Raw genomic sequence first — 126,960 nt, 5'->3', positions numbered from 1 at the left:
ACTGATCTGATCTGATCTGAAGAAAGCATTATCACTTTTAAGTAAACCTACAAACCATAGATTTCAGTTTCCATGTTCTGATTCTGAAATAAAAATGAACCAAAATTAAAAGGAGCCAAAAGAACTCACATGCCTATCACCTGCCAGGACTTCATACTTAAATGCTGCCTGGCCACTTTCACTGTTAACAGTCTCCATCCCAACACGCTTGAAAAATTTCCCCTTGGTTTCTGGAATTATTTTCTCATTTGCCTGTTTGACTATTCTCTGGCATTCTCTTCTTCCAAATCCTTAAATGTTATGGCCCATCTCTTGTCATCTTCTACAGGATCTCCTTAATGATAGCATTCATCTCTATGGTTGAAAGGACTTATCTTTACAGTTATACTCATCTGTCTTGCCAGTGTATCACTAGCCCTTTTTTCCAGATTTTCTTACATGTTTGAAAGGCATAAACTTCTAAATCACCTTCTGATGACTTCCATCTAGCCACTAGTAGTCACTGTTTGAGCTTTCAGTAGGTGATGGGCATTTCACACCCACTTCCTTCAATTCCTCACTCAAGGCTGTTGAGCTGTCATGATTTTATAGATGAGATTACAGCTAGCAGACAAAGAGCTTGAATTATATTTTATTCACTTGCTATCTGCCATTACTATTTTTACAAAGCATACTAACAATTTGCAAGCTACATGGGAAAAAAACAGCTTGTATTTTTAATAAATCAAGAAGGAAGGTGTGGTTCAAGGAATCGGAGGAGGATCAGAAGGGGCCGTGACGTTAACATAGTGCCATTAGGGTCGATGTTACTATTGGCACTGATATAGGGAAGGACAGTATCTTACCTGATGCTTCTGTTACTCTGCCAAAGGCAGAGAACTAGGCATGCTTGAAGTTAGTTGATACACACTTATCCATTAAAAACATCAGAATTTGTCCCCAAATGCATTATCAAAACAAAGGAAGTTATCATCTGGCTAAGGTAGGACATGAATATAATACAGCCATTCATTTTTTGAGCTGGGATGTTCAGTTCAGTTTAGTCGCTCAGTCGTGTCCGACTCTTTGCAACCCCATGAATCGCAGCACGCCAGGCCTCCCTGTCCATCACCAACTCCTGGAGGTCACTGAGACTCACGTCCATCGAGTCAGTAATGCCATCCAGCCATCTCATCCTCTGTTGTCCCCTTCTCCTGCCCCCAATCCCTCCCAGCATCAGAGTCTTTTCCAATGAGTCAACTCTTCGCATGAGGTGGCCAAAGTACTGGAGTTTCAGCTTCAGCATCATTCCCTCCAAAGAAATCCCAGGGCTGATCTTCAGAATGGACTGGTTGGATCTCCTTGAAGTCCAAGGGACTATTAAGAGTCTTCTCCAACACCACAGTTCAAAAGCATCAATTCTTCGGTGCTCAGCCTACTTCACAGTCCAACTCTCACATCCATACATGACCACTGGAAAAACCATAGCCTTGACTAGACGAACCTTTGTTGGCAAAGTAATGTCTCTGCTTTTGAATATGCTGTCTAGGTTGGTCATAACTTTCCTTCCAAGGAGTAAGCGTCTTTTAATTTCATGGCTGCAGTCACCATCTGCAGTGATTTTGGAGCCCCAAAAATAGAGTCTGACACTGGATATTAGCAATCCCATTTGCTCTGTAGATGCTGATTAAGTTTACAGAGCACTTCCTTAAACTTGAGATAGAGACTAATAACTTGGTTGTATGTGAGGAAACCAAATCAGCAACAACAACAAAAAAAACTGCTCGCCTGCAATCAGGATTGGAGGTTGAATTAGAACTAAGAGCACTGGCCAAAGCTTTTCACTACTTTTTTTTTTTCCCCCTGAAGGGAAACAGAAGTAGCAATAGCCTTAGAAAGTAATGTAAAACTGTCTTAGGCAAGACTTCATCAAGAGGCAAGGGAAATAAACAGTTTATGTACCAAAGGAGAGAACTCATCTAGAGCAGAATTTACTTTAAGCTCTCTACTGAATTTAAGGCTTGCCATACAGGTGGCTAGTAATGTGTGATTCATACAATTATGCACTTTTCTAAGGTTAGTTCCTTGCTATCTCTAATATTCTTGAGGAGGTCTCTAGTCTTCCCCATTCAATTGTTTTCCTCTATTTCTTTGCATTGGTCACTGAGGAAGGCTTTCTTATCTCTCCTTGCTATTCGTTGGAACTCTGTGTTCAGATGAGTATATCTTTCCTTTTCTCCTTTGCTTTTTGCTTCTCGTCTTTTCTCAGCTATTCGTAAGGCCTCCTCAGATAACCATTTTGCCTTTTTTGCATTTGTTTTTCTTGGGGATGATCTTGATCCCCGTCTCCTGTACAATGTCACGAAACTCCATCCATAGTTCTTCAGGCACTCTTATCAGATCAAATCCCTAGAATCTATTTGTCACTTCCACTGTATAATCATAAGAGATTTGATTCAGGTCATACCTGAATAGCCTAGTGATTTTTACCTACTTTCTTCAATTTAAGTCTGAATTTGGCAGTAAGGAATTCATGATATGAGCCACAGTCAGCTCCCAGTCTTGTTTTTGCTGACTATCTAGAGCTGCTTTTTCAGCTACAAAGAACAGACTCAATCTGATTTCAGTGTTGACCATCTGGTGATGTCCATGTGTAGAGTCATCTCTTGTGTTGTTGAAAAGGGTGTTTGCTATGATCAGCACGTTCTCTTGGCAAAACTCGTTAGCCTTTGCCCTGCTTTGTTTGGTGCTCCAAGGCCAAACCTCCCTATTACTCCAGGTATCTCTTGACTACCTACTTTTGCATTCCAGTCCCCTATGATGGAAGTTCAGTTGCTCAGTCATGTCCAACTCTTTGGAACCCCATGAACCACAGCACACCAAGCCTCCCTGTCCATCACCAACTCCAGGAGTTTACCCAAACTCACATCCAATGAGTCAATGACGCCATCCAACTATCTCATCCTCTGTTGTCCCCTTCTCCTCCTGCCTTCAATCTTTCCCAGCATCAGGGTCAGTTCTTCACATCAGGTGGTCAAAATATTGGAATTTCAGTTTCAACATCAGTCCTTCCAATGAACACTCAGGACTCGTCTCCTTTAGGATGGACTGGTTGGACCTCCTTGCAGTCCAAAGGACTCTCAAGAGTCTTCTCCAACACCACAGTTCAAAAGCATCAATTCTTCAGTGCTCAGCTTTCTTTATAGTCCAACTCTCACATCCATACATGACCACTAGAAGAACCATAGCCTTGATTAGATGGACCTTTGTTGACAAAGTAATGTCTCTGCTTTTTAATATGCTGTCAACTTTGGTCATAGCTTTTCTTCCAAGGAGTAAGCGTCTTTTTATTTCATGGCTGCAGTTACCATTTGCAGTGATTTTGGAGGCCCCAAAAATAAAATCAGCCACCATTTCCCCCACCTGTTTGCCATGAAGTGATGGGACCAGATGCCATGATCTTCGTTTTCTGAATGTTGAGCTTTAAGCCAACTTTTTCACTCTCCTCTTTCATCAAGAGGCTCTTCAGTTCTTTACTTTCCGTCAAAAGGGTGGTGTCATCTGCGTATCTGAGGTTATTGATATTTCTCCTGGCAATCTTGATTCCAGCTTGTGCCTCATCCAGCCCAGTGTTTCTCATGATGTACTCTGCAAATAAGTTAAATAAGCAGGGTGACAATATACACCCTTGACATACTCTTTTTCCTATTTGGAACAAGTCTGTCCTTCCATGCCCAGTTCTGACTTGCTTCCTGATCTGCATACACATTTCTCAAGAGGCGGGTCAGGTGGTCTGGTATTCCCATCTCTTTCAGAATTGTCCACAGTTTATTGTGATCCACACAGTCAAAAGCTTTGGCATAGTCAAAAAGCACAAATAGATATTTTTCTGGAACTCTTGCTTTTTCCATGATCCAGCAGATGTTGGCAATTTGATCTCTGGTTCCTCTGCCTTTTCTAAAACCAGCTGGAACATTTGGAAGTTCACGGTTCATGTATTGCTGAAGCCTGGCTTGGAGAATTTTGAACATTAATTTACTAGCATGTGAGATGAGTGCAACTGTGTGGTAGTTTGAGCATTCTTTGGCATTGCCTTTGATGAAGAGGACATCTTTTTTTGATGTTAGTTCTAGGAGGTCTTATAGATTTTCATAGAACCATTCAACTTCAGCTTCTTGAGTTTGAGTAAGGTCTGGAGATGGTGATGGACAGGGCAGCCTGGTGTGCTGCAGTCCATGGGGTCATAGAGTCAGACCTCGACTAAGTGACTGAACAACAAAGGTTAGTCCACTTCTTGTGTTCTTTCTACTGTCTACACAATTGATGAGAATATCAGAGTTTTAAAATCCATAGTCAAAAGCATTATTGGGAATTCTCTGATGGGTCCACTGGCTGGGAGTCTGAGCTTCCACTGTCCAGTTCAGGGTTCAGTCCCTGGTCAGGGAAATAAGCTCCCTACAAGATGCCTGGCCTGGCCAAAACCAAAAGTCTTACAGTCAAAAGCATTATTAAAATAGGGTCTGGGGTCATACATAAAAATTCCTCCCCTCAAAGTACTTGCAAATGTGATGGAACAGTGCTTGCTGAAGTAAATAATTGTGTATTATTATAAAAATGCTGGGTAGAAGGATGGACAGCTTAATTCATTAACACATCTATGGTGTTCATCTCAGTTTTGAAGAAAGTGGGCAAATTCTGGCAATTAACATGGCGCTGGAAGGCAGAAAATCATAAGTGAGCGTGGGTCCTCTGGGTAGTGCATAGTTAGGCATTATGAACTTACTCCCTAAGAGAAGGGATTGCAGTCAGAGGAGACCCAAAACGTCTCAAATTAGTATTTTTGTAACATGGATGGGCTGACCACAGAATAGGCAAAGAAGGACACACTTGGAACCCAAATGTTTAAGCCCTACCATGTGCTCGCTGTCAGGGATTCAACAGCACAATTCCTGCCCTCATAGAGTTCATAAATTCAGGGAACACGCTAAGCACAATTACTGTAAACTACATGGCATATTAAAAAGTGTTAAGTGGCGGGGGTCCGACAGTATTTGGAGTTCCAATTCTACATCAGATAGCCAAGGAGAACCTCGCAGTTGAGCGAAGTCCTGAAGAGCGGTGAGGGTAAGAACCTTCGGACATTCTGGGGAAGGACGCGGGAGGCGGGGGCAGCAAGTGTCACATTACCAGAATTTAGAGCAGCACAAGGCCCAAGAGGTACTTGGGAGGGCGAAATTGCTACGAGTCAGATCGCTTTCCAGGCAAAACTTAGCGGAACGCTGCTAGCAGGGGATGGCTGCTAGCCATCAAGGATTTTATCCACCAACCCGAAGCTCTCTCGACCCAAACTTGGCCCCACCACCGACCAGGACACGCCCACCGCCCACAGGGCTCTGCAATAGGCGGCCCCTCGTTGCTCCGCCCCGCGACCTGCGCGCTTGCGGAGAAGCCAAAGGTCAGAGGTCGTGGATCCGTCATGGCGGCGCTGTGTCGGACCCGTGCCGTGACTGCCGAGAGTCATTTTCTGCGAGTGTTTCTCTTTTCTCGATCCTGTCGAGGAGCAGGCACTGAGAGTGGCTCCGGAAGCGAGAGTTCTAATTCTACGGAGCCTAGGCCGCGCCCAGGCGGCTTCGCAAGCGCTTTGGAGCGGCACTCGGAGCTGCAGCGGAAGGCGGAGCTCGCCCGGACGAGGGTGAGTCGCGAGAGCTAAGCCTGGCACTCGTTGGCGGGCGGGGCCGGAGTTGGGGGCGGAGCCCGCAGGCGGGGTGGGAGGCGGAGTCACGATGGAGCCGGGGGCAGGGCGGAGCTTGACTTCGTTGTTGGGCCCGGCGAAGTTGGGTGAGACCGAGAGGCGGAGCCGGGGGCGGGGCCCAGCGTAGGAAGTAAAGTTTGGGCTGGTCGCTTGGAACAGCGTGTGGTCGTGTTCTTCCTCGGTTTGTTGTACTTCAGTATGGTATCTACATGTTGGGCCTGCATTGTCCACACTCCTTTGCACGCGTCTTCTGAATTGAATGCTATAAGGGAAACCAGCAGCGAGAGCTGCCGGCGGCGCGTCTAGGGCGACTCCTGGGACTCCGAGTGGGACTCAGCTGAAAGAGGCTGGGCTCTCGGCTTCTCTTGTGCACAGTAGCTGCAGCGTGGAACTTAGTGTCTGGTGTCCCAGGCTCTAAAGAAATATTTCTTAATTCAGTGGATAGGTAAATGACAGAATAAGTGTCATTATGAAGTTAAGCAAGTAATTTAACCTATCAGTACTTCACTTTTTCTGTAAATGACCTTAAAAAAAAAAAATCCATCTGCCCCAGGCAATAATTCTGTAAAATACGATAAAATTATTAGATAGGTGAAATGGAAGAAATAGGCAGAAAAACAAATTAGATTTTTTTGAGCTAGCAGACATGAAGTTGGCAGTATTAAACTGTATAAAAATAAACTCCCAATTTCTGTACTTAGCCCCCTGGGAACCAGTCCCAAACAGTTCACAGACAGGTAGTGTCCTGGGTTACAGAAAACTGCACAGTGCTTGACTCTTAGTGGGCACTCCGTGTTTGCCAGATGCGTGAATGAAGGAATAGAACGCACAGTGCACATTTGAACTTTAAGACAGCCTGGGCAGTCTTTGAATTGAGATTTCTGTGTGAGTGCTCACAAACAGTTGGACAAGTGAGGATAGCACAGGCTTGAGCATGTTAATAAAACGTGCTAGTCCAGAATAAAACAGAGCAAGAACAATCGTCAGAGTAATAAGAAAACCGAACATAACAGGTTAGTTTTATTTTAGTGTCGGACAGGACTGAAGCGACTTAGCAGCAGCAGCAACTGCTGCTATTGGAGGTATTCAGTATTTTTCTGATATATTTATGATGAAGACTATGAGTAATTGATAGGTATTGGTGTAAAGATTCAATTTTGTGAAAAATCATTTCGCTCTTAGAAATTTCTGGAACCATTTAATTGCAGAGTATCCTGACATTACAAGATGAATAAAGTTTGTCTTTATTGTGTGAAGTTGAACGGTTCTATGAAGACCTACAAGACCTTTTAGAACTAACACCCAAAAAAGATGTCCTTTTCATTATAGGGGACTGGAATGCAAAAGTAGGAAGTCAAGAAACACCTGGTGTAACAGGCAAATTTGGCCTTGGAATACGGAATGAAGCAGGGGAAAGACTAATAGAGTTTTGCCAAGAAAATGCACTGGTCATAACAAACACCCTCTTCCAACAACACAAGAGAAGACTCTGTATGTGGACATCACCAGATGGTCAACACCGAAAACAGATTGATTATATTCTTTGCAGCCAAAGATGGAGAAGCTCTATACAGTCAGCAAAAACAAGACCAGGAGCTGACTGTGGCTCAGATCATAAACTCCTTATTGCCAAATTCAGACTTAAATTGAAGAAAGTAGGGAAAACCACTAGGCCATTCAGGTATGACCTAAATCAAATCCCTTATGATAATACAGTGGAAGTGAGAAATAGATTTAAGGGCCTAGATCCAATAGATAGAGTGCCTGATGAGCTACGGAATGAGGTTCGTGACATTGTACAGGAGACAGGGATCCAGACCATCCCCATGGAAAAGAAATGCAAAAAAGCAAAATGGCTGTCTGGGGAGGCCTTACAAATAGCTGTGAAAAGAAGAGAAGCGAAAAGCAAAGGAGCAAAGGAAAGATATAAACATCTGAATGCAGAGTTCCAAAGAACAGCAAGAAGAGATAAGAAAGCCTTCTTCAGCGATCAATGCAAAGAAATAGAGGAAGACAACAGAATGGGAAAGACTAGGGATCTCTTCAAGAAAATCAGAGATACCAAAGGAACATTTCATGCAAAGATGAGCTCGATAAAGGACAGAAATGGTATGGACCTAACAGAAGCAGAAGATATTAAGAAGAGATGGCAAGAATACACAGAAGAACTGTACAAAAAAGATCTTCACGACCCAGATAATCACGATGGTGTGATCACTGACCTAGAGCCAGACATCCTGGAATGTGAAGTCAAGTGGGCCTTAGAAAGCATCACTATGAACAAAGCTAGTGGAGGTGATGGAATTCCAGGGGAGCTATTTCAAATCCTGAAAGATGATGCTGTGAAAGTGCTGCACTCAATATTCCAGCAAATTTGGAAAACTCAGCAGTGGCCACAGGACTGGAAAAGGTCCGTTTCCATTCCAACCCAAAGAAAGGCAATGCCAAAGAATGCTCAAACTACTGCACAATTGCAGTCATCTCACACACTAGTAAAGTAATGCTCAAAATTCTCCAAGCCAGGCTTCAGCAATATGTGAACCGTGAACTTCCTGATGTTCCAGCTGGTTTTAGAAAAGGCAGAGGAACCAGAGATCAAATTGCCAACAGCTGCTGGATCATGGAAAAAGCAAGAGCGTTCCAGAAAAACATCTATTTCTGCTTTATTGACTATGCCAAAGCCTTTGACTGTGTGGATCACAATAAACTGTGGAAAATTCTTCAAGAGATGGGAATACCAGACCACCTGATCTGCCTCTTGAGAAACCTGTATGCAGGTCAGGAAGCAACAGTTAGAACTGGACATGGAACAACAGACTGGTTCCAAATAGGAAAAGGAGTTCGTCAAGGCTGTATATTGTCACCCTGTTTATTTAACTTCTATGCAGAGTACATCATGAGAAACGCTGGACTGGAAGAAACACAAGCTGGAATCAAGATTGCCGGGAGAAATATCAATAACCTCAGATATGCAGATGACACCACCCTTATGGCAGAAAGTGAAGAGGAACTCAAAAGCCTCTTGAGGAAAGTGAAAGAGGAGAGTGAAAAAGTTGGCTTAAAGCTCAACATTCAGAAAACGAAGATCATGGCATCCGGTCCCATCACTTCATGGGAAATAGATGGGGAAACAGTGGAAACAGTTATTTTTCTGGGTTCCAAAATCACTACAGATGGTGACTGTAGACATGAAATTAAAAGACGCTTACTCCTTGGAAGGAAAGTTATGACCAACTTAGATAGCATATTCAAAAACAGAGACATTACTTTGCCAACAAAGGTTCGTCTAGTCAAGGCTATGGTTTTTCCTGTGGTCATGTATGGATGTGAGAGTTGGACTGTGAAGAAGGCTGAGCGCCGAAGAACTGATGCTTTTGAACTGTGGTGTTGGAGAAGACTCTTGAGAGTCCCTTGGACTGCAAGGAAATCCAACTAGTCCATTCTGAAGGCGATCAGCCCTGGGATTTCTTTGGAAGGAATGATGCTAAAGCTGAAACTCCAGTACTTTGGCCACCTCATGTGAAGAGTTGACTCATTGGAAAAGACTCTGATGCTGGGAGGGATTGGGGACAGGAGGAGAAGGGGACGACAGAGGATGAGATGGCTGGATGGCATCACTGACTCGATGGACATGAGTCTGAGTGAACTCCGGGAGTTGGTGATGGACAGGGAGGCCTGGCGTGCTGCGATTCATGGGGTCGCAAAGAGTCGGACATAATTGAGCAACTGATCTGATCTGATCTGATCTGATTGTGTGATCAGGATTTTTGAAAAAAAATTGTAAAGTATAAAAGTGATGTTGTTAAGGGAGAAAGTAAATAGCATTGAAGGTTACTAAGTGCATATAAAAGCCTCCTTTCCCTCATTTTCTCAAAGCTGGAATGTGTATTTTTATAAATGCATACTACTAGAGATTTTATGTATGCATATATGAATATAAGTTAATTATATATACAGATATACTTAAAAACATGCAGGTTTTTTAACTACATCCTTAATGTTTAAGAATGAAACTTCTTGATTCAGACGATCTTGCTTTGAATTATGATTCTTCTATCATTCTGCCTGCCAATACAGGAGATGGGGGTTTAATTCCTGGATGGGAAAGAACCCCTGGAGAAGGAAATGGCAACCCACTCCTTTAGTCCTGCCTGGGAAATCCCATTGTCAGAGTCTGATGTGGCTACAGTCCTTGGAATTGCAAAGAACTGGACATGACTTAGCCACCAGGTGGCTCAGTGGTAAGGAATCCACCTGCCAATGCAGAAGATGCTGGAGACGCCAGTTCAAACCCTGGGTCAGTAAGATCCCCTAGAGTAGAAAATGGCAACTTGCTTCAGTATTCTTGCCTAGAAAATTCCATGAACAGAGGAACCTGGTGGGCTACAGTCCATGGGGTTGCAAAGAGTCAGACACAACTGAGCACACCCTTATCCATATATATGGGATATATACTGACTAAAAGTGTACACACGCAGTTTGAGTTTTGATAGATACACACTGCACCACACTCCCACTTACAGTGTGTGACAGTGCCTGTTTCCTCACCCACTTATACATGTGGGGTATTATTAGTAGATTTTCTTGGTATTGGGCAGTCAAAATACAGAAATTGTTATCCCTCACTTCTGATACTAGTTTGTAATTTTTATCAAAATAATTGCATGTTCACAGTTTTTTACTTAATATTAAGTAAATTCTATGAATTTGAACTGATAAAATGTACTTATACCACCAAAATACTATGCTTATTTTTATATATATTGGGTTCTATATAAGATTTAATTTGTAACATGGTTTCTGCTTTAAAGATAGCTTTTGGAGCCAGACATTTTAGCCAGCTGTTCCCTAAACAAAGCATGATATCTTTACCTTTGTTCTTCCCCCTAAAATTAGCTTCCCTGCCTACAAATTCTGTAGTAAAAATTATCTCTTGTTTAGGCCTTTATCATCTCTCCAACCAGGTGAGACTTATATCGAAAGTCCAGGGGCTTTGATTAAAATGTGTGTGTGTGTGCGCACTTAGTCATGTCTGACTCTTTGCGACCCATTGAACTGTAGCCCTCCAGGCTCCTTTGTCCATGGATTCTCCAGGCAAGAATACTGGAATGGGTTACCATGCCGTCCCCCAGGAATCTTCCCAACCCAGGAATTGAGCCTGCATCTTTTGTGTCTCCTGTATTGCAGCCGGATTCTTTACTTGCTGAGCCATCAGGAAAGCATACACACACACACACACACACACACACACACACACACACACACACACATATATATATATATGAAAGTGAACACATACACACATATATATATATGAATGAATGAAAGTTAACCTTGTACCCAATGGTTAAATTCTTATCTTTAAAATGTAGACACATGTATCTATATGTGCACCTCAGAAATACGAAATATTCAGTAAGAACCAAGTAAGTTATCCTTAAAAGGAACTTTCCCCTGCAGGCGGAATTTAATCAAGGACAATTCATGTGAATTGCCTATTTCAGCGATCTCAAGTGATCTCAAGTTTCAGTGACCTGAAAGTCCATTTATTCGTCCATGCTCACTTATTCATTTCTCTTTTCCTTGGTTCATTATTTTAAGATATTCATGTGTCTCTGTAAAGTGTTTTATTTTTGGTAGGATGGGGACCAAGTCCTTTTCATTTTTGTAACCAACGTAACACACGCTTAGTATAGAGGACCTGGTAAATATTTGCTAAATGTTACATTTTTAAAGTCAATTGCCTTTTTCCTTTTAAAAATATTTTAAAACCTTTAACCCTCTTATGGCACTTAGTAATAGTAGTAGTTTAGTCGCCAAGTCGTGTCCGACTCTTGCAACCCCATGCACTGTAGCCTGCCAGGCTCCTGTGTCCATGGGATTCTCCAGGCAAGGATACTGGAGGGGAGGGGGCGGGGGGCCGGGGCGGGTTGCCATTTCCTCTAGGGAACAGAGATTTGTAGACCCTGTTAAGTCGATTGAGAGCTGTGGAGTAGTGAAAAATCCATGTTATAGCCACCAGGTGGCAACAGTTGAGCAAAAAACTGGTTTTCTGCTTTATGAACGTTACTGTTTCTTAACAGTAGAGGGTGGCATGTTACTTTACAGCACGTTGAGAAAATGGGTTGCAAGAATTTTTAAGGCCGCACAGAACATTTTATTGTTTTAGGATGATGAGTAACTATTTTAGCTGATTTATGTAGAATACTGATGTTATAATACACTTTATAGTTTCATTTTAGCAATATATTAGATAGATTTTATGTAAATATTTTTAAAATTTTTCATGAATATTTCTTATTGGTATTTTTTATTTCAAAATGATGGAATATTCCAACCGAATATTTAAATCAGATATTTTGTCTTTTCAGAATACTGAAAAATCCCAAAATAGCTTATTTGAAGGATTGGTTTCAGTTGTCTTATTTTTAATATAAGTCTTCTAAATTCATATACTGGCAATACTCATACAGCTTTATTTACCCCTTTGTTTTCTCACTAGTTTTATATTGACAACTTAAAAAATTACACCAATGTTTTAAAAACTAATATGTAAAGAAATGAAGCAAAACATTTCTGGTTTTAACCATAGTATTCCCTGATTTTTACATTATAGAATTCTAGGAGAATTATCTCCAAGTTAGTAATACAAGCCTTCTGAAATATTTAGTTTCATAGTAGAGTAAAACATTTTCAAACCAGGTTTAGAGGAAATGACCAGTTAATATAATAACAATGAAAGAGTGTATTGAGGTAGATATAAATCTCTAAGGAAAGTAGGTTTTTATCAACAGCTGTAATATACATATTGATATAAATAGTACTGCTGCTGCTGCTGCTGCTAAGTCGCTTCAGTCGTGTCCAACTCTGTGCGACCCCATAGACGGCAGCCCACCAGGCTCCCCCGTCCCTGGGATTCTCCAGGCAAGAACACTGGAGTGGGTTGCCATTTCCTTCTCCAATGCATGAAAGTGAAAAGTGAAAGTGAAGTAGCTCAGTTGTGTCTGACTCTTAGCGACCCCATGGACTTCGGCCCATTAGGCTCCTCCGTCCATGGGATTTTCCAGGCAAGAGTGCTGGAGTGGGGTGCCATTGCCTAAAAGAAAAGATGAATATATTCTGTATGTATTCTGTTTCTTGGGTGGTAATATGCTCTGATCATATACAATCAGACTCCTATGATTTCCCAAGTCAGCATTAGCTTTCACTTATTATGTCTCTTTCCTTAGACATCTCACTTTCTTCTAATATGTTTGGATTTTCCTTTATTTTGTTTTTACTTTTAAAGGTTTTGTTAAGATTTTTCTTGTGATTAATTTTTCTAATGTGATTATGATGCTTAAGTTTGTTTTTATCTGTTGGCATTAAATAACAGGAAATAAAGAAAGCAATAGCATTTGAGTGGAGCCTGGTTTGTAGGGATTTCGGAATAAAATTAAACGGTGATTATCCCATTTGTCTTCTCCCTCTCTTTGTAAACCTTGGGGCACTCTGCTATTGTCAGCTGGCAAACGTGGAGTGATAGACGCCCAGTCCAGAAGTCAGCGACTCAAGTCCTCTGGCCTCTGACCAGCTACTCAGGTTGAGATGGTCACATCCTCCCAAAGGAGATAAATGCACACTGGAGCAGAGGATGTGTATCCCAGAGAAATGAAAACTTATGTTCATATAAAAACTTACACAGAAGTGGCCATAGGAGATTTATTTATTTATTATAGCCAAAAACTGAAAACAGCCCAGATGTCCTTCAACTGGTCAATGGTTAAACATAACGTGGTATATCTATCTTGTGGAATATGACTCAGCAGTAAAGAGGAACCAGTGATTGATACATACAGCAACTTGAATTGCTCTCAAGTGAGTTATGCTTTGTGAAAAAAGCCAATCCCAAGGAGTTACATACTTTGTGATTCTGTTTATATGACATTATTGAAATAGTGTAATTACTGAGATGGGGAACAGATATATAGTTGCTAAGAGTTAGGATAGGGCAGAAGGGAGATAAGGAGTGGAAGGACAGCACAAGGGATCATCGTGGTGATGGAACGTCCTGTGACTTGACTCTGGTGGTGTATATGTGAACCTTCACATATGATAAAAGTATATAGAACTAAATATACACACAAATGATTACACCTGAAACTGGTGAAATCTGAATACTACTGATGGATTACATCAATGTCACTTTCCTGGTTGTAGTATACTGTGATTTACAAGATATTACCATTGGGAGAACTGATAAACATTGTAGGAGCTCTCCATGTATTATTTCTTGCAATTGCATGTGAATTTACAATGGTCTCAAAATAGAAAATTTAATTTAAAGAGAAGTTGCATTTCAGTAGTCTGCCAGGTCCAGCACTAGTCAGCTCAGTGAAGTCCATAAGCATGACCCCATTATCCCACATAATTAATGATTTTTTTAGTTAGAAATAATGCTATTTGGAATACCATGACAATGAACATGAGAATCTGTAAGTTCATGAATGGTGGTTTTGGTAGAAGCTTTGTGGGCAGGGAAGGCAAATCCATATTCAGAATAAATGTCCATTCCAGTGATAAATATATCACTGCCCTTTCCATTTCAAATAGTCCTATGTTGCCAATTTGCTACCAGGTGGCTGGCCGATGCTCCCAGGGAATCATACTGTCTTGGAAGCTTAGTATTGGTTTCTGCCATGGTAGATTGGTCATTTAGCAGTGACTGTAGACAGATCACTACTCACAGGGTGAATGGAAATCAGTATTCCCGAATCTATGCACAAGTTCCATACCACAGAAATTCAGGGGCCTAGCAGCTGGTAAAATTTCTAGTTGGCCAGTGGTCTGGGCCATGTTGAGATACTCTTCCTACCCCCAAGACAGAAGCACATCCCTGCTGTCATGGAAACTTTGTTCTTGAACCCACTGGGGAGGTGGGCAAGAGTATCAGGGAGAGAGGTTGACTGACTCCACATGACTAGCTGTCTTGTCCCTTGATTATTAAGATTCTTCTCTGCTGAAGAAATTATTCACGTGTGACTCATTTATTTTTTCACTCTGTGCCTGTTTGAGAGAGATCTGTCTTCCTATCTCTCTCTCTTTTTTTTTAACTTTACAATGTTTTCTTTTTTTTAATTATTTTATTTTATTTTTAAACTTTACAAATTGTATTAGTTTTGCCAAATATCAAAATGAATCCGCTACAGGTATACATGTGTTCCCCATCCTGAACCCTCCTCCCTCCTTCCTCCCCATACCATCCCTCTTCCCAGACCTTCTTGTCACATATTTCCCAATCCTGTTTCTGCTAAATCTCTGACCATCCAGCACAATCATTAGTCACTTGACACAAATCATTTTTGGTCCTCACTTTAGGCCATCTGTCTTTGCAGAAAGATAATCCTTCAAGTGCCCTGCTCAGAGCCCTCTACTGCTGTCGTTCAGGGCTACGCTAGTTCTGCATACGCTACTCATAGAGACCTCTCAGAATACTCATTGTCCATCTCTGTACTGCAAGCATCACGTCTGCCAGGTTATAAAACTCAAGTAGTGGAAGAGCTTGCCTGATGACTTGCACCTCTTGCAGAGTCTTAGCTTGTTCTGGGCCCCACTCAACACTGGCAGCTTTTTGGGTTACTTGTTAAAAGAATTGAAGAAACATGTCCATATGAAGTATTTGTTGCCTCCAAAAATCAAAGAGACCCATTAAGCACTGAGCTTCTTTGTGGTAGGAAAGGATATCTCGACATAGCCCAGACCTGTGGCCCCCTGGGAATTTCAACCAAGGCCCAGCATTTTTGTGAGATTCATTTCCCACCCTCTGGCATAGAGGTGTCTTACCATGTGTCGAGAGTAGTTGCAGTTTTCTGCTTCCAGGTCAAGTCAGCGTGTGTAATGGAGTAGCATACTGTCCTGTGGAATGGAGTGGGCTTCAGAGTCTATGTAAACTAGACTGTGGCATAGAGCTAGAGAGTTAATGTAACCCGGAGGTATATCATCTTTACTAACAGGTCTAGAAAAAGAAAGCATTTGTTAGATAATTATTGCATGCCAGGTGCTGAGGGATATTTTAATTTACTCCAGCCATGAAATCACATCTGGAACAACAGCTGCAATTGGAGTTACCCCTTGATTAAGTTTATGACAATAAATTGTCCTTCTGGAAGACCTGTCTGTTTTCTTCAGGGCCTCGTAGGCAAGTTGAATGCGGATGTGGTAGGAGTCACTACCCTGCATCTTCCAGGTCCTTGACAGAGGTGCTGACTGCTGCAGTGCCCTAGGAAGGTGGTATTTTGCCTTTGACTTACTTCTTTGGTAGGTAGCGGAAGTTCTCACTTGGCCATTCCTACTCTAATAGCCTTCACTCCACAGATCAAGGAACCAGTGTGGAGATCCTGCCAGTGGCTGACTATACATGTTCCAGTTGTGCATTCTAGGGAGAATAACCATAGAGCAGGTTCATGAGATAGATCTGAGCTAAAACTCCATTTATCACGCAATCTCCATAAGCCCTTGTTCTGACTGGCACTGAATTTGTTCTGGAAGAGTTAGTGTCAGTTCAGATTATCTCTGAAAAGTCTGCTAATTTCTCCTTCCTCAGTTCTGGTAAATAGCCACAGACCCCTTTGGGAAAGCTGGAAGGAAGATTGGTGGTCCAGATTTCGGGTTTGGTAATAGCATCCTTCCGCAAGGGGACACAACCTCCTTTTTATTTGAAAAGCTTGATGTCTGGGAATTGGTTCAAGGGAATTGGTTCAAGGGAATTGGTTGAGGGGCCGTGAGTTTCATATGTGGTGATTCAAATCAGACTTTTGTTCTCTAGAATTAGAGTTTTCCCATCTATTTTATTTCTAAGGACACCATAACCAACCAGCCAGTACCAGAAAACTCTACAGGTTGTTAGGCTCTGCAGCATTATGATAACCATGCCCATCATGTTGTTGGCTAAGAAGTCCTGACCTGACTCCTGCCACTAAAGAATCTCATTTTCCCATTGAGTTCAGGGAGCTCTTGTTGGCAGCGGTTCTCACTGTTAGTCCTGGCCTATGGAGAACAGCTACCACATGGCTCTCAGAAATGCTGGGACTCCCTTCTCAAAGGTGTTTCTCTTAGTCTTGGTAAAGTATGTATCTTATAGATCCTCCTGGGGCCATAATAAGAGGTGGTGAACAGATCATAAATAATAAATCCATCCTAACGTTATATTCTCTTCTAGCCTTTGAAGACCTTTCTCAATGGTATACTAAGGAAGTTCTGGTATTTCAACTTCATCTAGTATAGTCTGTCATTGGGTCCAGGTTTCATTCAGTCCCCCAAGCAAGCTATTAAAAGCCTCTTCCAGCCACTTAAGCTAATATATTGTATCTGAATCTCTGCCTGTGCATGAGTGCTAAGTTGCTTCAGTTGTGTCCGACTCTTTGTAACCCTTTAAAAAACTGTAGCCTGTCAGGTTCCTCTGTCCGTGGGGTTCTCTAGGCAAGAATACTGGAGTGGGTTGCCATGCCCTCCTCCAGGGGATCTTTCCAACCCAGGGATCGAACCTGGGTCTCCTGCATTGCAGGCAGATTCTTTTAACATCTGAACCACCCAGGAAGCCCCAGTGATGACTGGGTCTATAATGAATTGATTAGCTTTTTTTTAAGCTACATTTTAGGGGGTGATGGTCCTACCAGAGGCATATTTTGAGAGCTTTACATGTGGCTATTTATTTAATCCTCATAACAGCCCTGTGAAATAGGCATAATTATTAACCCCCTTTTATATGTGAGTAAACAGTAGCACAGAGAGTCTAAGTATATTGCCCCAACCGCAGAGCAGGTGAGCGGACCGTCAGGACCTGAGCCACACAGTCCAACCTCAGAGCCTTGAGGAGCCTGTGCTCCTACTCCAGGCCTTACCAACTGCTCATGCCTTGCCAGACAGCTGTCATTTTGATTCTTTTCTTTCCTGATGGACTGAGTTACCTGTTGCTGCATAATCAGCTCTCCAGACTTATTTCTCTAGAGCATTTATTTATTTAATTATTTTTTTTAGAGAAGAGAAAAAATGTATTTATTTTGCCAGGGCAATAAACACCTTATTTCTAGGTGTGGTGCACGTGGCCTTTCTGTCAAATGTTCTGTGCTGGACAGAAAATTGCCTTCCCTGACTATATTCTTTTAATTATTCCACTTGTTTTCAGCCTCGCTTCTCATTCCAGCTTTCTATAATTCCTGGCATGATGGAGTCCTGTGCCTTTATGGGATTCTTCAGAATAGATTGGCTTGTTTTCATAGGTTCTTCCTTCTGTGTATTTTTAGCTGCAGTTTCCTTCACTCTCCTTCACTAGTTATCACCCTTCTGCATGCTTTTGGTCCACTAGAAAGTTGTTTAAATTTCTTGCATACTTTTTGTCTCCATTCTGTTCTCTTTAATATTGGCAGTTTGTAATTTTTTTGTTCATTCTTTTACCATCATTGGGCTTCCCTAGGAGCTCAGCTGGTAAAGAATCTGCCTGCAATGCAGGAGACCCTGGTTCAATTCCTGGGTTGAGAAGATCCTCTAGAGAAGGGATAGGCTACCCACTCCATTATTCTTGGGCTTCCCTGAGGGCTCAGCAGGTAAAGAATGTGCCTGCAATGCAGGAGACCCAGGTTTCATCCCTAGGTTGGAAAGATCCCCTGGAGAAGAGAACGGCTGCCCAGTCCAGTATTCTGGCCTGGAGAAGCCTTGGGGTCGCAAAGAGTCAGACACAGCTGAGCGACTTTCACTTTCTTTCTTTACCATCTCTGAATGGAATTTCAGAGGGAGGGAGAGAAAAATGTTAAGGTTCCACTGTGCCATCTTGAACCACTACTCCATTAATTTTACTAAAAGAACTTTGTTATGAGCATAGCATTTATTGGTTAGGGTTGAAGAAACTAAAGTTGTTGTAGTACAGTTAATATAAGGATGTAATTTTTAATTTACCTGTCAGAGAAGACACATGTAAAAATGTTTTTCTTGTTAACTAATATGAAGTAAGGTACAAATACCATTTCATTATTTTTGTTACTGTTTGTGTTAAAAGAGGGAGCTGGGTAGGATTTGTCTTCCCCTTTCAACAGTTTATTACTTTATAAAACCATTTTATATTGTAGAATATTTAAGAATTCCTACTCCTAAACTTGAGAGGTAGCCAACCTTTTCATTAACAAGTGAGAAGACAGATCCAGAGAGGTTAAGTGACAGTCAAGATGTTGAGCTATTTAGTGGCTGAGTTACTCATAGAACCCGATTTCCTGAATATTTATTATTCTGCTGTACTGTTTGCTTCCTTTTAAGTTTTTTAGTCATGTTTGTACTTTCCATCTTTTGAAGCAACTTGTATTTAAAATCACTTTTCAGCCTGTCACGTGGTGGTGAGTAGCAGATATGGTATTCATGTGTGAAAGGAGGTGCCTGCACTCACTGCTATCTCGTGCTTCCTCTGATTCCAAGCTGTATATTAAATATCTTCATATGCATGATAGTTTTATACATATTAATTTATGCATATTCTTTATAGGCTTCCCAGGTGGCTCAGTGGTAAAGAATCCCCCTGCCATTGCAAGAGACACAGGAGATGAGTGTTCGATCCTTAGGTCTAGAAGATCCCCTAGAGAAGAAAATGGCAACTCACTGCAGTAGTCTTGCCTGGAAAATTCTATGGACAGAGGAGCCTGGTGGGCTACAGTCTTTTGGGTCACAAAGAACTGGGCATGGCTGAATGACCACTCATCAATGCACATATGCTTTATATATTAAAAAAATTTAAGTAATACCTCCACCCCCAAAAAATAGATGAAGAAAAAGAAAGAAGTGGGTTGCCATTTCCTTTTCCAGGGGATCTTCCCTACCCAGGGATTGAACCTGTGTCTCCTGCAGTGGCAGGCGAATTCTCTACTAATGAGCCCCAGGGAAGCCCAAAGATGAGTGCTGCTGCCAAGTTGCTTCAGTTGTGTCTGACTCTGTATGACCCCATAGATGGCAGCCCACCAGGCTCCTCCGTCCATGGGATTTTCTAGGCAAGAGTACTGGAGTGGGTTGCCATTGCCTTCTCCGCCAAAGATGAGTAGAAGGCACATAAATCTGTACTCATGGATTTCTGAAAAAGCATGTGTTTGGAAAAAAATTTTTGTAAGTTAAAAAAAAAAAAAAAGAAATAATCGCCCTGTATTATATATGCAACCCTACTTCAAATAAGTTCAGTATGTAAAACAACTTCTAGAAATGAGTAACACAAAACAGTTAAAGCTGTCTTTCCTTTAAAATTTTATTTTAGGAAAAGAAAATTACAGCATTAAAATATGTTAAAATTAAAGTCAGGTCATTTAAAAATATTATGTAACAAGAACTGCTAATTCAGACTACTAATTATATGACCCATAACCATTTTTATCTTAATGTTTATTTAAATTTGTATTAAAACTATAGTCACTTTCATTAACCTGTATTCAAAGGCTTTTTTTTTTTTTTTTGCAGATAGTCACATAGGAATGAGGACTTCCCTGCTGGCTCAGACAGTAAAGAACACCTGCAGTGAGGGAGACCTGGGTTCGATCCCTGGGTTGGGAAGATTGCCTGCCGGAGAGCATGGCAACCCACTCCAGTATTCTTGCCTGGAGAATTCCGTGGACAGAGGAGTCTGGAGGGCTACAGTTCGTGGGGTCACAAAGAGTCAGACTCGACTGAGTGACTAAGTATAGCAATGAAGCCAGTTACCTTCTTGGATACCCTTCGTGCATACTCCCCTCCTCACCCACTCCTCACCCCAGGCCTGAGGCTTTGTCTAAGGACGGTTCTTACCTGCTCACCTTCCAGATTGCACCCGGGGCCACCACATCTCCACCCAAGCACAGATGCCTGCTTTTCTCTGGCTCTTCAAGGAGGAAAAGAATGAGGAGGAAGCTGAAGAGTGTACCTGACTTTTTAAAGCAAGATTTTATTTCAGTGTTTTTATTATTGCTGCAAAACAAATATACAGCAAATTGACTTTTAAAAACTTCCCCTGTAAGCTATTACTCTATATGTATGTGTGTGAGTTGCTCAGTCATGTCTGAATCTTTGCGACCGCTCCAGGCTCCTCTGTCCATGAGATTTCCCAGAATACTGGAGTGGGTTGGCATTCCCTTCTCCAGGGGATCTTCCCAACCCAGTGATCGAACCCTGGTCTCCTGCAATGCAGGCAGATTCTTTACCGTCCGAGTCACCAGAGAAGCCAAGAGGTGGTGGCTGCATGGGCACAGAAGCTGTCACTGTGCTTACCATATTATACCTTTGCATTGAATTACATGCGTATCAATGTCTCTTTTCATATTTAGGGCTCTCCGAAAAATGTGGAATCCTTCGCATCTATGCTGAGACATTCTCCTCTTACACAGATGGGACCTGCAAAGGATAAAATAGTCATTGGGCGAATCTTTCATATCGTGGAGAACGATCTTTATATAGATTTTGGCGGCAAGTTTCATTGCGTATGTAAAAGACCGGAAGTGGATGGAGAGTAAGTAGAATCATTTCCAGATGCTTTAAGAGTGTGCATAAAAGTTGAGATATCTCAAAAGTATTGTTGGACTTTAAGTGGTGATTTTTTGAAAAGATAAAAAATAGGATTATTTCTCTTCATCATGCTAGTTAGTCCACATAGGCCAAGTTCACATCATGTTATATTAGTCAAGTTAGGCTAGGCTAGATTCATGTCTTCTCAAAGCAGTGAGATCAGTTTTGGGGAAGATTTGAATGTCCATCCTGATAATAAACCGTTCCACATCATAAAATTAAAACCATCTTTGGAGTAAATAATACATGCTGTTCAACCCATTGTGTGTATAACTTTTGTGCCTCTTCTTTTTCACAGTCTCCATCTGCCTTTCAAGAGAAACCTCTAATTTCTCTTTCTTTATGTTCTTTTCTCTTATTGTACCAAATTCTGATTCTTTATCATATTTTTTTCTTCCTGTTTTGCATCTGCTCTCTGGATTACCATTTTTCCTGTTATTTGAACAGAATTCATTCTGTTTATAGTCTTTGTAGATAAAGATAATTGTGAATATAAATATGCCTTATGAAACCCACTAAGTTGGGAGACCTGGGAATAGAATATAAAGAGGGAACAGAGATGCAGACCTAAAACTCTGAGATTGGAAAACGATAGTCAGCAAGATGGAAATGAATTTTTTCTATAAATTTTTAATATATACAAATATAAAGAAACATGTATATCACTGGCATTTGCCAGTTTATAATAAATTTGGCTGAGCAGGTAAAATATTCATAATTCAGCAGACTTATATATAAAATGCATCTTTTTATAAAGCTAATACCTGCTGGTCTGGCTTCACATTAGGTCAACTTGTAAGAATAAGGATGGCCAGTTCAACTGGGTGGCATCCATGGTGGCATGATGTAAAACTTATCAGTTGTAGGGAGGAGAAGAAAGAATTTCTTTACATGAAATAAAGCAGTACTTCATTTGCAAATGACTGATATATTTTCTATTAATGAAAAATGATCTGCTCTTGCTCTTGCTAACAGTACCCAAGAGTTTAGGATCTCTTCAGTTTGGCAGGCACTGTTTATAAGGGCTCATAAACAAGACAGATTAGCTCTCTGCTTCCATGAAGTTGGGGGAACTTACTCTCTTGGGAGAATGGAGAATAGATAATAAACTAGTGCACAAATCAGTTTTAAAAATTGGTAATTAAATGAGTAAGAAGAGGTAATATGATGACAAGATGTTCAGTGAGTAGAAGATAACAGTAATCAGAGAAGAGCTTTTACCCTTACTTCTATTGCTAAATGTTTAAAATGCCACCAGAATGCTTCTTTTTTTAAAAAAGTGATAAACAATTGATAAGGATCCCAAATTGTTTTGGCTAACTGAATATTCTAATTAGCTAAATTACAGCTTTTTAATAAGTTCTGTAGCTTTTTTTGTTTTAATATTCATTTCTGATTGTTGTTTAAAAGAACAAGTTTTCCGTTTTTGTCCCAAGAAGCGTGTTGTCGTTCAGCTGCCAAGTCATGTCCGACTCTTTGCGACCCCATGCACTGCAGCATGCCAGGCTTCCCTGACCCTCCTCATCTCCCAGAGTTTCCCCAGGTTCATATCCATTTAATCGGATAGAGTTGTGCAAAAAGGCTTCAGAGATTGTTCTGGGAGAAAAGGGGGCAGTTAGGTCCTATTTCAGAGCAGCTCTGCTTTCACTGTTTTTATATATTACAGTTCTGGTAACATCTTGTTCAAGGTGTTGAAGGGAGTGGTGGAGAGTATTTCTATCATACAAAAAAAGTTTGAAAAACACTTTTAAAAGAAAAGTCTGGAAAGGCATTGCATTAATAGTAATATTTAGAATATTAAGTATAGTATTTAGGCATGAGTAACAGTGTTGTGATCTACTTTGAGTGAGTTGCAAAGTAGGCATATTATAATTACATTCAGAAATTTTGGCAGTGTGGTTGGGGCCTAACTCTTACAGTACCAGCCCAAAAGTTTTAATCATTTTGTTTTTTATTTTTATATTTTTTAAATATAAATTTATTTATTTTAATTGGAGGCTAATTACTTTACAATATTGTATTGCTTTTGCCATACATCAGCATGAATCCACCATGGATGTACACATGTTCCCCATCCTGAACCTCCCTCCCACCTCCCTCCCCGTACCATCCCTCTGGGTCATCCCAGTGCACCAGCCCCAAGCATCCTGTATCCTGCATTGAACCTGGACTGGTGATTCGTTTCTTATATGATATTATACATGTTTCAATGCCATTCTCCCAAATCCCACCCTCTCCCTCTCCCACAGAATCCAAAAGACTGTTCTATACATCTGTGTCTCTTTTGTTGTCTTGCATACAGGGTTATTGTTACCATCTTTCTAAATTCCATGTAAGTGCGTTAGTATATTGTATTGGTGTTTTTCTTTCTGGCTTACTTCACTCTGTATAATAGGCTCCAGTTTCATCCACCTCATTAGAACTGATTCAAATGTATTCTTTTTAATGGCTGAGTAATACTCCATTGTGTATATGTACCACAGCTTTCTCATCTGTTCATCTGCTGATGGACATCTAGGTTGCTTCCATGTCCTGGCTGTTATAAACAGTGCTATGATGAACATTGGGGTACACGTGTCTCCATTTTGTTTTTTAAACATCAGTTTATGACTTGGAATCAGAAGTCAGATTATAGCAAATCAAAATGACCCTGGCATTAACTTTTTTGGCAGTTATTGAATTAACTGACTTCTTAAATTTAATCAAGATTTTCTTCTGTAAAACCCATTAACCCATACCAGCACTTCAGTTCAATTCAGTTTAGTCGCTCAGTTGTGTCCAACTCTTTGCGACCCCATGAATTGCAGCACGCCAGGCCTCCCTGTCCATCACCAACTCCCGGAGTTCACCCAAATTCATGTCCATTGAGTTGGTGATGCCATCCAACCATCTCATCTTCTGTCGTCCCCTTCTCCTCCTGCCCTCAATCTTTCCCAACATCAGGGTCTTTTCAAATGAGTCAGCTTTCTTGCATCATGTGGCCAAAGTATATTGGGGTTTCAGCTTCAACATCAGTCCTTCCAATGAACACCCAGGATTGATCTCCTTTAGGATGATATCAGCACTTAGACAATTAGAAACTAATAGTTCTGTACCATAACTGGGCATTTTTGCTTCTTTCATTTGAGATATATATTTAGCAAAAGCTAGTTGTGTTTATTCCCAAACCCATTTATATTATTGCTAAATAATTTATTTGATTATTACATAAATTAATAAAAATGAGTTTCGAAAGGGTCTTTGTTCTTATGAAAGCTAATTTTAATGTTTTAGAAAGGCACCATAAGGGAATCTTTTTAAAATAAAATTGCTATTGAATTAATTTAAGTAAACTATAAAGATTGGGATGGGGGCAGCAGTTCTTTCTGTCCCTGTGTTAGTTTAAAGTGACTGACTCTGGCAATCCCAGACTTTGCAGTATAGATATTGTTTATTTAAGGAGATCAGTGCAGAGCTCCAGTGAGTAGACCTCTTCTCAGTAAGAAGGCCTGGCCCCCTCTCAGAATATTTGCATTAATTGCTAAGTTAATATCTCTATAGTTTATGTGTATACTTGTTTTATGGAGTCCTCACTTTGACCTGCTTTTCCATGAACCAATCTATGAGTCAGGGGACTTCTACTGTAACTTAAAAATATAAAGCACTTTTCCCTTTAAACAGTTGTGTGTTATTAGTACAGCACACAATTTCACAAAACTTGTCCTAGTGTGGATTAAGATCATTTCATTTCTATATCTGATAATCCTGATAGCCAGTCTTTTTAAAACATATGTTGGCACCTTATGTACATTATCTGATTTGTTCTGCACAAGAAGCATAGGCAGTAGAAGATATTATCCCCATTTCCCAAACGAAAGTAAGTCTCTGGGCATAAACAAGGTGCTGCAGTCACACAGGTGTAATTAACAAGGCAGAGATTAAAGCCTAGGGCTGTGTGTATCCATCACTCAGGAATGTTCTTTCACTTTGCTGTGCTGCTCTCTAAATCCTATAGCATGTAGCTATTAGTACTAAAGTGTTATAGAAACTTCCTTAGAATAGTCTGACATACGAACCAGCTCAATACCAGGGACCTTGAAAGCAGTATGGTAGTGAATCTCTTTAGAGGTCTGTTAAAGACTGGTAGGTAGTCAGTTCTAATATCCTGGGTTATGGTGTCCATGGTACAGTGTGTTTGGGTAGTATTACCACCAATAATCTAATGGCCAGCAGGTCCAGGCTTTGTTTTGGAATGGTTGTGAATCATGATTGTGGTGACTCTTGTAGTCACAGAAACTAGTTAATGTCTGACAATGATAAGTAGCTTAGAGTCAGCATGCCTCTTGTTATTTGGGAATGACATATTTCAAAAAAGTTTATTTTGCAAAGGGTAGAAAGTTGACTCTTTATGTATAATGCAATTTTTAATTGATTCATTTTATAAAATGTGTCATTTGTTTTCTTGAACCTTATTAGACCTAAAGTTGTTTAACTTGTTTGTCTTTGTTTTGATGACCTAAGGTCATAATTATGATCATTAATTTCTGTATTGTATCACAACTTAAATATATAGAATTATTGTTCCTCAGCCACGTAACCCTCTGGTTTTGTAGTTTTTGTGTTTCACCTTTGGGTGTCATGTTTCTTTTTCTATTTGTATTTGTGTCTGCATTTTTAGCTTTCCTAATTTTCTTCTAATATTCTGATGCCTGGGAAATCAGTCATCAAAATTGTGCTTAAAATAAGACAACTAGAGTTTGAGTAAGGACCTCGCAGCCTCTTAAGTAAGTAAAGTGTATGTACTTTAGTAAGCGAATGTCGATGTGTATCTTGACCACTTCTAAGCTCCCCTGCTTAATTCTCACCGAGTTCTGTGGAGACTTGATGTCACCAGATAACTAACTTCCTGATCAGTGACATGTAACCAGGTCGGGGTCTGGCCCCTATGTTGACTAACCTGTTCACTGAAACCCTTGATAGGGATGGTCATATATCAGAAAAGTGTTTGTTGAATCAATCAAGGTACTGAGTGTCTTGGACAGGAGCAGTTGTCGTGGTTGACTCTTTAACACCTCTAGTAGAAAGAGTAGTGAAAATAGGATGGGATTATTGGATCTCAAATACTACTTGAGATGGTGCCAGTTCTTACAGTGAGTGAAGTGAAAGTCACTCAGTCAGGTCTGACTCTGCGATCCCACGGACTGTACAGTCCATGGAATTCTCCAGCCCAGAATACTGGAGTGTAGCCTTTCCCTTCTCCAGGGGATCTTCCCAACCCAAGGATCGAACCCAGGTCTCCCGCATTGCAGGCGGATTCTTTACCAGCTGAGCCACAAGGGAAGCCCTTGTGCAAAGTATTGCTTTATGGCATTGATTAGTTTGGTTGGCTTGGAATGTACCCATAATACATTTTATTAATCTCAAGAACTAAGTTGCTGATTTTATTAACCTTGCTGCTGCTGCTAAGTCGCTTCAGTCATAGACGGCAGCCCACTAGGCTCCCCCATCCCTGGGATTCTCCAGGCAAGAACACTGGAGTGGGTTGACATTTCCTTTTCCAATGCATGAAAGTGAAAAGTGAAAGTGAAGTCGCTCAGTCATGTCCGACTCTTAGCAACCTCATGGACTGCAGCCTACCAGGCTCCTCTGTCCATGGGATTCTCCAGGCAAGAGTACTGGAGTGGGGTGCCATTGCCTTCTCTGTTTATTAACCTTATTTTTAAACAAATAGGCCATAGTATAATCTTTCACTGAGTCAGCAAATATTTAATGAGCAGCTATTGTGCACCACTTCTTGTTTTATGTTAGTGATGTACAGATGAAAGACAGTCTCAGTGTTCAGGGAATTTGTGATTCAGCTCGGGGATAGGGAGTTTGTGATTCAGCTCGGGATAGAGATGTAAACCAATACACATAGTATCGTGTCAAGTTTTATTTACTGTACCCTAACGGCATGGAGGAGCCTGGTAGGCTGCAGTCCGTGGGGTCGCTAAGAGTCGGACACGACTGAGCGACTTCACTTTCACTTTTCACTTTCATGCATTGGAGAAGGAAATGGCAACCCACTCCAGTGTTCCTGCCTGGAGAATCCCGGGGACGGGGAAGCCTGGTGGGCTGCCATCTATGGGGTCGCACAGAGTTGGACACGACTGAAGCGACTTAGCAGCAGCAGCAACGGCATGGAGAAGAGGGGATCAATGATGGAGTCAGCTTGTGTCAAAGACAGTTTCCCAGAGGAACTAGCAGTTGAACTGAGTTGTAGAGGGGGGATAGGAGATACAAAGTGCAGAAAATGAGAGGGAGCTGTACTTGCCAAAGTTTTCAGTGAGAGAGAACTCAAGTGGCTTAGTTGACTTAAGTTTAGGAGAAGTGAATTGGGAGATCAGGGACATGGGCAGGAGCCAGATCCTTAAGGACTTTATGTATCATTTTCAAACATTGAGGCTTTACTCTGAAAGTGGTAAAGATATGAAAATATCCTGACAGGTACCACACTGTGTTTCAGTGAGATCATTCTGGCTGTGATGTGGAGTATATATTAGAAGAATGAAACCAGAGTTAGAGAGGCCAGTAAGGAAGCTTCTGGAAAGAAATAACAAGAATGTGAATTAAATCTGCTGCTACTGCTGCTGCTGCTAAGTTGCTTCAGTCGTATCCAACTCTGTGCGACCCCATAGATGGCAGCCCACCAGGCTCCCCCGTCCCCGGGATTCTCCAGGCAAGAGCACTGGAGTGGGTTGCCATTTCCTTCTCCAATGCATGAAAGTGAAAAGTGAAAGTGAAGTCGCTCAGTCATGTCCGACTCGTAGCGACCCCATGGACTGCAGCCCACCAGGCTCCTCCATCCATGGATTTTCCAGGCAAGAGTACTGGAGTTGGGTGCCATTGCCTTCTCTGTGAATTAAGTCTAGGGGTCAGGAAAGGAGATTTTTACTAGTAATTTAGGAGATAGAAGAAACAGGTGTTGGTGACTAATTGTGGCTTGCAAGTCAGAGGGCAAAGCTTCTGATGGTGTTTGATTTTAGACACGAATGAATAGGTAAATAGAAAATTGAGTTATATTGGGGAAGTGGAGAATTTATATTGATACTTTTGCCTGCTTTAAAAAAAATTTTTTTTAATGTCCAGATTTAGATTAGTCTGATTCTCCCTTTCCCACTCGATGGTTATAATACTTCTGATTAGTATCAGTTAAAGAACATTCCTCTTTTTTACTGAAATATCAAATCCTTATGGCTGAACCACGCTTACCTTTTTGGTTAAAGAGCCTTATTCTTTTTTTTATTTCATTAATTTATATTTTTTAAATTAAATTGATTAATTTTAAATAAATTAATTTCATTAATTTATATTTTTATTTTTTTGTGAGAATTGTATACCTTTCTGTCAAATCCTAAGATTCAATTTTATGAGTAAAGTCCATTGATTTATTCATGCTTCATGAAGATTGCATCTCTTAAAGCATTATTTCTACTCACTTCTGTCTTACAACACACAAGATTGACAGCTCTGAAAATCAAAAGGCTTCAAAACAAGCATGATTGGCAGTTCTAAGGTAACTAGCACATGCACTGAATATTATTTGTACTTTTGTTTGACACTGAGGTGTAATAAACAAGCTAATTTTCCAGTCTTTGTTTCTATTTCAGGTTGTGTGATGTATAGGGTCACATAAAGAGTGGAATGGATACTGAATGTTTCAAAAACTAAAGTTTTCAAGGTATATTGGTAGGGGGAAAGAGAAAATAACAATTTAAATTAAGTAGCTCTTTTTATTCCAGAGGACTTGGTTCACAGTTAAAAAGTAAGCTTGTTTTTAAATAGAATGGTTATTGAAAATCATTCTATTAGGTTTTCTCAACACAGCTTTGATTATTTTCTAGGAAATGGTTAAGAATATATGTAAATTATAAAATAGCTTAGGAATGATCTGAGTTCATGAAACACATGTAATTCCAACTCTGAATAACATTAGACAAAAAAAAAAAAAGACAGGGGACAGGGCTCATAGATACAGAGAATGGATTGGTGGTTGTCAGAGGTTGCAGAGTGGGTGTAATGGAGAAGGTGGTCAAAAGGTACAAATTTCCAGTTATAAAATAAATAAGTCATGGAGATAAAATGTACCACATGGTTACTACAGTTAATAATACTGTGTTGCATATTTGAAAGTTGTTTAGAGAGTAATCTTAAAGGTTCTCATCACAAAAAGTTACATTTGTTACTGTTTATGGTGATGGATGTTAACTGGACTTGTGGAGACCTTTTCACAATATACAGAAATAGTGAATCATTATGTTATACCCCTGAAACTAATATAATAGCAAATGTCAATTGTACCACAATAAAAAATTTTTTTAATGAATAACATTATAGTTTCCCACCCACCTCCCCTCAGGTATATGGTATAGCATATAGTTCTTTTATTTTGATTTTTTTGTCTATTGGATTCTATTTTGATTGATATTCAAAATTCATTTACTTTTTGTGGCTTATTCACATACATGCAGCTGTATCAACCCAGAGACTGTGTAAATTTAAATGTCTCGTAAGTTTGCCTTATATACTTTCTTAGGACTGTAAAGGTTAAAAGTGAATCTGGAAACTCCTTAGGTGGCTACTTGTTAAGGAATGCAAGCAATTAAGTGTTCCCACAAAAGCTTTGAAGTTAATATCCTATTAGGACAACAAGGATAAAAAGTCAAGGCTGCACTTGTACAATTGGTTCAGGCTGTAGTTCTATTGACTTAAAAGTAGATTTTAGAAAAATTAAGTTATCTTAATAGAAATTGTGAATCCTGTTTTAGTTTGTAGAATTTCATATTAATTTAAATTGCCACTTGATAACATCTAGAGACTTTCAGGAACCCAGAATTTCAACATGTCCTTTGTCATTTGTGGTTTATAATACAAGCAATAATAACTAACATTTGTTGAACACTCTGTGCCAGGCACTTTGTTCAGAGATTTGCATGTGCTTTTTTAAACATCTTTTTATTAAGTAGATACTAAAATAGATACTGTTAGAATCCTTATTAAAAAGCACTGAAGAAATAAAGGCTTACAGAGATTTTAAGTAACTTACCCAAGGACAGCAGCTAGTAAATAAGCAGAGAGGAGAGACTGTTAGCTCTAAGTCCATATTGTTAACCTCTGCTTTATACGTACTCATCAAATGCACTTCCAGGATGCGCGTGTATGTGTGACTTGCTAATTTTCTCAGCAGATGTTGAATATCTTAATTACAGTGTGCTGAATGCAGTTTAGAAGAACTGTATGATGTCTTTAAGAGGAAAGATGCATATAGCCCAGTAACACAGGAATATATGAATGAATGCCTAAATGAATGATGTGATTAAGCATAGAAGTGTTCAAAGTAGAACTGGAGAAGTAAGAGTTGAAATGGTTTTATGAAAAAAAGAAGGGGGCTCCTCCCGGAGATGAAACTTTGGCTTGAATCTGAAGAGTAGGGGAAGGGGCATTGGAAGATGGATAATGACAGGACAGTGGTGGAGGAGATGGCGTGAGCAATGGCACAGAATTGAGAATAAGCCTGTCTTCTCCATCTGTGTAACACATTACTCAAAAACTTAATGGATTAAGACAATAAACATTTATTATCTCATGCAATTGCTGTGAGTCAGGAATTTATGAGTATCTTTGCTAGACCTTCCTGGCTCAAGGTTATTATGAGCTTCATTTAAGATATTGGCCAGGCTGCAGTCATCTGAAGGCTTAACTAGGGCTGGAGATTTTGCTTCCAAAGTGGCTGCCTCACATGCCTGGCAAGTTAGTGCTGGCTGTGGGCAGGAAGCCTTAGGCCTTACCACATGGACTTCTCCAGGGCTCCTTGAGTGTCCTCACTGCATAACAGTTAGCTGTCCCCTGAGTGAATAAGAGAGACCTTGGAAGTGGTTGTGATGTCCTTTATGACCTAGTCAGACATTGTCACTTCTGCCATATTCTCTTCATTAGAAGTAAGTCAGTAAGCCCAGCCCACACTCAGTGGCTGAGGAGTTAGTCCCCACTTTTAGAGGGAGGTATGAACATAGCATGTGTACATTTTTAAAATCATCATGGGTCAAGAGCCCATGGCTTGGATGAAATTTTAAGGAGTAATGAAATATTTGGGCTTACCAGATGGCTCAGTGGTAAGGAATCTACCTATTAAGCAGGAGACATGGATTCAGTCCTTCCATCAGGAAGATCACCTAGAAAAGGAAATGGCAGCCCATTCCATTATTCTTGCCTGGGAAATCTCATGGACAGAGGAGCCTGGTGGGCAACAGTCCATGGGGTCACAAATAGTTGGACACAAGTTAATGACTAAAATACAACAATGAAATATTTGCTTTACTAGACAGGCAAGGATCCTTACAGAAAACTGAATTTCAAGATGAAAATTTGTGATGGTGGAGATACAAAGGAGCTGAATTTGGGGACTGGTGTTTTTGGATGATACACTGGTAGTGATATGGGAGATGATAGGCAAGGCCAGTTCTGAGACTATCATAGATATCCAGACGGGCTGACTACTAGTTGGACTAGAGCAAGAAAAAATGGGAAAGGAAAGTTAGGAGAGACTGTTCGAAGCAGTTGACTGATAGGTTTTGCTGACTGGTGCCAGCCCAGGTGACTAGAAAGATGGAGGTCACAGCAAAAGGAAAGTTGGATAGAGTTGCTCTTCATAGGGCAGGGCATGGAGCTTGGTTTTAGACATGTGGTTATTCTGTAGATGTTTGGCCATTTGCAGCTGAATTTATGAGAAATTAAGATATAGAAAAACAGTATACCTGAAATTAGCAACTTCATCAGTTCAGTCGGTCAGTCATGTCTGACTCTTTGCAACCCCATAGACTGCAGCACGCCAGGCTTTCTGTCCATCAGCAACTCCTAGAACTTGCTCAAACTCAAGTCCATCAGGTTGGTGATGCTATCTAACCATCTCATCCTCTGCCATCCACTTCTCCTTTTGCCTTCAATCTTTCCCAGCATCAGAGTCTTTTCCAATGAGTCAGTTCTTCACATCAGGCAGCTAAAGTGTTAAGAGTTTCAGCTTTAGCATCAGCCCTTCCAATGAATATTCAGGACTGATCTCCTTTAGGATGGACTGATTGGATCTCCTTGCAGTCCAAGGGACTCTCAGGAGTCTTCTCCAACACCACAGTTCCAAAGCATCATTTCTTTGGTGTTCAGCTTTCTTTATAATCCAACTCTCACCACCATACATGACTACTGGAAATACCATAGCTTTGACTATATGGACCTTTGTTGGCAAAGTAATGTCTCTGCTTTTCATATTGGGCTCTAAGTTTCTATATCTTCTATATCAGCAAAAAAACAAAAAACAAAGGCAACAGCATCAGTGCAGCTTTGTGTTTGTGCCACATTAAGCGAGAGTGATTTTTTTCCCCCCAAAAGAAATCTTGCAGTGTTCAGGTTCAGGCATCTCGTTAGAGCTCAGTAGCTTTGTTTCTAAAAGTGAAATAAATGCAAAGGTACAACTAGCAGGTGGGATCCTTTCAGAGGATAACAACCTTGCCAGGTGTATTCAGCATAGGATCGTATTGTAGGACTTTAAGCAGAGTTCCGAAAACGCGTTCATTTATTTCTGGTAGAGTCCTTGTTACTTTACCTTTTTTACTCTTAGTCCTCTTGTTCCTCTCTTCCACCTCCTTAGCAGATCTCTTTAGCTCCTTCGTTAGTGAAATTAAGTTCACACATTAGTTTAATCTATATGAAATTGCTACTTTTTAGAGTAAAAAAAAAAGTTGAATATCTGAAATATCATATTAATTTAACTTAGTCCTCCCTGGCTTTCCTAGTCTCTAAATTTTCTCTGATATTATCTTTTCTAGAAAATTTGATAAAATTTGAAACATTTTACCCTTCAAACTATTCTCTTCCTCCCTGTTTCCCAGATTGCCCTTATTTTCTACATTTTATTTCTTCCCCAGCCCAGCCTACCTGACTCTGCCCTCACCAAGTGCTAACTAAAAGCTCCCTCTTAAATGCATCAGTGGCCTTCTGGCCCTCTGCCCAGTTATCTTTGCTGAAGCTCTCCGTAGTGTTCAGTACTGTCTGTGGACCATTTTCATTCCTGAAATTGTCATATACCTCCTTTTTCTTGGTTCTCCTCCTTTCCTTGTTCTTTCTTTTTTTTTTTTACATTCCTCTAAAACTGCTTTCTAAAATTTTAGAGAATAAAAATGATAGGAAGGAGATACTCTGATTTTTGGAATGTGTAGGGAAGTTGATAGCAGGGCAAGCGTCAGGAAGAACATGAGTGTGGAGGGCAAAAGGCCTTTGTTCTAATCCTCTGACAATCAGTATGTACAGTAAAAGCTCTTTTACCCCAGAGTTTTAAGCCAACTTTTTCATTCTCCTCTTTCACTTTTATCAAGAGGCTCTTTAGTTCTTCTTTACTGTCTGCCATAAGGGTGGAGTTGTGTCCTCTGCATATCTGAGGTTATTGATCTTTCTCCTGGCAATCTTGATTCCAGCTTGTGCTTCATCTAGTCTAGCATTTCGCATGATGTACTCTGCATAGTAGTTAAATAAGCAGGGTGACAATACTCCTTTCCGATTTGGAACCAGTCTGTTCTTCCATGTCCAGTTCTAACTGTTGCTTCTTGTCCTGCATACAGATTTCTCAGGGGGCAGGTGAGGTAGTCTGGTATTCCCGTCTCTTGAAGAATTTTCCATGGTTTGTTGTGATCCACACAGTCAAAGGCTTTGGCATAGTCAATAAAGCAGAAGTAGATGTTTTTCTGGAACGCTCTTGCTTTTTCAGTGATCCAACGGATGTTGGCAATTTGATCTCTGGTTTCTCTGCCTTTTCTAAATCCAGCTTGAACATCTGGAAGTTCACTGCTCACGTACTGTTGAAACTTGGCTTGGAGAATTTTGAGCATTATTTTGCTAGCTTCTGAGATGAGTGCAATTGTGCAATAGTTTGAACATTTTTTGGCGTTGCCTTTCTTTGGGATTGGAATGAAAACTGACCTTTTCCAGTCCTGTGGCCACTGCTGAGTTTTTCAAATTTGCTGGCATATTGAGTGCAGCACTTTCACAGCATCATCTTTTAGGATTTGAAATAGCTCAACTGGAATTCCCATCACCTCCACTAGCTTTGTTCATAATGATGCTTCCTAAGGCCCACTTGACTTTGCATTCCAGGATGTCTGGCTCTAGGTGAGTGATCACACCATTGTAGTTATCTGAGTCATGAAGATCTTTTTTGTACAGTTCTTCTGTGTATTCTTGCCATCTCTTCTTAATATTTTCTGCTCCTGTTAGGTCCATAGCATTTCTGTCCTTTATTGTACTCATCTTTGCATGAAATGTTCTCTTGGTATCTCTGATTTTCTTGAAGAGATCTCTAGTCTTTTCCATTTTGTTGTTTTCCTCTATTTCTTTGCATTGATCGCTGAGGAAGGCTTTCTTATCTCTCCATGCTATTTTTTCGAACTCTGCATTCAAATGGGTATATCTTTCCTTTTCTCCTTTGCTTTTCACTTTTCTTCTTTTCTCAGCTACTTGTAAGGGCTCCTCAGACAACCATTTTGCCTTTTTGTATTTCTTTTTCTTGGGAATGGTCTTGATCCCTGCCTCCTGTACAACGTCACGAACCTCCATCCATTGTTCTTCAGGCACTGTGTCTATCAGATCTAATCCCTTAAATCTATTTCTCACTTCCACTGTATAATCATAAGGGATTTGATTTAGGTCATACCTGCATGGTCTAGTGGTTTTCCCTTCTTTCTTCAGTTTAAGTCTGTATTTTGCAATAAGGAGTTTATGATCTGAGCCACAGTCAGCTCCTGGTCTTGTTTTTGCTTATTGTATACAGCTTCTCTATCTTTGGCTGCAAAGAATATAATCAATCTGATTTCAGTTGGTTATTGACCATCTGGTGATGTCTATGTGGCAGAAAGTGAAGAACAACTAAAGAGCCTCTTGATGAAAGTGAAAGAGGAGAGTTAAAAAGTTGGCTTAAACTCAGCATTCAGAAAACTGAGATGATGGCATCCAGTCCCATTGCTTCATGGCAAATAGATAGGGAAACAATGGAAACAGTGAGAGACTTTATTTTTTGGGTTCCAAAATCACTGCTGATGGTGACTGCAGCCTTGAAATTAAAAGATGCTTGCTCCTTGGAAGGAAAGCTATGACCCACCTAGACAGCATATTAAACAGCAAAGACGTTACTTTGCCAACAAAGGTCCATCTAGTCAAAGCTCTGATTTTTCCAGTAGTCATGTATGGATGTGAGAGTTAGACGATAAAGAAAGCTGAGCGCCGAAGAACTGATGCTTTCGAACTGTTGGTAAGGCTCTTGTGTGTCCCTTGTACTGCAAGGAAATCCAACCAGTCCATCCTAAAGGAAATCAGGCTGAATATTTAGGACTGATTGGAAGGACTGATGCTAAAGCTGAAACTCCAATACTTTGGCCACCTCATGCGAAGAACTTATTTACTCGAAAAAACCCTGATGCTGAGAAAGATTAAGGGCACGAGGAGAAGGGGACGACAGAGGATGAGATGGTTGGATCGCATCACCCACTCAACGGACATGGGTTTGAGCAAGCTCTCGGAGTTGGTGATGGACAGGGAAGCCTGGCATGCTGAAGTCCATGGGATCGAGAAGAGTCTGACATGACTGAGTGATTGAACTGAACTGAACCCCAGAATTTAAGCCTAGGTTAATTTAGCCAGGCATGCTCACTCTCTCAGTCGTGTCTGACTTTTGTCACCCCATGGACTGTAGCCCACCAGGCTCCTCTGTCCATGGGGTTTTCCAGGAAAGAACACTGGAGGGGTTGCCATTTCCTCCTCCAGAGGTTCTTCCCAACCCAGGGATGGAACCTGTGGCTCCTAAATTGGCAGATAGATTCTTTCCCACTCTGACACCTGGGAAGCTCTACTTTAACCAAGAGAATTGTTCAAAAAGCAGTGAATTGGAGCTCTCCTATTTTAAAAAATCCCAGCATTATAATAATTGAAAAATACTTTAAAAGACTATAGTGCTCATTGTGTTCCACTCTTTGCGATTGCAAGTACTGTAGCCCCACCAGACTCTTTTGTCCATGGGATTTTTCAGGCAAGAATACCAGAGTGGGTTGTCATTTCCTCCTCCAGGGAATCTTCCTGACTCAGGGGTTGAACCCATGTCTTCTGCATCTCTTGCATGGGCAGGTGGATTCTTTACCACTGAGCTCCTGGGAAGCCCTCTTAAAAGCCTATAAATGACACTATAAATATATCAGTTTGTATGTATTACTTCTTCTTTCATTTGGTAAATTCAGGTTCACCATAGTCCTGTACTTGAAAATATGATGCTTTGCTTTTCACTTGTTTTAATTTTTAAGAACAGATTTTTTTCCATAAGTATACTACAGTTAGATTTCCTCTAAAATTTTATTTCAGAACCTTAATTTTGGACCTAAAATAGAATACTTTGTGTTCCTTTTAAAAATGCAAATTAGCTATGAAATAGGTATAATTAGACCCTTAATTAGTACTGATTGAGCATATTATAATTTTCATGTGGATTTTATGCTGTTGCCTGTGTCATTTTTTAATTTATTAAGCAAATGATTCTTTCCTTGATGTATTTTCCTTGAAGGCATTTAAAATATACAGTCCTTCTTTGAAAATGTGGTTATCGAGTATTTGTTATGATAAGTAGTGGAGAGAGCTATCCGTCTTCCAAAGTGGAATATATGATTGAAAGTTATCTGGCTTCCAAAATACGTTGCTGTGAAGGTATGTATTTTGAGACTTAACATTTTTACTTGAGTTAACATCACCTCAAAACTTCTATTTTACTCACCATCATTTAGTTTCAGCCTTCACCTTTATTTTTTATTTACTGGAAAGACATATGCCAAACTATTTTTGAATGTTAACAGCTAAACATAAACTCTTAAAGTCTCAATCTGTTCCAGAAACTAAATATCTTTTCCTAATTGCAACTGGAAATATTTTAGCTTGCCTATTTCTTGAATGTAATTTATTTAGAAACTTTAATTTTGAATTTTGCTTGTTTTCCAAATACTATACCTTCAGCATGAATTTTTTTTGAAGTTGGTATCATTTATTTCACCAAAGAAAACTTTCTGGAGTTTGAAGGAAAATGTTCCCAAAGTGGTACCTAAAGCTGAGTATATGCTAGTTTGATATAAATTCTAGGTATGTAACTGATGGTGATGATGACATTGATGATTGCTAACAGCAGCAGCCACTTCCTAACTTTAGCACTGGCTTATGAAATCTCTCTTTTGGCAAAAATAATTTAAGAATATCTGGTATAGTACCTTGTAGATGTTCACCATAAACAGTCATTGCTTACCTTTTTGTTAGACAAGAGTCACAAAAGCATTTAGCTCACATTAGGTATTGCAAGTTTGGGTTGGTATATACTGTTATTGGGCTTCCTAAGTGGCACAGTGGCAAAGAATATGCCTACCAATGCTGGAGCCGCAGGAGATGCAGGTTCGATTGTTTCCTGGGTTGGGAAGATCCCCTGGAGGAGGAAATGGCAACCCACTCCAGTATTCTTGCCTAGAAAATCACATGGACAGAGGAACCTGATGGGCTACAGTCCATGGGGTTGCAAAGAGTCAGACATGACTTACCACACATGTACACACGATACACTATTATTAGTTCCCTTTTTGTATTATAAAGGAACAAAATTGCCTTCAGTGATGAGTGCTATGTATTCCTGTTTCAATAAAGAAGTGAGATCATCCTAATTTTAAGCAGAAAAATGAAATTAATGTTGAATTAATGAGAATTTATTATTTTCCAGAATGAAAATTAGGGTGTATCTGTTCTTGTCTTCATAGTTGTCTAACATTATCATAATCATTATAGCCAGCAGTTACTAGCTTTAGCTCTTACTGCATAGAGTCACTTTACTTAGCATCGTAGTGGTTTAGGTCCAGTGGCGCTGAAATAAGAATTCCTGAACTTGAATCCTGGCTCTTCAACTTACTAATTGTGTAATCTTGGTCAAGGTGATTAACTTCATGGACCCTCAGTTTTGTTGCCTTTAAAATGGATGAATGAGATGATTAGTCCAGTTGGTTTGGGTGAGAATTAAATAAGGTTGTCATCATCCTCATGAACAGCTGACATTACCTTTTCTACAGGTCAAACAGATAACGATACTTGACATACATATCTTAACTCTCATATTTACAGAGGAAGAAAGTGAGCCTCACAGAATTAAGTGACTTTCCAAATCATTTAGATTTATCAGTTATACTTAGCAGAAACCTTACAAACTTGTGGATTAAACAAATAAGAGACTTACTTTTCTTGCATAAGAATCCTGGATGCTGGTGGTTTCTGGGGTGGCTTCAGCTGTTTGACATTAGCGTCGCCTTCTTCTTGCATCACAGGTACAGAAAGGCTGCTGATTCCCCTGGGCTACATGTCTTGTGTTCAAGAGAGGAAGAGAGTCGGGGAGGGTAGAGTCAGTTTCTCTGCCTCTTTTATCAGGAAAACAAAATCTTTCTTAGCAGTCTCTTCTAGATTTCAGCCTACCTTTCCCTGGTGGCTCAGATGCTAAAGCATCTGCCTGTAATGTGGGAGACCCAGGTTCGATCCCTGGGTCAGGAAGATCCCCTGGAGAAGGAAATGGCAACCCACTCCAGTATTCTTGCCTGGAAAATTCTGTGGGTTGAGGAGCCTGGTAGGTTACAGTCCATGGGGTCGCAAAGAGTCGGACACGACTGAGCGACTTCACTTTTCCTTGATCAAACCTCATGGCTCCTCCCTAACTGCAGAGAAAACTCTGAAAACCAGCGTTTAATCTTTTCACTGTGATGTGCTGCAAGGGAATAGGGGAGGGGAATTACTCTTATCTAGCCAGAGGGCCAGGCACCTTTGCCTGTGCATGCTAAGTCACTTCAGTCATGTCCAACTCTTTGCGACCCCATGGACTGTGGCCCACCAGGCTTCTCTGTGCATGGGATTTCCCAGGGAAGAATACTGGAGTGGGTTGCCATGCCCTCCTCCAGAGGATCTTCCTGAAGGTCCAACAGCTGTTCAGTGGCAGAGCTGGGATTCTAAACCAGGTGTATGTGTGTATGTGCTCAGTCGCATCTGACTCTCTGCCAACTCATTGACTGTAGACCACCAGGCTCCTCTGTTCATGGGATTCTCCAGTCAAGAATACTGGAATGGATTGCCATGCCCTCCTCCAGGGGATCTTCCCAACCCAGGAAAAAAACCTGCAGCTCCTACAGCTCCTGCAGGGGGATTCTTTACCACTGAGCCATCAGGGAAGCACCTAATCCAGCTGTGTCTTGCTCCAAAGCTTATTTCTCCAGTTCTGCCTCTAAGAATTAAGACATCCTCACAAACAATTTGAAGAACCATTTTCCAACATCTGTATACAGGCACAGTTTTTCTTCTCGAAATTTTGTGTTTTTCAGACTAAAAATTACTTACCTTTTTAGGCTGGCTGAATTTTGAAGGTATGAATTATTTGTCCCTCCCTATTTTCAAATAAAACATAAACCAAAAATTAATGATTGAGTGCTTTTCTATTAGATATGATTACCAAGTTATGTTTATTTCAGGGAATTTCTGATAACATTTTTCAACTTTCTGTAGTAAAAAAACACCCATAATATTCAATACATCATTAACGTAATAAGGTTTTGCCTCTTTCCGTTCTAATTATTATGTTTTAACTCATGGTAAATAAGTTTGTTCTGTGCTCATTTCCTAAGGGGTGGTTATCCACTGATTTCATTTTCTGGAATGAAATTATGTCACAATTCTTGGAAACTGCATATTTATTTATTTGTTTTGTTTTTTCAGAGATGGGGGTGGGATGAATAGTGGGTGAAATGAAGGTCATAATCCTAATTCTTGATTCAGCCCTCAAGTACATAACCATAGCTTACTCTCTTATTTTGTCTTTTTAATATTTGAGATAAGTTGCATTGAATTTTGTAGAGATAAAAGGATAAGGTGCAGTAGTATTTTGAGCCAGGCAGCATTATTCACATTTTGTAGGCAAGGAGACTAAGCCTAGAGAAGTAAGGCGACTTGTGCAATCAGTGAACTAGTACACAGTAGGGTTTGGGTTGGAGCCCAACCTGTTGCACGATGTGTTGGGAGGATAGAATCCTTAGCAGTCTGTTCACTTAGAACAGATCATTCCATTTCTTTTAAAATATTTAATAACATGTTTATCAAATAAAAAATACCTCTGCATGCATATATGCTAAGTCGCTTCAGTCACATCTGACTCTTTGTGACCTTATGGACTGTAGCCTGCCAGGCTCCTCTGTCTGCTGGATTCTCCAGACGAGAATACTGGAGTGCGTTGCCATGCCCTCTTCCAGGAAGAAAATGCCTCTAGGTATCACTTTTTACATTTGAACATTTTTGTTGCAGTAAGCTTTTGTGAAATAATAAAGAAACATTATTAAGTATAAACCATAGTTTATCCTTTTGATTTCTGTCATTGGGCAATTAAACAGTATTTTTATTATTAAAAAAGGAAAGTAGAAAAAAGTGTACATCTATCATTGTAAATATCCAATACTGTGTCCTTCTACACTGAAAATTGATAGCTTATTGGTCTTTCCCATTTTTCTGTATACTCTTGTTTAAGTATACTCTTTAAGTATACTTCTGTATACTCTTGTTTAAAAATATGCTACTGACCAAACCAAATTCAGTTGAATCTGTTGGTTCCTTCATTTTAGATTAAAGCTTTAATTCATTTATTTATTCTATATATTGATCACTGCAGTGTCAAAGCTAATTATCTCCATTGATCATGCCAAACTACTAAAATTGCACTTACATTGGAATTTCTATTGTTAATTTTTTCTTTTTGTTTCAATTTACAAAAGTAATGCAGTCTCATAAAAAAGCTATGGGAAATTCCCAAGTAGGAAAATTTGAAAAATTCTTAGGTTCAATTCTTTAACTATGTATGGTGATGAGTGTTAACTAGACTTAACAGTGCTGATCAGTTCACAATATATACAAATATTGAAACATAATGTTGTTCAAGCTGAAACTAATATGTTATGAAAAGTGTAAGTGAAGTTGCTTAGTTGTGTCCGACTGTGACCCCATGGACTGTAGCCTGCCAGGTTTCTCCATCCGTGGGATTTTCCAGGCAAGAGGACCAGAGTGGGTTGCCATTTCCTTCTCCAGGGGATCTTCCCGACCCAGGGATCAAACCCAGGCTTCCCACATTGTAGCCAGATGCTTTACCCTCTGAGCCACCAGGGAAGCCCGAATACAATGTTATATTGTCAGTTATACCTCAAAAAATATATAATATATGAAAATATATATATATAATATGTTATATGGTCAGTTATACCTCAAAAAAAAAAAACAACCAAAAAACTGCTAAACTGACAGGCACAACAACAACAACAACAAAAAACACTTCATAGGTCCGCCAGTCATTTTGGTGAATTTCCTTTCAGTCTTCTCATTAGATACAGGTTTTCATCTTATTTGTATATGGTTTTAATCTCCCGGTATAATTTTGAATCACAAGTTTCTCACTTAATTTTGTAGTACAGCCTTTTTCATTATGAAGAATGCTTTATATATCACCTAATATAGCACAGTTTCTTTAAGCAGTCCTGTTTATTAGACATGTAGGTTGTTTCTGCTGTTTTAACTCTTGTAAGTGGCCCAACTGTGAACATCTTTGAGGGTAAGACTTCTAGGACTATTTCCTGAAGAAAGATTAATGGAAATAAGTTGACCTTTCTTGGTAGTTCAGACTGTAAAGAATCTGCTTGCAGTGCACGAGACCCGGGTTCAAGCCCTGGGTTGGGAAGATCCCCTGGAGAAGGGAATGGCAACCCATTCTAGTGTTCCTGTCTGGAAAATCCGATGGACAGAGGAGACTGGTGGGCTACAGTCCGTGGGGTCACAAGCATTGGACATGACTGAGTGACTAACACACACACAAAGCTTATTAATATTTTTCAGGCTTATACAAACCGATTGAACATTTCATAGGTTTATTTATTAATAGTATTTCTTTTTTTTGGTAAATTGTCAGTTTCTTTGCTGAGCTAATTTATCTTTTTGAGATTGTAGTGTCTTCCTGACCTATGTATATGATGAGTGTTAGATATAATTAATGTTCATCTTTTTTATCATTTTATTACAGAAATAATTCAAGCTTATTGCAAAATACAATAAATTCAAGTAAATTAGCAGAAATAAACAGAGATCATCTAGTAAAAAAATAATGTAAAAAAAGCTCTTAACAAAAAATCTTATTTTTGAGTACTATTTTATAACTGCTTCCCGGGTAGGTCCATGGTCAGGAATATGCCTGCCAGTGCAGGAGACATGGGTTCCTTGGGTTGGGAAGATCCCCTAGAGAAGGGAATGGCAATCCACTCCAGTATTCTTGCCTGGGAAATCCCGTGGACAGAGGAGCCTGTCACACTACAATCTGTGGGGTCGCAAAAGAGTCGAACATAACTTAGCCTCTAAAACAACAACAATTTTATAACTAGGTTTTCCCTCCAAATAGTTAGATATCTAGGTATGTCATCAAGAAAATTGTTAAAGACCATATAGTGTGTGTGTGTATGTGTGTGTATATATATATATATATACACACACACACATAGTGGGCATTCCTGGTGGCTCAGACAGTAAAGAAACTACTGCAATGCAGGAGACCTGGGTTTGATCCCTGGGTCAGGAAGATCCCCTGTAGAATACTACTCATTCCAATATTCTTACCTGGAGAGTCCCATAGACAGAGGAGCCTGGTGGGCTACAGTCCATGGGTCACAAAGAGTCGGACACGACTGAGCGACTAACTTTCACTTTTCATGTAGCATTCCATTACTAAACTATTGATATTATTGACATTTCCAGTTTTCAGTACTTTTATAAACACTTCAGAGATAATTCTCTGCATGAATCTTGGTATGATTATCTGACTATTTCCTTGAAGTAAATTCTTTGGAATGGGAAGACTGGAAAGGATGTATATTTCCTAAAAATTTACACATACTTTCCATTTGCCACAAAGAGACTTATTTGTCCCTAACACTGGTTGTTATATCATTTTATCTTTCATGTAGTCTAATAGACAAAAATAGTGGCATTGTTTTAGTTTGCATTTTTGATGACTAGCAGTGGTTAACATCTTGCCATTTATTAAATTCTGGACTGAATGTTGTATTCCAGTTTTATTTGCCTATTCCAATTGCTCATTAGTCTTTGGATTTGTCACTTTTTAATTTATACCCTTTGTCAAACTGTTAAAACTATTTACTACCAGTTTACTGTTGGTTACATTTGTCATATAACATTTTCCTATTATTATTGATTTTTACATGCTTTTTCTTTTACACTTTCTACTTTGGTTGTCATGCTCAGAAAAACCATTGTCTCCGTGGAAATATTGGCATATGTTTCCTTCTAGTATTTTATAGTTTTATATTTCAGCCTTTATTTTAAAATATTTAAAATTTATCTTGGAATAAGTCAGAACTGCTACTCCCCCCCCCCCGCCCCATAATAAGAATTACTGATTCGCATTGAGCTCATATGACTTTCTTTTATTATTCTTAAGACTGATTCATTTGAATTTTAACCTCTCTTACTTCCTTAAAATCTCTATTGTCCAAGTGACACTTGTGACTTAGTTGTCATTGCCTGCTCATATGCAAAATTAGTTTTGACTAATTTTTTTTAATAATATTAATTTTTTTAAATTTATTTGATTGTGCCGGGTCTTAGCTGTAACATGTGAGATCTAGTTCCCTGATGAGGGATCGAACCCCAGCCCCTGCATTGGGAGCATGGAGTCTTAGCCGCTGGACCACCAGGCAAGTCCCTAGTTTTGACTATTTATATTATTGACTTATTTTTGAGCTATGTAGACTGTAAACCACAATGTATTGTGTCATTCTCAGCATTTTTTCATTGGTAAAATAGAATAGGATATATTAGAATGCACTGCACATAGCAAGACTAATTATAGCTTTTTGGAAACTTATTTCAGTTGTGTGTTAATGTGTGTACAGAAGATTTCTCTCTTTTTTAACAAATATTTATTTATTTATTTTTGGCTGTGCTGGGTCTTCATTCCTGTGCTGGCTCCTGTGTGGTTGTGTCAAGGGGGGCTACTCTCTAGTTGCAATGCTCAGGGTTCTCATTGTGGTGGCTTCTCTTGTTGTAGAACGTGGGCTTTGGGGTGCGTGGGCTTCAGTAGTTGCAGCACATGGGCTCATTAGAGCACGGGCTCAATCGCTGTGGCCCTGTGGGCTTAGTTGCTCCGTGGGATGTGGGATCTTCCTAGACCAGGGATCGAACTTGTGTCTCCTGCATTGGCAGGTGGTTTCTTTACCACTAAGCCACCAGGGAATCCCAGAAGGAGCCTCTTGGGTGCTAGGTTATGATGTGAACCGAGTTTCTTACTTTGTCAGCCATCATTGTCCAGAGATTGTAAAGGTGAGGTTAAAGGCAATTGTGGAAGACTAAAACCACTGCTGACCAGAAAAGGCAAAGTGGCTGGTGCTGGAATGTGATAAAAACTCTGATTTGTGTGCACCGGATCTTCTGATCTGAATAGCTTCCCTCTGTCTTCTGCTGCTAATCGCACTTTCCCCCTGGTCACTTGTCAGCCTGCTGCTGTTTCCAATGTTATAAACTCCCTCCTGGCAGAAGCACCAGTGGAAGTTAGTGGTGCTTGGCCAAATTTTCTTTTAATCTCTGCTACACATTTAGTTATAAATACTAACTTGCCTTGTCTTCCTGTATAGGAAGCACACCCAATTTATAGAAGTAAAGCCCCTCACTGTCCAGAATATGCAGTTTACTGCATAGTTTAGGAAGTTGCTGTTCCCAAATTGTGTGCCGCAAACCTGTTGGATAATACCTCTTTTTCATCTTTACTATATGGTTGTAGAAGCTAGCGTTCATTTTCTTCTCCAGATCAGCATACTGCCTTTACTTTGCCCTATGAATATGCATTAGTTTTCCATATTAAAGATAGTTTTTCTTCTTTCTAATGACTGAAAGTATGAGCTATCCTTGAGTAGATAAATTCTAGTTTAGTTTCTGAGAAATTTAATTTGTCCTTTTGAATTATATTTAAGATTCCCCACTATTTTAGAGTGATGTATAGTCGTGTCCAACTCTTGTGACCCCATGGAATGTAGCCTGCCAGGCTCCTCCATCCATGGGATTCTCCAGGCAAGAATACTGGAGTGGGTTGCCTTTTCCTTCAGGGGATCTTCCCGACCTAGGAATCGAACCTGAGTCTCCTTCATTGCAGGCAGATTCTTTACCGACTGAACTACAAGGGAAGCCCCAATATGTATAGTCCATGTGTAATATTTCCATTTGGTTTAAGTAATACAGGAAGTATTTAGTACATGGCTCTCCTTTTTAAAAATAGCGATTTAAAGCTATCTTTCTGTGTTTTTGATCTCTGCATTTGAATTTCATATGCTAATAGTATGTATTTTTAAAAATCATATTTATCAATGCTTGTATTTTTTTCTTCAGTTACCTGTTAGGAGAAAATAAGGAGTTTGTATTCACAATCTGTTTCATTGTTATGATTTTTAAAAGCAAGAACTTTCTGATGAATGGACACATAAAATGCTGTAGCCATTTTGAAATTAGGTTGGTAGTTCCTGAAATACTTAAACAGAGTTACCACATGACCCAGCAATTCCATCCCCAGGTTTATAACTGGAAGAAATGAAAACATATGTCTACTCAAAAACTTATAAACAAGTGATCATAGCAGTATTACTCGTAATAGCTAAAAGATGGAAAGAACTCAAATGCCCACCTACTGCAAAATGTGATATTTATATGTGTGTGTGTGATTCAGTCATAAACAGTGATGAAGATACAACCTGGCTGAACTTTGAGAACCTTGTGCTAGGTGAAAGAAGCCAGTCACAAAGGACTGCATATTGTACAATTACATGTACATGAAATGTCGAGAGTAGGCAAATATATTTAGAGGTGGAAAGTAGATTAGTGGTTGCCTAGGGATGTGAAGAGGAGGGGAAGGGCTTAAGGGGTTGATGGCTAGGGGCTATAGCGTTTTTTTTTGAGTGATGATAATATTTAAGAATTGATTGTGATAGTGAATGCACAACTCTTTTTTTAGTGAGTACAGTATACATAAAGCCATTGAAGTCTTTATTCTAAATGGGTGAATTATATGCTATGTGAATTATATTGTAACTTTTTTCATATGGTTATCTTGTTATAATTCATGATTATATTTGAAACTGTCACAGATCTCTTTAAGAGTGGGGTGGGGAACGTTTTCATAGGCTTCTGTTTTCTTTTCATTCAGTTTTGTAGTTAGAAAATCCAGTGTTTACTTGAGAATGATGGAAAAGGCCAAGTAATATCTTCGAGGCATTATGACAACTTTTCATCCCGTAAGTACTCTGAAAGTGTTTCTGGGAGCCCAGGTCAAAGCACTGTACTGTCTTAAGAAAACCATCCATACTCAGTGTCTTCTGGAATTCCTGATAAATTTCAGTGAGTACCTGGCCAACAGAACATTCTGTTACCCAGCTGGTTGTCCAGGCGTGGTTCTGGAGCTACACATTAGAATTTGCATTTCTAACTTCCTGCTTCCCTTTGATTTACTCTATTGGATAGTTTTTGAAAGGAGTAAGGTTGTGCCAAAAGTTAGATTTTTATGCTGTCCATGCTACTCACTCACTTGATCAACTCTCCCTGCCAAGAAAAGGACTCAAAAGCATTGATTCACCTGCCATAAAGCTAGGTGTGTCTCCTCTCTCCCCAAGTCAAGACATTTTGAATCCTAGGCAGATGCAAACAGAGAGCGATAGTCTTTCCTGAAAAAGAAATGGCAGCATCAGGGATGCCCGGTTTCCTTTGTGTTTCGTTTTGTGAACTTGAGCAAGTCATGTATGGTCTTTGGTCCTCAGTCCCATCAGCTTGTTGATCTTTTTTGTGACTTACCAACTCTAAAATCTATGATTTTAATTTGGGGGGAAATGATCTGATTACAGCTGTCAACAAATAGGCATTTAGACACACTGACTGCTCTTATTCATGGTTTCCAAAATTGCAGGCATGCTGATTTCATAGGACTAATCCCGCTGCCCTCCTCTCCCTTATCATGGCTTCTAAAGGAAAGTCCATTGTTTGTTTATATTAAAGGCAGCATTTTCCCAAAGTTGCTATACAGTGCAGTTCACCTCATTTCTTAGCCCAAACAATACATGTGGTGCCACAGAGTCTACCGTCAAATGGCTCTAGTTAGTCCTTTATAAAACAAGCTCAGAGAGGTCCTTGTCACTGCCGTGTTAGTCAGAGGATCCCAGCAAATAACCTCAGACTTTATTTATAGCACTGTATGTTTTGGATTTATAACATTCTATCTGTTATAGACGTAGTATATTATTTGCTTGGTTACTTTATAATTGTGATAGTTTCATGCCACCCACCGTAGGTTTTTCTGCAGTGGTTATTCTAACCACAAATTAAGGAGTTATTTTTCTGTGGTTCAGTTATACACAAGAATTATATTGCAAGAGTTGCTGGAGCCCAAGTTCTGTAAACAGTTTTTTTGGAAGAAGTCTTTGTCTAACAGACTTGACTAGATTGCTGGTACTCAGAACGTTAGAAGTCAGAACTTAGATGCGTAAAATGTAACTTGTCAATAAAATCGTAGAATATTGTGCTATAAAATGTCAGATGAGAATCTACCAGCTGCTGTCCACGTTGGTATATGGCAGCAGTCTTTTCAGTAGAATAGAATTATTGGAATTTTCCTGTGCCTAGAGCAGTGATGGTTTATACTTTGGGGGTCATAGGCCAACTTGAAAATATAGTGAAAGCACATTGTGTGTCTAGGAAAGTTTACACTTGTATATACTACACACATTTTGCATGTAATAGCACAGGGTTCACAATTCCCCCAACACATTCATTAACCTTTAGAGACCCATGAACTTAGGTTAAAAATCCGTGGTCTGGAAATCTGGGAGCAAGGTAATTTTATTTTTTGGAGTCACTAATGGTGATAATTTGGAGGTAGAGCCATATATTCCTCATGGCAGCATATAAGGTGGCTGGATTTGTTGAAATAGCAACACACATGCTTGGCTCTTCGATTTACTGCTGTGGCCAGACATGTGTCATAGTAGGTGCTCTGTGAATATTTATTGAATGAATGAAATTGATCCAAGGAGAAATGTATTCTGTGGAAGAAGAAGTGACTCTTATTTCCAGATTTCTGTGTATCTTTTTTCTGAAAGTGAAGAAAGTGTTAGTTGCTCAGTTGTGTCCAATTCTTTGTGACCCTATAAACTGTAGCCCCCCCAGGCTCCTCTGTCCATGGAATGCTCCAGGCAAGAGTACTGAAGGGGGTAGCCATTCCCTTCTCCAGGGATCTTTCCGACCCAGGTATCAAACCCTGGTCTCCCACATTGCAGGCAGATTCTTTACCGTCTACCCTTTCTTAATAGCTGATAGTTCAGAAGCAAAATAAGACAAAGTGAGAATGCATCTAATAACATTACAGAGGAGGCGTTTGAGGACCATTTACTTCTCACCTTGCATAGCCATCATTTGTTTTTCTTTTGTTGCAGATGACCAGATTTTTCCATCACTCAGTCTTTTCCATTTCAGACATTACTTTAGTAATTAGAGAAAAGGCAGGTCTCATAAAAAGATTTTGTACTGTTTCTACTTATTTTGAAAACCTGCAGGATTTCGTGAAATATAGTTTTGGCTAAATTTTTGGTTTGATAAATGATGGAAATTTTGCTCTGTGAGATTTCAGTCCAGATTTCTAAGTTCTTTTTCTATACATTTAAAAAACAATAGCCCAAAGCTGGGCTCAATATTTGCTTTCTTCTCTGAAATTCAAATAGATATCTAAGATTTTGAAGTTTTTTTCTACTTCCCTGGTGAATGACTTCAAAAGAAAAGCCTTTCCATATAAATGCCTTTTTTTCTTAAATAGGTTTAGTACATTATCCTCAGTCACTTTTTGAGAAGTAAATGAAATTACATTGAAGTTCATATATAAATTACCCTCTTTGTTTTGTTGTTGTTTTATACCACACCTAAGAAAGGGAATTCTTAAATTGATTGACTTAATATAAAAGTCTAGTTCATAATCTCAGCTATAGGAGTAACTTTTAAACAAGAAGCTAATATTTAATGACCAATCGCTATGATTCAGGCAAATGCTTTACATGTATCAACTCATTAACCCTTACAACATTATAATTGGCACACAATGTCATTCCTATTTTATAGTGTTGGCAACTGAGAGCACAGAGAAGTTGAATAACTTGTCCAAGGCCAAGTGTCACCCACTCACAGAGCTTGAATTCAAACATTTGAAGTCTGATTACAAAGCCTATACTCTTAACCACCTCTAGATTGCCTCTTAAACTCTATAATCAGGAGTGGATAAATGCCAGAGGCAGTCAAGGAAGGCTTCACAGAGGAGGTTGGTCATATTTGAATTGATTCCTAAAGAATGAGTAGATAATATAAAGAGTATGTGTCGAATTATGTGAATTGAGACCAAGCAGAATGTTTAGTATAGGCATCAAAATCTCAAAATATTTATTAATAGTAAAGGCTCCAGGGAAAAGGAACTTAGCAGTTCTGTCAGAAGTCACTAATCAAATATAGAGAAACTTATATGTTTCTCTGCATGTTGAATGTATGTTCAACATGTCCTATCAGCTATTTGGGGCAGTGCTGGCCACACTTCTCTCTGCTGTATCCCTTTTGCTACTTGAGGAAATCTACCCTCCACCTCTTTGCTTGGAGCCCAGTTGGTTTCCCATCCCCCTACCCAAGGCCTCAGGCAACGCCCTCAACCTTGGTTATCCAACATGACACCTATCTACTGGGTAGGTAGTTGAGTCAGTTGAGTCATATCCGACTCTTTGTGACCCCGTGGACTGTAGCCCACCAGGCTCCTCTATCCATGGGATTCTCCAGGCAAGAATACTGGAATGGGTTGCCATTTCCTTGTCCAGGGGATCTTCCCAACCCAGAGATTGAACCCACATTTCTTACGTCTCCTTCATTGGCAGGTGGGTTCTTTACCTCTAGCCCCACGTGTATAGGGCGATTTGAAATTCCATCAGAAAGCATATTGCTCATGCACAACCCTTGTTTCTTGCTTATGCTGAGTGTCTTTTGCAGTTTTCAACACTGTTTTCCAACAGTACCATTAGTGACACCTGACCACCCAAACAGTGGGCTATGGGCAGCCATGCTGAAGCCACGTGGGCTCTTTCACCTGATTAGACCAGAGTAGGCACCGACCCCAAGCTGGAATCAAACCAAAATTCCATCCCCTGGATTTTGGAATTGTGAACAAGGAAAAGGTGATTAGTCTCTTCATATATCTCGGCCTTTAACATAAATTGAAAGGTTTTGAGTAACCATATTGTATGCCATGCAGACTGAAGAACAGAGCTGGTTCAAAGAAGAAGGAATTACATAGTCATGTGGCAAGAAGAGAGGTGAGATGCATTAGAGAAAGTTCACTGCCCGAGTCTCGAATGGCTCCTCATAGTTTCTGGACCCTGCCCTTCTTGAGGTGCTTCCCTGGTGATACAGTGGTAAAGAACCTAACTGCCAATGCAAGAGACACAAGAGAAGTCTGCTCCAAGGGTTTCTGAAGGCACCATATAGCCTTATAATGAATTCACTTTTTCTCTCTCTTCTTAAGCTGAAAGTAAAGTGAAAGTGTTAGTTGCTTAGTTGTGTTTGACTCTTTTCAACCCCATGTACTATAGCCCACCAGGCTCCTCTGTCCATGGAATTCTCTGGGCAAGAATACTGGAGTAGTTAGCCGTTCCCTTCTCTGAGGGATCTTCCCAACTTAGGGATCAAACCCAGGTCTTTTGCATTGCAGCCAGATTCTTTACCATCTGAGCCACCAGGGAAGTACACTTAAGCTGCTGCTGCTGCTGCTAAGTCACTTCAGTCGTGTCCGACTCTGTGTGACCCCATAGACGGCAGCCCACCAGGCTCCCCCGTCCCTGGGATTCTCCAGGCAAGAACACTGGAGTGGGTTGCCGTTTCCTTCTCCAATGAATGAAAGTGAAAAGTCATAGTGAAGTCGCTCAGTTGTGTCCGACTCTCAGCGACCCCATGGACTGCAGCCTACCAGGCTCCTCCATCCATGGGATTTTTCAGGCAAGAGTACTGGAGTGGGGTGCCATCACCTTCTCCAACACTTAAGCTAGTTTAGGTTAATTTCTGTTTTGGAGAGCTGAGAGTCAGTATCTATACATCAAACCCTTCTTGTTCTCGTCTCTTTCTTGGTTTTTAAAAGATATGCTACTGGGATGTGCTGTCAAGCACACTAGGCTGCCATTTTTGAAAAGTATTTGGCCTTCAGACCACATCCTTGGATTCAGTGATTCAAAATACAGGTCAGGCCTTCATATTTTAAGTCCAGCTTAGGCATTTGAATTGAACATTGCCAAAATTAGCCATTTTAAGTGGGAAACACAGTGGTATGGGTTCCAACACAAGTTTTTAAATCCAAGTACATATCCAGTATATCTCTGAACACTTAATTCAGGGTTCTGGTTTTTACTGTTCTTTTCCTAACTTTTTTCAAATGATTCTTGCCAAGTTTTATAGCCAGTTTTTTAATATAGAGAAAAATGGAACTTATTCAGTATCTTAGTCTCTTTGGGCTGCTGTAAAAAAAAATACCATACATGAGGTGGCTTAAACAGCAAGTGTTTCCTTCTCATGGCCCCAAAGACTGGGAAGTCCTATCATCTAGGCAGTAGCAGATTTGGTATTTGTTGAGGATCTACTTCCTGATTCATAGCAGCTATCTTCACACTGTGTTCTCAGTTGGTGGAAGTTGCAGGGGGTCTTTGGGGTCTCTTTTAGAGGGTCACTAACTGCTCTACCCATAAGGGCTCTACCCTTGTGACCAATCACCTCCCAAAGCCCCCAACTCCATCACCTTGGGCATTAGGATTTAACATATGAATTTTAGGGGGACATAACATTATTTCTGTGGTGTTCAGGGATCAAGGGTGCCTTACATACATGTATGCAAATGCTCAAAAGTTTTTAAAAAGGATATTTACATTAAACTCAAAGAATCATAAATATATACCTTCAAGATGAAAAATTTTAAGATGCCAAACTCTTTCAAACAGATAATACTTTGGGATAACCTAATCAAGAGAGCTTCTTGATAAATATAGAGTAAAATAGAACATGGGGCTTCCAGGTGGCTCAGTGGGTAAAGAATCCACCTGCCAATGCAGGAGACACAGGAGATGCAGGTTCAATCCCTGGGTCAGGAAGATCCACTGGAGGAGGAAATGGCTACCCACTCCAGTATTCTTGCCTGGAGAATCCCATGGACAGAGGAGCCTGGAGGGCTATAGTCCATGGGGTCGCAAAGAGTCGGACACAACTGAGCACACACACAAACAGAACATAGTTTATTTTAATGAAAAAATATTGATCATATGTTATACTTAGCATACATGATTATACTGTGATAATCAAGTATTCTTTTTATAAATTATAAAAAACTAAAGCCAAACAAACTGCAGGCTGTTCAATAAAATAGTTTATAAGAATTAAACTGCTTTATTGTTATATAGTACATTTGAACAACTTGGCTAATTTATATATTTTCATGTTATTTTCAAAGTTCCATTATTTCTTAACTTATGAATTGTACAGAAGTATATTTCAAATTTCCAAATGAGAATTTTTTTATTATTAATTTCTAGCATAATTGTATTGTGGCCAGAGAAAATATTACCAAATTTTTTATATTTGTTAAAATTTCCTTTTTAAAAGTCAATTGTTTGAATCAATTTTTTTAACTGTTCCATTTTTAAAAGAATTTTGATGGTGGATTTGTCTTTTCTGTCAGGAATCCTTTAAATTTTTGCTGTATTTAACTTGAGACTTTTTACCTCTTTTCTACAAATTTAGAATTTCCTATCCTCTAGGTAACTATCCCCTTTTTTCCCATTATGTAGTGACTCTTTGTGTCTATAAAAATGTTAAAAGAAGCTCAAGTTTTCAAAACCCAGCTTCTGTGCTCTGTTTATTCTTTGAGTTCTGGCTCTCTTTTCTTTTTCTACCTTTCTATAATCAATTGTAAACTGCTGACTCTGATACAATTAAAGAAAACTGTTTTGTGGGGTATTTTAACCACTGTGTTTATTTCTTTTTAGCAGGAGCTTTGGTCAGTTTACTTATCCTAACATACTGCTGGGTATGGAAGTCTGGTATCTTTGTTTTTAATTTCATTGTGATAAAGGTCATTCATGAATATTTGTCTATGTTTATATAAGTCCAGATTTTGAAGAATAAGTTAAATCAGAGCCATATAGAATGAATTTTTAAATAAGGGCAGAATTTTACTAAAACTTCTGACATGTTCTTGCTTGGTATTGATGTTTCAATTGACCAATACCATGAGAGATTTAGATGTGGGGAGGCATTCTGAAAGTTATTGAAATTGGGTACATTTTTTTCTTTTTGTAATCATTTATATGCTTAAAGCATCTATCCTCAAGGCAGTTACTTTTCATTAATTAACTTCGTTGCAGTCTCAGAATCATTGCAGATATAATTAACATGTAAGATTAAATTCATAAGCACAAAACTAATTACGGTTGTGTGGTGATGAAAGCAATTAAGCAAAGCATTTTACTTTTTGACTCCTACTGGACTAGTAGTCAGCAACTACCTGTTCCTCAAAAAGGGTAAAAGGATATACATTAAACATTTTAGTTCATAGTATATTATCATTTACGAGATTGCTGTGGGTATATGGTTTGATTCTGTGCCAGAATCTTCCATGGAAAGGACTGCTTTCGTTTGTTAAGTGTAAGAGTAAGAATAGTTACTACTTAGCAAGTTGTTACAGATGCTTTCATAGGAATATTAATGAAATAGTACAATGTAGTGTTGATGAGCACAAGATGGAATGTTACTGCCTGGATTTACATTAAATATGTAATATAAATTCATACTTAAATATGCATTAAGTAACTTGCTTAAGATTATACTGTTAAATACAGTATAATCTTAAGCAAGTTACTTAATGCTTTGCCCTTTAATTTTTTCACTGTAAAAATATTATACCTTGGATAAGTCTCTTAGAAGAGTATTTAGACAATAGAGTAACTAGTGCTGCCATAAAATTGCTATTGTTTTCCCCCTTAGGAATAATTATTAGGCTTTACAGTTGATGTAGATTTGAGAAAAATTCAAATCATACACATTTTTTGAAAAAGTTCAAATATTAATAGGGTTATGTATCTTATTTATAACTTATGTCACATGTATACCATTCACATGGAGAAGGAAATGGCAACCCACTCGAATATTCTTGCTTGGAGAATCCCATGGACAAAGTAAGGTAAGTCACTTCAGTCGTGTCCGACTCTGTGCGACCCCATAGACGGCAGCCCACCAGGCTCCCCCGTCCCTGGGATTCTCCAGGCAAGAACACTGGAGTGGGTTGCCATTTCCTTCTCCAATGCATGAAAGTGAAAAGTGAAAGTGAAGTCGCTCAGTCATGTCCGACTCTTAGCGACCCCATGGACCACAGCCTACCAGGCTCCTCCATCCATGGGATTTTCCAGGCAAGAGTACTGGAGTGGGGTGCCATTGCCTTCTCCGCCCATGGACAAAGGAGCCTGGTGAACTATAGTCCATGGGGTCAGAAAGTCGGACACAACAGCATAGTGTTAGTTAATAAAGCTTGAATTTCTTTACTGGGGACCACTAAAAACAGCCTCTGAGTACATGAAATACCTCCTGGCCTTAGGGGTTGGTGATCTTAATTAAATTATCTGGCAAGACTTCTGTAGAGTCCTGCAAAGGCAGTTCTCTCTGCAGGAGCGATGATGGAGTTTGTGGTGTTAGTGCTAGAGAATTAGAGTAGTGATTCTGAGAGCAATAGGGACTAGCACTGAGTATAGGCAGTGTTTACTGAGTATTTACATGATAGCAGGTCCTCTTCTATGTGCTTTACGTGTATCTTATCTTCACAGCAACCAATGAAGTTGTTGTTGTTCAGTCACCCAGTTGTGTCCAACTCTTTGCAACCCCAAGGACTGCAGCACACCAGGCCTCCCTGTCCCTTACTATCTCCTGGAGTTTGCCCAGGTTCATGTCCATTGCATCAATGGTACAAGTAGGTACTATTATTATCTCCATAATTATTTTTTGGGATAAAGAAATGGAGGGACGTTCCATTTTACAGATGCAGGAATTATGAATTGGAGGGGTTATGCAACATCACACAGCTAGTATGATTGAGTTTGAACACAGTCCAGTTTCAAAACATGTACATAAATGCAAATGCATTTCTGCCAAGATGGTTTCGGCTCAAGCCAATGACATTTCATTCATCGCTGGAACCTGTCCCTCACTTTATCTAGGTTTCTTGGCCAGTATCAAGCAAACTAGTCTTAAGCCTATGGTGCTATCTGTTCACAGTCTCCACTGAATTGTCTTAGAAGTCTACTTTATCCCTGTGTTGGGTTATTTACTGTTAAACTCCTGTTACTTTGGGAAGTAGGCATAAAGAGAGATGTGTGTATACCTGGGACAGTATGCTGTTTATACCAAAGTGAAGAAATGCCTCTGCCGGCCTTACTGATGCCTTGGACCCGCTACCTGGATTTTGACTCCTCACCTGCTCTCCACCCCTTTTCCTGTGGTCTCTAGTGAGTCCTGGCTTGCATTACTTTAGTTCCCTACTGCGAGCCAGCCCCAATTTCTCCTTGCACCTAACCTAAGCTTTTAAAAAAGAAGTACAAGAAATGTGACAGAGAACGAAATGCCAAAAGGCCAGTAATTCAATCAATAAATATATTAGTATCAAACTAACAGTGACTTTTCTAGGCTTTTCTAGGCACTCTAAATAATGCCCTCTTTGTATTTTAACTCAGAAATCACTTTAGTCCTGTAAGCTGGAGTAGGAGGAGTTTTATCGAGTGACTTTCCAGTTCTCACTTGACCTGTTCTGTGCCTGTGGAGACAACTGCTGGCCACCGGGAAGAGTGTGGACCATTCTTCCGCCTTCACTTCCTCGGCTCTTTAGCCCCCATTGAGCTGTGAACAGTGGCTGAGGACAAAAGCTGTATACACTGTACAAACAGAGCACCAAAGCAGCAGTACACTGAGTCATTCTTCACTCTGTGTGAGAACTGAGGGGGACTCTATTCATTTCCTTTGTGCTGGTGTCTGTCAACAGCGCTGTTTGAGGCAAGGCCTATTGTGCCGGCCAGTGTTTCTTATTGACCTAAGTCTGTGCCTGCTATGTTCCCAGGGTCGAAGTTGCGAGTGAGAGAATGTTTGAAAAGGGGTAATCATAGGCTAAATGCGTTTGGCTGCATTGTCATCTGACCTATTAAATCTAAACTGTGGTCTCCGTTAATGCAAACAGGTAATTATATAGTCACAGCTGCAGCTATTGACATCTGGTTACCACCCCCATAGGAAAAGGAAAAATGTGTGTTTTTTGTCTGTCTCTCAGTTCTTATATGCTGGGCATTAATGATTTTTAACTGAAAATAGATAATGGATTAGGGGGACTAAAAGAGCCACAAGGTGGGTACTTTAAAATAGCCTCTGCCACAGCTGTTTGCATATACACTTCCCTTTGATGACACAGTGCATTCCCAGGACTCAAGATGGAGTAAGCCTGGCTCAGTTTTAGTTTCTCAGGTGTGTGAGGTAAAGATAATTTTTATGTTTCCACCCCATACAAGCCCATCATATTAAGTCACTTTGAAAGATCTGTCTCTCATAGCTTTGTCTCGCTTGCTTGCCTACTGGTTTTATCCATTGTGTTTTATTGCCCTGATCCCCCAGTGTCGGCTCATATATGCAAGAGGTCCATGTTCCCCAGTCATAAGTACGCTGGAGTGAATTGAGCCTTTATGGCTATTAATTATGTTAATAAATTCTGTCCTTTCTAGTTTCTTTCAGTATTCTAAGGAGCCAAAGTTATGAATAAGTCAGCCCTGATACCTTACATCCTCGATGTCCTTTGGAAACAAAATACGTTTATATTAGCAGAAGAAAAAACATTTAGAAATGTGTTCCCACCAACCATGAAAATCCATTTACCACGAGAGCACGCCATACCTGTGTTTCATTCACCTCCATAATTCATTATTGAACAATGTTTATTTAAAGCCCAGTAGGTGATCGGCTCTGGAGTAGGTATTGGGTTACCATTTAAAAATAAAAATCTGCCATCTTAGTTTTTCTGATTCACATGATCACTAGTAGCAAGCATTATGAAGTCTACCAGGATAGAACTGAGGCAGGAGACAGAGTAAAACAGTTTTAAGACCTTGCAGCTTCGAGGTTTTTCTAATATTTTGACACTTGCCATCTCCTAAATGTTTAGCTGTATGTTGTATGTGTCTAAGTGGATAGTTATCATCCCACTGGAGCCTTGAGGAGAGAACACCCTGGATGCCCGAGCGCTTGGATGGTGCTGCCTTTTGAGCCAGAGTTCTGTGGACCCGGCTTAGCCCGTGCCCTCTTGCTGCGCACTGCTCCGAGGGTGCTAGGGCTGGGTGCGCTGCCTTCTTTGAGACTGTGAGGTTATTCAGGGAGACTGTTTTTATTCAGGGATGACAGATCATCACAACCTCCTGTATCCTAGGTGCTGGAGCTATAATGATGAATAATATAAAACTCTTACCATCAGGGAACTCAGATTAAATGCCTTTTTTTTTTTAAACTATCCTCAATATAAGCACGATTTTGGGGGGAAAAATGGCATAATGATTAAATTTAATAGAATAAATAATAAAAAATCAAGTGTTGAATATATTCTGCCTTTGAAAACATTGTCCAAAAAAGAAGAAATAATCTTTTCACTTTAAAAATTATATTTCCTGTTGGGACTTACCTGGCGATTCAGTGGTGAAGGCTCCCCACGCAGGTTTGATCCCTGATCTGGGAGCTAAGATCCCACATTCTGCATGGCATGGCCAAAAAAAATTTTTTTTAATAAATAAAAATTTTAAAGTTATATTTCCTGTTAATGTTCCTAAGAAATGTTGGTATATTCTACATGGAACAACCACTATGTGAAATTAAAATATTTGCTAAAATGCATACTGGTCACTGTCTTAACTCTTAGAAATGAAAACTATTTCCAAATTCTTATAATGACATTTTTTTTTGCAAATAATATTTAAAAATTTTTGTACAGTTTCATGTATAGAATTATTTTGACAGATACAAGTATAATCACTTCAAAAGGCTTTACATATTTGTAAGAAATAAACCATATGCCATCTTGCAGAAGCCTCGATTTGGAAAGAATGTGGCTCTCAGCCAGCAATTAATTAAGCCACTCTTTTGTTTTGACCATATTGTGGTGTGTATAGGTGTGAAATTTTCTGTCTTTAGCAAATAGGAATATTCCTGTGTATCCATGATAGTTAATAGGGAAAGCAGTTAACTTCTGGTGTTATTCTCCTACAAAGTAATGGAAATTTTAAGTACAGATATTTGAAGCACAAGAAGAATGGGGGAAATTTGGGGGATAAAGTGAAAATATGAATTTGGCACTGGATAGCTGACAAGTGACTCCTGTCACTTTGGTCCCTTAAAGATTTCCTCATTGTTATCAGGAAGATGGAAGCTGAGCATCTATCAAGTCTGTTGCTAGAGAATACAGAATGAGAGAAGATCACTTAATTATTTGGTGTGCGTAGTGGGATACCCTGTTGTCAAAAAGAGAGAATAATTAGCCTGACCAATCAATTTCCTGCATTTCTCCTGAATCCAATTCAGATATCCTTAAATTATCTTCAAATACAGATCTTCTCTGATATCAGATTGTAGGGGCTCAATTAGGTTACTCAGTCTTCCTCTCCTCATGTGACTTCACTTGCTTCTCATTAGAGCAGAATTAACTTTTTAGTCAGGATATAGTAGTTAAACAGAGTTATGGGCTTGGGTTTAAAGATTGCAATCAGGGAAGGCTGGCCTCAACAGAGAGCTTCCTTTCACCCATTTTGACCATTGTCACTGCTTCCCCTCATTCATCCTCATCGCTGTTGATCTTAGCGAGAGACCCAGAGACACCATTGCCCTGCTTACAAATAAGGTTTTATGTTTGATCTTTTCATTTTGTAAAAGATAAAGCACCTCAGTCTTAAAAGGGTGCTTTCTCCTTTTAATGAACAGCAGCGACTCTGGGAATTTCAAAGGCACTATAATGTTTTGTTCGTATGATAAAAAGGACTCACAGCATAGAGGGTGATCCAAATACTTGTTTTCTTTCTCTTAATGGAAAATTAGTTCCCTAAGGTTAAACATGATTAAACTGTAGAAGTCTTCTGCATTTTATTCTAGACCCTAACAAATAAAACCAAACTCCACATGTATTTTGGAATGGCTTTCTGAACCCTGGCCTTAGCAGTTGAGTTTCTCCTTTACAGTAAGTACTGGTAGCAATTACCAGTACCCTGGGTGCCTGCACGCACAATCCACACACCCTGAGGTACACTGTTAATAGTCTGGTGCTTATCTTTATCTTTGGGAAGAGGGAAAACATATCGAAGTGCTTTGCAAATAATTGTAGGTGGGTGCAATACAGAGAGGATTAACCATCTAGCATTTTCAGTGGCTTAATTAAGCTCTGGCGAAGAGCCAGGATCAGTAGAAAATGGGATAGCCGCGGAAACCAGTGGATTTCAGCATCTTGGCAAGGTCTGGAGTATTCAGCAACAGTCTGTGCTTCTGCCTACCTGTTGTGGGAAAGTGAGGCTGTCCAGACAAGGGACAAAGCACCGGGCGTTTTCCCATCCAGTTTTCCTGTTGTAATTTGTCTCTTTCAAAGGGAGCAGGGGTACCTGTGATCAGACAGTAGTGGTTCATTTCATGCCTTGCAGGGAGGGGCTGATTTAAACTCCTGAGGAAAGTCCGTCTTCTCTCTGAGGCTGCAGTTTTCTCTCTGAGGCTGCACCCTATGGAAAGAGGTCTTCCCTGTGGCTCAGGATTTTGTCAGGATTTTTAGGTTTGGGAATGGTCCCTGGGGAGCTTTGGAAGGGTTGAGAAGTTTCAATCCATCAATGTTTATTTAGCCTCAGTGCTTTTTCAAGAAAAGAAAGTATGACTTCTGTTGTCATTATTAATGATAAAATCAATTATCTATCACAAGGTTATGAGCCTTTGAAATAAGATATTATCAGTGTGAGTTTTAAAACATGTACACTGGTTTTGTGAAGTGTCCAAAACTAAAAAACCAAGGATTTTAATTAAATACTTTTACTTCTCTTTCTGGCTAAAATAAATTGATTTGCTGTTTGATGATGCATAACTCAAGTTTTTAAGATTAAAGCTTCTATGGTAAACTTGCTTTTGTACCAAAAATCTGTACAGTAAACGTATTTCTTTCTGCCAGAAAAAATTTCTGGGTGAAATTTTCAGTTAGGGGAAACCACTTCACATTAGAAACCTCCTTCTGTCCCATTTATTTAGTGTCATACTGCTTAATCTTTCAGGATGAAATCCAGCTTTAAAAAACTGTGACTCCAACAAACATGTAACTTTAAAATCTTGACGGTCTTAGAAAAAGCTCTTACGTCTTTTTACTTAGAAAAGTCACTTTTCCTATGATTATTACAAATAGATACAATGCCTCCCTGGGAGTGACAATTCTGTTTTTTGTTTTATACTGTTTTGTATGACAAAGACCTCCAGCTCTCAGTTTTATACTCTTGTGTAACAAAGATCTCAGCCTGTGACCTACTCTTGAAGCATTATTTATATAGTGCTATTTCACCATCATAATAAAATTAGTAATAGTATTTTGGAATTGATTTGGTCTTACAAATAAAGTCAGATTAACAATAGACTGTCATCAATTCAATAATCTTTGCTGCAGTTACAATAACATAATCGTATATACTCTAATGTTTATAAACTGACAGGTGAAAACAGAAAAGAATTTCATTTTAAAATCTCTTGTGTAACTCCAGCTATAAAAAGGCTATTGCCATTGTCTATATCACACATTTATTTTGGTACTTAGCCATAGATGGGCTTGTATTATTTATTTAACTCTCCAGACTAGATTGTAACCCCATATTTTTCTTTAAGGCAGTGTTGTACAAAGGCTTACAGTGAGCCCTTATTAACTGCAGTTGTGTAATTTGCTTGATTTGTGAGTTGAGCAGATCCCAATTAGTATTGGTATACTTGGGGGTTAAATTTGAAACATTTCTTACAAGATCTAAGAAAAATTTACCCTGATTCTTTGTACCAGCAGAATCCAGTGTCTATAGTTTTGAGCATGTGTCACGTTTTTGAGCGTTTTAGCTGTGTGGACAGAGTGGAAGAGCAGGGCAGCTGCCGTTCTCTGTGTCAATTTGTGTTGATACACACCCATTAACAAAGTCTCTGAACTTCCATTTGCATTAAGGAGAAACCCAACAAAATCAACTTAGTGACTATTCTTTGTATGTGTCTGTGTAAATGTCTTTAATTGTTGTACCAATCAAAATTAGCGATAAAAATTATTTTTTAAATAGGCTTTGAGTTCCTCTGAATCTCAACCTTTTCTCCTTCACTCAGTGATCTCTTTTTATATTATGCTCTCTGGGAGAGATTTGCAAAAATGATGATAACATGTTTCTCTTCTAGCTCTTGATTTTCCAAACATTGCAAAAGATAAAGATGTTGTAATAATACAACATGGTTGAACCCCAAAAACATTATGCTATATGACAGAAACCAGTCACAGAAGACCACATTATTGTATCATTTTGTTTTTATGAAATGTCCAGAATAGGCAAATCCATAGACACAGGAAGATTTGTCACTGCCAGGGTCCAGGAGAGAGGTAAGTGGGGAGTGGCTGCTAATAAGTGCAGGGTTTCTCTTTGGGGTGATAAAAATGTTCTAAGATTAGATTGGTGGCCATAGTGGGTCAACTCTGTGAAAATACTAAAAATCACTGAATTGTATATTTTAAATGGGTAAATTTTATATATTCACTCAATAGAGCTGTTTTTTTAAAACTGTAGTTATAGAAAATATTGTAGATAAAAATTAATATTCTTTGCTTAATAGATAATCTCTCCCAAATTAAGCTACTTTAGCATAGTAAATAAAAGTTGTATGTGAACTAAACCATTATCCTAGCTTGATTTTAATATCTTATAATAATACCCACAATACAGAAGTTAATACAGTCTTGAAAGTTGACTGTTAGACTTTGTGGCTTCTTGGACCATGTTATCAGCAGAGTTAAAATACAATTCATTCAGCAAATATTTGTTGAATTTCTACTATATTCCAGGTATAGTCTACATGTTAAAAAGATAGGCATGTCCAAAAGTACAGTTTCTGCCCTCCAGAGTCTCACCATTAGGAGAGTGAACAGACAAAAGCATAAGCACAGCTGACATGTGTCAGTGTCATACTTGACGTCCTAGAGTGGGTTTTGGGGATGCTGTATCTGCTTCAATGCATGAGGGAAGTTTCTTTGAGAACAAGAGTTTGGTCTAATTGGAGGAAAAAGACAATGGACCAGGAAGATGAAGGTTTCTAGGCAGAAGGAGTGAATGGCTCATGACAAGGCCTTGGGATGAGGGGAAAACAAAACAAGCCCAGACACTTCAAGAACTGCAAGTGGCCCAGGTTTCATTTTAGGTAAGAGTCCATATGGCAGGAGCTGCCACCCAAGACCAGCAGTACCAGAAAGGCAGGCAGGATCCTAGTACCAAGGGCCTGATAGGCTCCTCTAATTTCTCAAAAGAAGAGCTCTAAGAACTGTTCATTTCTTAAGAAATGTATAATCACTCAGGTGCAGAAAGGAAGTATTCAGTTTGGCCTTTCATTCTTTAGACCAAGGACCAGAGAACTTTGTTCAAATCAAGATTGACACCTAGAACTCTTTGAGTCTCATTCCAACAGCTTTCATCCTTTATCACTTGCTTTTGGAAAATGAGAAGCTGAAAGGTTTTGTGGCATTCAGTTCAGTCGCTCAGTCGTGTCTGACTCTTTGCGACCCAATGAATCGCAGCACGCCAGGCCTCCCTGTCCCTCACCAACTCCTGGAGTTCACTCAAACTCATGTTCATCAAGTCAGTGATGCCATCCAGCTATCTCATCCTCTGTCGTCCCCTTCTCCTCCTGCCCCCAATCCCTCCCAGCATCACAGTCTTTTCCAATGAGTCAACTCTTCGCATGAGATGGCCAAAGTACTGGAGTTTCAGCTTTAGCATCATTCTTTCCAAAGAACACCCAGGACTGATCTTCAGAATGGACTGGTTGGATCTCCTTGCAGCCCAAGGGACTCTCAAGAGTCCTCCAACACCACAGTTTAAAAGCATCAATTCTTTGGCGCTCAGCTTTCTTCACAGTCCAACTCTCACATCCATACATGACCACTGGAAAAACCATAGCCTTGACTAGACGGACCTTTGTTGGAAAAGGAATGTCTCTGCTTATGAATATGCTATCTAGATTGGTCATAACTTTCCTTCCAATGAGTAAGCGTCTTTTAATTTCATGGCTGCAGTCACCATCTGCAGTGATTTTGGAGCCAAAAAAAAAAAAAGTCTGACACTGTTTCCACTGTTTCCCCATCTATTTCCCATGAAATGATGAGACCAGATGCCATGATCTTCGTTTTCTGAATGTTGAGCTTTAAGCCAACTTTTTCACTCTCCTCTTTCACTTTCATCAAGAGGCTTTTTAGTTCCTCTTCACTTTCTGCCATAAGGGTGGTGTCATCTGCATATCTGAGGTGATTGATATTTCTCTCGGCAATCTTGATTCCAGCTTGTGCTTCTTCCAGTCCAGCGTTTCTCATAATGTACTCTGCATATAAGTTAAATAAGCAGGGTGACAATATACAGCCTTGACGTACTCCTTTTCCTATTTGGAACCAGTCTGTTGTTCCATGTCCAGTTCTAACTGTTGCTTCCTGACCTGCATACAGGTTTCTCAAGAGGCAAGTCAGGTGGTCTGGTATTCCCATCTCTTTCAGAATTTTCCACAGTTTATTGTGACCTACACAGTCAAAGGCTTTGGCATAGTCAGTAAAGCAGAAATAGATGTTTTTCTGGAACTCTCTTGCTTTTTCAATGATCCAGCAGATGTTGGCAGTTTGATCTCTGGTTCCTCTGCCTTTTCTAAAACCAGCTTGAACATCTGGAAGTTCATGGTTCACGTATTACTGAAGCTTGGCTTGGAGAATTTTGAGCATTACTTTACTAGTGTGTGAGATGAGTGCAATTGTGCGGTAGTTTGAGCATTCTTTGGCATTGCCTTTCTTTGGGATTGGAATGAAAACGGACCTTTTCCAGTCCTGTGGCCACTGCTGAGTTTTCCAAATTTGCTGGCATATTGAGTGCAGCACTTTCACAGCATCATCTTTCAAGATTTGAAATCGCTCCACTGGAATTCCATCACCTCCACTAGCTTTGTTCGTAGTGATGCTTTCTAAGGCCCACTTGACTTCACATTCCAGGTTGTCTGGCTCTAGGTAAGTGATCACACCATCGTGATTATCTGGGTCGTAAAGATCTTTTTTGTACAGTTCTTCTGTGTATTCTTGCCATCTCTTCTTAATATCTTCTGCTCCTGTTAGGTCCATACCATATCTGTTCTTTATCGAGCCCATCTTTGCATGAAATGTTCCCTTGGTATCTCTAATTTTCTTGAAGAGATCTCTAGTCTTTCCCATTCTGTTGTTTTCCTCTATTTCTTTGCATTGATCGCTGAGGAAGGCTTTCTTATCTGTCCTTGCTATTCTTTGAAACTCTGCATTCAGATGCTTATATCTTTCCTTTTCTCCTTTGCTTTTCGCTTCTCTTCTTTTCACAGCTATTTGTAAGGCCTCCCCAGACAGCCATTTTGCTTTTTTGTATTTCTTTTCCATGGGGATGGTCATGATCCCTGTCTCCTGTACAATGTCACGAACCTCCGTCCATAGTTCATCAGGCACTCTATCTATCAGATCTAGGCCCTTAAATCTATTTCTTACTTCCACTGTGTAATCATAAGGGATTTGATTTAGGTCATACCTGAATGGTCTAGTGGTTTCCCCTACTTTCTTCAATTTAAGTCTGAATTTGGCAATAAGGAGTTCATGATCTGAGCCACAGTCAGCTCCTGGTCTTGTTTTTGCTGACTGTATAGAGCTTCTCCATCTTTGGCTGCAAAGAATATAATCAGTCTGATTTCAGTGTTGACCATCTGGTGATGTCCATGTGTAGAGTCTTCTCTTGTGTTGTTGGAAGAGTGTGTTTGCTATGACCAGTGCATTCTCCTGGCAAAACTCTATTAGCCTTTGCCCTGCTTCATTCCATATTCCAAGGCCAAATTTTCCTGTTACCCCAGGTGTTTCTTGACTTCCTACTTTTGCATTCCAGTCCCCTATAATGAAAAGGACATCTTTTTTGGGTGTTCTAAAAGGTAGCTATTCTTATTTTCAGAAACATTTCTAATACTGTCCAGTAATAACTAAGAAATTCTGAAAAATTGTCATCTTCACCTATGGAAAGTCACCTTTACTCATGTGCTTAGCTGCTGAGTCATGACCCTATGGACTGTAGCCCACCAGTCTCCTCTGCCCATGGGGATTCTCCAGGCAAGAATACTGGAGTGAGCTGCCATGCCCTCCACCTGGGTTGGATCTTTCCAACCCAGCAATCAAACCCAGATCTCCCGCATTGCAAGCTAATTCTTCACAGCTGAGCCACCAGGAAATCCCAAGAATACTGGAGTGGGTAGCCCATCCCTTTTCCAGGGGATCTTCCTGACCCAGAAATTCAACCAAGTTCTCCTGCATTGCAGGCAGATTCTTTACCAGCTAAGCTACCAGGGAACTTTACTCACAGAACAAATGTTTTGACCAAAACCTTTGTTTCGAAATTTGATAAGTCATAGTTTTATAAAGTATATAACTGTTTTTGTTTTAAGCCACTGAGTTTTGGAGTGTTATCTTGCCAAGAAAAGGATAACTGGCATAGATTCTAGTACCTGAAAGTAGAATAATGATATAACAATAACCTAAAAATGTGGCTTTGGCTTTGGGACTAGGCAGTGGATTGAAGCTGTATGAACCTTGACATGTTAGTAGGAGCCTAAAGGACTTTACGGAAGCCATCAGTGAGGGCTTAGATGTTAGCAGAAGTTGAAGGAAAGGGATCTTTAATGTAAAGTGGAGGAAATTTAGCAACATAATCACAATAATATGGAAAATTGAAAATGTACCTAAGGAACTAGATGATCTAGCTAAAGAACTTTCCAGACAAAGGTTAAAGGTAACCCTTTGGCTTCTTTTCCCCTTTATAATAAAATGATGAGAGAGGAGAAATAAACTAAAATACAAGATGCAAACTATAAATCAGCCAGGACTTGCTGGGTTCAAAAAATAAATTTATTTTTTCATTCTTAGCCTCTCCAGATAGTAGATGATTCTCAAATTAAGAATTGGTTTATGGGCAAAGGTGAAATCCAAGGGTGTTTTCAGGGAAACATGGTCTAAAGATGAAGTCAGCACATCAATATAAAACCCTTTATCAAGACCTCAGAATGATTTAATAAGGTGGTATCTTATAGACCCTTTTAAACAGACAAAAGGTTCTCTTCAAATCTTATGGCTGTGCCTCACTTATCTTCTTTCATTAAATAGATTAGATAGAGCTTCTAATATTCTTAAGGACATTATAGCAGTTTTAAAGTAAAAGAAGGTCTATCTCAACATTTATGGTGTGTCTTTGCTTTGATCTAATGGAGTGCCTTCTAGAATGACTCACAGAAAACTCCCAGAATTTTTAAGAGAATTGTATTGGAGGAGTTTCTGCTGGCTTTGACTAAAAGGAACGTAGACTGGCTAAAATGAAGAGGTATTTGGACTCGGATTTCTAAGGGGAGGTGCCAGGCTGAGAAAACTACCATTCTTCTGCAAATGCAGGCTGGATTTTTTGAAAAAGGAAAAATAATTCAGAGGAACCAAGAATGCAGAGGGCAGAGAAGAGCCCTGGAGAGATATTCCCAGGTAGTGAGACTAAGCCCTAATCAAGCAACTGGCAACATTGACTGGATTTCAGAGTTGTTACAATCTGCTATGTGCTTCCTATTTCCCCTCTTTTTAGAACAGGGGGTTTAGAGCAGTTACCTTATGCTTGTCCCACCACTGTTTGCTGGGTGTTTGTGTATAGGGTGTGCACATTGTTTGTTTACAGGGCTTCATGTCAAGAAGACCTATTATAAAGACTCTGCTCCCATGAAGCCCTGATAGCGGCATCTCATCTGCACCTGGGCTTGACCTAGATGACAAAACCTTGGACTTTGAGCCTCAGCCTGGTGCTATTTTTATAAATGAGACTTGTGGAGATGTTGGGCATGAAATGGAAATAATCTGTGGTCATCACTGGGCTGTGGTGATTTTTAAAACATATCCACAGACTCTCTGATGCTCCTCCCACCTGAGGTAGAATCCAGTTCCATTCCTTTTGAATACAGGCTTGCCTTACAGTATTCACTTCTCACAAATAGGAGGCCGTGGAAGTGACTGAGGAAGTGACCTGACTTCTGAGGCTAGGTCATAAGGTGATCCTACCTCACTTTCTGCTTTGGAATTTAGCCACTATGCTGTGAGGGACCCCAGATCACATGGAGAGGCTAGAGGTAGGTATCCTGGGTGACAGCCCCAGCTGAGGTCCCAGCCATATCTGATGTCACACTCCATGCCTGGAAACCATGTGGGAAACCTTGGCTGAGAGCTGCTGCCTAATTCGGGGTTGATAGGTTGCTTGGTCATAGTGGTTATGAGTTTCGTTGTGTTTGGCAATTAATCTTTTTTTTTTTCTTTTTTCAATATTTTAATTGAATACCATTCATAAAGAAAAGTATACCAATTCTAAGTGTACAGCTCAATAACTTATCCCAAAGTGAACATACATATGTAACCACTACCCAGTTTAAGGAATTTGCTATGCCATGCTTAGTTGATCAGTCGTGTCCGACTCTTTGCAACCCCGTGACTGCAACCTGCCAGGCTCCTCTGTCCATGGAATTCGCCAGGCAAGAATACTGGAGAGGGTTGCCATGCCCTTCTCCAGGGGATCTTCCCCCCAGGGATTGAACCCAGGTCTGCTGTATTGCAGGCAGATTCTTTACTGTCTGAGCCACCAGGGAAGCCCAGTTTAAGGAAACTATTAATACTAGTACCTCAAGTGCCTCACATTTTCCCCCTCCCCCGCCCCACCAGTCCTCTCCCCCTCTCCTCTCCTCTCCCTGTGCAAAGGTCAGGCTTCTCCTGACATCTAATACCAGAGATGAATTTGGCTGGTTTTTGCCTTTGTTTAAATGGATCCGGTGGAGTAGGTGGTTTTTGTGTCTGGCTTCTTTTGCTAGCCTGTTGAGATGACTGTGTTCCTGTGTGTGACAGTAGTAGAGTCATTTTTGTTGCGGGACAGGAGTGTATTCATAGTAATGGAGTCGAAACCTCACTCTCCTCTGTGGTAGCAGGAGAACTTACGCACACCCCGTGTGTCATGCAGTATGCAAGCAGAGTGGTGGTGTGTTGTGTTTTTTTAATCGAGAGACAGCGGCTGCAGCTCGCAGAGTGCAGGCAGCTGCTACTCGATGTCTTGCACTGTGAGAGCACCTTTCTGACAGGTTCTCAGGCTCAAGTCTGAGGTCAGAACAGGACTAGGACAGAAACCCACTCTGCACTGACAGCTGCTCCCTTAGTCAGCGCACTGACTTCAGCCCCATGGCTTCCAAGGAATGTTTAATTAGTTTTCTCACCACCAAAAGTTATCTCTAAGAAAGCTGTGATCATGTGCTTTAACTGGTTTGGGGTTTTTGCAGTCAGTTATGATTTTTTTCCCCCAAATCTGATGAGATTTTTGTCCCTAAAGCTCAGATGCTTTACCTAACACAGATTTATCATTTCTCCAATTGTGAATGTCAGCATGCTGTCTTCTTTTTATGATTGTCCATGAATAGACCATTTGCTGTGCAGACTCAGGCAGCTCTCAGAAGACGCCTGACCATCTATTGTATCGAACAGCTGGCTCCCTGTAACAGAGAAACTGCTCCTGGGAAAAAAAGGACCTCTGTTGAGGGTGTGGGACCCTTCCTTGTGTGGAGGACCCAGATGTGTGGAGTAGGAGAACAGGGATGCCTCTGCTGGGGTGCTTTCCTTGATGATGGATTTGCTATGTGGAGATGAGATTCCAGACCATTTGGATCTTGATACCGGAATGCTCCATAGGAAGAACATTTCTACCTCTGCCCAGAAGCTCGTGTCATTCTCTTACCGGATATAATACAGTGACATATCTAGTTTCAGTGGAAATATGTTCCTATTCTCTGTTTATGTGGTACCCAGCTTGGACTTCCCTGGTGGTTCAGACAGTAAAGAACCTGTCTACAATGCAGGGGACCTGGGTTCGATCCCTGGGTCAGGAAGATCCCCTGGAGAAGGGGATGGCAACCCACTCCAGTATTCTTGCCTGGAGAATTCCATGGACAGAGGAACGTGGAGGGCTATAGTGCATGGGGTCACAAAGAGTCAGACATGACTAAGTGACTGACACTTTCACTTTTCACTGATGATGAGCTTGATTTTAGAAGGCCAAGATAGGAAGAGAAAGAAAATAGATCTAATAGAAAGTTGGCTTCTTTCTAATATACCATGTTAAATCTATCATGATGATTCACCTGAATCTATAGGAATAAATTTTTTTCTATCTAGTTAACTGTGATCTAGAAACCACTGAGAATATTCTAGCAAGTTTGGAAAGGGCATGTTTTTGAATGGTTTCGTTTAAAATATGAGCAGTGTAATATATAGAATTCACTCGGAGGAATAGGCAGTTATTTTTCACAGTTGATAAAATGGGTTCTAAGAGGTCTGTATTGCTATCAAAGCTGTAGTATCTTATATATCAAAATGTCTTCAGCGCTTAGAATGCTTCAGCTGCAATTAACAGAAAGTGCTACTCTGTCTTAAACAATAAGGAAATATATTAACTAACATCACAAGGAATCCAGAGGTAGGACAGTTGTGATTTAGTTGTGGTAAGTGCCCCGGGTCCTCCCCTTTGTCATTCTGTAGTCTAACTAGCTCTCCCCTCCATATAGGTTTGTACTCAGGCTGGTCTCTTTATGATCATAAATAGTGGTGACAGTACAAGTATCACGTCCAGAATTGACAGATTACACATGCAAAAAGGGAGTCTCTTATGTCTCTTTTAAGAGTAAGAAAACCTTCCCAAAAGTTCCCCTGCAGATATTCCTCCTTCTTTATTGGCTGGAATTTCAACATATGCCAAGATACGAAGCAGAATTGGTGGAAGAGACCACCATGACTGATTCAGACTTGTCAGGATCTGCTCGGGCTGGCTGCAAAATTTGCGAGATTCAGTACGGACTGAAAGTGTGATGCCCAAATCAGGAGCAAGGAAATTAATCTTCCCTTCCTGTGGTCCCACAACCCTAATTCACTGTGGGGGACAACCCCAAAGGATTGCTACCTGTATGCCAGGGTGCCCAGGGGAACCTGGATTGCAGATGAGTGAGGGGCTCCTGGACTTGTGTGCAGGCCCCCCACTGTGGGTGGAGGGTGACAGTGGAGTGTGGGCTTTTCCTCACTGATCATGGCATGGAGGAGGGGAGCTGAGACCTTGCCCTAGGACAAGTCAAGGCTTGAAGCCTTGAGTGCATACACCATTGTTTCATCATATTTCACTTAAAAATACAAATGTAAAGGTTAATTTATTAAAAATTTCAAGTCAAGGACCATAAAGCATGACCCCAAACACAGGCCTCTCTGTGCATGAGGCCCCGAGTGACTGCACTGGTCACACACTCATGAAACTAGCCAAGAGATCTCCTTGGGGTGGCCCACTCTCCACCAACTCATAATGATCAGAATAGAAGGGCTTCCCAAGTGGCACTAGTGTTAAAGAATCCGCTTGGCCAGGACAGGAGGTATAGGTTCGATCCCTGGGTCAGAGAGATCCCCTGAAGTAGGAAATGCAACCCACTCCAGTATTCTTGCCTGAAAAAGTCCACAGACAAAGGATCGTGGCAAGTTACAGTCCATGGGGGTCACAAAGAGTTGGACAAGAGTGAGAGACTGAGCATGCGTGCACAAAGACTACCAAAACTAGACCCAAATGTCCCAAGAAAAGAGAACTGCAGACAATATCTCATGAATTTGGATGTAAAAATCCTTAAAATGCTAGCAATCCAAAAATAACTTTTTAAAGGAATCTTGACCCAAGCGTAGTTTTTTCCTCCGGGAATGTAAGCTTTGCACAGTGTAATTTATCATGTTATTAGAATAATATAATCAGCCATAGAGCATTTGACAAAATTCAACACACATTCAGTAGTAAACATTCAGCAAGCTAGATATAGAAGGGAATTTCTTCAACTTAATACAGACATCTGTGAAAAACCGACAGGGCTTCCCTGGTGGCTCAGCGGTAAAGAATCCACCTACAATGCAGGAGTCGCCAGAGATGCAGGTTTGATCCCTGGGTTGGGGATATCCCCTGCAGGAGGGCATGGCAACCCATTCCAGCATTCTTGCCTGGTGAGTCCCGTGGACAGAGGAGTCTGGCGGGCTGCAGTCCATAGATCCAAAGGGTCGGACACGACTGAAACGACTTAACACGCACGCGTGAAGAACCTACAACTAGGATCAAACTTGCTGATATATTTTTTTCTTTAAAAGTAACTGGAAATTTTAGAAATTATGTAAAAACAAAGAAAGAAGAAAATGAGTCATACCACTGGCAAATGACCCTTGGAAATATAACAGTGTGTTGCAGTCTGAGAATTTGTTTCCCAAGTAGGATATCTTGAACAGAGGAGGACTGAATGATATTTTTAAAAGCTAGCTATAATTTTGGCAAATTGGTTCTCTTCCTATAAGATTTTGAACCTCCAAGTGAATATTAAATTTGATTTCAGTTAAAAAGAAAAAGGTAAACTCTTTTGGCTAGGAGAATTGTTTGTATTTTCAGTAGTAGGAAAGAACTTATGTTCCAACATCTATTCCTTCTTCCCTTCAAGCAAACACATATTAAGAGAGCAATCCAAGAATGCCACAGTGTAGTGTATCAAAACATGACTGTTGTCATAGAATTTTCTAAGTTTTTTCTAGGTGGAGGAAAGGGTGAGATGAGCCCAGAAGAGAGGTACCAGATGACTGCCATAGTTAAGGTGTGATTTAACTTTGACTTAATGATTTAACTTTGGGCAATGGTATGTGCAGGTTAGGAAGCAACAGTTAGAACTGGACACAGAACAGCAGACTGGTTCCAAATAGGAAAAGGAGTATGTCAAGGCTGTATATTGTCACCCTGCTTATTTAACTTATATGCAGAGTACATCATGAGAAACGCTGGACTGGATGAAGCACAAGCTGGAATCAAGATTGCCAGGAGAAATATCAGTAACCTCAGATATGCAGATGACAGTACCTTTATGGCAGAAAGTGAAGAAGAACTAAAAAGCCTCTTGATGAAAGTGAAAGAGGAGAGTGAAAATGTTGGCTTAAAGCTCAACATTCAGAAAACGAAGATCATGGCATCTGGTCCCATCACTTCATGGGAAATAGATGGGGAAACAGTGGAAACAGTGTCAGACTTTATTTTTTTGGGCTCCAAGATCACTGCAGATGGTGACTGCAGCCATGAAATTAAAAGTTGCTTGCTTCTTGGAAGAAAAACTATGACTAAGCTAGACAGCATATTAAAAAGTAGAGACATTACTTTGCCAACAAAGGTCTGTCTAATCAAGGCTATGGTTTTTCCAGTAGTCATGTATGGATGTGAGAGTTGGACTGTAAAGAAAGCTGAGCACCGAAGAATTAATGCTTTTGAACTGTGGTGTTGAAGACTCTTGAGAGTCCCTTGGACTGCAAGGAGATCCAACCAGTCCATCCTAAAGGAGATGAGTCCTGAGTGTTCACTGGAAGGACTGATGTTGAAGCTAAAACTCCAATACTTTGGCCATAATGCAAAGAACTGACTCATTGAAAAAGACCCTGATGCTGGGAAAGATTGAAGGTGGGAGGAGAAGGGGGCGACAGAGGATGAGATGGTTGGATGGCATCACCAACTCAGTGGACATGAGTTTGGGTAAACTCCGGGAGTTGGTGATGGACAAGGAAGCCTGGCATGCTGCAGTCCATGGGGTCGCAAAGAGTCAGACATGACTGAGTGAACTGAACTCAACTGATTGGATATGTAAGGCAAGAATGGGTTCATGAACTATTTAGACAGTATTAAGCCATGGAATTGATATTTAAAATTGAGCATTGATGTGAAAAAGATTTTTTAGATTTCTATTTTAAGAACCTTGGATAAGCAAAATTTGCTCTTGAAATTGTGTTAGACCTTTTTGGATGGGTTCCTAACACAGATTTAGTAGTGTTAGGAAGATTTCTCACTAATCTCTTTCACTCTCATTTTTTTTTTTTTAATTTATTTTTTTTTATTTTATTTTATTTTTAAATTTTACAATATTGCACTAGCCTTGCCAAACATCGAAACGAATCCACCACAGGCACACCCGCGTTCCCCATCCCGAACCCTCCACCCTCCTCCCTCCCCCCCACTCCCTGGGTCGTCCCAGTGCACCAGCCCCAAGCCTCCAGTACCGTGCATTGAACCCGGACTGGCGACCCGCCTCACACATGATACGTGTATGGTATCACTCTCATTTTAAATTAGGGCTTTATAGTGTACCTTACAGTATTGTTTGAAGGACATACTGAGTTAACATTAAGAATATTATACTTAGCACATATTAAGTGCTCAGGAAATGTTAGCTATTATCAATGACAGCTATCCAGTGTGAGCCTAAAACATACTGTGAAAGTTGCTTTGTCATGTCCGACTCTTTGCAACCCCATGGACTATATAGTCCATGGAATTCTCCAGGCCAGAATACTGGAGTGGGTAGCCGTTCCCTTCTCCAGGGGATCTTCCCAACCCACAGGTCGAACCCAGGTCTGCCACATTGCAGGCAGATTGTTTACCAGCTGAGCCACTAGGGAAGCCCCAAAGCACATGCTCAGTGCTCAGGAAATGTTAGCTGTTTTTCTTCTGATTAGGAAAGAATTGCTTGTGTGGACTTTTTCTTTTGTTCTCTCCCACTTTTTAGACTGTAGAGTTTCTATATAGTTTTGAAAAATTTGAAGTCATTCAATATATTAAATTTATTCAGGTAAAGCTAGCTAAAGCAAGCTGCAAAATTCTAATGGCTTACAACTGTTTCTCACTCATGTAACACTGCCATGTCACTCACTGTTCCTGGGTGATGGCTGGTGATGTAAAGACCCAGACTCCTTCCACGTTACGGCTCCACCATTTTCAGCACATTTCCAAGGTCACAGTGCTCGTATGGATCAAACTGATGGAAAAGGGAGACTGTGAAAGGCATTCCCACTGCTTAAAATTAAATTCTTTGGTCTTTGTGTGACCAACCTCTTTTCTGCTAATATTCTATTGGTCACATGACTCCACCTCAACAAAAAGGTGCTGGGAAATATAATCCTTGCCCTCCCAGCAGCAGTTTATACTTTTCCTTATTGATGTAACTTGATTTGGTTTCTAGTTTTTAACTATTATGAATATTATGAGCATTAGCATTCTTCTTTATGTCTCCAGAGACAAATGCCTTTGTTTCCTTATATCATCTTGAAAGCTTGTTTGGTTAAAAACTATATATATATTTTTTTTTCTGTTTTATTAAATACTTCCAAATTGCTAACATCATTTTTCCATTTAAAACTCAAAGTTTATGGCTGGTTGCCATTTTCCCTCATATTTATCAAACTTTGGGTATTTTAAGTCTTAAAGACTTTGGCAGTCTAATAGGTGATGTGTTTTGATTTGGTTTTTCCTTATCACTATAAAATGATTTTGAGCCTCTTTTTCATATAGTATCCAGTTAGGTTTTCCCTCCTATGAACTGACTGTTCATATTCTTCATCTATTTCTTTCTTTGCTGTTTTTTTCTTTTTCCAACTGATGCGTGTGTGTGTGTGTGTGTGTATATATGTATATATAATATTTTCTAGATATTCTTTCTTGTAAATGTTACAAATTACTTCTTTTCAAACTGTCTTTATGTTTTACCTTGTACCTTTTCCACAGTGACTTATCATGCAAAGATTTTAAATTCTGGTGTAGTCAACTCTGCCCAACTTTTCCTTCAGGAATGGCTATTGTTAAGTCTTAAAACACAGCCTTCAAATTCTATTCACATTCTTCCCATCAAGGATGGATCTGTACCTCCTCTTGAATCTGAGCCATATGGTTCTTTGAACAATAGACTGAACAGAGGTGACATTGTGGCAGTTTGGGGGGCCCAGGGTTTAAGAAACCGGTAACATGTAATTCCTATTTCATGGGATATTTTTGAAGTAAAACCCCCATCCTGTGAGGAAGCCCAAGCCGGGTAGGATGTTTCATGTGGACAGCAACTAGCAGCCAGTTCTCACCTCCCAGCTTTGCGAGTGAGCCTTTTTGGAGATGGATCCTCCAGTCCCAGCCCAGCCACCCCAGCAGACATGTGGAGCAGAGATGATCTTTCCTTGCTGAGTCCTTGCCACACTTTAGATTCTTGAGCATAGTAAATGATTGTTGTTACTTGAAGCCACTGTTTTAGGGTAATTTTTTATCCAGCTGTCATAATTGTATTCTGTGTATCTTTCCTACCTTGAGGTCAAAAAGATGTTTCCCATTTTTGTACAATACAATTTATTGAATGATTCTTCCTTTTTCCTACAAGATTAAAATGCTTTCTCCATTATATACTAAGTTCCCTACTTAGGTTTGTTTCAGCATTATTTATTCTCAGTTCTCTTGCTGAGGGATTTTAGAAAAGTAAATTTATAAACGCACTGCCTTTTGGTTAAGCTTCTTTCCAACATCCCTCTAGTTGTTCTCTTTGCATGGTTATATATGTATATTTTTCTCTAATATGATAAAAGGTCTCTGAATGGCTTTCCATGTGACCAGGGTGCCAGGACTTTCAAAAATTATATACTAGTTTTGTTGAAACTTGTTATATGTTTTGTATGAAGTCACATGTTCGTATGCTGATCAATCTGTATTATTAATAAACACCCCTTGATAGTATTAGTTGATTTGCAGTTTTGTGTTTGACAAAATTATAGCTTTAAATAGGATTAATTTAAAGTATACATATCTTACTGCTCTTCTATATTGACCTAAGTAAGTGTGGTTATGCCCTACTCTTGGGCTCCTTTTGTAGATAATGATAACCTCCAAAGAAATTTGAAGTAGGTGAAGACTAAGATACTTCTTACAACATCATTGTCAAGTTATAATGAAAGCAAATCTCAGACCTGATTCTGCTGCACCTAAAGACACACATAGAAATGTGTTGCTTAAGTATTAACAAGGCACAAAGGAGTGCTCGAAATAGGAGGAAAACTGTACTTGGAATAGGAGGAGATCCCTCTTCTGAGACCTCACAGCGGCTCTGACCAACATCTTGCAGAAAAGGGGATACTGCAAAGGAAATTCTGCCTCCTTCATATGAGCAACAGGCAAGCAGAGTCTTCCACAATTCAGACTGAAGAAGGAATGTTGGATTTAAAGGAGGGCATGGTCCATCAAGGAAAGCATCTATGCCCACTTGATCCCTAGGCTCTTCTCATGAAAGAATGGCACAAGTTGATAAAATACTATTTATTCAGCCCATATTTCTTAAATGCTTCTTATTTCCCAAATGGTACCCCATTTTTAATATTCATCATGCTGATTATAGGCCTCTATGTGACTGATAGTTGCTCAGTTATGCCTGACTCTTTGCAACCCCATGGACTGTAGCCTGCCAGGCTCCTCTGTTCATGGAATTCTCCAGGCGAGACTACTGGAGTAGGTTGCCATTTCCTTCTCCAATAGGCCTCTATATTCACCAGCAAAACCTCTTCTGACAGTATGGTGATTAGCAAAAGGTCAGTTGTCCTCTGAAATAAAGATGTTAGAGGCACTTATAGGGGCTAACTTTAGAATATGGGTTTTTTGGGTTTTTCTTAATGACTACAGTTGACCATCCTCTGAAACGTATGTAAGTATAATTTTAAATATTTCAAAGTAAATTGCAGACATCCTGATCAAGTATGGTATGCAATATTTTTATTAAAGTAAACATGTCTTCTAAAAAAGAAATCTAAATATCAGATCTGTTTGTAAACTCTATGTAGACTTTAATCCATATGAAATGTATACAAAGTGGACCATTTTAATGAAATAGAAACACTCTTATAAATGTTAGTTCCCATCAAATTATTGTCAATCTCAAAGTCAGTTGTACCCTGGGATGATTATCAGATTATTTTGAAGCTTTATAACAGTGTTAATGTTAGAAAAATCTATTATTGTTTGTAACTCTTAAATTTTTGTATACAAATCTGTAAGATTTTTTATTGCTTAATTTATTAAAATTAAAATAGAAATCAGTACTGTTTATGTAATAGTGAGGTTTTGCCTCTGTGCATAGAATGGTGAAGAATCTAAAATTTTAAATATCAAAAACCATGTAATATCCCACAGAGAAAACAATTTGGAAATAGGACGTGTCATTGGTAGAAATTAGTAGTATTCATCCTCTCTTGGTCTCTTGTAGCTATTGTCACATAGCACACTCTACAGCAGTATGATGGGCAGGCAGCTGCCTGCGCCGCCATTGCCAGTACCAGAGATTTTTCTAGGCCTTTAGCGCTCTTCTTTCATCTGTAAAGACAGGCAAGGCAGCTGTCTTTATATATTGTTGTAGTGTTGGTTGGCATGGTTTGCTATGGCAGCTGCTAGCCTGACTTCACAGCTGGGGAAATAGCACTTGGTATTAACAACAAAATTTAACAGAAGTATGAAAAAGACAATTGGCAGGGGCTGGGTTGAGTCTTTTAATCTTAGATCTTGGCCAATTCAAATGGAATAGGACTATTGATTCCTGTAAAAATATAGACAATTAATGGAAAGAGAGTGAAGTAGTTTTAATTGAGTTTCTTGCTAGCCTTTTATTTCCCTCACAATCTACCCTTCCTGAGTTATTTAGGACAGGGACATATACAACTGTTTTATTCAAAAGTAGGTCCACATATTAAAAATTCCTTTTATCTATAGACCTCAAAAAAATGAGGTTTTATCTTAGGTTAGCCATAGTTATAATGACTTGTTAGAAACTTTAAAAATACTAATTTTTAAGTATTTTAAAAACAATTTTAAGACCAGCTTAATTAACTTTAGATGATAAAAGCATACAAATAGCGGTCTGGTATTGCACAGAGATGAGTTTTGATGAAGTCAGCGAATACGCTGGTATTCTTGAGAACGGTTGGATAAATTCACATTGACCCATAACAACTCTGACTCCAGGCCTAGAAGTACTGGTCCTCTCGGCTTTGTTCACAGAAATTTTATGAAAGAAACTAGTGTCACAGGACCAGATGGATACAAACATTGCCTGGAATTGGTCATTTAGCCAGAAATTTGGGGATAATTCTGGCATTTTGAGACTCATCTTCAAAATCCCAGAAATGTCACGCCTTCACTTTGAGTAGAATCAGTTCTTGAACCCAAGCCATCCTGAGGTAGCTGCAAAGCACAGTTTATGCTGTTGAAAATGTATGGCTCTCTTGAAATTGTGACCTTACCTTTACCCATCTTCCAAGTGTATTGCTTCCTTAGGTGCAGCCTGGCCTGGCCAGGGGAGTCAGTGTAATTTCTGTCATCATCTCCTTACCCACTTCTCTATGGGATTAGAAAATCAAATGTTCTCATTTTTACCCAGATAAAAATTTTTTAAATACTTGTTTATTTATTTGACTGTGTCTCAGGTCTTAGTTGGAGAAGGCAATGGCACCCCACTCCAGTACTCTTGCCTGGAAAATCCCATGGACGGAGGAGCCTGGTAGGCTGCAGTCCATGGGGTCGCTAAGAGTCGGACACGACTGAGCGACTTCACTTTCACTTTTCACTTTCATGCATTGGAGAAGGAAATGGCAACCCACTCCAGTGTTCTTGCCTGGAGAATCCCAGGGACGGCAGAGCCTGGTGGGCTGCCGTCTGTGGGGTCGCACAGAGTGGGACACGACTGAAGCGACTTAGCAGCAGCAGCAGCAGCAGGTCTTAGTTACAGCACGCAGGATCTTCTCAGGCTTCTCTGGGTGTGCAGACTTAGTTGTACCCGGCATGTGTTACCCCCAGGTTTTAAGGTCACCATTCTCAGACATCTTGTCCCCTCAGTAAGAAATTCTGTGTGCACTAGAGAGTCTTAGGTTGAGTCTCAGACCTCCAGGTGCTTTATCTGATGTAGCTTACTTACTAACCTCTTTAACAAATTTTCTTGCCATCTGACCACATTAATCCAAGTTAAATGCACATACTACACTTTTCCTTTTTCCATAGCAGTGGTCAAAGTAATTAGCATGAGCGTGAACGTGAAATACATTTTTCACCTTAATCCCTTTTGCCCTGCTGTCCAATACTCATTATAAATTCTTGTGGTGGATAGTATAATGGAAGATATATCTATCTTCTCTTTAGATCTGAATAAATTGTTGACAGTTTTCTCCTTCTTTTGCAAGTAACACTGAACTTAACTTTTCAACATTTAAAACCAAACTTCTCAAATTCATTTTCAGCTCATTAGTTAATGCCAGCTAATTTTGACTTTAAAGAAAAAAATAGAACCTAAAATCTTGGAGGAGCTGTATTTCAGGCTCCTGTTGATTTAGAATGGCTGTATACATCCTTTTGATTTAGGAAGACCAAGGGCAGGAGGTTTGACTTGGTGACTTCTCAGAGCCTCGAGAAGGTAAATTTTATACTATATTTAGTTTGTTCTGTTCTGCAGATGCCTTTCTTAATCAGTAATGGCTTAGTGTGGGGAACTTAGTGTGAGCTTAGTGTGAGTATTGAACATCTCTGGGTTTGAGATTGTACAAACACAACAACAAGGGCCTACTGTATAGCACAGGGAACTCAATTCAATATATTGTAATAACTTATAATGGAAAAGAATCTAAAAAAGAACATATATATACATATATAACTAAATGTATATATTAACTAAATATATATATATATAGCTGAATACATGTATAAATAAAACTGAATCACTTTGCTGTACACCTGAAACTAATATATTGTAAATCAACTATACTTCAATTAAAATTTTTTTTAAAAATTATACAAATGCAAGGATGTGGAAAATAATAGTTGTATCTTTGTGCCATTTAAAGCATCTTTCAGAGGGAGCAAATAGATCAAGATGTTACATTCCCACATTTGGAATTGAGGAAGGGCTGGAATAGTTGAGCTTTTCATACATTTCTCCAAATGATTAAATTTATAAAGCAGCAACCAGTGATTGATTATATGTCTTACTTTTTTTAAAGACACTTATTTTTCTAATGTCCTGCTAATCTAACATTTTAATTTTATATTTAAGCATAGGATTGTATCACTGATTTCTCTATCAGTAGGGGAAAAGGGATTATGCATATTCACAAATGATGGTTTCTTTTCAGGTATTTCAACACGTAGGTCCAAAAAATCATGAAATATAATCAATGTTACATGCTTCATTGCATTTTTCTCGTGTGAGAAAACTTTGAACAAATCTTTCTACCCAGGGGTGCTATAGATTGTTTGTACTGTCAATAGGTTCCTCCATTTCTTTTGTCCAGTACAATACACCTCCTTGTCCCTTTCTTTGAGAGTGGTGGTAGAATTTCACCTACCATTTAAAATGTAGATGATGCATTGTTGGGGAAAGTTGGCCTTGAAAAAAGTAGTTTAAATCTGAGTGAATTATCACCTAGGTTGTGCTTGTACCTAGACTAGCAACCCGATACTGTGGGAAAGCTACACGCCACCTTTAGAGATGGTGAAAAAAGAAAGATTCTGCTGTATAGTTTCTTTTTTCTTTTTTCTCTTTGTTTTTTTTTTTATTTTTTTAAATTGTGAAAGTATGATAACACATTTACAGGAGACTTGGAAAATACAGAACAAAGTTAGGTATAGTTCCACTATATATCACAATTATTTTGTAAGTAGATAAATTAAGATTTGTAGTTGGAATTTCAATATCAAACTTTCAAAAATAACACAGTGAGGGGACATATGTATACCTGTGGCTGATTCATGTTGACGTTTGACAGAAAACAACAAAATTCTGGAAAGCAATTATCCTTCAATTAAAAAATAAATTTATTTAAAAATTAATAGAATAAATATACAGAAAAGTAGAAGGATATAGTTCTGCTGTGTAGTTTCTTGGGCTGTGAAATAAAGTCAGGGCTTCTTAATCATTTGCCTGTTGTTCTTTTCAAATTTATAGTATGCACCCCATCCTATAAGACTGATTTCAAAAGCAAAATTTATAAGAAAAGCTTTAAAAATCACTTATTTAGAATAAGACTCTGATAATGATAGCTCTTCAGAACAAAGCAGAGAACCTGAAAATAATGTGGAATTCTGAAAACAGTGGCCACAGAACTTCTGTGTTAAAACCTAGTATCTTCTTATTAGATATTTTCTGCTCAATATGTAATCCCTTAATTTTATCCCAAATGTAAAGAAGCAGAACATCTGGGGATGAGGCCCAGAAATCAGCCTTTAACACATCCCTCAGCTACTTCAAGTGCTTACTCCAAATGAATGTTTGTATAATTCCAACGCTTGTAAAGAGCTTCACCAACCTTCATTAACCTGTAATTTCTTAGTAAGATTTTTTTTTGGTTTCTCAGCTAAGAGGAGATCAGAAGTGGTTTACTTATAAAAACTAAATGGGAAATTGAGGCAAGTACCAAGTCATCTTAATGATGACTGAGACCATGCTGGGCTTTTTTTTCTTTAAGTTTTACCTCTTATTATAACATTGCTTGTACAGTAAAATTTTAGATGCAGTTCTAAGTGACCTAAAAAAGGCAAGGAATTATGTATATTTTAGGCAACTCTGACTAGGTATACGTACTCCTTCAAAATCACCATGTACTCAAAATCACTCAATACTCAATAATGACCTATATGGGAAAAGAATCGAAATAAAAAAAGAGAAAAAGAGAGAGTGTGGGTCCATGTGCATGTATAACTGATTCACTTTGCTATACACCTGGCACTAACACAACATTGTAAATGAACTAACCTCCAATAAAAATTTAATAAATAAATTATCATGCAGGCAAAGTGTTAAAAGATTAACAGAATGATAAATGGCTGATGATGACTTGGATGATATTTGATTGCTTGACTGTATCGTGATGGGACTTTAGGAATCAATAAGCCCCTCAGCGAGCAATGACTTTGTCAAAGGAGTTTTGACCCACTTTGAAATGTGTAAGAATGTGGTGTGACCACAAAAGGTGTTTTATTCCAGTGTAAGCAAAATCATCCTGAAGGGAAGGATGAAAAGCATTCATGAAACCAGGTGGCTGAATCCAGTCTTAAGAAATTCATAGAGAAACTCTGCCCTAATCTTTCAATAAACGTCAAAAACTATGATTGCTAGTGCCTATCAATAGAAACTAGAAGTAGAAGTAATAGTCACTACAGACATCTTGCCACCCTCCTCCCCTTTCCCACAGGCAGAGAATGCCCACTCATGGATTTTGTGTTAAATGTTTGGTTTCACTTAATAGTCTCAAATGTATGTAAAGATTAATTTTGTTTCTTTTTCATTTGTTTATGCAGTCAAATCAAAAATTCCCTGAACAGAAAACCCATTTATATCTGATAGTTCAGCTTCTTTGGATGTCAGGTTAGAACTTGACAGTCTGCTGTGCCTTTTTGACAGATTTGCAAAAAGAAAAAAAGAAAATCATTGTCCAGTTATCTATAAATTCTCATATCAAACATGTGGTTTGGATCTAACTTGTACTATAACAAATGGACTTTGCAGGTGTCTTGAGGAGAGGGAAAACACTGGTAACAAGTAAGGTATCTTTGATCTGATGCTGTTACTGCTGAAACTACAACCATAAGGGGTCCTACAATTTCAGCATTGTATCAGTCTACTTCTCTTGACTCGATAACTTGGTAAAAAGAGCACTGACTGGGACTTCCCTGGCAGCCAGGAGTAAGACGCCATACTTCCAATGCATGGGGTTAATTTTACTTCTGAATGTATTTGAGCATATATTAGTGAACATAAGTTTACTTATGAACTTTAATTTTACTTATGAACATATTTGGTCATATCGAACATAAAGAATGGATGGACAAGTTAGCATATAGAATAATAATACTTTAAAAACACCACATGAACTCTGTGTCCAGTGAGAGGAAATCCAGATCACAAAGCAGGACACTTTTTATTGCTTTTCCAGTGATGGCTTTTAAATACTACGTAGTAAACTGGTGTCAATTAATAGAGTACAGCTCTGTCTGTCTCATTTCTTTAACAGCTGCTTTGCAAACACTTTTTTTGTGTGTATGGCCATTTTAGCAGTTAACTTTATTTTTTTTCAAAAGAAATACACAGGTGATTGTAGCATAAAACTAGTTTATAGAGTTTGTCATAGTGAAAGAATGATACAACTCAAAGGATAAAGCTCACACTTTGCTTTCAGAACTCACAGATCTTCTCTTTGTAGCTTTCTGGCTCCTGTGCAAGATGTCAGAGGAGAGTAAACATATTAAATATAAAGTAGCAGAAAATTCCTTTTATCTTTTAGAATAAAACTGGAAAGTCACTTCCTTATTAATCTAGTTTTGTAGTATAAGACAAGACAGGTAGGAAAAAAACGCTCTCCATATTGTCTTTGAATTAAAGACTAAAAAACTTCATTATTTTCTATTTATTCCATTTCTGTCAATAAGCAGACACACATAAATTATAGTTGTTTGTTGATGTTGTTTTAATCTACTGAAATTAGAGATACATTTCACATGGACTGGTCTTTCAGGCTCTGAAATCAGTGTCAGCTCTTATCTATCTTCATTAAACTTTTTGAGTTACAATTGTATGATTGCCAACTTCTACTTAAAGTGATAAATCTAAGAGATTTTTCCATTCTCAATCTGAAATTATTGTACAGATTCCCTCTGTTTCTTGATACTGTTTTCATGTGAAATTTTACATGATTTTCAATGGAACAGGTTTTGAAAACCTGGGAAAATATTAATGTATCTTTGAGGAGAAATGAATTACCCTTTATTATTTTAATGATAATAAATTAAAATTTGCCATCAATTCTAAGAAGAAATAATTCAGGGACTTTTTTCTGGTTTAAAACTAAAGGCAAGTTTATTATAAAATAGAGAAATTTATTTTTACATCATCATGAGAAAATACTATTAACATTTTTTATTTTTCCTAAGCAGGCATACATTTTTTAAAAAATGGATTGCCATTACGTATCATATTTTATAACCTGCTATTTTCACTTAACTATGAAATAAATTTTTTCAACTATGCCATGAATTATATATTCCCTTAAACTTTATTGTTCTTGGTTGTATAGTACTTCTCAGACAGATGTATCATAATTTATTTAACAGAGCCTCTATAATTGGATATTTATCTGTTTCTAAATTGTTTCTATTTTAAATAAAGCTACAGTAGACATCTGGATGCCTGTCTTCTCACTAGTTTTAGATAAAATCCAAAAAGTGAAGTTGCTGGGCCAGTTGATATAAACACTCATAATGCCAAATTGCTCTCTGGAAAGGTAGTACTAATTTAAAATTGCTACTGTTCCAGTCCTTGGCAAATCTGTGTACTCTGTTTTTAAATATTAGTCATATTGATAGCAAAAGTATCCAGATTTAATTTGTGTCTGTTTGATGACTAGTGAAATTGAGCATTTTTTTTCTTTTTTATTTGGGGAGCAGATAGAAGTTGTTGGTTTATAATATGTAATTTTTCTCTAGTTAATTCTAGTCATATTCTTTGTGCAGTTGTCTCTTGGTGTGCCTTAATTTCTTTTACTTTTTTAAGCCCAAATATTGATTTGAGGTGAAATATAGTAGGAAAAACATAATAGAAAAGTCTTTCTTTGGCATGAAACATCAAAATGTAATATTTTATGGAAATAATAGCTTTTGTTGTAAACTTTCTACAAGGAACATTAGTTTATGAGTTTTTTATTCTCATGAGTATACTACCGTTTTTAGTGGGTTTTTTTCACTCTGTAAATATAAATGAAGTTCTAGAATATTCTTAGAATTGAATATGTTCTTTCTGTTAATATACCTTTAAGGATCTTTATCTTTAAAGTCAATACTCTTCAGATGATCACAAGTCTAAACGCGTAGAGAATCAGGGTTTGGACTTAAAATAATGTGCTTTTGGGATTTAGAATTAAAGTAAGGGTAAATGGCAGATGTAGTTGTTTGTCACTTTAAACAAACAAACTAATAAATAAAAGGGAAGAGGAAGGGAATGAAAGACCATTTCCTTACCAGCAATCACACAGTTTATTGTCTAGGAAATAAAAAAGAAGAAAACAGAAAGTAAGAAAAAGAAAAAAGAAAAGAGCCAGTTTTGTGTACTGTCGAGCACACAGATGTTCCACTTGGCAGCCACACAGGACTAGGCAGGATCAGGGTTTGTGCAGACGTAGAATGTGAGGCTTCTTTGTTGGAGACAAAGTGTTGCCTGTGGTGGGAATTGCGGCAGTGATGGGAAAGTATCGTGATGTATTGTTGGATTACTGTGATTTTCAATAGAGACAGCACATTAAAGTAACTTTGTGGGCAGTGGATTGTTCCAGCCAAGCCTGGCTAATAACACGCTCATCTTGGCAAACTCTGTTGAAAAGGTAGAAGAGCTGGCGTAGGTTTGTGGTCATGGAGCCTGTTCCTTTCTTGGGCATCAGAATTCCTTTTGCAAGCACTAGTTTTTAACAACCAATTTGTTTCACATCATCCCACAAAAGAGTTTGTGAATGTAAAGTTAGAACTGTAACCAGCTTTTCAAATGGAACTCTTCCGTTTTTGGATAATTACTGAACTAGTCTGTTTCTGAATTGTTGTAGAAAATATCTTTTTAATTGAGTTGCTTCTTCTCAACCCACTGGATCATTTGGGATGAGCTTTTGTTACAAAATAGAAGGTGCATGGCTTACATGTTTTACATTTTAGCAATCTCTTTGTGTATAGCTGGAGTGTGTTTTTGTTTAAACATAAATACTACATTGTGAAATGCTTGGACCATGTGTTTTAAATCTAATCATTAGAAAGCAAAAGTGAGTATATAATTTGCTTGCCAGTGTTTTCTGTCCTGATTTTCCATATGGTTTGCCTGAAATAGAACGATTACCTTAGATGTTAACTGTATTTTAAGGTTAACATTTAATCTTGAAGGATTGATATTGAATTTTTTGTTGTTGTTCCTTCCTTCCCCCTGTTTATGTTAAATATCATATTGGGTGAGTTTTTATGAACTTTTAATTGCTTGTATAAAATCTGAATGAGAATGCAAAGGAAATTTTTTTTAAAGTAGTAAAGACTAGTATCTTTAAGAAACCCCTAACTAAATAGGGTTGTTGAATGAGAGATTGAACTAGTGTGTACATGAAGGTTCATGGAGATTCAACTTGTATATTCATAGACTTTGTCAGAACCATAGATACCTACCTAGTCAACTCTTTCTTTTGGCAAAAAACATCAACTCTCTTTTGGAGACCCAGAGAAATTAACCAGGAATATTCTCTTTGTTAATGAGGTGTCAGAACCTGATTGTAATGCTCTTAATTCTCCTGTCTTAGTCCTCTCTTGTACATCTTTCAGTCTCGTCAAATCAAAGAATGTTCATTTACTACTCTTGAACGATTCATCAGATATGTTTTTTACCTTCAAGAAACATAAGCATACACTCATTAAAACTTATTGATAATGAAAGACTTAATAATTTAAGATAATACTAGAAGCTGTATCTCAAAGCAGTACTTTAAAGGCCAAAGGAACTGTGCAAACAATAATTATCCTTGAAACTCAGTAAAAGAATATATGTCTTTAGGCTGTCAAGGAAAATCTTTTTCATAGAAGTTGAGTTTTGAGGTAGGTCTGGATTTTCTTGTCTGCCTCACTGGTGAATTCCCACTCATTCTCTAAAATTTAACATAACTTTCAGTTCTTCTCCTTATGGGTTTCCTGACATTTTTCCCCCTAAGAGAATTCTCTGCATTAATTTACCTCTTGTATGGACTTCCCTGGTGGCTAAGATGGTAAAGTGTCTGCCTACAATGCGGAAGACCTGGGTTCGAGACCTGGGTTCGATCCCTGGGTTGGGAAGATCCTCTGGAGAAGGAAATGGCCTCTAGTATAAATGGCCTCTAACCTCTAGTATAGTGTTCCACATTTCACTGTTGGGCCAAGGATGAGGTATGGGCAGATGGGGAGGAGGGAATATTTTAGGGAAAGGAAGCAGGAAAAAGGAACTCCTCATGGGAGATCAATTACCCAAAGCATAATGATTCACTTTGAACTAATGTAAAGTGGCTCAGCAGTAAAGAATCCTGTAAGGCAGGAAACATGGGTCCCATCCCTGGGTCAGGAAGATCCCCTGCAGAAGGGAATGGCAACCCACTCTGGTATTATTGTCTGGAAAATCCCATGAACAGAGGAGCCTGGTGGACTGCAGTCTGTGGGGTCGCAAAAGAGTCGGACACAACCGAGCAAATAAACAGCAAAACTTCTTGAGATCACAGATTTATTCTTCATACCCTGAATACCTCCTTGGCATATAATGGCAATAAATATGTTTCAAATAAGTTTAACATTTGCATATACTCACACAAATGAGAATTCATAATAACACATTGTTATGTACTGAACTGTCTTCCCCAAATTCATATTTTGAAGCCCTGGTTCCCATTATGACTATATAGGGCCTATGAGGAGGTAATAAAGGTTAAGTGAGATCAGGATGAGGTTAAGGCATTAAGGGTTAGGTGGGGTTAGTATCCAGTGGGATTGGTGTCCTTATAAAAGTGTTAGGGGAAACACACTGACTGAAACTGCCCACCCAGTCCAGGGGCCATAGTAACTATTAATATTTGCATGAGTTATTTGACGGCAGGAGGGTCTAGTAAGGAACGTGGAACAAACAAGCCACCACCAACCAGAAGAGTAGAGGAAAGGTCAAAAGGAAACCCCACATATCTTACTACGTCCCAGAATCTTTCTCACTGGCATCTCTCTTCGCTGAGCAATGCATGTGCCACCAGGAAGGATCCTGAATCAGAGTGATAGGTCAGACCCCAAAACTAATCCCATCGCCATAAAACCCGAGACTGTGAGCCACGTGGCAGAGCAGTCGTCCGGGGTGCCCTTGCCTACCTGTTCTCCACCTGGGCGCCCCTTCCCAGTAAAGTCTCTTGCTTTGTCAGTATGTGTTTCTCCTCAGACAGCTCATTTCCAAGTGTTAGGCAAAAGCTCCATTTAGGGCCCTGGAAGGGGTCCCCCTTCCTGCAACAAAAGGAGGGGGAGACGCGTGAGTCCTCTCTTGCTGTGTGCAAGAGCACAGCAGTCTGCAAGCTGAGAGAGAGTCTTCCAGAGGCCAGATCAGCCAGAACCTTGACCTTGAACTTCAGGCCTCCAGAACTGTGAGAAAATGAATTCCTGATGTTTGAACACCTAGTTTTGTTGCAGCAGCCCAAACACACTAGTATGCACTTCCGTAAACAAATGTAGGAGCAGACATTGTTTTAGAAAATCTCAGAAGCCATGCCTCCCCAGATCCCACCACACATCTCTGAAAACTTTTGTCAACCGCTGTCTATCTTCATAAGAATCTGACTCCATTTCCAAGGCAGTTTGCCAGCCCAGAGGACCTTGCAGCCAGGCTCTGCCAATTATAACAGGAAGTAGATGACTCTGCACTGGCATAAATTGTTTGTTAAAACAAGAATACAAGCGGTGTATTAAAAGGTTCAGCCAGGTTCTACTGTGATCCTGGATGAAGTGTAACCAAGACACGCAGCGTTATCAGTAGGATTAGATCTTTGAGCCTGGATTGTGGTGTGCCAACACAGGTGTATCTGTGCAACACCCTTGCCCACGGATAAATTCCTACTTAGCACTTCAGTCCTCCACACCCAGCGTCTTTCCATCCTCATCTCCTGCAATTCACTTTCCGAAGAGTAGCCAGAATGATCTTAAAAACAAATTTGGTGGCGCATTTCCCCACACCCTTTCCATTGGCGTCTGAGGCACTATGGGTGGCCTGCTCCCTGCCTTCCTGTCCACCATATGACTCCTCCCAGTGTCCCTGTCACTGGGTGCTCTCCAGCCACAGTGGCCTTCTCTAGACATGCCAACTTGTCCTTGCCTTTGAGCCTTTGAATTCACTGTGCCTCTGCCTGAAAGGCTCTGCCCCCATCTTTACACAGCTGGCCCCTGATTTACCATTCTGGGCTCCACTGAAATGTCACTCTTCAGAGATTCCTTCCTTCACCACCCCATTATATGTCTCCTCTCTATAATACCACTTTATTTTAATTTTCTGCATAGCTCTTACTCCTGTCTGATTTGTTTATTTGTCTTTTCCTTCCTACCACAACATAAGCTCCATGAGCCAAAGAACACTGCAACCTTGTCTTTCTTGTTGGTTACTCCAGCATGTGGAAGAGTGCCTGCCACAGATGGGCCTTTAAGAAATATTTGTCAAATGAATGAAGCAATGAACAAACTGACAGGTTGGAGCCCCAGGTCCCTGGCAAGCACTCATGTGGGCCACCTTTCTCAGGGTTCATATACTGTTCTTATATCCTTAGTCATAGGAGTCTTGCTATCCACAGAAAGGCCATTTAGGGCCTAGGAACACACTTCTTCATCAAGAGTCCAGCTGCTTATCCAGTAGATAAGCAATCAACATCCATCAAAAGTTAAACCTAATCTCTTTGAGCCGGAGGTCTTTGAAAACTGTTTTTGTCTACTGATGTCTATCCCTAGATCAACCCACGTGCCAAATCAGCTTACTGGCCCCAGTGAGCCTTACAGCCAGGCCTGCGTTACTTGTGACGGAACAAGTTATATGCCTGAACTATCACTTTGTTAAAGCAAGGCCTGTCCAAACTAGACTCACACTGAACGCTTCCTCTGTCCTTTATTTGCATTCTCTTGGACATCTTCTCAGCAGTCCTAGGAGGTAGATACTGTGGTGATTACCTTTTTACAATAAAGATAAACTTGCCCAGCATTACATAATGATCATAGAATTGTTTGCATAAGATGAGTAAATTGGGTAACAGAATTGTTTTTAGACACTGTCAGTGTGTTATCATGGTCCTAATTATCACTGAACAATAAACCAATAAACAGTGGCTTTCTTTAGCTGTTAAAAGGAAACAATTACTTTTCTTAAATTGGAAGCAAAAAAAAAAAAAATCTTCAACTGGCTGAGCAGAAGCCTCTGGTCACTGTGCAGTCACATTCCTGTTCTGCCAGGAAGGACCCAGCGATCAGGAAGCATGTGCAGCATCCTATAACCCACCGACAACATGCAGGCTGCTCTCAGGACTTTGAATAAATCTGTGTGGCATTGAGACTGGAGCTCAGTTAAGACACATATGACTGGTGGTGGAATGCACTGGGGTCAAATGTAGACTCCCAGTTTGCAGAACCAGTTGTAGAAGTTTTGTGCAGCACTTGAGACTACATATTCACTCGTGTGTGTGTGTGTGTGTGTGTGTGGGTGGGTGCGCGCGCGCGTGCGCGTGCTCAATCACTTAGTCGTGTCCGACTCTTTGTGACTCCACAGACTGTAGGTCGCTAGGCTCCTCTGTCTGTGAGATTTCCCAGGCAAGAGTACTGGAGTGGGTTGCCATTTCCTTCTCCAGTGTATTGATTATAGTCTTCCACAGATGTGATCAAATGCCTGTTACGTATAGTGTATCATGGTGTTACAAAGTAGAGGTTTAAAAGTATCACATTAACAAATTTATTAGAGAGGACCATAGGTAACAGGAAATGGTAGCTATGTTTGGCTTATTTGTCACTTTTCTCACTTGTATCCAAGCAGAAGTGAAGTGAAAGTGAAAGCCACTCAAGTCATGTCTGACTGTGACCCCATGGATTATACAGTCCATGGAATTCTTCAGGTCAGAATACTGGAGTGGATAGCCTTTCCCTTCTCCAGGGGATCTTCCCAACCCAGGGATCAAACCCAGGTCTCCCACATTGCAGGGAGATTCTTTACCAGCTGAGCCACAAGGGAAGCCCATCCAAGCAGAGGGAAGTGACAAGTAGAAAGGGTAAAATATCTTTGTTTTTTGTTCTCAATTAAGTGTGTATTGTATCTGAAACAAAATTTAGCTGGCCATCTGGCAAGCTGTCAAGAAGCATGATTTAGTTTTAAATTCAAACCAGAGGAGTAAGTTAATTGTGCCTAACAGATCTTGCTATCCAGAACTAAGTCCAGGCACCAAAGGAGGTGGTAAGTCATTAATGAGAGTAACTGTACTTCATGCTCTGAAAGAGTTAAGTACTGAAAGGTACACTAAAAATTGATTTAAAATTTTTTACTGCATACCCGGCCTACCTTCTGTTTGGCTGCTCTTTCTTTAACTTGCTTCCCAGCTTTTGTGCTTCCTGATGGTGGGAGACCTAATAAGTATTTTGAGTCATAGACTCATAAAATTTTATAAATGAAAGGAATTTTGGAAGTCATCTAATTCAGCCCTTACTAATTCAAACTCCATCGTGAGATGACCATGCTCATCTGACCATAGTGCTCATCTGTCATGAAAATGCCCTGTGATTTCCTCTAGTAATGCACAAAATAACCAGTTCCCCTTCCAGCCAACCCTGTTAGAAGTTCTTCCTCATATTAAAGCTGAATCTTCCATAAATCTGCCATCCCCTATAACTTCTAACTATTTTTCTTATTTCTGCTTTCTTGGAGGCATACAAAATAGATGCACAAAATAAATATTGTGACCTCTTTAGTATTAAAGACTTCCAAATTCTTTAGACAGGTATAAGATCCTTTTCTACTTTTGTTCAAACTGCTCCTTCCCTTAATTTTTCATTTACATACTACAAGATTCTTTGACTGTCTTCTTTCCAAACAGATGACAATTCCCTAGATGTGGTCAGAAAAGTGAAAGGAGACTGGACTTTTTATGTGGGAAATATAATGTGGAACCTGTGCTTTGCTGTTGTTTAGTCGCTAAGTCATGTCCAGCTCTTTTGCAACCCTGTGGGCTGTAGCCCTTCAGGCTCCTCTGTCCATGAAATTCTCCAGACAAGAATAGTGGAGTGAGTAAAAAGCTATTCCATTCTCCAGAGGATCTTGCTGACACAGGTATTGAACCCAGGTCTCCTGCATTGCAGATAGGTTCTTTACCATCTGAGCCCTCAGGGAAGCCCCTTGTTTAGAGAGAAATACATATTATTAATCTCTTCAGTTTCATAATAGGAAAGCAACTTTGCTTATCTCATATTTGATATGTAAAATGTGCAGGTCTAACTTTCTATGTAATGTCTATGTAATGTCTATGTAATGTAACTTTCTATGTAATGTCTGCACTGCATGCACTTGTTAGGGCAACTAAAGCTTGAACTGACCAAGATTCAGCTCGGTCCCTTGACTGCCATGAACCATTTATCTGGAGTTTGACTGAGACAGAGACTCAGAGAATGTCTGAGAACTCATGAATACTCATAAATACTCAGAGAACTTACGAATACTGTAGCCAATGCTTTTCAAACCAGACTCATTTGAGAAGTTTTTCCTAAATGTGCATGAATCTCCAGCTCCACCCTACTGATTTGGATGGTGTAGGTCTGGGTTAGACCCCAGGCATCAGTATTTTTATAAAAAAAGGAAAGAAAAAAACTGTAAAAAGCTTCCACAGCCAATTGATTGTGTTTTGCCTCTCAGCTCTGACTCCCTGCAGAGTTATCAAGTCTATCCCTGTAAATTATAAAGTAACTTCTGGATTTTATTATCCTCTTCCCTCAGCCCCAAACTCAGACTCAAAGAATGTCTTCAGTCAGTTTTGTCTTCCTTTTGTTTCTTTTGTATATATTGAAGGCTGCTGTCAGACTTGTCCATTTGAGCAATGTTCTAGTTTATATTTGAAATTATTATCCTTTTAGTTATCTGTTACACTTTATATTATATATAAGAATCAATGTAATGAATTTCATAATACCTATTATTTATTGAGTATGTACTATGTGCCATAATGTGTTAAGCATCTCAGCAGCTTTACCAAGTGTTATATACTCACTTTACAGCTAAGTAAGCAGTCCAAGATTTTCAAGGTGGCTCCGTGGTAAAGAATACACCTGCCAACGCAGGAGATGCAGGAGGCGGGGATTCAATCCCCAGGTTGGGAAGATCCTCTGGAATAGGAAGTAACAACACTCAGTATTCTTGCCTGAAAAATTCCATAGACAGAGGAGCCTGGCAGGCTATAGTCCATGGGATCTCAGAGTCGGACATGACTGAGCAACTGAGCACTGAGCACTCAGGCAAGCAGTCCATACGAGCTAAGTGTCTCATACTCAGTCATGGTCAAATCTAGACCTTTCTATGACATTTTAAAACTCATATTCCTTCCTCTGCTGTACCCTGACTAAACTTATCTCTGACAATAAAAGTATACATTTTCTTCTCTCATAAAACAAAACTTGTATACCACAAGGTATATCCTTTTTTTGCTTAGATGCTCTAATTCTAGTTCCAGCTTTGATCTAATGTTAGTTATCAGCATATCTCAGGTACCTGAAGGCATTTATTCCTTCTGTTTCCTTTGGATTTTTTTGTCCTTCCAAATATATATATTCTTTTTTTATTGCATATGTATATTCTGACCAGCAACACATATTTTTTTTTTTTTTTTTCAAAAAATAAAAATAGACTCTATATAGTCATTAGGTTTTAGGATATTTCTTTCCCTGATTTCTTGACACATCTTATTTTGCTAACTCTAAGAAAAGTTTATAACTATCATTATTTATGCTATATGTAATATATTACATTGTATGCATGTTCCACATTATTAAAAAGTGAAATATTTTATTGGAAGTTTAAAAATGTTTCATTTCATAAAATAAATCAATGTTTGAACAAGAGATAAAAGCTTGTTTGTGGTACTAACTAGCAAGGCAAGGTTAAAAAGCATTTGGTTTAAGGGAAAAACAAAATCATACATTTATCGTAGAGTTGCAGAAAAAGATTAAATTCCAGGATGATTGCAATTTGAGGAAGTACATTTTAGCATTATGAACAATAATTTAAATTTTAATCAGTTGAATTATTGGAGTTATAATTATTGGAATTATAGAAAGCTAGCACTTTCTACCTTTATTTTTTAACTGTGGCTGTTGTGCTTGATAAGACAGAATAGTTAGTATGGTGGTGAGTCAATCTCATAGGCATCCTACAAACTGAGCAGAAAGAAGCAGCAGACTAGAAACACAGTCAAAGAAACCCAGTGGATGGCATTTGAAAAAGGGAGACACATCTGAAATATACCAAAGAGCCTGCATATAAAATTTTACTTATTTTATTTAAGACTATAATAATATCATGTGTAGCTAATAAAAAGCCTTAACATTTTGCATTTTGTACGTATATTGAATCAGTTTTGCACTCAGTAGCTCTCGGCACTGTATGAGTTTTCAAACACTCTAAGTTGTATAAAAGTAGAATAAAATCATTGAACTGCAGAAGACCTTAGGTCTATTCTAAGATTATGCTTTTCAAAGATGGGGAAGTTGATGCCCAGAGAGTTCAATAAAGGAGAACACAATACACACATCCCTTCACGCTCCTGTGCAGGCACTCTCCCTTACAGATGCGTGCGCGGGCACACACATGCAAAGTGTGGCTTCACAGAGAGGCCAGCGTTACTGTGAATGTTTGTACGAATTAGAAAAAACAAATAGGGAGTAATTAAACCATTAAAGATATCTTAGCTGTTTCTCTCCAAAAAAGAAAAGAAAATTTTACTCCCAAAGTATTAAAACTTTAAAATAACAAATCACAAGAAAATCAGGAAAAGTTCTAAAATATTTTAACTTGTTGGGATGAAAACATAAATGGTTAATGATTTGAAAACAACTGTTCTTGAAATCTCTGTGAACTTTGATTATAGTAAGGCAGCTAAATTGACTTCCAAAGGCAGAATTCCTTACGAAATTCTCTTTGGATACTGAGATTCAATCCAAGACTTGTATTTGTCGGCTTTGTATTATTTAATTTATGTATATCAAAGAACTAGTCAAGACACTGTCTCTATTTTAAGTCTATGAGAACCGTCAGCAGCCTGCACTGACAGATGTTAAAGAATGTCTGTGGAAAGAATGTCAAAACCCCCTCCAAAGGAAAGTTTTTAAACCATGTCCTTAATACAGAAATGCAAAACCAGATTTAATTGCCCTTTTCCTAAACAGCTCAGACATGCAGACTCACTTACTGCAGCATATGGTCTGCGAAAGTGCACATGGAAGAGAGCGGTTGTGGTGGAGCCTGAGATTGAATCCGTTTAGGCTGGAATTCACAAAGATCCAGCAGAGGCAAGCGTTCAAAGTTAAAGAAACACATTGACCAGTGAAAACATGGGCTATTTTCATTTTGAACGTACTCATTGGAGACGTCCTATTCGCTTTCAAGACAGCAGTATTCAACGGTTCTAATATGAAATACAGCATTTCTGAAAAACTAATATCTAAGGTTTTTTTTTCCTCCTAATTAAAAAAAGGTATAAAAAATAGACAACCTTGCATGAAGTCATTCAGGTTTTTTTTATATATATATAATTTATTATTTGTTACCACTGAAAGTAACCATTTTTCTAATTAAAACAATTACTTGGGTGACAGCAACATGGTTTACATTTTATTTCAAAGGGATGACATTATGAGACTACATGAAGTAGTAACTTCTTATCACTCCCAAAGGGATTAGGTTTACAGTTCTTGGAAGAAGTCAAGGTAATTGAGAACTGAAGAAAAGGAAGAGGAAAAAAAATCTGTAAATCGTCTTAAACAACTTTGTGGTATTGGCAAATGACTTCATGTATCTTAATTTTCTACCTATAACGTGGAGTAAGCTATCTTTACAGGGAATTTTGTTTTAACCTCTAAATATCTAAAAGACAGTTCAATTGCTATGTGTCTAGTACAGTGTCACACAGATATGAGGGAAAATATAAAAGGTAACAGAATGGAAAGAAACACATGAGAAGTTAGAAATGGCAAGCATGGATTTGATGGTTTAGTCTTGCTGGAATCTAATTAGGAATAGCTATTTATTATAACAAATTACTTCAAAGTGCTATTTTTCTGGTAAAACCAGCGTTTCTGTCAGTGATTATGCTTATATATTTGTAAGACAAGTATTTTACTATTTTTATTGTCAATTTGAAGTTGTCTACAGCTGCACTGTTGTAAGACAAGTATTTTGCTATTTTTATTGTCAATTTGAAGTTGTCTACAGCTGCACTGTTTAAATTTAATTCAAATTACATAAAATTAGAAAATTGGTTCCTCTCCACATTGGGTATATTTCAAGTGTTCCATGACCACATTATATAGAATGTTTCTGTCATTATAGAAAGTTATGTTTTGGAATTGTTGATATTTTAATTAAGTTTTATCAATGTATTCCATTGAAAGTCAAGAAGATAAATTGTATATTTTTGGGTAGTAGGTATGTATGCCAGTGTTCTTAGTCACTCAGTCATGTCCAACTCTGGGCAACCCCATGGACTGAAGCCCACCAGGCACCTCTGTCCATGGGTATTCTCCAGGCAAGAATCCTAGAGTGGGTTGCCATTTCCTTCTCCGGGGGTCTTCCTGACCCAGGGATCGAACCTGGGTTTCCTGCATTGCAGGCAGATTCTTTACCAGCTTAGCTAGGAGGGAAGCCGAGTTTTATCAACGTATTCCATTGAAAGCCAAGAAGATAAATTGTATATTTTTAGATATCAGATATAGAAGAGACTGATCTCCTCCCAGTACAAAGAATAAGCAAAAGTTGAAGCCGTAAAGAAGATACATTTAACCCATGTGTGTGTGTCTGCATGCCAAGTCACTGCAGTTGTGTCCGACTTTTTGCAACCCCATGGACTATAACCCCCTAGGCTCCTCTGTCCATGGGATTCTCCAGGCAAGAATACTGGAGTGGGTTGTCATGCCTTTCTGCATGATATCTTCCTGACCCAGGGGTCAAACCTGCATCTCTTACAGGTTGAAATTGGCATGTGGGTTCTTTACCACTAGAGCCACCGGGGAAGCCCTTAACCCATGTAGCAAGACACAAAAATGAAATGACGGTGTTGCTTATGACAGTGTGATTTTTCTGAAATTGTGAACAACTCTTGGTAACATTCTGGACAAAATCAGTCTTCCCTTAATTTACATTGTAATCTCATTCTTGAAAATATAGTGTTCACTTAAACTCTTATTTTTAAAAAAAACAACCTATAAAAAATATTTAGCAGACAGAGTTCCAGGCTTAGATCACTGCAAGCAGATTTTTCACCGCTGTCAATGGCTAGTAGGACAGCTCTTGCATGGAAGAGTTCCTTGCATTACACAATGTCTCCATCCCATCCACGCCTGCTAGATGTCAGCCTGATCTTTGTGACAACCAAACAGCACCTCTGAACATTTCCAATACATCTTGATATAAATATTTGGTATAAATATTCAAGATGGTAGCCTCCTTCAACTTCTTAAGATTGTCATCTTAAGCCTATTCTTTTGTTGCATACATTTTTTAATTTAATTTTTCCCATGTTTTTTATTTTTTAATTAAAGTGAGGAACCTCTTGATGAACGTGAAAGAAGAGAATGAAAAAGTTGGCTCAAAGCTCAACATTCAGAAAACTAAGATCATGGCATGTGGTCCCATCACTTCATGGCAAATAGATGGGGAAACAGTGGCTTACTTTATTTTGAGGGGCTCCAAAATCACTGCAAATTGTGATTGCAGCCATGAAATTAAAAGACGCTTACTCCTTGGAAGGAAAGTTATGACCAATCTAACAGCATATTAAAAAGCAGAGACATTACTTTGCCAACGAAGTTCCATCTACTCAAGGCTATGGTTTTTCCACTAGTCATGTATGGATGTGAGAGTTGAACTATAAAGAAAGCTGAGCTCCAAAGAATTTGTGCTTTTGAACTGTAGTGTTGGAGAAGACTCTTGAGAGTCCCTTGGACTGCAAGGAGATCCAACCAGTCCATCCTAAAGGAAATCAGTCCTGAATATTCTTTGGAAGGACTGATGTTGAAGTTGAAACTCCAGTACTTTGGCCACCTGATGCAAAGAACTGACTCATGTGAAAAGACCCTGATGCTGGGAAAGATTGAAGGCAGGAGGAGAAGGGGACAACAGAGGCTGAGATGGTTGGATGACATCACCAACTTAGAGGACATGACTTTGGGTAAACTCCAGGAGTTGGTGATGGACAGGGAGGCCTGGCATGCTGCAGTCCATGGGGTTGCAAAGAGTCGGATGCAACTGAGCAACTGAACTGAACTGATAATTAACAATATTGTATTAGTTTCTGGTATACAGCAAAGTGATTCAGTTATATATTTTTTCTTATTCTTTTTCATTATAGTTTATTGTAAGATATTGAATATAGTTCTCTATACAGTAGGACCATGTTGTTTATTTATTTTACATCCAGTGTTCTTGCCTGGAAAATCCCATGGAGGGAGGAGCCTGGTAGGCTGCAGTCCATTGGGTTGCAAAGAGTCAGACATGACTGAGCGACTTCACTTTCATTTTTCACTTTCATGCATTGGAGAAGGAAATGGCAACCCACTCCAGTGTTCTTGCCTGGAGAATCCCAGGGATGGGGGAGCCTGGTGGGCTGCCGTCTATGGGATCACACAGAGTCGGACATGACTGAAGTGACTTAGCAGCAGCAGCAGCAGTTTGTATCTACTAATCCCAAACTCTTAATTTATACCTCCTCCCTACCCTGTTCCATATTTTTTTAATTGAAAATATTGTGCTGCTGTGCACCTAATTCTCTTTAAGACTTGTCCTTATTCATTCATAATAGGGTTAGACTTATGGAAGTGACCAGGGGTAATAAAAGAAAAATTCCATCTTTCCTTACATATGCTGTGAACTTTTGTCTTATTTACACTAGAAAATGAGGCTGTGGTAGAGGTTGGCTGTCCCACTTACAGCTGTGTGGCTGCAAGCAGTGGCCCGGTGAGCTTGTTGCCTGAAGTCCTAAGTCTCCTTAAGAAACACACTGGAAATAAAACAACAGAAATAATTATAAGGCCATGTTGTCGTGTAGATAGAATGAGAACCCATTCCTTTTACCTCAAAAACTATTTATTGTTGTTGTTCATTGATTGTTGTTGGACACAACATACCTAAGCCGTGTCCAGCTCTTTGCAACCCCATGGACTGCAGCACGCCAGGCTTCCCGGTCCTTCACCATCTCTGCAGTTTGCTGAAACTCATGTCCATTGAGTCGATGATGCCATCCAACCATCTCATCCTCTGTTCCCCCCTTCTCCTCCTGCCAGCAATCTTTCCCAGCATCAGAGTCTTTACCATGAATTGACTCTTTTCCTAAGGTGACTAGAGATTGGAGCTTCAGCTTCAGCATCAGTCCTTGCAGTGAACATCCAGGGTTAATTTCCTTTCGGTCTGACTGGTTTGATCTTGCTGTCCAAGGGGGTTTTGGAGTCTTCTCCCAGCACCACAGTTCGAAAGCATCAACTCTTCGGCACTCAGCCTTCTTTGTGGTCCAATTCCACATTTGTACACGACTACTGGAAAAACCATAGCTTTGACTCTCCAGACCTTTGTTGGCAAAACAATGTTTGAATACACTCTCTAGGTTTGTTATAGCTTTTCTTCCAAGGAGCAAGCATCTTTTAATTTCCTGGCTGCAGTCACTGTCCACAGTGATTTTGAAGCCCAAGAAAATAAAATCTGTCACTGTTTCCACTTTTTCCCCTTCTATTTTCCATGAAGTGATGGGACTGGATGCCATGATCTTAGGGTATTTTTTTTACTGTTGAGTTTTAAGCCAGCTTTTTCACTCTCCTCTTTCGCCCTCTTTGAGAGGCTCTTTAGTTCCTCTTCATTTTCTGCCATTAGAGTGGTATCATCTGCATATCTGTTTCTCCCAACAATCTTAATTCCAGTTTGTGATTCACCTAGCCTGGCATTTCACATGATGTACTCTGCATATAAGTTAAATAAGCAGGGTGACAATATACAGCTTTGTCGTACTCCTTTCCCAATTATATTATATAATTATATTATATCCAGAAATATAAACAGACTTAAAATCTAGAACAGAACTTCTTAATCTTAGAGGTCCGTAGATGACCTTCAGGTAATCTGTGAACCTCTTGAAATTGTACCCCAGTTATATTTATGGGCATTTGTGTGACTTTTAGAAGGAAGAGTCCACTGATAAAATAAAAGAAATGAGGGAAAACTAATTAAAAGAATAATTTTTTGTGCGTGCATGCTTAGTAGTGTTTGACTCTTTGTGACCCCATGCACCCCATGGACATGCCAAGGCTCCTCTGTCCATGGAATTTTCCAGGCAAGAATATGGGAATGGTTTGCCATTTCCTCCTTCAGGGGATCTTCCCAAGCCAAGGATCAAACCTGTGTTTCTTGCATCTCTTGCATTGGCAGGTAGATTCTTTACCAACTGTGCCTCCTTGGAAGTCCAAAAGAAGAATAAAACCTCATTATAGAGAAGGGCTTCCCTGGTGGCTCAGATGGTAAAGAATCCTCCTACAATGCAAGAGACCCAGGTTCAATCCCTGAGTCAGGAAGATCCCCTGGAGAAGGGAATGGCAACCTACTCCAGCATTCTTGCCTGGAGAATTCCAGGGACAGAGGAGTCTGGCGGGCTACAGTTCATGGGGTCACAAAGAGTCAGACATGACCAAGTGACTAAGACACATAGAAGACAGAGGAAGTCGAGTCAGTTCTATAAAGAAAGGGATATTTGACAGGTTCGAAGTTAAGTCTGCTATTGAAATAGTCAATTTTAAAAGAAGAAGAAAAATTATGAGCCTATTGAAAGGATCATCTTCCCCTTCCAAGAAATAGTTGTGTGCTAAAAATAGATTCACTGAACTCCATCAAGAATTAAGGAGTGATAGGAGAAGGTAAAATTAGACAGCTCTGCCTGCCCCTCAGTGTTCATTGAGCCCCTGTCAAAAAGAACACTAGAGTGGATGAGTCACTGTGACCCTTCTGTGACTCACCATATATTTCTACTTTATTGTTTTCAGGTATAATATAGCTAAGGCGGGGAAGTGTGGACCATTAAATGTTAATGTAGCTAAGGCAGGGAGGTGTGGACCATTAAATGTGGCGTGAATGTGGTGTGTAGTTCTGTGAGTTTTACTTGCTTTTGTTCAGTGCTAGTTTGCCTCACATCCTCAAAAGAAATTCAACATTCATTTTTAAATAAATTTTTTCTTTTTGGTAGGACATTTATAATATATTTTAAGAGAGGAATGTTTATACTATTAAAATAAGTAAGATTTGAATCAAAGCAAATTATTGAAAGAAAACTCATCCCCAAAGCTTACTGTCTGTAGAAATCCTTTAACTGATTTAATTATAACTTGAAATTATATCTGGGAGTGTTCTTATTTTTTTTCTTGTAGTCATAATTTTTTAATTGGAGTATAGTTGCTTTACACTGCTGACGTTTCTGATGTATAGCAAAGTGAATCAGCCTTACATCTACCTATATCCCTTGAGAGTGTTCTTGTACCCTCCATCATGCCAAAGCTGGAACATCTACTGTCACTGGGTTTGTTTTGATGGTGATGGTGGTGGTAGTGGTGGTGATTGATGATGGCAGCCAACATTTATTGAGCATGTATAAGGACTTGGCAGGTGTGTTAACTCATTTTATGCTCATAGTAACCTGAAAGTGAAGTCACTCAGTCCTGTCCGACTCTTTGTGACTCCATGGGCTGTAGCCTGCCAGGCTCCTCCATCCATGGGATTTTCTGGGCAAGAATAATGGAGTGGGTTGCTGTTTCCTTCTCCAGAGGATCTTCCTGACCCAGGGATCAAACATGGGTCTCCCGCACTGCAGGCCGACTCTACTGTCTGAGACACCAGTTCAGTTCAGTTCAGTCGCTCAGTCGCGTCTGACTCTTTGCAACTCCATGAACTGCAGCACTCCAGGCCTCCCTGTCCATCACCAACTCATGGAGTTTACCCAGACTCATATCCATTGAGTCGGTGATGCCATCCAACCATCTCATCCTCTGTTGACCCCTTCTCCTCCTGCCCTCAATCTTTCCCAGAATCAGGGTCTTTTCAAATGAGTCAGCCCTTCGCATCAGGTGGCCAAAGTATTGGAGTTTCAGGTTCAACATCAGTCCTTCCAGTGAACACCTAGGACTAATCTCCTTTGGAATGGACTGGTTGGATCTCCTTGCAGTCCAAGGGGCTCTAAAGAGTCTTCTCCAACACCACGGTTCAAAAGCATCAATTCTTCGGTGCTCAGCTTTCTTTACAGTCCAACTCTCACATCCATATATGACTACTGGAAAAACCATAGCCTTGAGTAGATGGACCTTTGTTGACAAAGTAATGTCTCTGCTTTTTAATATGCTGTCTAGGTTGGTTACAGCTTGCCTTCCAAGGAGTAAGCGTCTTTTAATTTTATGGCTGTGATCACCATCTGCAGTGATTTTGGAGCCCCCCAAAATAAAGTCAGCCACTGTTTCCACTGTTTCCCCATCTATTTGCCATGAAGTGATGGGATCAGATGCCATGATCTTTGTTTTCTGAATGTTGAGCTTTAAGCCAACTTTTTAACTCTCCTCTTTCATTTTCAACAAGAGGCTCTTTAGTTCTTCACTTTCTGCCATAAGGGTGGTATCATCTGCATATCTGAGGTTATTGATGTTTCTCCTGGCAATCTTGATTCTAGCGTGTGCTTCTTCCAGCCCAGTGTTTCTCATGATGCACTCTGCATAGAAGTTAAATAAGCATGGTGACAATATACAGCCTTGACGTACGCCTATTCCTATTTTGAACCAGTCTGTTGTTCCATGTCCATTTCTAACTGTTGCTTCCTGACCTGCATATAGGTTTCTCAAGAGGCAGGTCAGGTGGTCTGGTATTCTCATCTCTTTCAGAATTTTCCATAGTTTATTGTGATCCACACAGTCAAAGGCTTTGGCATAGTCAGTAAAGCAGAAGTAGATGTTTTTCTTGAACTCTCTTGCTTTTTCGATGATCCAGCAGATATTGGCAATTTGATCTCTGGTTTCTCTGCCTTTTTTAAAACCAGGTTGAACATCTGGAAGTTCACCTGGAAGTTCGTCTGGTGTCATCTGAGACACTAGGGAAACCCATAATTATTATTTCAATTTTACAAATGAGGAAACTGAAATAGAGATGAAGTAACTAGCTCAGAGCTGCATGTTTAGGGGTGGAGCTGGGCATGTTTCTAATCATCTGGCTCCAGAGTCTACAGTCTTCACCACCTCATTGCATTTTCTGGATATTTATACTTAGGCCAAAATCTTTGACTAAAAGGAGCATTTGGAAACTGTATGAGCAATGCAGTCTTGGGGAAGGAGTGTACTGGCATATTTATTTTAAATCTTGTTATGTGAAACAATGGAAACCCAAATGGGAAGACTAAGTGGTATAAGTGATTATCAAAGACTGCAGTACTGGAGGGTCACCTCAAATTACATTGGCGGAAATGGAGTTCTCTGAAATATATCAGTCATTTCTTTACTTCCCTCTAATGAAGTATTTCAAACTTAAAGCAAGGATAAACTCCACATTAATGGTATGGCTGCTGTTCCTGTGAGTGAGGACTACCAACCTTTCTGCATCCTGGGTTTCTCAGAGGGAACCGTCTGTGTGTGCGAGAGTCAGTCCCGCCCCAGTGGTCACCAGGCTTTGTTCAAGGGACTCTTTTAAGGTGCATTTCTCCTTTATATGTTGTCATTGCCTGGCTTTATTTTATTTGGTTAGTCTAAATTACTCATCCTGAAGTTTGTTGGTTTTGTCATCACTTGTGGAGAACATCTGTTACTCTGAAAGGCTGTTCACGGTGGCTGCAAAGTCCGTCAGAGGTCCTCGTTTTACTGGCCCTTTGTATGTATGTTGGATGCCGTGCGTTGTATATAATACAGGTGGTTCTAGGCCAGATTTTTCTCAAATGCTGATCAGAGAAGACTACATGTGCTTACCTGGGGAGCTTTAAAAAGGCAAATTCCCCTGCAGCCCCTCCCTAGGTGAGCACTGAAGAATTCAGGATGTGAAAAATCTCAGCATACTGGCCCCAGATCACTAAGATGCCTGTGGAAGGAATGATTTCAATGAGCCCCAACACTTGAATCTTCCCATACGTAGAAAAGTAGAAAGCACTAAATTCCTTAACTTTTGAGATAATCTGGTTTTCTTAATTCATAAAAATACTTTTGATGTTCAGACTACCCGCCCTTTGTTGCAAACTTCTGTATAACCTGACTCCTCCCCTCTCCTTGCCCCTCCATGCCCCCGCCTCCTCAGAGCAGTTCTCTCAGGGTTACCTGAAATGCTGTCTCCCAGGCGTGAAGTCCTAAAAATTCCCACCGAATGAAACATAACTCTTAACAACAAAAAAAGCAAATTCCTGAGTCCCACCCCAGATCTGCCAACTCACTCTCTGGGGTTGCTTCCTCATGTGCATTTTTAAGGAGCACTGCGGTTGCTTCTGGTGTGTGAAATGTATAGGTCTCCTCTGGGTACTATGAGAGGGATGGATGAGATAAAAGCCCTGCCCTTAATGAGCTATGGTCTGCTAGGGAAGACGACACATAGAAATAATGCACAGGGAAAAGTAAGTACCATAAAAGTAGAAACAGCTACTTCCAGACAACTGAAGTCAGAGAATCTTCTAGAGGTGTTTTTGTTGTTGTTGTTCAGTGCACAGTGTGGGTGATTCTTGATTCATTCAGCACACGTAAAGGCCTGCAGCTCACTTTTCATTTCTGGTACCAACTCACTGGGTAGCTTCTTGAATTTCCATACTTTTTAGAGATGAATGCAAAACTTTCATATTATTAAAGGCTCCCCCACCTAAACATAGGGACAGTTTTGCTTTCCATAAACTACCAAGCGTACTGGACACTCGTGGTATTTCTGATTTTATTTTTGTAACAGGAGATTGCTAACATTTACAAGACACAGGACTGTCTCCACTGAGAGCTGCCCCTTCCGTGTGACTATGCCCAGATAGCGTGTCCCAAGTGTTTGTGCGTGTTCAACTCTTTTCATTAAAAGAAAAACAATCACTGTTCCCCTTTATCATGGTCAGTTTATTATCTAACTCTGAACAATGGAAGAAGAAAACTAACATTTAATAACCACAGTGCACCAGGCTCTGTGCCAGGCAGACTTCAGGGAGGTTGAGTAAATGAGCCAGGCCACACAGCAGCTAAAGCCAAGAGAATGGAGCATCTAGACTGTCGATGAGGTGGTGGCTTTTGTCAGCAAGTGTCTTGTTAATTTGTTGACATACATTTGCGTTCCTGCTGCTTTGGCCCTGGAAGGATGCAGATGTAAACACAGTGACAAATCTTAGGGAGCATTTGATCTAATGAGAAACCAGAGATTTACACAGATAACCAATAGAGGTGAGTGAAGGGCACTAACATTTGTGCTTACTTGGCTACGCTGTCTTTCTTGGGAATTCCAGTCACAGAATCGACATTCTGATAAGGAGAATGTGGAAACTCTCAAGGCCTGCGTTTGATACATTCTACCTGGATACCTGGGAACCAACAGGATTTTTTCATAAGGAAGGTCCAAGCAGTGCGGCAGTGCAAAAGGCAAAGAGAAGTAGGATGGGAATTTCTGTTTTCTAAGAGTATAAAGCTAGGCCTTGCTATTCTAGGATATCTCTTCAGTTTTTTTAAACAAAGAAGTATGATCTGTGCCATCACATGCACACACCCACGTACATATATATAAATATACATATAGAAAGACTAGGAAGTGTGACTGACGTTGTGATTTTTCAAATTTTACAGAAGGACATTTTGTTCTGTAATCAGAAAGAAAAATGACTTAGAAAAAAGCCAAATAACCTACAGGTTTACTTGATGAATCACCTATAAATTCCTCCAGAATACCTAATCAAACATTATGTGGAGGCTATTCACTGTATGGTCTACCAAAATCATTTTCTTTTTTTGGGAGAACTCTGTTTCTTCATTTTCTGTTTATATAAAATTATTTTAATTTTAAAATTACCTTAGAGCACTTGAGGTGTATATGTAGATGTTTTTAAGAAAGAGTTGTGATTTTCATTCAGTAGCAATATTTTCACTCTCTGTACCTTTTCGTAATGTTGATATTAAGCTCTTAAAATGATTGATCAAGGAAGAAAGCTAAATGAGCATCGGTTTTCACTTGGGATTGTGAAATACTTGAATATTTTTGTTTTTACCAAATGGAGCCATCATACATTGTGGGGCCAGCGTTATATTTTAATTACAGTGCAGTCAATCCCCTATAGTAAGTATTTTGCAGTGAGACTTTTTTCCATTTTGTTTTTCAAAGAAGATACTAATTTTAGAAGACAAAATGTTTCTGAAAACATTTTTTCCCCTTGATACTCTTTGACTTTAAAAATGAATGACATTAAAATAAATGTCAGTTTCAAGGACCAACTTGTTTGAATTTCAGTCTGGAATACATTTTCATTTCAGTTATAAAATCTTTAAAGGTGACTTTAACATAAAAATTCTGATACAACTAAATAACTTTTCTGTCAGAAACAACTATTTCCCTGATACTACTGTTAATTTCCTTATCTGGAGCCAACACAAATTAGAATTAGAACTTGAGTTTGATTTTAGTTGTTCATTTTATGATATGAAGAATTAATGGCATTTTTTTCTTACTATTTAGGAAATACCAGAAAGGAACCAGAGTCCGGCTGCGACTATTAGATCTTGAACTTACATCCAGGTTCCTGGGAGCGACAACAGATACAACCATCCTAGAGGCTGAAGCAGTTCTGTTAGGACTCCAGGAGAGTAAAGACTCAAAATCAAAAGAGGAACGTCGGGAAAATAAATGAACTTTGCTGAGTGCATTCACTCCTTTTATGTTGAATGCAGATATTCAAGAACACAATTAGACAATTATGAATAAATGATTAGAAAAAGACATGGTAAATGAAAGCTATAATTATAGCTCTTATTTGCTAGAATTTTCTTTAGCTGTATCTCCCCTCCCCCTGTTTTTATGCCCGTTCTTTCCTTTTATTGGGAAAGCATAAACTGTACTGAGAAATTCTGTCATTCAATAAATATGTTTTGAGTGTTCACTATGTGTATGCCACTGTTCTAAATACAAAAGAAACAGTGGTAAACAAATCAGATGAAATTGCTTGCCTGTTAGGGCTTACCTTTGGCTGGGGAAATTGACAAGTAAGTAAAATAAATAGCATGTTAGATGGTGATGAGTGCTAAGGACAAAAATACAGCAGAAGGGGCAGAGGATCTGAATAGACGTTTTTCCGAAAAAGACATACAGATGGCCAAGAGTTACATGAGAAGGTGCTCAGCATCAGGGAAATGAGTCAAACCACGAGATCCCACCTCACACCTGTTAGAATGGCTGTCATCAGAAGGCAAGAAGTAACAAGGGTTGGCGAGAATGTAGAATTTTAAAAGGGAACCCTGGTGCACTAGTTACTGGAATGTCAATTGGTGCAGCCACAATGGAAAACATTATGGAGGTTCCTCAAAAAATGAAAAATAGAATTATCACATGATACAACAATTCCACTTTTATGGGTATTTCCAAAGAAAATGAAAACATTAACTCAAAAAGACATGCACCTCTGTGTTCATTGCAGCATCATTTACAATAGCTGAAGGTACGGAAGCAACTTAAGTGTTCACCAATGGAAGAATGGATAAAGAAACTCCTCTATCTCTGCAGGAGACCCAGGTTTGACCCCTGGTTCAGAAAGATCCTGTGAAGAAAGAAATGGCTACCTACTCTGGTATTCTTACCCAGAGAATTCCATGGACAGCGGAGCCTGCCAGGCTACAGTGCACAGGGTCGCAAAGAGTCGGACACGACTGAGCAACTAACACTTTCAAGTGTCCATCAATACATGAATGGATAAAGAAACTGTGATATACATGCACACACATGCATCATATATATAATGGAATATTATTCAAACATTAAAAAATAAGGAAATCTCGCCATTTTTGACAACATGGATTGACCTTGAAGGCACTGTGTAATGTGAAATGTCAGACAGGGAATGATGAAACTGTATGATCTCACTTATATATGAAATCTAAGAAGAAGAGCTCATGGATATAAAGAATGTATTGGTAGTTGAGAGCAGGAGTTGATGGTGGTAACAGTGGGCAAAATGAGTGAAAGCGGTTAAAAACTACAAACATTCGGGTATAAGATACATTAGCCATGGGGATGTAATGTACAGCATGGTGACTATAATTACCAATATTGTATCATATATTTGAAAGTTGCTGTTTAGTGTCAACAACTCAATGGACACAAATTTGAGCAAACTCCAGGAAATGTTGTTCCATGTCCAGTTCTAACTGTTGCTTCCTGACCTGCATATAGGTTTCTCAAGAGGCAGGTCAGGTGGTCTGGTATTCCCATCTCTTTCAGAATTTTCCACAGTTTACTGTGATCCACACAGTCAAAAGCTTTGGCATAGTCAATAAAGCAGAAATAGATGTTTTTCTGGAACTCTCTTGCTTTTTCCATGATCCAGCAGATGTTGGCAATTTGATCTCTGGTTCCTCTGCCTTTTCTAAAACCAGCTTGAACATCTGGAAGTTCACGGTTCACATATTGTTGAAGCCTGGCTTGGAAAATTTTGAGCATTACTTTACTAGCGTGTGAGAGGAGTGCAATTGTGCGGTAGTTTGAGCATTCTTTGGCATTGCCTTTCTTTGGGATTGGAATGAAAACTGACCTTTTCCACTCCTGTGGCCACTGCTGAGTTTTCCAAATTTGCTGGCATATTGAGTGCAGCACTTTCACAGCATCATCTTTCAGGATTTGAAATAGCTCCCCTGGAATTCTATCATCTCCACTAGCTTTGTTCATAATGATGTTTCCTAAGGCCCTCTTGACTTCACATTCCAGGAAGTCTGGCTCTAGGTCAGTGATCACACCATCGTGATTATCTGGGTCGTGAAGATCTTTTTTGTATAGTTCTTCTGTGTATTCTTGCCACCTCTTCTTAATATCTTCTGCTTCTGTTAGATCTATACATTTCTGTCCTTTATTGTGCCCATCTTTGCATGAAATGTTCCCTTGGTAACTCTAATTTTCTTGAAGAGATCTCTAGTCTTTCCCATTCTATTGTTTTCCTCTATTTCTTTGTATTCATCACTGAGGAAGGCTTTCTTATCTCTCCTTGCTTTCTTTGGCACTCTGCATTCAAATGGGTATATTTTTCCTTTTCTCCTTTGCCCTTCACTTCTTTTCTCAGCTATTTGTAAGGTCTCCTCAGACAACCATTTTGTCTTTTTCCATTTCTTTCTCTTGGGGATGGTCATGATCCCTGCCTCCTGTACAGTGTCATGAACCTCCATCCATAGTTCTTCAGGCTCTTTGTCTATCAGATCTAGTCCCTTCAATCTATTTGTCACTTCCACTGTATAATCCTAAGGGATTTGACCATACCTGAATGGTCTGTATATAAGTATATAGTTTCCAACCTGCAATTGAATGAGTCCGTGACCTGAACAACTTGGGGCATGCAAGAGAAATATGCTATCCCATAATAAATAGTGGGCTGATTCAAGATAAGCTGGTTCATTGTGCAGCATCTTCACAAACTCCTTTCTTGCACCCCTTCAGGTGTTTGATGAAATCTATAACCACCCTCCATGTTTTGACAAAAAGTACTGGACTCCTGTATTTTCTGATTTGCCCTTTTCCACACAAATGTTCTTTCTATTTCCATGGTGTTTCAAACAACTAGGAAAGACTTAGAAATTTAGACTAGGAATTTAAAACATCCATCAGCATAGAAACCCTTATTCAAATAAAATTTTATTTGGTGTGAAAGGTTGGATTATTGATCTCGTTTCTTCCCTTCAATGTAGTAATATTGTACATGCATACTCTCAACATGGTCTCATGACGGTGAAGTATACTTTCCTGCCCCTTGACTTTGGACTTGGGCGTATGACTCTGTTAGGCCAGTGGTATCTTAATGGCAGTGAGCAGAGGCTGAAGCATGCCTTCATGTTTGGCCTTGCTCTGGGGCACAGACCCTCAGAGTAGAGCCAAGCCTAATGGACCCACATTAGGGCCACTCCTGAAACAGAACCATCCCAGACTTGTAGACCAGTAAGTGAAGTGAAAGCTTATAAACCATTGACATTTTGGTGGCTTTTTGTTAACTGATACAGAAATTAGTACCTGAAAGTGACACGTCCTGGGATTGAGTGGTGGGCAGCAAAAAAAAGTTAATAAGGGACTGAAAAAATAGCAGCCTGTGTTAAATAGTAGCAAAACATTTGTTAAAACTGTCACCTAAGGTAACTTAGAAGATAGGAAAATTACCTAATTAACAGAGACATTTGGGCAAAAAAAAAAAAAAGTATGAAGCAGAATGTTGAAAGCATAAGCTGCACTTAATCAGGTACTATAATGAATTCAGGGACAATTTTATCAAAGGTGTAGGCATTAAAACAGCTCAAACAAAAGTGAAATCCACAGTGTTGACATGATCCCAGGGTAAAGACCAAATCTTGAATGTAACTAAAACATTTTGAAAGGACTTTTCGAAAGGACTAAAATATGTCCAGTAGGTTCTTTCAGATGAACAGAAGAACTCAGAAATCTTAAGGACAAAATGTCATAGAAGCCTGACTGTGCCCAAAGTGAGGTAATTAAGCTTAGAGACATAAAGGCTTAGCTAAAAAAAAAAGTGGACGTGCTTTTTGGCATATGATGTTATTGGAATCAAATAAGTAGAAAGCCCATAAAGTTCTGGGAAGACGCATTTTGACAAAAGTGCTTCCAGTCTAGACTGCGACTGTTCAAGATATAAAAAGACCATGGACCTGGACTCCTGCAGCAAGAGAGGGGTCTTTAAAAAATGGCTTAGCTGGTATGTTTTTATGCGCTTGTGTTCTTGTCACAAGATAGCAAGGAGCATGATGGAACAGAAAGGACTTCAGAGAAGCCAGAAACAACGGAGAAAAATGGACTTGAGAGCTACTCCTGTGAGGCAGAATAGGGGTCTAATCAAGGAACACCTCTTGACTTGAGATAAAGGGCCTTGACTGGTTAACAACAGGGAGTCTGTAACACCTAGTGGGATTGTAGAATTGCTGTGGTTCAGTGCTGTGTGCCCTCTATTTTTTTACCTTTTTAAATTGTAGTATTTATTATTGTCATCATGTTCCAGCATTGCACAATAGGTGTTAAGTAATTATCTATTGCTAAGTAACAGATTATCCCCAAATTTAGCAGTTTAAAATGACACACGTGTATTATCTCACAGTTTCTGTGGATCAGGTCTCCAGGCACAACTTAACTGGGTCCTCTGATTCTGAGCTGTCACAAGCCTTCATTCAAGTTGTCAGCTAGAGTTCGGGGTGTGACTAGAGAAGGACCCTCTCCCAAACTCACTTACAGAGTTGGCAGGATTCAGTTCCCTGGGAGTTTCTATACTGAAGACTTCAACTCCCTGGTGGCTGTTGAGTAGAGGTCACCCTCAGGGCATCTTCCACGTGGCACTTTGCTTCAACGAAGTCATCAAGATAAAAAGAGAAAGACACTGCTGGCAAGATGAAAGTCACTATTTTATGTGACCTCGTCACAAATGTGGCATCCTCTTACCATTGCCATATTCTGTTGGTTAGAAGCAGGTTACTAAAAGGAAGAGGATAGCTCAAGGCCATGAATGCCAAGAGGTGGGGGCCGTTGGGGTCATCCTAGAGGCTTCCTGCCTTAGGTATGTGGAAGACATAATTTTCTATTCAGTGTATAGGTCTCTGGGTTGAGAGTAGCGGAGTCTGGACTGATGCAAATCATAGGATCCTGAACTTTTGACAAATACCATAATTAGGTGAGGCTTAGGGGAGAGGGTGGTCATTGGATGGGAGTGAATACGTTTTTCATGTGAGCGAGATGTGAACAGTTGTATCCAAGAGGACAACCAAAATAGGTTGAATTTTTTCACCCCATTTCTTCCTTCCTCTGTAGTAGAACCCCTGCTTATAGTCTCATGATGTATGGGGTGTAGAATCCTTGCTGTTGGGGAACTCATTGTTTCCATAATTGATATAACCTAAAGATATGAGTAAGTTCAGGAAACATTTATATGAATCTATGAATGGTAAATCCAGATTTGAATAATAAGGGAAACCAGGGAGTTTGAAATGAATCCCAAAACTTCAGAGGCCAACATTAATGCAATACTACGAGACTTTGAAACCACAGGCTGGTTAGACCATTGGGTTGACCCAGTATTGCATGTCTTATATTTATATCATTTGGTTTTTAAAAATAAATACTCATTTTAGTATAAATTCCTAAGGGAAACTTGTAGTTTATTTGAAATGACTGTAACTTTCCCCCCATGTTTCTTTTAAATGAATTACAAAGAACTCAGAAATGCTCTAAGCGAAAGGATATAGGAAACCCTTATGATGAATGTGGGTGCTTTTATGTTCTCACACCTGCATTCTATGTGTAGGAAATGGAAAACAGGATTTTGAACACAGGGTCTTAGCCTCCAGGTAAGAAATTGTATGGGACCCTGAAATCATCCTGTGGACAGATGAAATCTTTAGAAACCAAAAAAGTGGCTCAGATTACTACCATTTGCTTTACAAAATTGCCTGCTTGAAAAAACAGTCCAACTCTTTTTTTTTTTTACCATATAAGTCTCAAATCATTATGGTTTGGGAAAAATGCACATGAGACTGTGATAGCAATAATTACTTCAAATGAATAAAAGAAAGCAAGATACTGTGTTTTTTTTCCAGGCAACATTTAAATACAGCATCTTTCATTTTTAGATGCAGTAAATACCACAGAAGCCAGTAGATAAAAATGATGTCCTAACTCCCAAAACCAGACCAAAGGAGTGGGAATTCCATTAAGGCAGGCGGCTGAGACAAGGATTGTGGGAAAACTCTGCAAGCCCCTTGGTGGGAAATAGTAGTACATCTGAGTTATGTTCCAGCATAACTATCTTTTAGATATATTTAGTGATGACCCATACACTAGTAAATTTCCATAAAAACACATAAGATAGGTGATAATTTAAGGTAATCTCATGCCTATAATTTTGTTTTCTTAAAAATTCTGGTCCATTAGTCATTTCTATCTTTGTTAACACCTTTCCCTTCCCACTCAGCCTCTGGTGCAGGTGTTAAAATTTGAAATGACTAATGGATGAGAAAATGTCCTGGAAAATCTACCAAGTGGATATTATAATCAGCCTCCACATATTCTAACTTAAATGTTCCTTGATTGGTATGGAACAGAACTAGAAAAAACAGAAAAGGCATGATTCCATAAAGAGCAAGAAGAGTGATTATAAAGTGAGATCCTCTGGTAAACCACAAATTAAGGTCTTACTCATGTGAGGTGAATTAACTTCACAGTGACTACCTTCTAAATACTTCTCTAAGCCTAGGAAGTCATCCATCATGGTTATTTACGGCGTGGATTGGATGACCACTTGAGAAGAGGCTGTAATGTTTAGGGAAGACTCTACAAAGTTTCCACAGTTATTCAGGCAAACAGACTCAGAACCCACCTGTAACAAAGAACTTGAGCTCATTAGACGAGACTTGCTTATCCTTATAAGACCCGAGGGTATGTTTTGGCTTCTGTTCCTACCTTCCTGTCTCAAGACAGCAGCTTCTGCTTTCATCCAGGTGTTCCTTCACACAGCACCTCAAGCATATCTAGACAGCTCCAAGTCAAAGCCCAGAAAAATGAGGGTCTGAGAAAGTTAGGTGTCTTCTCTCCCCTGTGTAAGGACTGCTTGTCAGGTTAATTTCCCATTCCCAGAAGTATACCCCCGCTTCCGCAGGGCCTGGACAGGATTTGCATATTGGGGTGAAACACTGTGGTCTTCACATCTGGTGCAGCGAGATATATAGAAGCATGTTCTCCAAACCTCAGGGCCTCGCCTGTGGTGACCTGCCTCCACTTTCCACCACAGTCTCTGTGCAGTGGTGATGGGGAAGACCAAATCTGACTCCGTACTGCATCCCTTTATTTTACTTTAATCTTTGTATCTACTGCTTTTGCTACAAGGGCTTCCCTGGTGCTTCAGCTGGTAAAGAATCTGCCTGCAATGCCAGAGACCTGGGTTCAATCCCTGGGTTGGGAAGATTCCCTGGAGAAGGAAATGGCAAGCCACTCCAGTATTCTTGCCTGGAGAATCCCATGGACAGAGGAGCCTGGCAGGCTACAGTTCATGGGGTCGCAAAGAGTCAGACACGACTGAGGACTAACACACAAAACAAGTTAATCACCACAGGGATGTTGCCTATATATAGCTTGAAGTACACATAATGGTCCATCTCTGGGAGTTCTGCCTCCCATGCCTGAGTGTTAAAATACCTCTTTTTAGCTCACAGGAAACATCCTGACCTGGCCAACCTGTAAATGGCTGCAAGAAATTAACACATCCCTTCCAGAGTCTTGGCTGGAACCAGAAAATATTCGCAACAATTTACTGCCTTTTTTGCTTTACCTCCTTACCACCCTTTCTTTGTTCCATGAAAGAAACTAGCATGCAAAGCAGGGCAAGATGGTTCTTTGGGACATTCGTCCGCCATCATCTCAATCTGCTGGCTTTCTAAATAAAGTCACTCTTTCTTGCCCCAACACCTCTTGACTTATTGGACTGTCATGCGCTGAGCAGTACAGACCTGGCAGCACAGTGAGTTCATACTAGCTCTAGCAACGGTGCCAAAACAACAGCTATTCTTCAAGTTGCTTTACTGCTTTCCGTGTTCTCCCTGTCATCTCTCATCAATATACATTCAACATAAAATGCTTTCCCCAGTATGCTGCTACTGCTAAGTCACTTCAGTCGTGTCCGACTCTCTGTGACCCCATAGACGGCAGCCCACCAGGCTCCCCCGTCCCTGGGATTCTCCAGGCAAGAACACTGGAGTGGGTTGCCATTTGCCACATTTATACCTAAAAATAATTTTAGAGATATATGGAAAACAATCTATTATTTTTCTGACTAGCCATTTCTAATTATATGTTAACATGTTTGGTATTTATTAAAGAAAATTCTTTTAAATTTTTATGATCCAAAATATGGTAAATTCCTGTTTAATCAGAGAGATGTCAGTTGCTCGGAAAAATGTAGATGTCTACACAACCAAATCTTGCCTGCTGCTGCTGCTAAGTCGCTTCAGTCATATCCGACTCTGTGCCACCCCATAGACAGCAGCCCACCAGGCTCCCCCATCCCTGGGATTCTCCATGCAAGAACGCTGGAGTGGGTTGCCATTTCCTTCTCCAATGCATGAAAGTGAAAAGTGAAAGTGAAGTAGCTCAGTCGTGTCCGACTCTTAGCGACCCCATGGACTGCAGCCTACCAGGCTCCTCCATCCATGGGATTTTCCAGGCAAGAGTACTGGAGTCGGGTGCCATTGCCTTCTCCGAAATCTTGCCTAAAAACCTCTAAAATGGATTACTCAGTCTTCTGCCCCACCCCCACCCCCAGACATTTCCTGCTTTTCAAAATAGAGAATACTGAACAGGATTTAAAGTTTCCCTTGATGACTCAGGGCCACCATTATGGAAAACAGTTTCATAATGATGTGATTTCCCAGGGATTATGAAGGTGAGTGGAGTTGCCAGTTCCTACTGAGTGGTCCAGGACCGTTGCAATATTTGAAATTTTTAAACTCGTTACCTGTCACCTCTCTTGCTATTGCCTGATGCTTTTTACTTATGCTGGTGTACCTGTTTCTTCTCGTAATCCCCGTGCTGCCCTTAATCTAACTTCGGGGGACTGTGGCTGTACACTGAGTCTCAGTGACTCTCCTTCAGCTCTTCTGTTTGATTCAAACATTTTGCGCCTTCTTTCCTCTTCTGTCAGCTGTCACTTTTATTGATGTCAGTGTTCTTTTCTGTGTCTAATTTAAATGCTTGTTTTACACTAGTTTGGAAGAAGGTTGAGAGAAATTTTGTAGAATTGTAGAAATGTGCACACTTTTTGTGATACCTATTTTTTTATTTGAAGCCTTTTAACTCATTATTTTCAGGACCACCTCTCTGTTTTAGATGTCAAAAATTGCTATCAGTCTATCACTGAAATGAAAGGTTTTAGAAAAAAGAGAAAACAGGAAAACAACTGATAAGATTTTAGATCAATTTTAAGAGTATCCTGATACAATTTTCCAGGCCGGAAGCATCTAAGTAAATAAGTGATGGATGAATGGTTTGATTAATTATTTCTGCTTTGAAGCCTATTAGTACTGTACTTTGTAGATTTATCTTTTAGAGAGGTATTTACACTTTCTCAATAAATTGTAAATATCTCTAAGATGGGGATTATGTTTTACACATTTTCGTGTCTTCTGTGTTCAACAGTGTCAGACACAGAGGAAATATCCCTCTGTATCTGTTTAATGTAATCTAGTTGATGCAGTGTACACTGGATGATCTCATTTTGTCACTATAGAAAAAACTGTGACAAAATGGTCTTATTTTGTCACCACCAATGGTCTCAATGGTCACTGTAGAAAAACCTCTATCAACAGAGAAAGTTTAGATGGTCTCTAAACTCTGCCCCCCATGGTAGGAAGCAGACAGTTAGCAATGAGATTGGTACCAGTAATCTCCTGGCTTCCCTTCCACGTTGCTCTTCCCCACTCCCAGCCCTCCTCTCACTGCCACCCCATGCTTTCTGAGCCACCACTTGTTTTAGAGACTTTGAACAGAAGCTCTGAGAGGTGATGCTACATGAACAGATTTTATGTATCCATCTGACTCTCATTCATGTGTCCTAATAATTTTCTAGCAAAAACTGGTTGCTGGGCCCCTGTCTCCTACTTCAGCATTTTGCTGGCCTGCAGAGCAGGGACAGAGGCAGTAACTGTGTGTGTTACTTGAAAGGACGTCTCATTGTTTTATGTTAACTGGGCTCTTTTACTTCTCTGTTGGCACAAACATTAGAGTAGTCACTATATTCATTGCGACCAGGGAAGAAGTTCTTGAGCCTAAGGATGTGGGAAGTTTGAGGAGACAGAAGAGAGCAAGGCCTGAATTCCATTTTTTGGGGGGGAACTTTCTGGTATGTTCATGAACTGCCGCAGGTCTGGTGCTTCACTGCCCACTGCTTTTCTGCCTCTCGGTACTTTTCCCTCCATCACTCAGAGATGTTGTTTACCCAAGTGTTGACAAGCAGCTTTTTCCTCAAGGATGCTGGAAAGATGGTTCCATTGAAGCTAATCTTTTGACTCCCTGTTCAATGGCCCCCAAAGTGAACAAAAATGCCTCTTAATCAAGTTTGTCCTCACGAAGAGATAATCTCTGCTCTTTGGTTTGAGAACCGCTCCTATGCCACCGTTCACATAATTAACAATGGCTTGTTAAACTTTTCTCCATGTCTATACACAAAACAATGTCACTCAGACATAGTGAGTAACTGCATGGTCTATACAGTAAAACTTCCATCCGTTCCATCTGTGTTTCTTCTAGCCCAAGTCCCATGGATTAAGCTGTGACATAGTAGGTGAAATATTTCTACTATTTACCTAAAAATGTAAGCAGTGGGAGCTATGAAAGAGGCCCGGCTAGACTCACTTATGACATCAGACAGGCTTCTTACATATACCCTCATGGGCAAGGTCTAGGAATTTATTCATTTATTTATCTATTAGAACTTCAGAACAGATATGTAGAACTGTCCTTTTTCTGTGTTCATCCCAAGTTGTAGTTAAAACAGCAACAACAATTAAAAAAACTTTTTTAAAGCCATTATCTAAACTTTTTTGGCAGTAATATAATTTATATGCTGAAAGTTCAGCTCTATGTATCTGATCCCCCGGGGATTAGATAAAGAGAGGGCACCCTGTTTTTGTGGACTTGAAAGTGACTTTAATTATAAGTACAGAACTTCTAGATGGATATTCTGGCCCATTTGGCTTAAAAAAATTGCTTTGATAATGAATTGTATGAGTTATTTACATATATATATACATATGTTAGATACTCACAAGGAAACTAAAACATGGGCAGAAGACCTCAATAGACATTTTTCTGAAGAGGAAATTCAGGTAGCCAACAGGCATGTGAAAAGATGCTCAACCTCAGCAATCATCAGGGAAATGCAGATCATAACCACAGTGAGGTATCACCTTACACCTGTCAGAATGGCGATCATCAAAAAGCACACGTATAGCAAGTGTTAGCGAGGATGTGGAGAAAAGGGAGCCCTCATACGCTGGTGGTGGAGATGTACATTGGTGCAGCCACTGTGGAAAACAGTTTGGAGGTTTCTCAAAAAGCTAGAAATAGAACTACCATATGACCCAGCAATCCCACTCTGGTGTAGACATCCAAAAAAAAAAAAAAAAAAAATTAATTCAAGAAGATCCATGCACCTCAAAGTTTATAGCAGCATTATTTACAATAGTCAAGATATGGAAGCCACCTAATTGTCCAACAACAGATGAATGGATAAAAATGTGGTTATATATGTCTACAATGGAATACTACTCAGCCATTACAAGAATGGAATTTTGCCATTTGCAGCAACATGATGGACATGGAGGACATTAAGTGAAAGAAGTCAGAAAAGACAAAGGTTATATGATATCTCTTATATGCAGAATCTAAAAAATACAGCAAACTAGTGGATATAAGAAGAAAGGAGCAGACTCAAAGATACAGAGAACTAGTGGTTACCAGTGAGGAGCAGGCAGGGGCAATACAAAGGTGGGGGAGTGGGAGGCAGACTCTACTGGGTATAAATAGACTCAAGGATGTATTAGATAATGTGGGGGATATGGCCAATGTTTTGTAATAACTGTAAATGGAGAGTAACCTTTAAAAGTATATTAAATTTTTTTTTAAAAATTAAAACATTTTCTCCAGTGGAAAAACATCCAAACTTAATATTTCTGTCTCTGGCAAAGACAACACCTCCTCTTTGAATTTAAACCTATTACCCTTGTTATAGAGATATAGAAAGTACAAAAGTATACAATTCTCTATCTTAGATTTATTATCTCCATATTTCTGATATTTTCTGGTCAATTCTTTATGATATGTCACCTCTGTGGTAGATAACTTACCAGTAACCTTCGATAAGTTCTTGGCTAAAAGGCATTGAAAAGTATTATCAGTTAAAAATTGTTATTTTGTCACTGTATTTTTAGTGTATCGAGGTTACACTAAAAACCTCAATAATAGTATATATTCCCTCTTCAAGTAGTTATCTCTCAAATACAAAAGGATTCGTAAGTTGATTTGTGTCCCTCCTCATATAGCCTACTTTTATGTTCACTTTTAGTCATTTAAATGTTAATTTTTTAGGATTTATATCCTAAAATTCCAGGAGAAAATGAGCAATTTATAAAAATTACTACCTTGAATTCGGTCACTGCTAAGATTTAATTTATTCAATAGAAATTCTTCTCCTTGGCTCCTTTGGGACCTGAGTTATCTGGATATTTGTTTTTGTTGTTCAGTTGCTCAGTCATATCCTACTCTTTGTGACCTCAAGACTGCAGCACACCAGGCTTCCCTGTCCTTCACTCTCTCCCGGAGTTTACTCAAACTCATGTCCATTGAATTGATGATACCATCTATCCATCTCATCCTCTGTTTTCCCCTTCTCCTTCTGCCCTCAATCTTTCCCAGCATCAGGTTTTTTTCCAATGAGGTGGCTCTTTGCAACAGATGGCCAAAGTGTTGAAGCTTCAGCTTCAGCATCAGTCCTTCCAGTGAGTATTCAGGGTTGATTTCCTTTGGGATTGACTAGTTTGATCTCCTTGATCTGAATATACAAGCACCCAAATATCTCAGAACACTTGTCTCCAAGCTGACCCACTGTAACTAAGACCTCTCAGCCTCACATTGTATAATCTCTGCCTGGAGATGCAGCATCCAACCAACCTCTTCCTCCTCACGTCTCTTATATCACTTCCTGCCTCCTCATCATTCAAGCTTCAGATGGTCTGGCTTAATTAGCCTTCTGGGTAGGCAAGACTCACCTAGGGCATTTCTGTGATAGTAGGTGCTTAAAAGAAACAGAAGCAGCAGAAAACGATAACATATTTTCCAAGTAGGTAATATATTTTCAAATTTTCTCATGGCTTGTTGGATTCCTTTCCAGTTTTTCCTGGTCTTTTCACTTTGGTTTGCACATGTTTTAATATTCTCAAAATAGCTTATCTTGTCTTTGATTTTGTAGAGAACCCAGAAGGAGAATGGCGTCTTTCTGAAAAGCCAAATAACTCTGTCATATTGTAACAAACAGAACCTTTACTTGGGAGCAAAGTATCACCATAGTTAAATGCTCTCCAGATGCTTGCTCTGCCACCAGAGTGTAAACAGATATTTTCCAGTCTGTATTTACCTCTTCAAAATGCAGCCCTTTAAAACACACTCATGGGCACACACACTTAAAAAAGCCTTAAGAGATTCTCATCTTTAACTTTGGACAATTAGTAGTATTTTTCCCCCTGTTTAGGGAGACTGAGGGGTAAGAACCTGGCCTGTCCCCCTGGAAGCTTGATCAGTTGTCTGGACTTCATGGAAACCCACCTGGACTGTGTGGTGAAGGTCCCTATTCCTGGGAGTACTCCTGCTCTCTAGAGGGTTTCAGTGAGGAATACTCAACAAAGAGAAACAAGTGGAAAAGCTTAAACATCTCAATGAGCAGAATCCAGTATGAGGAACACCTCTGACAGTGTCTGAGTTTTCTACATCCTCAGAACAAGAGCACGACACTTGAACTTTCCAGGGCTTCCCTGAAAGATAGTGTGGCCATCATAGTCCCCCTGGCACTACTGTGGAGACTGGGCTACAAGGGTGAGCCAAGCTGGTACAGCCCTGGCCTCCCTGAGCTTCATTTCAGTGAGGAAACCGACAGGGTACACATACTCTCAAAAATAAATACATGAGCAGAAATTTGATAAGTTCCATAAACAAAAAGTTGTTTACATGAAACTATGAAGGTCCGTCTAGTTAAGGCTATGGTTTTTCCTGTGGTCATGTATGGATGTGAGAGTTGAACTGTGAGGAAGGCTGAGCACCAAAGAATTGATGCTTTTGAACTGTGGTGTTGGAGAAGACTCTTGAGAGTCCCTTGGACTGCAAGGAGATCCAACCAGTCCATTCTGAAGGAGATCAGCCCTGGGATTTCTTTGGAAGGAATGATGCTAAAGCTGAAACTCCAGGACTTTGGCCACCTCATGCAAAGAGTTGACTCATTGGAAAAGACTGTGATGCTGGGAGGGATTGGGGGCAGGAGGAGAAGGGGACGACAGAGGATGAGATGGCTGGATGGCATCACTGACTCGATGGACGTGAGTCTGAGTGAACTCGGGGAGTTGGTGATGGACAGGGAGGCCTGGTGTGCTGCGATTTATGGGGTCGCAAAGAGTCGGACACAACTGAGCGACTGAACTGATGACTTGGTTTAGATTGAAGAACCTCAGCAAGGAAATATGGGGGAAGCTGGGGGCAGGCACAAGTATGAAGACCTGGAATTGTGGAAGAGCTTGGCCAGATGCAAAGACTGAAGAAACATCAATGGGCAGAAGTGTCAGGATTATCATGGGCAGAGTATTTTTCCAGGAGAAAACCAATAATGATGGTTTTACAAAACTGACAATTTTGAAACTGTTTCTTTGAAGATGAATAAAAATGTGAAATTTTAACTAATGCAGTAAAATTATGACTTGGTTGTTGAAGTTGTTTAGTTGCTAAGTTGTGTCTGACTCTTTTGCAACCCCATGGACTATAGCCCACCAGGCTCCTCTGTCCATGGGATTTCCCAGGCAAGAATACTAGAGTAGATTGCAATTTCTTTCTTCAGGGGATGTCTTCTGCATTGGCAGGTGTATTCTTTACTACTGAGCCACCAGGGAAGCCCACTTGGTTAGGGGTGATCCAAAAATATTTGTGTGAGCTATATTTATCAAGGATTAGGTTCAACCATATGTAAGAGAAAAGCCAACGATAGTGGCTAAAGCTATAGAGAGGTTTCTTGTTCTCAGTGACTGGTTGTTTGGTGGTTCAAGGTATCTGTGATTCTTGGTCTTTTCCTCATGGCTACAAGGTAGCTGCTTACGCTCCAGCTCGAGTCACTATCTCAATTTTCCAGGCAGTAACAGTGACTTGTGTATCAGGAAAACAAAACTTCAGAGTTCATCAGCAGACTTCACATAAATTTTATTGGTCAGAACAGTGGCATGTGACCACTCCACTTTGCCAGAGAAGATGGGACACTTTCTAAAGCTAAGTATGAAAGTCAGGTTTAGGTTCTGTAATTAGGAAAAGGGGAAAGATGGGTGTTGGACGGACAATTAGTTGTATTTGCAACTTGTAGTTTTTAAGCCTACTCTGCAGGTGAAAATGCTTTTTTCTACACCCATGAAAAATTTGTCACATGTATTTTGATGACTCCTAACAATCTGAAAGAGTCTGTTGCAGCATTGACTGGACTTCAACCAAAATGAATCTTCTTTGATGAACCATTCAATTAACATTAGTGTTTTAACACAAATTTGCTTCCCCTTAGGGTTGTGTTTTGCCCTGTTCCTAAAACTCAAGCATCAGATCAGCTTTGCTCCCTGCTATAAGCAGACAGTCTCGCGTGGGCTTCTGTAGTCTGTTTGCTGTAGGTTCGGAGTGAATGAAAACCAAGAAATAAACTTTCTGAGGTGGTTTAATCAATCCAAGATGCATGCCATTTCCAGATCATCTGTTGCATTTGTATTTTAGAACTCTATAGCTTAGCTCTGCCCATCATTATTTTCTGAAATCTTTGTTTAATTTGAACACCCTTCTGGGCTGAACTGGAGGAGCCCAAGAAATGATCCGATCTGAGTGATGGAAGGTTCCAAAAGGTGTCTGGACACCGCGACTTTTATCTTCATGGTCTCATGTTGTTTTTCAGCCACGGTTGGGGTAGATAGTTCTGTGTAGGTTTTGGTATATCTTGTGCTGCCAGTGCCCCTCAGCACATAATCACATGTGGTAACCAGCCTAAGGGATGACCCTTGATTATCTCCACCTTCTGGTATTCCCACTCTTGCACAGTCCTTCCCCATGCTGTATCAGGATTGGTCGGTGTGGCCAACAGCACAGATTCTACTGGCTAGGTCATAGAAGACATCATAGCTTCTGCCTTGCTGTCCTGGAACTTTCATACTAGGACAAGCTAGCTGCCTGGCTAGGTCATAGAAGACATCATAGCTTCTGCCTTGCTGTCCTGGAACTTTCATACTGGGACAAGCTAGCTGCCATGCTACGAGGACACTCAAGCAGCCTTATGGAGAGACCCAGTGATGAGTAAATAAGGCCTTTTGCCAACAGCCAATGAGGAACTGCCACCAGCCGTGTGAGTGAGCCATCTTGGAAGCAGATCCCCCCAGCCCTCATTAAGCCTTCTGTTGACAGAAGCCTGGGTAAGCCTCTTGACTGCAGCATCATGAGTGACCCTGAGCTAGAATTGCTTAGCTACTTCTATATGCCTGACTCACAGAAACTATGAAATAATAATTGCTTGTGCTTTAAACCTACTAACTTTGAAGGTTATCGATCAGGCAGCAGTAGCTAATATATCATATGTTTTTGCTTTCTACCCTGGAGAACCACAGATATGATGACTGTTGGCTTGGCCCAAGCATTCGCATAGATCAGGAAGTTAACGCTCCGAAAGGTGATCTTTGACTGATGGGATGTGAACTAATGGACCTACTTCCTGTCTTTCAAGAGGACAATTCTGGAAGGCATTAAGTGGGTTTCTTGGGTGGTCTCTGGAAAGAATGAAGCCCTTGTTTCGCACAGTCTTGTGTTCTCTTTGTTTTCTTACTTTCTGTCTCTTACTCTCTGTCTTTTCCTTCCCAAGATCACCTCCCAAATTATCTATTTGCACACAAGCCCTGGTGTCAAGCTCTTCCTCCAGGGAAACCCAAGGTGAGACCAGGAGTGTGTGAAAAATACCACCTGCCCCCAGGGCTGTTCTAAATGAAAACATGCACTTTTGACTTAGCGGATGAGAGCAGCAGCCTAGACTTGCTTGCATGGATGATACAAATAAAAAGCTTATTTTATTGGAGACCTTCTTTAGCTGTCTAATGATAAACTCTTGTTTCTTATTCTTGACTTTAAAAAAAAATTGAGTATGTTAGACGACGTCAGCTTTGAAAATTTCCTAATTAGACGTTTATATGTCAAGGGCCCTTATAACCCCTTTGTCTTGGCATTAATGAGGAATAAAATAACTCCTGAAGCAAAAAAAAAAAAGTACATTGTACACATTGCATTCCTCAGTCCTCAAGAAAAAGAGAACTCATTCTCAATAGGCATCATTGCCAAGTTCAGGCACAGTTAAGTTGCTTAGGAATTTGGTGTCCACAAAGGGAGTGCCCTCACCCTGCCAGCCTACGAGGTGGTCTGCTGGAAAAGTATTTTCCTAAGGATAAAGAATTCGCACTTCTTTCACTATGGGGCAGGGAGTATCTTTCTTAATCTCTGTCCACATAGAGTCATTCTGTATGTGGCATGTTTTGGGGTAACAGTGAAAGGAATTCTTTCACCTGATCTCATTTTTTTAAACTTAATTTTTTTAAAGCCAAAACCATTTCGTATTGCGGTACAGCCAATTATCAATGTTGTAATAGTTTCAGGTGAACAGTGAAGGGACTCAGCCAGACATGCACATGTGTCCATTCTCCTCCAAACTCCCCTCCCATCCAGCCTGGCACATAACACTGAGCAGAATTCCATGGGCTACACAATAGGTTTTTGTTGGTTATTAACAGTGGAAGGAGTTCTTTCAATTTCACACCAGCCATGGAGCTCCAAGGACAAAGTTGGATCTTTTAATGGATATTTTGGTCCATTTGTCTCTTTCCCATGGAAAGAATTGTCATAATGCACAAGAATTTCTTTTTCTTAACCAGAAGAATTCTCTTGCAGTAACCTAATTTTATGAACCTTCTGAAGTCTAAAGGACTAACCTTAAGTCCACTGTAACGGTCAGGCTTCTTTGACTTGGACACATCTTTACCAGTCTGAGAGATGGTCAACAAAAGGAGGACAGAGCATGAGTCCAAGTCCTTTTTCAACTGATTCACATCCAGGCTTCTACAGCACCCATTTCCTTTTCATAGCCCCCACCTGCCTTACAATTCAAATTCACAGCTGTGAGGACCTAACAACTATTCTGGTCAGGGGCAACATTTTACTGTAAATCTGGGCTTCAACATGAAGATTACAGAATGAGAGAAAATCAAGTGGTAATGGAACAGACAGAGAAGGCAATGGCACCCCACTCCAGTACTGTTGCCTGGAATCCCATGGATGGAGGAGCCTCGTAGGCTGCAGTCCATGGGGTCGCTAGCAGTCGGACATGACTGAGCGACTTCACTTTCACTTTTCACTTGCATGCATTGGAGAAGGAAATGGCAACCCACTCCAGTGTTCTTGCCTGGAGAATCCCAGGGACGGGGGAGCCTGGTGGGCTGCCGTCTGTGGGGTCGCACAGAGTGGGACACGACTGAAGCGACTTAGCAGCAGCAATGGAACAGAAACAGGGGCCACAATGGAGCATAATGGGTTTTGGAATTACAGGATCTGAAATCCTGGTGAAGGACTATAGGTCATTATTCATTTATAGAGTGCCACTAAGTGCCTGGGGCTTCCCAGGTGGCGCTAGTGGTAAACAGCCTGCCTGCCAATCCAGGAGACATGAGAGACCTGGGTTCCATCCCTGGGTCGGGAGGATCCCCTGGAGGAGGGCATGGCAACCCATTCCAGTGTTCTTGCCTGGAGAATCCCATGGACAGAGGAGCCTGGTGAGCTACAGTCCATAGGGTTGCACAGAGTCAGACGTGACTGGAGTGACTTAGCGTGCACGCATGCACTAAGTGCCTGATGCTGTGCTGAATTAGGAAGGCGATGAAGGCACGGACCCTACCCTTAAGGAGCTCAGCCCAGTGAGAAACAGGACTCAATTTTTCAGAAGAATAAATGCAATTCTTAGTTGGCACCACTTTTGAAATTTTTCCAATGGGATGTTGGCAGACAAGAACAGTGGGTAAAGTCAGAGATTGATGCAATTATGACAGTGACCATGATTCCTAGTTCCAAACTCCTCTTTCCTGGCGGAATAACTCTACCAGACAATGTAATTGAAAGCTTTTTTGGAGAGTACCTGAAGAATGTTAAGTCTCCACCAATCTAAGTGCATGTAATAGCTTCAGTTCTCCAACTTCAAGTCATTTTCCCTCACGACACAAAACCCTAGTTTCCCAGAACTTGCTTGCTCCTCCTTATCGCTCAGTGTTTTCATCATGACCCCCACCTTCACTTGCTCCTTATGAGGACAATGCAGAGAGGGCCGCCCTGGAGCTTGCCAGGGAACTGAGCCCCATTGAGAGCTGATCCTTTGACCACAGTATCAAAGCAATCCAGCTGCA

At 39.7% G+C, this 126,960-nt stretch overlaps 1 protein-coding gene and 1 long non-coding RNA gene across 2 annotated transcripts; both read left to right on the top strand.

The window, feature by feature from the left end:
- The first annotated feature begins 5,417 nt into the window (after positions 1-5,417).
- MRPS28 (mitochondrial ribosomal protein S28) lies at positions 5,418-107,618 on the top strand. The gene is made up of 3 exons (XM_019974005.2): positions 5,418-5,671; positions 21,034-21,215; positions 107,198-107,618. The coding sequence occupies exons 1-3, from the start codon at positions 5,456-5,458 to the stop codon at positions 107,367-107,369; spliced, it is 570 nt and encodes a 189-aa protein (XP_019829564.2). The 5' UTR covers positions 5,418-5,455; the 3' UTR covers positions 107,370-107,618.
- Positions 107,619-123,689: 16,071 nt separating this feature from the next.
- LOC139186939 (uncharacterized) lies at positions 123,690-124,783 on the top strand. The gene is made up of 2 exons (XR_011570624.1): positions 123,690-124,273; positions 124,386-124,783. It is a non-coding gene; the product is annotated as an uncharacterized lncRNA (long non-coding RNA).
- Positions 124,784-126,960: the final 2,177 nt, after the last annotated feature.

This window comes from Bos indicus, chromosome 14 (genome assembly GCF_029378745.1).
Source record: "Bos indicus isolate NIAB-ARS_2022 breed Sahiwal x Tharparkar chromosome 14, NIAB-ARS_B.indTharparkar_mat_pri_1.0, whole genome shotgun sequence".
NCBI classification, from domain to species: Eukaryota; Metazoa; Chordata; class Mammalia; order Artiodactyla; family Bovidae; genus Bos; species Bos indicus.
This window is presented reverse-complemented; position numbering and strand designations above follow the sequence as displayed.

Coding starts and splice junctions, on each gene's coding strand:
- MRPS28 (XM_019974005.2), top strand. CDS start 5,456: ATGGCGGCGCTGTGTCGGACCCGTGCCGTGACTGCCGAGAGTCATTTT. Junction 5,672..21,033: donor CGGAGCTCGCCCGGACGAGG/GTGAGTCGCGAG, acceptor TTTCATATTTAG/GGCTCTCCGAAAAATGTGGA. Junction 21,216..107,197: donor AGACCGGAAGTGGATGGAGA/GTAAGTAGAATC, acceptor CTTACTATTTAG/GAAATACCAGAAAGGAACCA.